General features: G+C 40.6%; 1 protein-coding gene across 1 annotated transcript; it reads right to left on the reverse strand.

Annotated features, from left to right (window-relative positions):
- Positions 1–60315: 60315 nt before the first annotated feature.
- Positions 60316–110298, reverse strand: LOC128906368 (uncharacterized). Its single transcript, XM_054193504.1, is given in 5 exon segments — positions 60316–60586; positions 60745–60876; positions 60878–60977; positions 60980–61001; positions 110218–110298. Coding segments are annotated over 5 exon segments (606 nt in total).
- Positions 110299–144179: the final 33881 nt, after the last annotated feature.

The raw sequence follows: 144179 nt of genomic DNA on the forward strand, positions 1-144179 counted from the left end.
CTGGTGCAGTCTTGTTCTGAAGCAGTTGGCCACAGCAAGAAAAAGGAGCCACAGACATCTGAGAAGAGGACACGCTGAGGGCAGACGGAGGTCAACTGTTATATTTTAGGAAGAGGTCTGAGCCACAGTGTTCAGATACTGATTCAATCTTCCCCAAATTACAGAGGTTTCCAGATCCAAAATTTGGCGTCAGGCTCAACCCTTCTGATATTGCATTTTTAAAAACACAGAGTTTGGTATTCACAGCGTGTGTTGATCTTGTGGGAATGCTCGGAGGAGAGTGTGTACAGGGTTTGCAGTGCGACTGGTTCGTTTCCTCTCCTCCCACATCCACTTAGGAAACTTCCCTTAATGTTAACAGGCTTAACATCCATTACTGAATGTGAAACTGGAGTAAGTCGAGAGGGCAAGGACAGGTAGTTATAAACATCTCTGCTTTTTCTCTCACCTTCAAGAGAAAACAACAATACTGTTTATCTGTGCTTCTTTATGAGGCTGTACTTCAGGACCTCATTGTTCTGGGAAATAATTACTTCTGCTGTATAAGCTGAGAAGGTCTAGTCACAGTCAGTAACCATTTATGATGCCAAACACTTACTTACTTCTCCAAAGCCTGTGTGTTGAAGTGTGTCATGGATGCAAATACCTTTTTCATTTAATGCACTTGGAAAACATTCACAGGCCACTTTAAGAAAGATCGTTGATGATTAGAATGCTTATGTCTTCCCCATCATTTTTTTAAACCTGAAGATTTCTAGGCTACCTAGTCAATGTTCATTAGAAACCTTAATTATCTTTGACCGCTCTTTTCACCTTTCCATTTGACTTACCTTAGTCTGCTCTTTGATGAGTTTACTGAAATAAACTATGTCTTGACTAACCCTGATGCAAACCACGTGGATTTGAAAAGAGGCAACTCAGACTAAAACAGGGCTTTAAAAAGGACCATTCAGTGGTCTGACAGTGATGCTTGTTGATCTGATGTTCTCAGATCTGACTGCTGCTCTGGAAATCTAGAGTGCATTGCTAGCATTATTGCTTGGGCAGAGCCTTAACCACAAAGGGCTGTCTGGAGATGAACGACAGTTAATGAGCTGTTCTCTGACTTCATTTTCACCCTCTTTTAACAGCATTTCCATTGTTTGACACTAATACTCTGCCTGGAGGCTTACCCGATGCTCATGACTAGGTGCACTTCTGTTTCACCACCACTTGCCAATGTTTGAGGAGTGCAAGTTTCTCATGCTCCCTTGCTCTAAGCCTCTCACAAGCCACCAGCATGTCTGCATCTGCTGTAAGGAGCAGAAGAAATATTTATCCTATCATCTGCTTCACCACAGCACAACTTCTTCTCCACTCAGACCCCATCTAGTCCATTTCAGCCGGAGGGACTCCAATGTATTTTTTTCTGTTTATGCCAAACCTCTGCTGCCTGTAGTTTAGAACGGGGCATACCGCAGTGTAGTTAGAGCACACTCTTCATTGCTAAGATCCCACTGTATGAAAACAGGAGAAAAGGCAAAGGTCAGGATTGTTGTCGTATGTCAGAATAATGTCACCACCAGCGACTGATGTCAAAGAGGCAACATATAAATTCAAATAAATTTCTTTCACTGCTTTTAAATCTTATGGCCTGCAGGTGCTGCAAGATGAAGCTGTGTCAGACAAGCCATGGTGGTTTGCCTCCACAATTGCCCAATGAAACAAGATGAGTATTGTCCTCTAGAAACTGGGCTGAAACTCAGCACCAAACAGAAACCACCAAATGTATTCTGGTCTGGGAAAAAATAACAGAATGACCGTTTGCTGTTTTGGTTCCCTAGAAACTATTTGTTACTTAGGGGATTTAATAATAATTTGATATTTTTGTTGTACTGCTGCTAATAAGCTTTTTTTTTTTTTTTATTGGGTGGTGGTGGTGAAATCAGGGGAAGAGACAAGGGTAGGTTAACAGAGAGCAGGCCCACTCTATGGAACTGCTGAAAAAAGACTTTCTCTGCTAACCAGAGTCTCAGGGGTCCAACCCTTGTCCAGGGCGTGTGCAGAAGGAGCCCATGTTCTCTTTTCTCCTTCAGCTAGGGGAAGTAAACCTGGACACAGTCACCAGCCCTGTATTAAGTGCTGTTTGCAGTATTTCCTCTTGACACTGGCCTGATCCGTAAGAATATTTACAACTCACTACACTGGCTTGAACTCAACATGCTACCTTAGGTGAGGAATCACCTCTGTCCCACTAACTGTCTTAGCGTTTTGAACTAGTTGAACACCTCTCCAACAGGAGAGGAATTTCTCATAAAAGATGAGAAAGCAAGGTTGGCTTCTCATGAGAGAGAAACCATTTTTAGAGTAACTGTCTTTTTGATCCAGGGCAGGGATTTGAACTACAGGTTATGATTACTCGCAATCTCATTAGCGTGTTTTAACAAGGTTCAGCCTCTCTTCTGAGATGTTGCAATTTATACAAATCCCTGGAGTTTCCATTCCAAAGTAAAATCTATTTTAATCTTTCCTGCACCACAAAAACAGCAAAACACACAAGTAGTTACTGAGGCTGTGGCTTTCAGCAGAAACAAACAGATGAGAAGTAGTAACTTTTAAAAAAATTGTAACATGACCTCACTTTTTTCAGTTTCCCAGGTGAATTTTCTTCCCCACTGGCTGTCACATACTATAAAACAAAGTAACTGTTTCCTTTTTTTTTTTAGGAGTTATGTCGTTACAGCCCTGAGACATTAAGACAAAAATGAAGAAAAAAACCCACAACCCTTCTCATCAGATAATTAGGATATATATGAGAAGTGCAATCCTTAAATTTAAGATTTTTGCCCAGTGAATAATTAATAATACAAAGTATCTACAAAGGGAAGTGGGCCAGTTTGCCTGTAAAATTTCATAGTCTTGAATTTCCAATGCAATACATGACCGATACTTTTTTCCTTTCCCAAAAAGGGCATTTTTTTAATTTTTTTTTTTAATGGGAGGATTCCTGTTTTTTTGGCCAGTACTAATGCATGCATTGCTCTACCGGAATCCTCATTCTGCCTCTTCACATCATTTCCAGAGGATGCAAACTGAGCTGAATAAACTCTGTTAGATATTATTGCTGAAACACAGTTTGAAACACTAGAAGCTAGAGATATTGGCAGGAAAATGTCAAGCATTACATTGTGGAGTTGTTAGGCACTTACTTGTAAACCAGGATAGCCAATAAAATATTAAAAAATATCTCTAAATATTTTAAAGAGCAGTCATACTCTGAAAAGTGACTGTAAAACAGCTTTATAAGCACTGTATTTATATTCTCTCATAATTTTTTTTATTCTGTCTCAAAGTGCAGCATATTATGTAGACCCACTTTAGAAGCTGCAAACTTCTCCAACTTCTACAGAGCCCACTTACACATCTAAAAAGAGAGCTGTGAGACAAGATCTTTCTCCTTGGCTGAGAGCTTGTCAGGAGAAAGGAGAGGGGTGATACAACCTCCTGGGTCTCGGCTCTAGCACCTGAGGGTGTGAGGACAGCACATGCCTGAGTGCAGAAAGTAGACACTCAAGGGAATCAATATAACTGTCAGGGCATGGTGCCCAAGCTAATCAGCCTGAAGGCTGTCCTGCTTTCTGGGCTTGAAATCATGTCCCAGAAGAGCACTGGACCATGCCCTGTGGAGGTACTAACCTGTGAGGAGCTTGGGTGGAGATTGCACCTCACACCTAGTGCATATTGACCCACTGCTACATTATCAAGGTACATTAGTGGAGATAAGCAGTGCTGCTCTGATGCAGTCACGGTCACTGTGCACATATGTGGATTGTACGTGCACAAAGAAATGGTCATACATCGTAGAATCATAGAATCATATAATTGCCTAGGTTGGAAGGGACCTTTCAGAACATCGAGTCCAACCATCAACCTAACACCAAGAAAAACCATCACTAATCTAAATTATATCTCTAAGCACTGTGTCTACCCATCTTTTAAACACCTCCAGGGATGGTGACTCAACCACTTCCCTGGGCAGCCTGCTCCAACGCATAATAACCCTTTCAGTGTAAAAATTTTTCTTAATATCCAGTCTAAACCTCTCCTGGTGCAACTTGAGGCCATTTCCTCTTGTCCTATCGCCTGTTACCAGGGAAAAGAGACTGATAGCCATCTCACTACAACGTCCTTTCAGGTAGTTGTAGAGAGCGATAAGGTCTCCCCTCAGCCTCCTTTTCTCTAGGCTGAGCAACCCCAGTTATTTTCCCCAAGTATGACCCATTCATTGTCATTTTAACTTCTAGCAGCTCTTGGACAAGAATGTTCCTAAATTAAGCATGTGGGCTCCAGGATTGCACTGCAGCTAAAAGGGTTTGCAATTTAACTTTTGCATAATTAAGGGTCCAGTTTTTAAATGCATTTGTAGTTGTACCTGCATATGTAGCAATACGTGTGCTGTTGCATATGTATTTCTTCCTTTAATTAATCTTTCTCTTGCCCATTTACTTGCTAGTACTTTCCAGCTGGGGCAATTATTTTTAACCTCCTGTATAAAAACAAAGCACTAGGTGGAAGGACAATGAGCTGAAGATCCCTCGGTCTTCCACAACATGAGAACACATCTATTTCTAAGTGAAAGGTCTGATCCTGCTTGAGCTTAGAACGTGCAGAAGCTGAGTGTAAGGCATGAGTCTCCGCAAAGCTATGTATCCATTTATTCTTTGTAGGACCAAACCCAAAATAGATTTGAAATCCTATTTCTACATACCCATATTTGAAAGCTTTGTTCGTACTTCCTTCCATTTTTAAACATAATTAAAAAAAAAAACCACTCTTCAGAGAAATGCATACCAGTCTGCAAAATTCCCCCTTTCCCAGGGCAGTAGCCCAGAAAGAGACAATGTTTCTTCTCCCTAAAATAGGTTCTTGTTGCACTAAACAGAATACAGCAAGAGAATTAATTGTCTGTGGTCACAGATGAATCAGGGCCCTCTTTTGGTAATTTGGCTCAAGATATAGGAAGACGAATTTACTAAATGGAATTTTACTGTGCACATTTCAAAAATAAAGGCTCTGAAAAATGCATAGCTGTAGGTGACATTAATTGCACAGGATGACAGAACCAAATAGCACACACATATGAAAAATGTATGTGCAATCTGTTTTGTGGGAGGTTGCAACTTTGCACTCACACACAGATATTTCAAGTGATAAATTAACAACTACATGTCTAAGAGAAAACAAAGATGGTTTAAAGTTGGGGTATAAAGTGATCAACAAATGAAGATGAAAACAACAAGCTGAGATGTGGGATATAGCTCATTTTTGGAAATGTTACACAAACAGGATTCAGAATTGGGAGTTAGCTTGCTGAAAGTAGAGGGAGAGTGTGAAAGTAACATTTTTGTGGGAGTTTATGTTTAGCATAAAGACAAATATGGCTGTGGGCTTAACTTCATGGCTTGACAACCAAAGCAAAGCTGTAATGTTGAACAAAGGGGTCCCTCTTCTATGTGGGAGAAGAAAACCTGTTGACCAGCTGATAGCTGGAGTCATGCATTACGAGGAACTAAATGCTCATAGTTTGCAGATTCCTTCCCACAGGGAGCTAGGATGTCCAGCTCTCTCTCCATCTGTGCACCATGGCAAGCATGAAAATAGTTCCCTGAAGCTCCTGCCACTATGCTGAGCCTTCTCAGGCTCCTTCCGTCACCACTTGAAATAAGAGTATTCTTTTCCCTTGTTAAAGAAGATTAATCTGCCATGATGTCAATGACTGAGTGGACTTCATGTATTTGGTCTCAGTCATGGTATTTTTAGTCTAATTGGAGACAACGTTGCTGATTTAGACCATCTGCTGAAAGATGACATCCTTTTGAGGCACTCACAGACCATAAACAATAACTGCTCAACACGCATAGCGATGTTTTACACTTCTGCCCACCATTTCCATTAGAGGACCTCAAAGCTCTGTACGTACCATGGAGTCTGGCTTCCCAGAGACTTCGATGAGAGGGCAATACTCCTGCTTTACAGGTGGCAACATGAAAGCCCAAAGAAGCCAAGGACCTGAATTCAAGATCACTCAGCAAATCTTTGGCGGGATGGGGAATAAAACCCAGGTCACCTTACATGTGGTTCTGCACTTTATTCACTCCCCTGGTGCTCTGACCTCACTGTACTTCATGAACCTCATCATAACTATATGGGATATGCAGCTGTTAGTAATAATACACTACCTGTTTGAACTAAAAACGCAACGGCAGATGGAAATACAGTAGGTTAATAGCTATTCCAAGAAGCAATCATTTAAGGTACCAAGAAATCACTTCTGTTAACCTTTTCCCGTTGTGACATTTGACCAGTTTATATGCAGGTTACAAAGGTCACCCGTTATCACCATTTTATGAGACTTGGGTTGCCTCTGATCTTTGTCCACATTCTGCATTCAATAGCCTTTACCTGATCTGAAGAACGGTAATATTAACCAGCTACAATACATTTTTTCCTTCATGACCCGGGGTCCATAGCCATAGAGAAAGTCTAATGTAGCTTTCTCTTCACTTAGACTTTTGCTCTCCTAAGAGTCTTATACCATTTTTATGGCAAAATCTTATTCCCCCTGCATCTTTGACCCAGCCTCAATTCCATGTGTATTTCAGAGTCAGATATTAGAGTTAGTATACTCTGGATGTTCTGTGTTTTTCAATTATGTCTTTTTTGTTGATATATGCCTCCACTGTCAATCTAACCTGCCTGTTGTAGTCCTTGTGTCAGCGTCTAGATATTTACAGCTTCTACTTTACAACAAGCTTGGCCTAGATCTGTGTGCTATCTAACACAGTTGTGAAATATTAGGGTGTGTCTGGCTTATCAAGTCCTTTTGAGGTTCAGGCAATCAGCACGACCAACTTCCTTGCCTGATTTGTATGCCTTTAAGGACAAAAGTCATTCATGAAATCGTTTTCCGAAGCGATATAAGAAAGAACCCTTAGGGGCAAAAGGGTATGTTTTGATCTAAATTCATATCATACAGGAAGTTATACAGAGAAAAAGGAATGTGGTGATGATTTAATTATTCTCTTCAAAGCAAAAAGCATGTTATTAGCAAGAGCCTGTGACTCAGAGGTTTATACATAGTTTAAGTTCTTATTAGCGGTTTTGAAACAAGGGAAACTGATTGATTCTTGTTCACTCATTAAACTCATTAATTTACAAAGATTCATTGCACTGGTGTTAATTCGAGAGTTGCAGGAAGTTGCAGAAAGAAATTGAATACGGTGCAGATAAAGTTATTTCTTAAAGGCTGATCATTGATTCACTGTAAGGCTTCTTTGAACTGCATTTTTGAGGCTTGTTTTCTGTACTTTTAACATGTCTAACTAATGAAGGGGGACAGACGTGGGCACTCACCTCCTGACCCAAAGCATTTTGTAAAATTGTCTCCAGAAGCAGTTATGTTAAGAAATAACATTCTGACATCTAGTAGTGTTATTGCTGTTATTTCTACCTTCTTGAGCTTTTCTGCCATGAGAAAACAAACATGAGAGTTTGAATCATCAACTGTTCCAGTATTAACAGTGCAACCTAAGGACACTGTGGGATTACCTTTCTTTGAGTCAGGCCATACCCAACACAATTTCTTCCTTAGATATCATATCAGCAATAAAAAATGTGAATACAGGGTCTGTCATGCAGGAAGATACTGAGCGCCTTCACAAGGCTGAAGCAAACTAAGGTGTGGACTACAGGAGATGAAAATAAAAACATTATTTCAGCTTCTGCCCTAAATCAAAACCAAACAGAATCAGCACGTGTGTATGACAAAAAGCGTCAGGTTAAACTACATTCCCTACCAACAGCTGCCTGTAATTTCTTACAGCCTTGCTTTACATTGTTTAGTACAAACTATCAGGATTTAAGGAACAGTCAGTGATTTTGAATATCCCAGTTGGGATCTGTTTGCCAGAAAGCAAGTGCTCAGTACTTTTTCTAAAAATGAAGCACCTTTTAAATATCTCAGTTTGGTTACAAAACAGCAAATATCGTCGTTCCTTACTAAGCTCTGTTTCAGAAAATATTGGCTGTGGTGTGACAGTTAAACTGCCCATGATGAAAAGAATCTGTTCTCTGTTACACTCCTAATGGATTAGCATCTTGTTGGTTGAGGCAACACTTCTCCTCTCCAGTCCTTGATGCTGAAAGGTTAGGTAGGAGCGCAGGAGGTCAACTCTGTTACTTTTTATGGAGGCAGAAAATGGCATAAAATGAAAATAATTTCCTGTGAAAGCTGAGGACATTCCTTCATTAGATTTGCTTCCTGTGCTTGGTCATATGGCTATATGGCTTTTTCCTTTCTTTCTTTCTTTTTTTTTTTTTTTCTTAAAACATGCACTTGCTGGTTTCCTGTGCCCCAAGGGCCTTAGTGATCTGCTTTTATGAGACCAGGCCCACCAATGCTGTTTTGTGTGGTAAGAATGAATGAACTAAGTGAATCAAAAACATCAGAGGCGTGCTTGATAAGGGACAAGAGGTGATATGCGTTTGATAGAGGCTAAACTACTCAAGTTATAAAAACTAACTTATTACGAAGCCACCTTCTAAACTGCGACTTCACCTCGGTACTTCACAATTATAGGCGTCCCATCCTCTTCCAAGCAGCACCAGCTGGACTTCAAACACCTGCCTCTTTTTTCACTGTTGAACATAAAATGTTGAGCAATAATAAGAGTCGGAGATTTTTTTTATACTTTTTTTTTCAGCCTTATAAAAGCTGTTGTTGCCTGGCAGGAGGAAACAGCTGGTCACCTCTTTCCCTGGCTTTGGTGGAATGCAGAGCGAAATAGTGTCCTTCGTTCCCACCACCAACAGACCTGAATCCCAGGCAAATTGTCAAGAGAGTCCCAAAGATACGCTCTGGACATGGCACAAGCTAGACCAGTGCAAAGGAAGGATATGACGCAACATGTTGGATCGTGCTGACTGGCTGATTTCTCTGCAATATCACAGCTGAAGATTACTTTTTCATATTTTTTTTGTGACTTTAAGAAAAGCAGCAAGAGTGAGCAATAAAAAAACATCTGTAAACAGGGCGATGGGGTTTGAACTGACTGCTACCACTGAGAGGCAAAATCTTGTAGTTATAATAAATAGCCCAGTGAAATTGTCAGTTCCTCACTCATCAGCCCTCAGAAAGGCAAAGTGAGTATCAGGATGTATTAGGAAAGGAACAGGGAACAAACCAGGAAGCATCATACTACTGTAACATCCATGTACACCTGCATTTCGGTTATGGTGCTCAACTTAGGATGCTTTCCTTCCCTCCCTCCCTCCACACCTTCCATAAGGAAAGTTTTCAAGAAGGGCGACAAGGGCAATCAGAGGCATGAAGTACCTTCCATATGAGGAACAAATAAATAGACTGGGACTTTTCAGCATGGAAAAAGAAGATGAGTGGAAGGGGATCTATGAAAGCATGAAAGACATGGGGAAGGTGAATAGGAAATTATTGTTCACTGTCTCTTCCAGTACAAGAACTAATACATCAGCCTAGGTTCATAGACCAAAAGCAGATTTTTCTTCACCCACACATGAAGAACTCCTTGCCCCCTGGACATTCTGAATACTGGAAGCTTTCATGGTTTCCAAAAAGTGATTGGAAAAAATCATGAGAGGAAAAAGAAATAGAGTAATTTTTATTAAACACAAAGACACCACTATCCATCTCAGCCACTGAGTTGGTCTAACCTGATTCAGCTGAGGGATTATGAGATTTCTTGTAGCTCACCTCTAGGTATGGACTATTTTGATTCTGACTGGTTTCTAAGCTCAAAAACCTTTGCTCAGTTCAAGTAGGAATTTTGTCTGAATATGGGTTTATTAAAGACTGGGAAAGAAAAGACATCCCCAGAACTTTATATGGAATGAAATACCCTATCAATGGAAAGGGCTGTGGGTAATCTCAAAACCCTGAGTAATTACACCAAGAAGATGTGCATAAGACTTCACTGATTTTAGTGCATGAATATATACGTGACTGTTTCCTAAGAATTTTCAATTGATTGTGTCAGGCAGATCATACAAAACCTAAGGACTTCAGGAAATATTTGCCTTATTCATTTCTTCTTGCTCAGTAAGCTGAAAATACACTGTCTGAAGTAGTGCCTCTGAGGCATTTCATTCCTTTTAACTTCAGACACCTTAACCACCACCTGAACCCTTGGAAAAAAAGCTGCTGTAGAACTCACATTCTTTTGTGTCCTACTGTATATTAAGGAACACGAGGCCTGCAATCTTGTCACTATTTTTGTTTAGTAGCTCTTTTTCTTTCCTCTGACTGCCTCAGTAGTATAAAGAAAATATTTTACAGCAGCGCCTAATGAACAATTTTTCTTCAATAATTCTGGTGGACAGGCCATAAGAACACAGGGTCATCAGAAACAGAAGAGTCTCTATGTTGTCTGTTGCTGGCAAATACTAAATGCCCCCACAAGAAATTTTAATATGACAGATTAGTTTATTATCCAAGGAAGAGGTCAGAAAAGACAGTGCACTTTGTTGTTAATGGATGACCTGTTATCCCTACCAGTCCAATTCACAACATTTCTTTTCAGTGGTCAGCTGTTTATGTCATTTTTAGCAGCAATTTGTAATACCTTAATTTTCTAGAATTGTTGTCCTAAAGGGAGGTGATGCTGAAATACAAATTACATCACAAGCTGAGCAGGGGACCACAAAAACAATAAGAGTTAAACTAAAGTGAAGATATATTAAAATACAACTAAGATACTGCTATAATTCTACAGACCGGTTAGTTTCACCTCTGTCCCTGGGAAGGTAATGGAGCGACTCGTTCTGGATGTCATATCCAAGCACGTTCAGGAGCAGGAAGTTATTGGAAGTGGTCAACGTGGATTTACCAAGGGTAAATCATGCTTGACCAATCTCATAGCCTTCTATGATGTTATAACTGGTTGGCTGGATGGGGACAGAGCAGCACAACATATACGTTGACTTCAGCAAGGCTTTTGACACTGTCTCTCATAACATCCTCCTTAGGAAACTGAGGAAGTGTGGACTAGACGAGGGGACAGGGAGGTGGATTCAGAGCTGGCTGTGTTGTGATTAATGGAGCAGGGTCGAGTTGGAGGCCTGTAACCAGTGGTGTCACCCAGGGGTCAATACTTGGACCAGTATTGTTTAATGTATTCATCAATGACCTGGACGAGGGGACAGAGTGAATACTCAGCAAGTTCGCTGATGATACCAAACTGGGTGGGGTGGCTGACACCCCAGAGGGTGGTGATGCCATCCAGCGTGACTTAGACAGGCTGGAGAGCTGGGCAGAGAAGAACCTAATGAGGTTCAACAAGGACAAGTGTAGGGTCCTCCACCTGGGGAGGAAGAATGTCAGGCACCAATATAGGCTAGGGGCAGACCTGCTGGAAAGCAGCTCTGAAGAAAAGGATCTGGGGGTCTTGGTAGACAGGAAGCTACCCATGAGCAAGCAATGTGCCCTTGTCGCCAAGACGGCCAACAGAATTCTGGGCTGCATAGGGAAGAGTGTGGCCAGCAGGTCAAGGGAGGTCATTCTCCCCCTCTGCTCTGCACTGGTGAGGCCACAACTGGAATACTGCGTCCAGTTCTGGGCTCCCCAGTTCAAAAGAGACAGGGAACTACTGGAGAGAGTGTAGGGCAACAAAAATGATTGAGGGACTGGAGCATCTCCCTTATGAGGAGAGGCTGAGAGAGCTGGGACTCTTTAGCCTGGAGAAGAGAAGGCTGAGGGGAGACCTTATTAATGTTCGCAAGTATCTAAAGGGTGGGTTTAAGGAGGATGGAGCCAGACTCTTTTCAGTGGTTCCCAATAACAGGACGAGGGGTAATGGGCACAAGATGGAACATAGGAAGTTCCTGTCAAATATGAGAAAAAACTTCTTTACGGTGAGGGTGACAGAGCACTGGAACAGGCTGCCCAGGGAGGTTGTGGAGTCCCCTTCTCTGGAGACTTTCAAGACTCTCCTGGATGCAGTCCTGAGTAATGTGCTCTAGGCAATCCTGCTTTAGCAGGGGAGTTGGACTAGATGATCTCTAGAGGTCCCCTCCAACTCTGAAAATTCCGTGATTGCGTGATTCCATGATAATGCTCTTAACTGCAACCTTCCAGAAAGTCTTAAGAGAGGGGCAAAAGAACTGAGTAAACAAACTCATGGCTAAACTGCATGTGATTGAAATTATGTGATATTATCATACATTCAAGAAAAGAGTCACTTTGATGTGAAGCTGACGTGGGCTATAATCCAGGAGCTCAATTATTTGAAAGACTCTATTTATGTCTAAAAAGAACGGAATACCAGTGGAAAGAGTAGCCAGGGAGATGATGGAACTGGGCTGGGATCTGAAACAGAGTACCTCATGGCACATTTCTTTCAGGTCATGAAAGAAAGCATATAAAAGGTACAGACACAGACCTCCATTTAGATATTTAATCCTAGGTAGGGAAGAGTTTTCACGATATAATGAAAAGGAGAAATATGGTGGATTAGTTACTGTCCTTCCCAGTTCTAGCAGTGGACCTTCATGCAGTTTCTTATTTCCATCTTAACCATAAAAAACTGCAAGGTGACTCATTACCCAGGGTTTTACTAGAGAAAAAAAATCGGTTTTTGGCTTCCAAAAAGTGTTGAATTAAATTTGTAGCTATATTACATACTATTGACACAAATAATCTTAAGCAATCTGCACTTCTCTAAAGACAGAATTTCTTGTATGTAACCACTCATACACATCTGTGGGTAATTTACATCCTCAGGTAGTTCACCACAAAATTTTCTTAAAGAACTAACAGTAGTATGAGACAGTATTAGCAGATTTAAAATAATTCTTTGAGGAATAAATAGTGCTATAATTTCATATAATTTTTGAAAATAACAGAGCAACCCAGAATTTCAACCATACTTATCAAAATGGAGTCAATTCTCTTGCTTCAAAGCATATGCTGGATTTTGTCATTGAGAAGAGCATTGCCTTTGGCAGCTGTTTCATTTTCACAGTTGGCATTTGGAGATAGAGCAAAGTTTCATGAGTTTAATTTTTTTAAATGTTGGCATGATCTTCCCTTTTGAATTCAGCCGGCCTGTGTTTGGGGAACTTCCTTTTTTCTTTTTCTTTTCTTTTTTTTTAACAGACAGGTTTTCAATCACTGACAACCTAAGTTTTCTGCAAATTCTCCTAATTCTTTTTGCTGCAAACTTTTTTTACTGATTCCTCCATTTTTTTTTGTCAAAAATGATTAAAAGCTATAATTACTGGTTGTCACATGGCTGTAGTAATTTTATCTGGCCTCTAGAAATGGCCAGCCTAATTCCAACTCAGAGAGATTTTCTGTCGTCTTTTCCACTAGCCAAGGTGAGGCAATTTTGTGAATAAAAGCCCCCCACTATCAGTTTTCAATACAGTTTGTCACCATGTCATAACTCACCCCTTTTTTTTTTTTGTTTAACTGTCACAAAATCCTTTTGGCAAAGTTTCAAGAGGCATCACTTCATGTTTTTAAAGTGCTTATTTTTTTACGAGAACAACAACTTCAAACAAGCATAAACTTAGTTTTCTGATGTATTGTGCTAGAAATAATCATGCCTCTTGCATTTGCTTCATCAGCTGGTTTTCTTATAGGGTTGTGAAACTCATGGGAATTCATCAATGAGGTACAAACTGCTTTCTGCAAGATTTGAGTATTGTTAGGTCAGTGATATATGAAGAAAAGCTCATCACTTTTTCTAAGGAGATATCCGGCATCTCTTTGCCTGAGGTTTTATGAGTATTCTTGGGTGACTTCAGTTTCATCAGCATATGCACTAATTTGGGCAATCTTTAAAGCTGCTGATTTGTATTTGTTAGGCCTTCATCTGAACAGTTGCTGTTACAATTCAACTGTTGCTCAACTGAATGGTAGCAACACACCTTTTCAGGTGTGTCTCAATAGTACTTTTCTGGAAAAAACATTTCCCCAGAATGATGTATGCAAGGGAGCTTTTTCTCTCTGCTCTCTGCAGTGAGCACGCAGAATCACAGAATGGTAGGGGTTGGAAGGGACCTCTGGAGATCATCTAGTCCAACCCCCCTGCCACAGCAGGGTCACCCAGAGCAGGTTGCACAGGAACACGTCCAGGTGGGTTTTGAATGTCTCCAGAGATGGAGACTCCACCACCTCTCTGGGCAGCCTGTTCCAGTGCTCTGCCACCCTCAAAGGAAAGAAGTTCCTCCTCATGTTTAGGTGGAACTTCCTAGGCTCAAGTTTGTGCCCATTACCTCTTGTCCTGTTGCCGGGCACCACTGAAAGATCCTGGCCCCATCCTCCTGACACCCACCCTTTAAGTATTTATAAGCGTTGATAAGATCCTCCCTCAGTTGTCTTTTTTCCAGACTGAAGAGACCCAAATCCTTCAGTCTTTCTTCATAAGAGAGGTGTTTCAGTCCCCTAATCATCTTTGTAAAGCACAATTTACTTGTGCTAAATTCATGTTTCCCCACTGAAAGGTGTAGGCTGCAACTTCCAGCTGGGATTCAGCTGTAAAAATTTAGTATGTTGTTTCTGATGTCATTGAAATCACTGCATCCTGCTGTCAAGTAGTTGTATGCTATTCATGAACAATTGGTGTGTCTCTCCACAGTTGCCACCTTCCCTGGCTAAGGTAATGTGTAGCTAGTAGGAGGGGAACAAAGAACTATTTTTCAGAAATAAGAGGTAGGAATACAGTGCGAGGAAGGGCTCAGGACAGAGAGAGGTGATCCAGCCCTTGTGTAAATCCCTCCTTCCCAGGGCAGCTGCCGAGTCAGAGAGTCCTTCATTTCATCTTGGAGGCTCTCTGCTACAGAGAAGAAGAACAAATCTAATGGGGATGATGGACATCAGGGATGGAGAAGAAAGCTACATGGAGTAAGAACTTAGAGACAGCTAATTCCTTTTGTGCTATCCTCCTGTTCCAAGGAAACACGATTGGCTTTTATTTTTATACAGTTACACATGTAGTAATCTTGAAAGTACTGCATGTGTGAAAAAGGTTGTCCCTTTGTTTATTTTAGCAGCAGTGTTGCCATCTGTGCATTGCACTGTGAACCCTCGGTTCCTGTACTACTAGAGACACTAATTGCTCTGTATTCACCTGCTCCACCAGTCAATTCATTGTAGATCGTCTTGCAGAGGGTTTCTGTGCTGTTATCATGCCCAGACAAGGTTTTTCCCTCTGGACTTACAGTAGATGAACTTTTCTCAATCAATGGGTTGATGTTGGGAAACTGCAACACGCTCACACGTATCCATGCACAAGGAGCAGATTAAGCATGTCAAATCAATTATTCCTCACCTATGGGTAGGATCCTGGTAGCCATGGTGGGATTTAGATTTCTGCTCTTAAGCAATTTTCCCACTTCTCATGTGAGGCCCAGAAGGAGGAAACATTTCGTTGGAGGGTAAACAATAATACCACTGTCTACAATAAATGACTCTAGTCAGCAGTGCCAAGGTTCATTCCTGATCCTGTAATGAGAAGTGCTCAAAACTCTGGCAGTGGAAATTCCAAAATGTTATTTTTACCTCCGGCTTGTAAGGAAATGAGGCTTGTTTGATCATACTCTGTGTGTGTGTGTGTGTCTATCTATCCGCCTGACCTTTCTTAATAACGTTTGAGGTCTTTGCCTAATTTCAAGAAAATCTGATGAAGAAGTAGAAATTCCAAACAATGTCAAGGACTAAACAGCTTCAGAAAAGTAAGCAGTTGCATAAAAAAGTGATGTCCTTTTGGTGTCTCCACTGAGGGAAAGGCAAACATATTTTACTAGCTATCAGAAAGGGATGTTGAAAGCCAAGCTATATTAGCTCTTTTCCACCTTGAAGGACTGCTTTTAATTCAGTTTTCTTTTACTACTCGACTATTGCCCATGGGCGTTTTTGCAGCCATTACATGTAAGAGTAGTGGTAAAGCACTACAGACACTCAGACAGGGCGCCCCATGGGAAAAGAGCTCAGACTGAGTAGCTCAGTACTACAGATCTCCTGTTTGTGGCAAATGGGAACTTACACCTTCTGGTCTATGTTGCTTACAACGTTGACAACTCTCTTCTGATTCAGCAGCCTAATACCTTGTCCAAGAATATAAAACTGGGAAATGCCAGTAGAAAGCCATGGCAGGGCTATCAAACTCAAATATTCAAACACCAGAAGTCAGGCCACAGGAAGATATGAAATTCGTTTAAAAATCTTGAGGCTTTGTTGTATTTTGCTTTCTTCCACCTTTGACTTGGCATAACACACTGAAAATGAAATATACACTACACACAAATGTGATAATCAGATGATGCACATATACAGGAACACCAGTTGAACGATTAGGCAGGAGGGATTTACTCATTATCATTTTTTTCAAAATTTCTGAATTTTCATCCAAAAACGCTGGAGGTTCCCATTGTAGCAGTTTTACTTCAGCAGGTCTGGAAAGCAATTCGTTGCTGCTGTCAGAAGTATGCCATCTCACTGAGTAGTATTCTCCATAAAACCTCCGTTTATCTTACTTCTGATAACTTGAATCAGTGCTACATGGACATCGATTTCAAGGCCAAATAAACCACATTAACGTACTTGGATCCACTTATAACTCTTACTGTTAAACAGCAAGTAAATTAGTAAAAAATCCTGAAACACAAATATAAACAAAAGTATCTTATTAACTAGAAGTAAGTAAATCATTACGATCCATTGATAAGAAAAGGTTAAGGTACTTATTGTAAAAATACGGAAGAGATAGAAACAATAATATAGGGACTGTTGTAAAAGGGCAGATCTGACGTATTTAGAAGGGTGAGAAGCACATACTATAGAGTAAACATGTACATTTATGATTGTAGGTTTTCCTTCTACCTAAATTAATTGTCTTATGCTTTTTGAAACAGAAAGAGTAGAAAAAGTCTCATCACTGGACATTTTAGTTAGCTTTTCTTCCACTACTATAATGTTTTGCAGGATTTTCAGAAATATTAGAAAAGCCATATTTAAGTAAAATTCTCAAGAGAGCTTTGAAGCAGCCTAGCTATTCTCACTGCAGACCTAAAGTGCTGTAAATATGCTTTGTTTCTGCCCAGGACTCTGAGAACTGCTGGGCCGGGATGTGTGTCTGAGCTTGTTATTTCAGATGCACTAAACTTCTCAAGGAATGAGTTTCTTGGGTCTTCTGCTGCACATGAAGTCTCTTGGGAAAGGAAGTGGATGGACAACACTTCACGGCAAGCTTCTGCATGGTGCCACACCGAGTCTAGTGCTCAGTGAACTGAATATGAGCACAAGCTAGAACATAGGAAGTTCCGTTCAAATACACGGAAAAACTTCTTTACAGTGAGGGTGACAAAGCACTGGAACAGGCTGCCCAGGGAGGTTGTGGAGTCCCCTTCTCTGGAGATTTTCAAGACCCGCCTGGATGCAGCCCTGAGGGATGTGCTTTAGGCAATCCTGCTCTAGCAGGGGAGTTGGACTAGGTGATCTCTAGAGGTCCCTTCCAACTCTGAAGATTCCGTGATTCCGTGAAGGGGCTGCCTTCATACTTACCTGTAAGATAGTTGATCTGCACGTTGGAGAAGTAGATATTTACAGTTACAGAGCAGCTCAGTCAGATGAGACACAGTCTTTTAAATAGGTTGTTGTTTGTCCAGGAATCTCTGATAAATTTTATAAACTATCAGGTTATACTGGGACAAAATTTCCTGGTGGAAATGAACATCATGCTTGAGAAAACACGGTCATTTGACAGCTTTTAGCCCTTGACTTCTGTGGGAAAAGTAGAGCTGAGTGCAAGCACTTCAGACATCCTCCCCATGAACTGCATTTCTCTCACACACTTTTTTTAGTTTTGTTTTGAACTTGTTTCCTCTCCCTGTCCTCAAGCGTAAGGACAAAGGGCAAATCCTCCCAATCAACAACATGCTTGCAGAATTGTGTGGCGGCCTCATTCGCAAGTGCCCCAAATGGCAGAAACACATGATATGTTTATTTCATCTCCTTGGTGGTCAGCAAGAACCATCTCAAATGGGAAGAGTGGAGAAGAAAAGAGTTGGGCAACTCACTTTTGGACAATTTTTTGTCTATAATGAAAGAATAATTAATCTGAAAATTTTACTGATTTTAATTATATTTCTTTTAAAATCAGTAGAAAAGCATACTGAAAAAGTAGATTTTCTTATTTTAAAAGGACCTATTAAACATCTGCCTATGAGATAATATTTTCAGTTTATCATAATAAAAGGTTTCCATTGACCTGAAATAAATATTTTTTGCATAGTGTTCTGTAAAAGAGTTCTGTATGATTCTGTTTTGTTTATTTTTTCCTCTTGGTTGGAAAATCCATTTGCTGACCAGCTATACAAAATAGCACAAAACAGCATTTCCTATTTCCTCTTTTCTGTCAAGTAAATTCTTACTTGTATTTTGAGCAATGATATAGTAATCTTTGGTGTCTTGTGGAGACAATGCATAAAATATTTACCATATACTCAGTGTACATCACTTCTTCCAACTCAGTACCTGTAGGCTCCTCAAAGTTTAATTAATTTAGTTCAGAACCCACTGGGAATAAGAAAGCAATTTGCAAAGTGGGGGTTAGCAGGTATAGGAGTAACCTGAGATGTAGAAGAAGGGTGTCCTGTTCACACTCGATCTGCTGGGAAGGCTGGAGAAGTCCTTTTGCTTCTATCTTCACAGCCCCTGCCCCAAATCTGGAAAATGAAAAATAATGCTGCTTCAATAGTAACGTAGTTTGAGATTGATGGACAAAAATGTTACCTAGGAGCTAGATAATAATAACAACTGTTTATTACTGAATCTCTTTAGGAAATGAGGGAGGTACATGAGAGTGCCTGCGGTCACAAAGCAGTGTTGTGACTAATCCCAAGAGGTTGGGATTAGAGTGTGAGACTTGTACTTCCTAAACCCCTGTTTTTAATTTTCTGACATTTTTAAAGAATACTTTATCTCATTTTTAAATATTCTAGCATATGTAAGTACTTTCTCAGATCATAAAAATAATTGCTTCTTTTTTCTTATCAGATCTCACAACCTTCCTGTATGATCTTCAAATTCTAAGATTGGGATTTCTTTGTATCTTGATCTATGCCATGAGATTTAATAATCATACCTCCATCAAGAAATAAAATAATGAAATCTAGAGCATTCATATTCTGCAATGGTCTGGAGGGTAGATCTGGCAAGTGAATCCAAGTGCTCCAGCACAGACAACATCAAGGACCTCATGGTCCAGCTGTAAGTGGAATCTGCGTGCACCGATGAGTGAAGCACAGGAGGTACATGGAAGAACAGAAGGAGATGTGAGTGATCTTATCCTCTAGCCTTTTCATGGGACTTTGCCTCAGGTGACACTGGTAGTCAGGAGGTACTGACATCACCAGACAGAGCTGGCTTTTTTTCCTGTATAGTCAGTGGACAAAAGCAGAGATTCTTCTATAAGGTGATTCTGAGCAGATATGTGATTTAGGTGCCCAGGGATGCTTGTTGACCAGAGAGACAGTTGGGAAAGATTAGCTGGAGGAACTAGCAGTCTCCGGTGCCAAAATTCAACAAGCTTCCTTTCTTTCCCCACTTTTCTTGCCTCTGTAACTCACAGTTAATTCACAGGGCTGACACTATCCTTCCTGTTCAAGCCCATCCTAAGAGTAGACTAAGGAGCTCCTTTGGAGAGTAACATAGCAAAAATTGTAGTTTTAGCATTCCCTGCATGGGCACTCATTGGGGATGGCTATGCCAATGAATACCCAAAGCAGCGTGACATCTTTGCAAGAAAGCAATGGGTATCTTCATTCATACTGCAACCAGAATCTTTAAAAGCCTTTATAACTTTTTCCCATCATTATAAGCTGAACTAATTGGTTCAGCTAGTTGGTTTCCCATCTAGAGGACACATTATTTTGTCAAAGTGAGTTTGAAAGAACTTGCATTTGATTTCAGTTCAGATTCAGTCTCCTGGGAAGGGTCCAAGACAACCACATGATATAGCTGGCAGTCATCTTCACGCAGCACTCTTCAAGTGTCATCCTTCAAAGGCATGATCAAATCAGCCAGTAAAGGGAAACAGAAGAGAGAAAAGTTTTCTTTCCATTAAAACCAGGGACAATTTGAAATGCTGGGAACATCTCATCAATGATCCTTGCTTTGACCCTAGCCTGTGGCGTTGATATGAATATCTCAGTTATTCCTTCCTGCAGAGTGGGAATAAGAGAGAAAAATTGCAAGCTGGGAAGAAGGTGGTGTGTGTGGTCTGCCTTTGAAAAAATAACTGAAAACAACTTTTCCTTTTTTTACAACGGAGATACACTAAAAGACAGAATGTGGCTATACGCCTTATGGGCATACCTTAAATTGTTCCTCCCTCCTTTAGTTTTCCCAAATTGAGCCTTGGCTTCATGACTTATCTTCTCAGCTATCCAGAATTTGTGGTGTGTTTCATTTTGTTTAGAAAACTGGGGCAAACCCAGGGAAATGACTTCAGTTGTGTGGTGAGAATTGCTAGCTGCTAACTCTGAACCACAGAGTACTGCTGGGAAACTGCATACTTGCATCTGATAACCATTTTATGGGAATGTGTGCTGACCCACAGCTGTGGTTCTCCGCAAAATGCTGGGAGCATGAGTCCTCTTTTACCAAACATACTTTATGGTCTATTCTTAGCCTCTTTTTTGTAGCAGGCTTGTTCTTTCCTCAACCTTGAGATTAAGAGGGGAAAAAAAAAAACAGTGACAATGTTTCTTGTGCTTGATTGGGTCTGTAAATGGTTTGTAAATGGAGATAACTCTATTAACTGCGGGTCTGATATATATTGGTGTGAACCAGATAAGGACTGAACTAATTGTATTTATTGTTTTTTTCTGCCACATCTGTAACTTCTGAAGAATTGCTATTAATTTAAGTTACGGCATTTATCAACTCAGACTGTAGAAAGATTCAAGGAAAGAAAAAGCTAACCTGTCCATACTAGAAATATCCCAGCAATGTTAGGACAGATGTTCCTCAGCCTTCCTTCTCCCAAGATGCACCTTTGTGGATTAAAAAAAATAAATAAAAAAAGAATATTCATAGGTACCTAATGAGACAGTAGACAACTAAGCTGTGGTGAAAGTAAGATCTTATGTTTGACCTCTACGGGGCAAAAATTAAAAGTTGAGTTTTCCTATTGCCTTCTCCTTCCGTGTGACTGTTGGAAAGATTTCAGTGTTCACAACTGAAAATGATCCAATACTTCAGTACTTTGAAATAGATTGAGTCACAAGTTCACTAAATCATGCTTAAATGCATTGATGTGTCAGATATGGCCCCATAAAATGCCATCAAGGTCATATTCAGTTCCTGGGAGAAATCTTCAGCATGAAGAGACCTTCCTATCACTTAGCAGGCCTGAAAGACCAAAGCAAAGTGTCACAATTTGAACTTTTCTGCCACCTGTTTCAAAGAATGATGAAGGTCCCAACAGTCCACTGAACATGGATAATCTACCTGAGGACAGAAGCTTCTTGTTTCACAGCTGTGGGAACAGTCGTATCTCTTGTCTTCAGATTAGTTTAGATGAGATTAGTTGATTTAATTATGGCATGTTCCTCTGAGCAGAGATAATCAGTGTTAGAGAAGAGAGCAAACTGGGTATGCAAATACAATCTCACCACACACGCAGAGGCACACATGTGCACAAGCACACACGCACACTTGCATTTATACAAGTGACTACATATTAATCTGGCAAAGTAAAACAATGTGCAGGAGAAGGTCATTAAATTCTACTTAAAGGATCTTTTCTTTCTTTCCCTTTTTTATTGCCTCTAGCAGTTACTTGGCTGCCTTTAGAAGCAATTAATCTCTGGTCTGATAACATTTCGCACAGAAAACTGGAGAGCTCTATTCAAACAGAGTGAAGACAGCTATAAAGTTTCCCTCCTGAGCCCCCCATCTGACCTGGGAAAGCTCCATCCTGTTCTCTGCTTGAGAATACACTGGGGTCTCATCAGACATTTTCACAGTCCCCATATCTCATGGGATTGGAAACTGGCCTGCAATGTCTCTCCTTTTCTCTGTCGCCCTATTTGTCATCTTTTAAATACCTGCAGGCTATTCTCATATATTCACCCCTTAAACAAAGTTAGTCTCGCGGAAACACTGTGGTGATGAGTACTGGCAATACATGCTGAGTGCACATGCTGCTTCTCAGGAATGTTGGTTTGGAAAGAAAATGAAAGCCTGCAATGTATGTCATAAGGCAGCCTCCTGAGATATGGACTTTTCTTCCTTGCTTTGCTCTTCTAGAACCCTAAATCCCACCAAACACCTCACTTAGGAAACTGAGGCACGGTGACTTTATCAGAAATCAGCACTACCATTCCTTCAGGAAACCGTTTTATACTGGAAAAATAATAGCAGTGAAGACTAAAGGTGTGCATGTACCATGGTGATGGGAAGACTCAAGTGAGAGGAAACCAACAGGCAATCAGTGCAGCTTTCTTACAAACATTTCATAATTCTACGCACTCCAATTGGGAGAATGCATCTGCTCTTCCCTCCATGTGCGGTGCTAACGTCCAAGTTACTTGCATGCAAGCTGGAAAGCTGAGGAGCTGTGTCTGTCTGCACCATTTACTGCCTGCTCACAGAATCACTGGAGAGAACTTGGGCTGCTTTTCTCCAATGGACGGTACGGATACCGCAGGGCTGAGCCTGTCTGAAACCTGCCTGCACATCAGCAGTGGCAAAGGAAGCCGCTTCCCGTGGTTTCTTCCCCCAAGTCCATCTCTCAGGGCACTTAAGGCAAGAAAAGTTTGCCAATTTGAAATCATTCATGTAAACATTTCAAATCGCTTGTTTGCTTCGGAGTCAGCAATTTCACTTGCATGACAGTCTAGTTCAGTGAACAAATGAAATGGTTTATTTATAAGCTTGCTTCTCACCAGGGAACCAATTTATGTTTAAAATTAGCTAATTGTCCCTTTGATGGATTTCTACTTGAAGTAAATAGAGGTCATTAAGTTTCTCTGTTAGGCTGCATTCAGAAAATAGCTATCTGACAAGAGGTTGACCTTACTGAGAAATCCCAGGTAAAGTCAAGTATTTGGAACAGCTATTTAGCTTTATATGTCAGTGAAGCGCCTAGGGAGGAAAGCGATGTCATTATCCTGAAAGTCTCCTCATACCTCATGCCTTTTATAACTGGAGCTACGAGTTAGAATAACTTGAGATATAAACAAACCACTTTTTGGGGTACAGAATGATTTTTATGTTTCTTGCTCGGAAACACCAGTACTCTGTGGATGAAACATTTCTCATCAGACCTCCCAAATGACCACTGACTTCTCTTGAAAATAAGCAGCAGTGCTAATAAAACATTAGGCTTTCTCCCAAAGTCAAACAGTTGGCTCAATCTGTACTTTCCAAGCTCTTCCAAACCCGTTAATATGACTCCCCTGTCTACTAAGATATTGTACACTTGCATTTCAAGCTTCAAAAGTACAAGAAAACTTCTTAAAAACAACTTAACCAAGCCCAAGATATCAGAATATTGTAGTCTGCTCTTATCTATGATTTTACACTACGGCACATCCTCAGCACCGGGATGTATAATGCAAGGGAGCGCTCACTGCGGTACAATTTAAACAGCAATGTTTAAACATGCTGTAGGGAAGTACTATAGGTAGGGATGGGAATTTGGCCCAGCATTGTTCAGCATTTTTATTAATGATCTTGAAGAAGCAGCACACACCACATTTGTTAAATCTGAAGATACTACTAAATTAGGAGGTGCTGCGAGCACCAGGGAGGATGGGGAAGTAACAGAGAAGGACCTAGAGTTGTCAGATGTATGGGCTGGAAATACGTGGCTGAAATCTATCCTGGACATGAGGCAAGTCCAAAAGGAAAAACCCCTCCAGCCTCTGTACTTAGCAGAAGGGAAATACTGGAAAGCTAGAGAATGAGCAGAGATGACAGTTGGTTAGATAAAAATGTGCAAAATAATATAGATTAGTGAAATACAGAATCCTAGCTCTGACGGTGACTTTCTGTGACCATAGCTGCATTGCGTTTGTGTCAGGGACTAAGAAATGCTTCCTGCATCTCATACATGACACTGAGAATGAACTTATGGGTCCAAACTACTGGTCCGTGTAGTCTAATATTCCCTTTTCAGAAGGTACTACTCCTAGATAAATCAGGGTAAGGTGTAAAAAATTTTGGAGTGAACAGTCCTTGAAGGGATGATGACATGGCATGCCTAAAAATGTCAGAATCAGCCTTGCACAAGTTCTCTCGGGGACTAGGAAGGCATGAATTAGTCCCGGTGAGACATCTAGTTGTAAGATGCTGTGCTCCTGCTAGGACCGGAGTTGGCATGGCTCCACACTGCGGCATGGAGCCTGGAGCTCTACCTTACCCTAAATGGCTTGCCAACGGGGAAGATTCTCTTCCCAACTCTCCTAGTTAGAGGTTCCTCAGTGTCCTGAAGAGTGATGGCTTACATCCATTCCAAAATTCCTTGGGTAAAAAGTTAGCCCTCTGGAAATTATTGGTAAACTGCCACTGAGTTCAGTGGGAGCAGGATTTCTTCCAATGGATATATATCATATGTCAAAGGCTGTGGAGGAACTGAAAAGCCTGTGTAGGCAGACTACTTTTATTCTTCTTATTATAAATCTGCTATCTCCCTTTCGCTGCTCTCCCCAAAGGTAATCTCTGGAAGATATCAGCTATCCATGAAGAATTATACACTATTTAATCAGGAAACTAGCCATGGGAATCTTTCATAGAACTCCCTGAATATTTTGAAGGCTCAGTGCAAAAGCAGCTTTGTGGAGAATAAAATGAAGGCATAGGAAATTAAAGTTTATTATTTGATCGCCTTTGTTTTAAAATACGCAAACAGAATTGGCAAAGTCACCTCCTTCATTAAACAGAATAAAAATGCTGAGTAGACATTTGTGGTTCTTTTCTCTCGTTCTTTGATTTGACTACTTCTGGGAAATACAATACCTAAATATACTTTCTCCTACACTGAAGAGAGAGGCAGAGTGAGATGCATTAGATAAGCAATTTCTTCTGAACTCTTAATTTTAATATGCTGTGTTCTGCCCCAAAGCATCATTTTCTACTACAGACCCTGCAGTAGCTGAAGGAGACTATGAAGCTGCAAACTAGGTTCTGTTCCCTTGCTAAGCTTCATTGCTGCAGATGGTTGTCTCACTAGAAGAAGGACTGCAATCCTGGGACAGTCTCCTGACACAGGCACTGACTGTAAAATTAACTTCCTATGCATTTTACGGCCAAACTGAGCTAACATATCCAGAAGCCCTCCTCTCCTCTTTTTTTTTTCTTCCTTTTTTTTTTTTTTTTTTTAAACATGGCTACGCTAGGAATTTGCCAGAGTAGTAAGGCTGTAAAACTGACCAGAGCCTTAAGTGATAATAATCTACAGCTACATAGTTTTCTTCACTTGTTATTTCTCCTTTTCTGGTGCTCATGCATCATATGTGTTGAGACTGTATGAAAACAATGCTGCTTGTGAAGTGCATCCTCTATACAGATTCTATGCAGCACATTTAAGCAATAACTATTATTTGATTTGTATCAGGCAATGATTACTTGCAGCAACATTCTGGCTCTTAAATCGGTCAACTGTGACTTCTTCCCTTACAGGAGGAAGAACTGACTTCAAATCTAATTGTCTGGAGCTGAGAGTGAACTGTTCCAATCAGGTACTAGAACCAAAGCAAAGTGAAAGGCATCAACTTAGTCTTGTCTCATTTTAGTTTCATACTGAATATTGTAATTGATTTTTTAAATAAGAAACCTTTTATTTTTTAATTTTTTTTAATTGCAGACAACTTCTCTTTAGTACTGTTATGTTGAAAATCAGTAAGTGCACAGAAAATTTTTCTTCAAACAAAATTAATAAAAAATTATTTATATAGACCATTATTATGAAGCATCAGAGTTGAGATTTTTGAACTATTTCTAGGATTTAGTGCTACTTATGACATTTAAAATTTTTTCTAAGCGAGGCATATAAACTGAAATATGTGTTGGTTTCCTCAACCATAAAACTCAGAAAATTATAGTTCCTTTCCTCATAGATGTGGTAGAACTTTACTTTTCTGAATATTTTTATGTGCTGCAAGTTATTAATTAATTCTGCATACAGATCGAAATCAAGGACTCCTATTTTCTGTCTGATTTTTGTAATGTAGACCTTTGTATTTTTCTTTAACAATAGTAGGACTCCGCAGAGAATGAGACTGCACTCAAGTGTATTCTGGTAAAGAAATAGACCTTGATTAAACTCACTCTTCTGAATGAGGGAAGGTGATCTTACAGTTTGGAAGTTGTGATGCTCTTTGGAGGGAGTCCAAATTGATGGACTAGAGAGCCCTGTGGAAAAGGACGCTGTTACTTTCGCTTGTTGAAATTGCTGCATCTTTCCACTTCCTTTTTATTCAAAAACTCATGGGGATATTTAAAAAAAACCCAACCAAATATTCATTTGGGTGTCTCTCCTCTTGGCATCCTAGATTTTCTGAATCTTTTTTCTTGTCACCAGCTTTCCTGGGTGTTGAATAGGTGAGCACAGGCACCTGCTGCAATTCTCTGGCCTCCACCTCATGGTAGAACTCCAAAATTTAGTCCTTAATGGGTCTAGCCGTTTCGATACATCTCTTCTACAACAGGTAGATCAAATGCCTACGTTTAACTGTTATTATGGTATATAACATGACACATTGTATTTGTAGAAACTGTTCTTACTACAAGGGGTCAGATTATGAAGTTTTTGCTTCAAGCATTTTTTCTGGTGAAAATAATGTTGTTCCATTGACTTTTATCGCAGTATATTAATTTTAAGCTGCTCAGGTTGATTAGCAGATCGAGCAGTTTGTGAGTGTTGACATCAACCACAGTGAACTGAAGAAGAATTAAGAAAGGATTTATTGTGAGAAACATGCAGAATCTGGCTTTGTGGAAACAGTGAGAGATGAAACTTGCAGCAAAAGAGAAGCAGCAGACTAACGGCATCAGAGTGCTGGCAGGTATCAGACAGAATAAATGTCTATGAAGTGTGGGTCTGCTTAGTAGCTAAGAATAGTTTATTTTTGTAAATATTTTATTATTATTATGTCTTTAATTCTATAAACAAAGCAAACAAACAAAAAATAGCCAGCTGTTTTATTGAAGCAGCAGCGACAACAAAACATCAAGAAGGAATTAGGTATTTCTAATTTTCTCCTTATGGGAGTATAAGGGTCCAGCAGCTGCTGCAACTGGCAGTAAAGTCACCATTTCAAAGAACTTATTGAGCAGTAACTGTTAAAAAATCCAGGTTGCCACTAAATCACAGTTCTTCACTTGGTTCCCACACTATTGCAATGCCTTAAGCTATTCACAGCTGCCATGCATCTCCCCAGAGGTGGCTGCATTTCAGTGGTACGCAAAAGAACACCAAAATTACATCAACAGGCAGATTAATACACTCTCTAATTCTACATGACAAGCAATAAACAAATGCAAACCATCATTTTATTCAATAGGTGACACAATTCCTTCTTAAACAATAGAAGCTAGTGTCCCAGCATATTACTAGGAAATAGCGAATGGCTACAAATATTTGGCTACCTCTCCTGCTTCACTGCAATGTGTGTGGTCACTTAGAACTATTTTGATGCAGTCTTGTAATGCTGCAGAATCAGCGTGGTAACATTTTATACTGACTTTATTTTGATTTCCACAGAGGCAAATAGCTATGCGACATGCAATGCAGTGTTGAATGTGGTTCAGTCTCATTGAAATATCAAACATGAACGCAGGGCAGAATTCTAAGAGGTTTATTTTTACTGGGAAGGAGTATTATATACGGTAGAAATATGATAGGTTCAAAGGTACATAAGCAATAAGGTGAGAAGTGACTTCTATGAACATAGGTCAGTGAAGGATGCTTCTGATGTATACATATATTCTCAAAGCACAAAAAAAATCAATATGTAGAAATATATACTAACAAATATGCAAAAAACCCAATAGCACGTTACTATAATAAAATCATTTTGTCCTAATTATTTATAAAATTTCTTTTCTGTGCCTGAAAGAGAAAACAGTAACCAGCACTTGACTTTCCAGCAGACATGATAGAGTTCTTTTCCCGCAAAGTAATGTTACGACAGTGTTTGTGATAAATCAGACACTCAGTGACACAAAGGGAAGAGTTCCTAAAGACACAGGTAAGACATTAAATGCAGCTGAAAAGAAAATGCAAACCAAGTTTTCATACATCTCACCAGAATTAAAAAAAGTTCTCTTCAATACCGCTATAATTACAAAATGTCAATGTACTTAACACATCCCATAACTGCTCCAAAAATGAGTATGAACTTATTTATGCAAGGTATTTCACAGACCCTCACACAGCCTTTAAAAATAATATCACAGCAACCCAGTATCATCCCTCCTGTCTTTCTGTAGAGGTTTTATTAACTCATGTTAGATTATTAGAGCTCCAGTCTGCTGGGCAATTTTCCACAAAGAGATAATGCTCATCCTCACAATTTAATTCTTTCAGAAACTAAAAAAAAAACCCCTACATTAGCAAGAATTCCACAATTATTTGTAAAAAACATGCTCAGCCTAGCTTCTCTTATATCGGAGAAGAGATTCAGTCTCTAAACTACTACTACAACCTCAGAAGGAGTGATTTATTTGAGCTGATGCCATCGAGAACATATTCTTTTAACTGTGTATATGAGCTGGGTGTTGAAATTGTTTATATAATCTCCGTTTGTTATTTTTAGAGTCTATTTTTTGTGTCTGTATGTTTGAAGTGAATATCTGGAAGGACCTGCCTCCCCTTGAACTGCGCTTAGTAACTTGAGCTGTAACGAAGTGACTTTTCTTGCTCTATTTCATCATTTTTGGTAGCCAACGAACAACAGTAGTTTAATGTTGATCACACACAGCCAAGGCCATGTATTTACAGAAATGCTCTTTTTTCCAGACTCTTTTCCTTCCTTTGCAAAGTGGGATGAAGAAGAGGTGTCTGCAAAGTTAATCTGAGTTGACAAGTTTCCTTCATATTTTATACGCACCTTAAACTCATACTGGCATAAAGTATCCGCTTTCTGCTTACAGTGCTAATGCAAGAATGTCTTCCCTTTGGTCACTTCACAAGTGTAACGTGACTGTGCCTGGCAAACAGTGGAACAGCAGCAAAAAAACACAATTTGGACATAAGCTCTCTCAGAGGCCAGACGTGTAAAATTAAGGTGCAGAAGGTTTTGAAGAGCTGGTCATAGAAGGCTTTGTGCAACCAAAATCCACTCTGTCTAGTCACACATTTAGCAATCATATTTATACAGTGGTCATTCCAGACAAGGCTTCCAGCTGTGAAAAAGAAGTATTCATTTTTTCTTAGAAGATTGGGTTAGGTTCTGAATGTGCCTTTAGAGGCTGTAACCAGGACCAGCTACTCTCCTGGATATAGTAAAACCGCTGATAATATTGGAAGAATAATGATGGGGAGATGTGAATCATAGGGACGGTAATCGGTGAATTTGAAATGGCAGAAATACTATTAGCAAAAATTATTCAGTCCTTTAAAACCAATGATCAGTCATTTGCAAGGTCCTGGTTAACCATGGCTTTTAAGTAGAATTTTATACTGCCTGTGTCATCAGTAATTCAATATGCTCACACAGCGATGATGCTTTCATGTTTTTTCTGTATTCAACTGTCCCAGTCTATTTTAACCACATACTGGAAAATGTACAAGGAAACACGGCATTGCACCATGATTTCTTATTCATATCGCCAGACCACACTAAGACAGCTCAAATCAATTCACAATTCCAGATACTGCAGTTAGAAGTAATTTGAAGGGAGAGCAGGTGGAAGGAATAAAAGCATATGCAAGATAAATATGTGAGAATTCTATTTGGAAAGTCTTAAATAACAATTTCCTAAGCAAAAAAGTGTTCCAAATTGGAAGGTTTCACAAGGTGTAGTTGTGAGCGATTTCATTTCTTGTTATTAATTTTCCATAATCCCTCATTTGTCCAGGCACGTGGCTCATGTACATACTCTTACCGTATGTGCACACTTCCACAAACACACATGCAAATTTAAATCTTTGAGGGAAGAAAAGATTACGAGTTTTTTTAATATAACAGTCTTTGGGTCTTGAACATACATCCTTTCATGATGGCACTTTGTGATCTGACACTATTCAGCCCAGCACCCTTAATATTTTTCACTGCCCTTTTGACAGCTCCAGCTTGCTGCTTACAATAAATTTGCTTATTTAAGTCACCTGAATCAGAATGAACCAGGCCAGCAAAATCTGTTTTGAACAGCTTCAGCTGGCTGAACTCATTTGCAGCTGAGTTAGGTTAGGGCGCATACAGAGGAGCAAATTGTCTGGCAGATCTGCAAGGGCTGTAATCTCTTGCAGACGTGTGACCGAGCAGCAGGGAGCAGACAGCAAGGTCTTCTGCTGGCCTGGAGGCTGGAGGGTGCACGGCTGTCCTCAGCCTAAGCTAAAACTTGCATGTACTTACTCCATCTTCACTACCACCTTATCAGTAGGTGGAGACCCTGAAGCTGAACCAAACAAAGGTTGGGTTAAAAAAAATCTTTTCCTGTATCTAAACCCCCTACAGTTCTCTGCACAGTCTAATCTGTGCTTTCTGTCTTCAAATACTGCCAAACGCATGTTTTGTGTTGTTCTTAGCTTGCAGATTTCTCAGCACACTGTCTTCCCCAGAACCCTTCTGAGACATACAAATATTGAGCCCTTCAGGCAGCTCTTCGAAGATGACAGCCATTGCCCTTGCAGTGGAGTGGCCTCCAGCCAGGCAGGAGGCTGGAGGTTTCCCTGTCTCTCCCTTCTCCCTATGTCTCAAAGGAGGTGGTGTTCATGTCTTGCTGTTACCTGCTGCACTGGGGAGTGATTGATGTAAAACCAAGCCCATGGTCTGTCAAAAGCTGAGCACAGGGGCTGGAACAACCTTCCCAGTGGTGGCAGAAGGAAATTATTCATCTTGGCTTGAGGGTAGAAATTGAGGAACACCATAAGCTGAAGCTTTTGGGTAATGCTGACTTTCCAAAGATGATGCTACACCATTTAGCACGATAGTTTCCAGGATCCGTATATATGTTCCGATTCAGAGTGTCCGCCTGCTGCTAAGGTGATAGTGAAAATGGCTTAAGTACTGGCAAGTTTTGGCTTAGGCTGAGGAGATCTTCATGCTCATCAGACTCCAGAGCAGAAGCACTGCTCTAGACCACTGCAGGAAGGCTTTAGCCTGCAGGAAGTTTCATGGTATGGTCAGAGCAAAGCACAGTGACTCTCTGATAATCTCACTGGAGGGAGGGAAGTAACTTCGTCAGCTTCAAAAGCATGTGCTTGTAGTTGATCTAAGAAGGTTGTTGGTTCTCAGCTTCTAGGAAGATCTGGTTTTGTGCGGCAGAGGGCAGTAGCTGCCACACATACCCGTGCACCCGCAACCAACACACTCCTCTCACACACCCTTTTGCAATATTTCAAGAATGCCTCCCTTCTCTCCATCAAACATGGACTATCAAGTTTTGGATTTCTGCAGATAAGTTAATCACTTTCAATCTGAACGAGTGAGCTTATAAAAATAAATTTCTCATACTGGACAGAGGAACAGGGCCATTTACTGTGTTTTGCTTCTGCCAACTAACCTGCATCCACATTTAGAAACCGTGGATGGGCTCTGTAATTTATTGCTGGGTTTATGGCAACAAGGACACACCTTTACAAAAGAAGCAGGGATATTTATTCTGAGTGCTCTCCATGCATGCCTTGATGGGCTTTTAAACAACCAGCTCTAACGAGACCAGGAGGTCAGAAAGAGTTTTGTAGACCAGAAAACTGACCATGATGTTGGATTCACTAGTCAGTTCATTTGTCTTCATCTTTGGTGGCCTTTTCTCAGTATGCCTTTCTGAGGCTAACACTAACCACAACAACACACTACATTGAGGAGGGAGCCATTACTTTAGATATGAGTCATGTTATCTTTGTACTCTGTATCTATAAATACAGTTTCTTTCTATGAAATGTATTTTACAATAGAGACAGAGGTGTAGGAAAAAAAAACCAAACAAAACAACCTGCATGAAGTGTGGGCTATTTCACCATTCTGGGGTTTTGGAAATGTTTGTGGGAGCTTGCCTCTCTAGAGTGTTCTTGAAGAATGTTCTCTTGTAAGTCAAAGAAGGGTGCTTGTGTCTTTGATGAGAATGATTCAGTTGTTTGAAATATGTCTAAGCAAAATGGTCCTGAGCCTTAGAGTGAAAGTCAGGCTCAGATATTGAGTTTCTTCAGGTTTGATGCTGGTTGCATTTCGTCTCTGTTCTGCTTGATAACAGAGGTTTCAACCAGCTGTAAATAAGCAAATGTGTCTAACTTTTTCTTTAATCTGCAAATGATTTGGATCCAGTGTTTCAGTCTGTAGCTGCCTGGCATTAAACATTTTATTCAGTGCATTTAGAATTGCTATGGTGGGTTCTGGCACCATTACAAGAATAGTTCTCTATCTTGCCCAAACTGATGAAAGAAATCTCTAAAAGGTTAAAGGAAAACTGTGCTCATAGAGAAATGATTTCTAAACCTCCAGTGGTTAGTAACTGGCTTATATATTTCCTTCAGATTGTTTCAGCAGCAACAGTATTATCCAGCTCACTGTCTTATCCCATCTCCATGTTATTCCTTACAAGTAAGATTTTTCAGGATACTTGCATTTAACAAAATAAACTAATTTTTAAATCACATAATTTTAAGAAATGTTTCCAAAATAATGCCTTACCAAAGACAGAGGAGATGAAAAAAAAAACCAAAAACCCCCTTTAATTTCTATGGTACAAGGAACCTTCATGAAAAGTTCATTTTTTAAAATTTCCTCTTTAAATCCCAAATCCTGGAATTTAAATATATGAGAGACTCAATATTCTAGTCTGTGTGGTTGCAGGGAAAAGCTTTACAATGTCAATCAAGTGTATTATTCAGTCTTACAAAACAGAAGACAAAATAGATAATTATTTAGTATTATAAGCCATCATTTAGTAATATAGTCTCTGGATTTTAAGCCTGTCTCACGACTTCCTCGCTCAAACTTCTGAGTACTTAAAGTTAACAATATTATTTCTGCAATGGAGCCCTTAAGCGTTTAAGACTCTGGCAAGAAAAAGCTACAAGGGAAAGAAGAAGCAGGTTACTGCTGGCCCTGACTCAAATAATTTTCATGGACACCCAGGCAGGATAACAATAAATGGTGCTTTCAATGCAACCAGGAATTGACAAGCAGCAAAAAAAACTGAATCCAACTTTTCTGTGGGAATTTCTCACTGCCTTCTCATACACAATTCCCTCAACTTTGCACTGAAACTAATAAATAGCTAAACTGTCTTCTCATACACAATTCCCTCAGCTTTGCACTGAAACTGATAAATAACTAAAAGTTTGTGTTAGTCATCAGGAGCATGGACCAAACCGTGCCTACCTGGAACTAAGGGCGGGGGTCTCCTGACTGAATCCATGACCTCCCCTTGCCATGCCTGTGGCACGTTCGTTTCTCTTTGCCTTCATGCCCTGACACTAACAAAGGAGGAGAGCTCATGCCATATTAATTGCTATTGCAATGGGAAGAAAAGACCTGAAAGCTGGATTTAGCACACAAAACCCTATGACCTGCATGTTTCCATCCACGTTCCTGGCTGTAATTCAGGGTCAGAGCATCTCTGTGGTGTTTGGGAAGAGCTCTGCTCAGTATACCTGTTCACCAGAGCAAACCATAGCACGTTTAGCCTGACTCTAAGAGTCATTTCAAGCCTGACTCTACCAGACTGCACGAGCCAGAGCCTGACTTTGTGCAACAGCACTGAGCAAGCCTGGACCCCCTCTCCAACCACCAAGACAAACCAAGAGCTTTTGCCAAGGAAGCGCTGAAGCAGATGGTCAGTTTTCCACTATGAATGGTGGGGGATGTGAGACTAAGGGGCAAGTCTGGTGGTCTTGCACTGCATTCTTAGTGTGTTGAGACTCATTGCAGATAGCTCGTCTCCTTCACCTCATTCCTTTATGTTAGGTGACTTTGTAGAGTTCTAAAGCTTTTGAAGGCTGCCAGATGTGTGCAAACCTGGCAGAGTGAGCGGTCCAAAAAAGGACAAAGGATTTATCCACAACCTTCTGCTCTTTCTGGCTGTATCATTGTAAGTCGTTATCAATGAAACCTTTTCCTACTGAAAATTCAAAACAACATTTTGAAAAAATTATCCAGCCATTTATATATCAATACTTTCTGGGTTTTAACTATACATCAATACTTTCTGTTTTCTAACTATCACATATTCCAAGAATTCATTCTGATTCCATTTGCACTTTTTTTAACATGCTGATAATGCATCGACTGAATAAGGTACACTGTGTTTACAGAACTTGGAGGGATCTCAGTTGAAGCTGGTATAACAGGGATCAGAGTTTAGTTTGATACATAAGAGCAGTAAGTCAAGGCCATAAAGATTTCTTCATTAAGAATATAATTGTATCCTTTAGCATGACTCTGTACAATGAGTAAAATGTCCTTTATTTCTTGAGTTCTCTTGTATGTGCTGTCCACAATTTGTAAGACAAAACAGGGTCATTGGTCAGGAAGACCATAGGAAGACATTGGTCAGACTAGTTTGTTCTGTTTTGTATCAGCAGATTGTATATGATTTTAAATCCAAATGACTAACAATCTGGACAGTTCAACCTTAGACTCCTTAGAAGTGTGTGATTTGTATATTGAGCATCCGCCTTGTGAAAAGCAATGCTGTTTGTGCCCCAAAGTGAATGATCAGTAACGGAGACAGGCAAAATGCTTAATCACTTTCTAGTCAGATTCTTCGACTTGATATTTAACATTCATGCTTGTCACATGATCAGCTGAATCCTTGGATTCCCTCTTACAGAAATCAAAGTCCTAACTATTCTTTGAAAGGAATTATTTATTTGACAAACCCGGTTGCCACTCATGCTGGTGTTCCCTGATTGTGAATAAATCATCTGTTCCTTATAGCTCAAACATCAATTCTGATCTTGATTGGAGCGGGTTCATGATTGTTGAACTCACTGCAGGAAAAACTTCAGAATTTATACTGGTTTTATGGTTTTATGCCCATTGCAGGGGACAGATGATGCCTCTTCCAGCAAAACATTAAATTGGGTGCAGAGAGAACATTTTGAATAGATCTGAACCAGGAGAAAGGGTTTATAGCACCTTTTAGCTTTCTTATGTATCTACAGCAGTTTTGACTTGCAGTAGTGGAACATGGTTATACCACAGAAGGCCAAGAAAGCAAATCTTCAAGCAGTAACATGCCTTCTTACTTTTTTGATCATGGTTTTGTCTCACGCTCACCCTCTGAGATGCTTAGCACTTCAGAATTATTTTCAATAACAGGAATCTTTTTAAATCATTATTTCATTAAATCATACATCATAACTGGTATTGCAATAGCTCAGAGCAGTCGCTGCTATGAAGTCCCTGCCAGCAAACTGTGTCTATACTTCAAAAAGAGAATCTATGTGGAAGACAAAAGACAAAAAAATAGAATAGGAGAAAATGCTCTCACTATATTACTGACAAGAGAAAGAAGTTGCCAGGGTCTTATTTTGGACTGGTAGCAGAGTAAGGAACATAAATAAGATCTCCTGGCAGCTCTTTCTAAGCCCTAAGCATCCTTTCTAGACCCTGACAACTTCAAGTACCTTTAAGGACAAAAGGTAATTCACTTAGATTTTCTGCCACCAAAGTTCATAAAAGTATGTTAGGAATTATTTCCTAAAGTGAATTTCATCTCTCTATCTTACACCTAGTCCTCCTGTTTCCCTTCTTTACTCTTAAAGGTTACTTTAAATACTAATTAAAAAAGAAAATGTCTTGCACCTCTTCTCTGTCCTGTGTGGCAGACGGAGAAACTTTGAGTCATATGGCTCACCACTCTTCCCCTTCAGAGAAGTTGAACAGTATGGTGTGGTCCATCATGCCACCAGCCTCTGCCCTGTCCCATCCTGCCCAGTCCTGTCTTGTCCTGTCCCACACAGTGGGCCCAGGCACTGTCTGGCAGATCTTTGGCTGGCCCGGGTCAAAACTGACAGGAAAAGTGATCAGCTTTGATGGTTTTTTAGGCCGCTAGTCAATGGGCATACTGGGGCCCTGAGCCTGTTTAGTGCAGAGACAGAAGATTGCCAGCTCTCAGGCTTTCCCAGAAATTTACGTTTTCTGTTTACTCAGGTCTGATTCTTGTGCAAGGGGAACCACAGCTAAACATATCAGAAATGTTTATAGCTCTCATAAAGACAATTAATAGCACACATCTGAGTAAGAACAGAAAGAGCATGGGTTATAATACAAACGAATAAAAAATACCCCATATATTACATGAAAACAAAGAGCAAAAAGGCCCCAAATCATGCCCTGTGAAACACATCACATCAAGAGTAGAACAAAAGTATTGATGACAACAAAATGAGAAAAATAAGTAGTAAGTTAAGTCATAGCCCAAAGGTTTTAATTTCATGCTTTGAAAGTCTCTTGTCTCTCCCCTCTCACTTGTTATTTTGAGTTCTAATATCCAAGCATAAATTAGCACTACCCTCCTCACTCAATAGCTACATGGGATGAATTAAAAGTAGGAAGGAATACCCATCCTCTGCAAAAGCTGAGGTACCAACTTAGAGTTCACTAACAAAAAAGTTGTAAATTAGCCTAATAAAGCAAATTCCACTGATTATGTCTTTGGATAGTCACATAAAAACTTCAGAAAAAAATCCAGGAGACCATTCATAGGATGTGAGGAATTTTACTCACTGTAAAAACACCACATGAACTGTCATTACAAAATCAGAGCTGTGACCTGCTTTATACACTCTCCTGCCCATGAGGGTAGCCATCAACCGTCACTTCCAAATGACATAATATACCATTGCTGTGAGCAAGCAGCGACTGGCGACGTTGCCTGAGTGGCAAGGAACAAAATGGAGCTAGCTAATGGGTTGTGTTTACCTCCACCTTCTTCCATCACTGTGTCTGGCACCTGGTATTCTCCGAACATCATCCAGGGTGTCATCACTGGAACGTGATCTGAGTGAATGTTCCTTCTTTGCTTCTATAAATTATTTGAAAGTTGTGTGTTCATCTCACTTCCAAACCTGTCATGAAAGCAGTGAATGAATAGGGAAGAACACGAATCTACGTGTTGGTTGGTTTATACAGTGCACAGTGTGTGACACTCTGTACTCTTTGGGTCATCTAACCTGAAGAAACTTGTCTGTAGAAATGCAATTTTTTTCTTACCTCCAGGATGCCGTGGCAATCAGAATATTAGTAATGCAGGAGACTTTTAGACGAGCTCCTCTCACCAGTGTGAACTAACTACACTCTCACACACTGCAAGATTCAGAAACCAGTCAGAAGTGTGCTTTATTCAAGAAAATCATAAAATGTTATGCTGAGAATCCGAACAAGTCAGCCTTCAAGCACTTTCTTCATAACCTAGGAACATTCACTTTTTGACAAAGGAAAGAATCTAAATGAAACAAAAATGATGTTATGTTTTTTTGGTAAAACCCAATGCCAGTAACGACAGGATCCTCTTCCTTACATTTGCTGACTGAACTCTCCAGTAACTAGCAGTGGAAAAAAGGTATTGAAATATTATGAAATGACCTATTAATATTATACTGCTATCATTAGAGACAGAGAAAGACAGATGAAAACATGAATCATTTGAAGGTCCTGGGTTCAATGAGCCTCAGCGGCTTGATAAATGCAAAGCCTCATCTGAAATAGAGAATATGCCCAAGACTCTAATTTTGACCAAAATGATCATGAAAGACTGAAAAAAAACATAGGTAAAGATTGGATCAAGAAAAATAGTTTTTCAGTTGTTTTGTTTTGTTTTGTTTTGTTTTTTTCATCAGCTAATGACAAATCACATGTGTCTTTACACGTGACCTAAAATAACAGCTAGAGTGACAGTCATCCATCTCTAAATCAAGATGCTATTGGGAGAGTGGATCACTCCTTGTCTGTATTGCTTTGTTTCAGTATAGTAGGAATACTTTATCTGCTCTCTGAATTATTTCAGGCAGGGAACTATGATTACCCAAAAAAACCTTTGACATGAAAGTAGAACACAAAGCATTTAATGAAGACTTCCTGTTTTATCTGATAAATAATCACGAAGCCTATTAAACTCTATGCATTTAACAGAGTGCTGGAGATTCTTCAGTCTATGATACAGAGTTAAAAATACACAGATAATTTCCCTAAAATATGTTATTTCCACCTAATGTTTTTCTTCCACAAAAGTTTCACAGACCTTCAACAAGTTAATTTTACATCAAGCCTGTGAACAGCTAATTATAATATCAGTTTTACAGATGGGAAATAGATATCCACAGTCTAAGGGATCTGCCAAAAGTCACAGAATGCTTGACCCACATCCTCATAAAGTTGGTAGTAGTCTTTGCATTCATTTTATAGTACTTAAACCCAGGGGGAGCCGAGACTAGAGCTCAGTTAATTGCAGGGTCCTAATACAAGCGTGTAACTGTTGCCATTACAGGAAACCCAGGTCATTTGTTATGCCACTGGAGCATCCAACTGATCCTGTCATTAATCACTATGACATCACAGGACAGCTACCATATGGTGTAAAATAATCTCTTCCCTTGCTACAGAAATTAGATATCTTTAAAGACAAAATCATCTCTACACCACTTGGAAAGTACATTAGACTTTTGCTTACCCTTAGAACTTTGTCCTAAAAATGCTGGTTAAGATGATTTGTGAAGGAAAGGTGAGACCTTCAAATACCCTCTGCAAGACAAAAGGGGACCATCCAATGCACCTATTGCTATCTGCATGTGTCCATCCTAACCATCTCAACCTGATCATTCAAAATCCTTCCCTTCCAATGCACTTGGCAGACAGTGCCTCAGACAATTGTTATTACTCCCCCTCACACACACTTAGCCTCCTTTTAGCTCGTTAAAAGTCGTCTCCAGTGGTGGTTCCAATGGTTCCTCAAGGATGAAGCTTTCACAATGAACAGGATTGTATCCCACCGTACATTACTCAACTAGAGTTTTACTCCCAATGCAAGCATAGTAGTTACATAGTTTTAGTTTTGATGTTATATTTCAGTCATCTCCAGCATGAATCAGTGGCCTGGATGATGACACACTTTGATTTCATTGCTCTTCAAGTCATTGGCAGCTTTCAGGATTTGACCAGTCCACCATCACTGAGAAAAAGCTTTTTCCTTTGCATAGGAAAGTTGTGAGAAGTCTACATACTGCACTACCCAACTTCGGTGCTAAGTTTTTGCAGCAAAATCTGGGACAGCAAATACATTTGTATAATATATTCAAAATACCCAACGTATTCAAGGAGGAGGTGCAGATGTCAGCCAGAGTAAAACATTAAGTATGGCTTGGTACTTTATAGACTTATATTTACTAGAGAGGAGATTAAATACCAGAGGCTTTTTTCCATCTCTCATTAGTTCCTTCAGTAGGCTTTTTCTTCAGTAGGCTGCTAATAACTCACCTTGCAGGCTTTAGGTATCCCTTCAAGCAGCCCCTGGAGAACATTGTATTGTGTTGCGGTTTGGGATTTTGGCACCCATATTTTTCTGAATTTAGCCTTTAGTCTCCATGTAAAAGCTTTTGAATGTGGGATTTGGGAGAAGGACCCCTGTTGTCAGCAGTCTTCATGCTCCTACAGGAATATAATCACTTTTCAGAAACCATGTAAGTGTCATGAGATTCCTTTGTGTGCACACATTCTGGATGTGGGATTAAATTCAACTAAACCATAAGATCATTCAAACAAGGAAGAAATTGAGCCAAGACCTAAAAAGAAGGCAATAGACCGGCATGACTGAGTTGAGACCTGCTGGTCAAACTAAAGGGCAAGAAGGAAATGCACAGGCAGTGGAAGCAGGGACAGGTATCCTGGGAAGAGTATAGGGACACTGCCCCATTGTGTAGGAATGGGGTCAGGAAGGCCAAGGCGCAGCTGGAGCTGAACTTGGCACAGGACACAAAGAATAGTAAGAAGAGCTACTACAGGTATGTCAGTTAGAAAAGGAAGGCCAAAGAAAGTGTACCCCCTGTGATGAGCAAGACTGGCAAACTGGTAACAACGGACAAAGAGAAGGCTGAGGTACTCAACAACTTAATTGCCTCAGTCTTCACTGGCAAACTCTCTTCCCACACCTCTCAAGTGGGCGGACCATAAGATGGTGACTGGAGGAACAAGGTCCCTCCCATTGTAAGAGAAGATCTGTTCGTGACCCCTTGAGGAATCTGAACATATGTAAGTCTACGGGACCTGACGAGATGCATCCCAGAGCCCTGAGGGAACTGTAGTTGCCAAGCCACTCTCCATATATTTGAAAAGTCATGTTAGTCAGGTGAAGTCCCTGGTGACTGTAAAGATGTGCACACATTTTGAAAAAGCATAGAAAGGGCAGAAAGGAGGATGCTGGGAACTACCAATGTGTATCATCAGTTTGCTGATGACACAAAAAACAGGGAGGAGTGCCTGACACACCAGAAGGCTGTGCCCCCATACAGCGAGATCTGGACAAGCTAGAGAGTTGGGCGGAGAGGAGCCTAATGAAGCTCAACAAGGGCAAGTGTAGGGTCCTACACCTAGGGAGAAATAAACCCACACGCCTGTATAGGTTAGGGGATGACCTGCCGGCAAGTAACTCTGTGCAGAGGGACCTGGGAGTCCTAGTGGACAACAAGTTGATCATGAGACAGCAATGTGTCCTTGTGGCCAAGAAGGGCAGTGGTCTCCTGGGGTGCATTAAAAAGAGCGTGGCCACCAGGTCAAGGGAGTTTACCCATCAGTGGATAAGGGAAGAGCTACAGATGTTGTCTAGCTGGACTTCTCTAAGGCCTTTGGCATGGTCGCCCACAACATCCTTCTCTAAATTGGAAAGATATGGATTTGATGGGTGGACTGTTCAGTGGATGAAGAATTTGTTGAATGGTCACATCCAGAGGGTAGTGGTCAACATATCGATATCCAGATGGAGGTCGGTGACAAGTGATGTCCCTCAGGGGTCTGTACTGGGACCAGTACTGTTTAATATCTTCACCAATGACATTGACAGTGGGATCGAGTGCACCCTCAACAAGTTTTCAGATGTCATCAATCAGAGGGACCTGGACAAGCTCAAGAAGTGAGCCCATCTGAACCTCATGAGGTTCAACAAGGCCAAGTGCAGGGTCCTGCACCTGGGTTGAGGCAACCCCTGGTGTCAATACAGGCTGGGGGATGAAGGGACTGAGAGCAGCCCTGACGAGAAGGACTTGGGCATACTGGTGGATGAAAAGCTGGACACGAGCCGGCAGTGTGCTTGTAACCCAGAAAGCCAACTGCATCCTGGGCTGCATCAAAAGAAGCGTGGCCAGAAGGTCGAGGGAGGTGATTCTACCCTCCACTCTGGTGAGACCCCACCTGGAGTATTGTGTCCAGCTCTGGAGTCCTCATCACAGGAAAGACATGGACCTGTTAGAGCGGGTCCAGAGGAGGTCCACAAAAATAGTCAGAGGGCTGGACTACCTCTCCTATGAGGACAGGCTGAGAGAGTTGGGGTTGTTCAGCCTGGAGAAGTCTCTGGGGAGACCTTATTGCAGACTTTCAGTACTTAAAGGGGGTCTACAGGAAAGATGGAGACAAACTTTTTAGCACAAACTTTTTAGCAGGGCCTGTTGCAATATGACAAACTGTAATGGTTTTAAACTAAAAGAGGGGAGATTTAGACCAGATAGAAGGACAATTTTTTTAACAATGAGGGTGATGAAACAATGGAACAGGTTCCCCAGAGAGGTGGTAGATGCCCCATCCCTGGAAACATTCAAGGTCATGTTGGGCGGGGTTCTGAGCAACCTGATCTAGTTGAAGATGTCCCTGTTTATTGTAGGGGGGGGGTTGGACTAGATGACCTTTAAGGGTCCCTTCCAACTCAAACTATTCTATGATTCTAAATCAACTGTCTTAACCACAGGATCGTTATTCTTTTTTCCTCAATCTTTTTTGAAGTTCTTGATGACTTCTGTGGGTTCATTTTTTTGCCTTTCATTTTCCATGGGAAGTTTGAAACATAGCTGGAATTCCTAAAGCTCTGTTCAATCAGACTCAATTTGGCCTAATAATGAGTGCAAAGGTTTCAATATTTTATTCTTACTTCTCCACCACATTAAGTCAAACACATAAAATCCTAATGTGAACACTTAATTTTGAAAGGGAAAGCTGGAAGGAGAAATTATAATGCGAACCATGTGATGTTCCTTCTCTGTTTACAAGGTTGCTGAAAACTCTATTTCCCAAGAAAAAGAGGGTTCCTCATGGATAACCAAGTCCAGACTCTTATTCCATTTCATTTGGTTCAAATGTATTGTTAATATTTCATATACATTTTGCATGCATACATATGGCTCCAAGTAAAAAAGTAATTCCCCATATCTGTGGCTGTAATTGCATTTGACTTAAGGCGAACTCTCATTAAGTGATAGCTCTTCTAAATCTCTATCAGCAGGAAAGAAAAGCAGCTGAATAATGGTAACCTGTTAAGATGTTTAGATATTATTTACTGATGGGCGTTAAATCAGTATTTTAAGGGGACAGAAATGCAACCAACTGTAAGTCAGACTAATAACCTTCCATCAAAATATCAGAACAGGCATGCTAAAGGACTGCCTGTTAAAGAAGGTAAATTAAAATATCCTGGGATTTTTGTGCTTTTGTAGTTAGTTTAAGAAACAGACAGGGGCTTCTGTTGCAGGGATGCATTACTCTCTGTTCTTTTAGTTGGGAATATCCAAGACCAGTTCACTTCAGTTCTCTTTCCTCTGATCTGCAAAATAGACTTTAAAGTGACAGCTTACAGGAATGATTATGGTTTTGATTTAACGTCTACAAAAATATGCAATACAGAGGTGAACCTATTGATTGGAGCAATGGGACACATTCATGACTATTTACCTCCCCAGCAGCTCTTCAGTGTGTCCAAGGGCTAACAGAGGGTATGGTCAAAGTAAACAAGAGAGGTGTTATGACAGGGATCAGATGTGTCCCTACAGAGCAGAGTTGTGACCTGAAAAATGTTCTGACATGCAGTAAGTTCAGGAAGCTGAGAGCTGTCAGGACATTTGTCAAAAGCAAGTTTTGTCTGAGCATATTGAGAAAATTCATTTTGATTGGTTGTGTTCAGTGAATTTTCATCTTAACCTGGTAAGATAAAGATCTCCCAGCTCTCAGGAACTTTGCTTCAGGGACAAGTGACTAAAATGCTATGGGTGAAGGATAATCTTTTGCCATGTATTTATAATAAACTTAAATGGTTTCTATTCCCAACATCAAAAGCACACACAGTAAGATGGTTTCTCAAATGTAAAAACACTTCCTTCCACTTGCATAGATAACTACCTATAGTATTCACAGCTATATAAGTATGCAGTAGACATATAAAGGTATATAAATATAATATCCCTTAGATAGCTAAATCAAATATTATTTTTGGATCAAAAAATTGGTGTGATTCATTCTGTAATTTTCATGCCTGTATGTTTTTTTAAAACGACATGTTTGCATCAGTCACTTAGGCTTACCTAAAATATTAATTTTCTCATGTTAATCAACTGCTGGTTTTTTTCCTTGTTGAAAAGTGTGTAACCCAGGTAACTAATTGCTTTTCTTATTTTGTAAGCAGGCTACAATACTCATAAGCTTAAGTTATTTCAGTAAGTAAAATCCTGTATTACTCCAGCTGAGATAACATTCTTTGCGTTCAGTGCTCATGTAACATCTGGAAAATTAATTCACTCTGCATTAATAGTAACTTGTAGTCTGACTCTTCATGTCCTAAGCATGTTGCTTATGGAGAAGAAATTCTCACTACTTATGCTTTTTTCAGATGTTTCCATCTTAAAATAATCAATGACATCATCTTCCTCTTTTTAGTGTAATTAAATCTCCATATCCTCTGTAACTGATTAATTGCATAATCCAGAGACAGCGTTAGTATATAGTGCTGAGAACAGGAATGTACATATGGCCAGACTGGGTCAGGCCAGAAGTCTTCCTATCCTGCCACTAATAGCAATCACTAGCAGATTGGTAGAAACAGTATGAAAATAAAGTTTTAGTGGAAAAGAAAGCAAGTCTACAGAGATTCATCAGCAGTCATTCTCTAGACTGTTTGAACTTGCAGTTGCTTCCAGAAAGCGTATCATCAGATCCGAAACACACTCGCTATATGGAAGTTTAGGGGTTAATGATTAATATATGTATCTGTGTAGGAAGGCGAATAAGGGGAATTTTAGAAGTACTAATGGCAGTTAATTGCCTTGGAGTAAATTATCTTTAACCACTGAAAATCCTCCCCCAGCCCATATGCCACAATGTCAGTTAAAAAGTCCTGATTTTCAGCAGTGGTGAACTCTCATGTGATAACCAGCACCTTTGGAAACCAGGACAGCTTTTCTGTCAAAGACAGTTGACATTTACGTCATGTAAAAATGTAATATATATTAAAGAATGCTTACCAGTATGTCTAAGGGTGCAAACTAAAAGGAAGATGTGCATGCTGTGTGTGGGACATTAATGCAAGCTAAGTAAATCTAGGTCAAAAACAGAGCCTGAAAAGCCCTGCTTAGCTGATGGGCCTAATCATAGAGTTGCCTAAGTTGGAAGGAACCTTTCAGATCATCGAGTGCAACCACCAACCTAACACTGACAAAAACCATCACTAAACCATATCTCTAAGCATCTACATCTATCCATCTTTTAAATACCTCCAGGGATGGCGACTCAACCACTTCCCTGGGCAGCCTGTTCCAATGCTTGACAACACTTTCAGTGTAAAAAGTTTTCCTGATATTCAATCTAAACCTCCCCTGGCACAACTTGAGGCCATTACCTCTTGTCCTATTGCCCGTTACTTGGAGGAAGAGACCGACCCGCACCTTGCTACCCCCTCCTTTCAGGGAGCTGTAGAGAGTGATAAGGTTTCCCTTCAGCCTCCTTTTCTCCAGGCTGAACAACCCCAGCTCCCCCAGCTGCTCCTTGTAAGACTTGTTCTCCAGACCCCTCACCAGCTTTATTGCCCTTCTCTGGACCCGCTCCAGCACCTCAATGTCTCAGAGGATGCCTCCTATTGTAGCTGTACTTTTCTGCAGATGGCTGAAGTCCTGCGTCTGCATATACCCAGCAGGATGTTGCTGTAGACAAAGACGGGTTCAAGCCAACTACATCATGGCCAGTCAAATGCCTTGGTGGTATGCCACTTCCTATTTGGATTTCAGCTATGCTTAAGTAGTATTTAGGTACCTGGGCTGCTTCTGTACATATGCTGAGGCCTAAATTAATGCAGCTAAGGAAGCACTGAGTTAGAGATGAAAGTGCCAAATTTCCTAAGTTACTAGTCACTGAAATTACATATAAAGCACAAGGGAGTCTGGATGTCAACACAGGATAAGGATACTATAAAGATTCCTTCCTGAGAACTCTTATTACGTTTAATTTCTTAAAGGAAAAATAGAAATAGTGAGTCACTTGCAGTATTTTTTCCAGATAAGCATGAAATGCATCCAACAAATAGTAGCATAGCCAGGTGTGACATCCTATGTTATGTCAGTCAAGTCTGCAGCCAGCTACTTGTGGGTGGGGGAAGCGCGTCTAAAAACTCCATTTGAGAGGCTGGAGGGATATATAAAATCTTGAGATACACTACTTCTCCATATTAAAAATAAGTCTGTGATGCAGCGTGATTCACCTCTTAGGTGTATGGCCAGACCATTTCCCCTAGTTCAGCACCATCGTCACAGCCAGCATCTGCCAAGCTCATTTCCGAGTGATCTGAACTCCAACCGTATAACTCACTGTAAATTCAGTTAAAAGAAAACTTCATTTTTCCTATTGTTCTGCAAGACTCCAAGGTATAAATTTGCATTTGGCACCCAGAAATATTCTGCTTCCAAGAAAACTGGATAAGAATGCTTAATCTGCAAGGTCTCCCTCCACAGTATTCCCTGGTTTTCTCTAATAACTGTTAGGAACAGACAGAAGGATTCCTTACAAAGGATTTCAGATATGTCAGCAAAAAGTAAGAGTCAGCTCTGATGGAAAAAACCTTTCCTGGGCTTGCAGCTTTCCTACTTGGACCTCATGATCCCTAGATAGCCCAGCTGATTCCTCCAAATGCCAAGTATAGTTGTCATTGTTCGAGTCTATTTCCAGAGGACACCACGCCAGGCATTAAAGCACAGAATGCATATTTATCATGTTACACACTGTTGGAAGAAAGCCCACATCTGTTCCTCAAGCTGACTAGACAAAAATGGGGCGGAATGAAGGAAATAAAAATCACCAATACAGATCTCCCTCATGTAAAACAAAAACCCAGAAAACTTCTGACCTTTAACGAGAACATTTCTGGTTCCTCCTGCTTATGCCTCCATAAGAGCACAAGTTCATAAGCAGCCCCACAGAGCGCAGCCGTTTCTAAGAACTGAGAAACAACTTCTCAGAAGGGAAGAAGGTTGATGCAATTTGGAGGTCACAGATCAAAAGACATTTTCAAGGAAAGCGTTTTGTAATCACCATAGCTCCCATTGCTTAGCTCCAATTCTACTGCACACAGAGAAAACTGAGAGGGTAAACCCTTCTCAACCAGGTCGTTTGCCTAGGAGGACATCTTTCTCTTCTGATGACCACAGAAGGGAGCTCTGGCAGGGTTCCTCACCTCTTGTTCCTGACAATAGGAGACTCTTAGGGCCTATTCTACATCCACCTCAAAATGCTGCATCAAGGGAAAGATAATGTATCGTTTCCCACCTGCAGTGGGGGAAACTGAAGGTTTCTGAAGGAAGTTATGAGCTTTTTCATCATTACATAAAAGGCCAGCCTTAGGTTTGCTATTGTAACCCTGTTTAGTTGTTCTAAGGCGATACAGCTGCTTTCAGCCTGAACAGAGCCTTGTAGCCCCTTTTTCTCATAACACTTGGGAGAGGTTCTCCGTACAGACTTCACTTTATGTTTGATTTGTGATCCTTTTCAAATATCTCCAACTCTGCTTTGTTTTGCATTTTAAGATCACCAGATGTTTGGGAAGTCGATCACCATTTCCCCAGTACTGGCTACTATACAGGTCATCATTTGAAATGTCATATTTGGATACCTGGGTAGACCAGAGCTTGGGCTGCCGATAAGCTCACTTGTATGTGTACACAAAACAGTTCAGGATTTCATTTTATGAATAATATTGAAGGTAATAGCATAAAAAAACCCTAGCTCAAGTAAATGTTTTAACAATTTTTGTACCAAAACCACTGTTGTTTTCCTGAAAGCAAAATTTTTAATCCACCAAAGTCCCTCACTGAGAACTTGATTGAAAAGATATTTTTAAAACCAACAAAGGTCACTGTGAGCTTAAATTGTAGTCTTATAAATTGAAAACAAACAAAAACAAAAACAAAAAAACAACAAAAAATGTTGTAAAAAAAAGATACCTCAATATATATTTTTTTGTTTATCAAAAACCGGTAAGATTCATTAAAAAGAAAATAACTCCTTCTTACTGTAATATTTTCTTTTATGGTGAAAATACAAATGTATAGAGGAAAGAACAAAAAAATATACCATCTCTCTTGGCCCTTCAGAAGACTACAAGATAATCTTGCAATCAAAATGTATCTAAGAAACAACTCAATGGAAAATGTCTTCATGGTACTGTTGCTTCATCCCGTAAGTTTTCACTGCCTCAGTTTCCCCATGCAACATTCACATTTTCCTCTGCTCTGCCAGAGCCATCATTCACCCACCTTCACCCGACACCGGAAAACTCCTTTTTGTAAGTGAAGGTCATAGGTCTGGTCGTTGGTCTGGTCATCCCGGGCATATGCAGTGAAAACAGGCAGTACTTTTGCTGATAGCCAATCACATAATAATAGATTTTTTCTGACAGTGTGAAAAGCTGATCATTAATATTTACATTTTTCTAAGTAGTGGTGAAAAATTATACCTGTTTTCTAAGCAGGAAAACCAAGGCAAAGATGTTTAGTGCTCAGTTCATGCTTCTTTCAGCAGGAGATAGATAGAAAATTAAATACCGCAGAGGACTGGGCCTAAGCATCTTGTACAAAGTCTCACAGGAAACCTGTGCTGAAACCACCCCCGAGCTCAGGTCTTGCAAGGCCCTACCTAGAAACCATCCTGAAAAACTGAATAGAAAGCATATCCAGTCTTGAGATAGGCAGCCAAGACATGAAAAACTAAATTAAAAGCTTGCAAAACACTTCAGGCACAGAGAATTACTGCTTTTTTGGTTACATTTCTGAGCATTTCTTTCCTCAGCCAATGACAAAACTGAATCACAACCAAAGCACCTCTCTCTTCCCCACCTTACACAGTCACACAGAAGAAAAAAGTTCAACGCAGGAAATTCAAAACTTCTGACCTTGACTGTAGCTTTGTTTTGTTACTGCAAGACTGTTCAGACCCAGCATTGACAAGGCTCTCTGGAGGCAGATGACAAGATGGTGACCTCTCATTATGGGTTCCAGACCAGCTATAGTTTCCAGGTTTCTTTGGTTTAGATCCACGATAAGCATCATACACAGTCCATCTGCCCTTCACAGATAAATGACAGAAAAGTGAGAATAATGCCATGATTAAGAATAATAATTATACATGTGAAATATTAAGACTTTTTAAAAACACAGCGCTAACTGAAGGAATGATGTTGAAGTGAAAAGCATGGAGGAATCTGTGTGAAGCATGTTATTGAAAAGCTTTCAATATTCAGTAATTAAAAAAAAAAAAAAGATGAAACATGGTGGATGGTGAATTAATGATGTTTGGTTTTCCAAAGGTAACTCTGAGATCAGTGCATATTTGCATATATGTTTTTATGCAAGGGACCACCCTTGTGTTAGGACTGAGGATAGCCCTTGTTTGGAGCCAGAGCTGTCAAAGCAGAATGCCAGAAAACAACAAAGTTTCTGGGTGAGGAGAGGGAGTGGGTACAGGCAGAGATAGCAAGTTATGAGTTGCGTGCATTTACATATTGATGTAACAAAAGGGGAATTCTCAACGTAGTGTAGAAGTTGCTGATTTACTAGAACGAGGAGACACTTTTGCTCATGACTTATTCTGCTCATTATAAAGACTAGCTTTATGAAGGCGGCCCCCAAAAGTGTACTGAGTCCAACAGAGAGGATCCAATTAATTTCATTGATCATGGATAAGCAACAAAACTGAATTTTTATAGAACTCACATCTTCCAGTGATACATGTAAGGGACCCTCAGGAGAAAGCAAAAGGGAAAATACCTGTCACAGCCACAACTCTGCTGACTAGAGATGGTAAGAAAATGAATCATCAGTGTTGTCTTCGTGCTATCACTCTCTGGAAATTTTCAGTTAAAATGAAAAAAAGAAAACAATGACAGCATGCCAAAATCCAGAGAGCAATCAGTCTCTCACCTGCGGAAAGGGGAGAGGTAGTAGAAGGAGTATGCAAGGCAGTTTCGAAGAAAATAAAACATACTGGTGTTTTCTCAGGAGAGATCACATTTTCAACAAAGAAGTTAAAACTGAAATATTCTGACTGAGAGTGTTATTGTTTCTTGTAGAACCTGGAATGCTTCCCCTAGTAACTTAACCCTCCTGGCCAATGGCCTGCACTCTAACGAACCATGATCTTCTTGTTAAAGAGTGGAAAGAATGCAATGGAGACAGTCTTTGTGACTAAGTAGGCAAGAACGTTCATCACGGGACACATAATATGCCTAAGGACCACATATAAAAGAACAAGGAGGTGAAGAAACATGAAGAACATCATCCAACTAACCCTAAAGAATTGTTTCGGTCTTTTATCTGACTTAAATATTTTGGTGTCAGTGGCCTGATTGTTTTTATAGTTAAGGAAGTAGAGCATTTCCAACAAAAATATACCATAGGAGGAAAAAACACTTTTTGCCAAAAAAGAAATTTCTTCATTTAAAAATTGCTTCAGCATTTTTTCTAGCATGAGAATGTCAAGATAGTCTACTGCTGATATACTTTTCATTTTAATTTGGCAGGATAAGATCAGAATCCTTCCTTCTTCCCCAGCTAGGCGTTCCAATTTTAACTTCTGTATTTTAACATAGTGTAAGCTGACAGCTGGATTTTGGGGCCCTGAAATTGTGTCTCCAGGTATAAACATGCTGCAGCAAGTCAGCTTAAGGAACATGAAATGTTCCTTGTCCCAGCTGAATACATGGCAGTGGTGTTCCCACTCCATTGTTCAGAAGGGTTATAGCAGGGGTAGAGAGGAAGGGATGACTTCAGGGGCTTGTATCTAGTTATACATGAGTATTTGTGAAGGGAGATTAAAATCAGTGGACGGATGATATCTCTGTGTTTGCATCTTGCTGAAAAAGCAGCCTTTTCCTCTGACTTTACGTCATTTGCAGTGTCACAAATGTGAATGTAACCACATGAAGACACTGAAAACTTCAGGCTTTGATGGTCTACACTCCGCTTTCCCCAGCATCACATAGGAAAGTATGTGGGTCGTTCGGCCGAACGAAGCAGTCACACGAGCAACGTTCTACCCTGACATGTCACCTGCTGGAGAGGATAGTGGTACTGTGCTGCTTGTACGTCATGGCAGAATCAGATTCACTGCCCTGCTGGAAGGACTGCATGGTCCCTCCTTTCCCTCTGCACGACACTGTCTCTCAGGTGCACGCATGACCTAAACTGTCAAAGTAAGAGTGTCGGTGTTATCAACCCACCATCTCTACTGGTCAATAGCCAGCAAAAATACAGTCTGGTTGTTTCCTTTAAGGTATGCAAGCTGGTCTTGAAGATCATTTTATGTAAGCATTCAAAGGCTTTGTGTAGTCCTGCTTGGAAGGATATAGTTACACAATTTCAATTAGCTCTCAGAATGGGTAACCTAAAGGAAGAGTCACGTGAACAGCCGCTATTGGGAATGGCTCCTCCAGAATTCGTAGCAGTGCAGATGCTGAAGCATCGACACACCAGTCACTCATTAAGCACAGCAACGTACAGCATCAAATTTCATGTCAGACACGGGCACTGAGAAAAGAGAGACCCAGCAGTTCATGCAGAGTATGAGCTCCAGTGGAAGCTGAATGACTTCTCGATTCAAAAAAGATTAGTAGCCTAGGTCCCTTTAACTAAATGTTTCGTTGCTCAGGAAAAAAAAAAAAGTCTCTGTGTGTATCTAGTCCCAAATTACCAAAACTTCCTGTTAATCTTCTCACTGTCTTTTGCTAGTTTCTTATCACCCTCTTAGATCTCAGAATGAGCCAGACTGTGAAGTTTGTAGGAGAGTGATTGCTTTGTATGTGGTAATACACCGGTAAGCATCATGGGACCATTATTCTTAACATAAGTCTAGGTGTAATATCTTTCTCAGGTTAGGATGAATGTACCCCTTGCAGTTTATTTCTCTGGGCTTAATAATGGTCAAATCTTAAGCAGCTTTTCCCTTCAGAGCAGACTTGTTCCTCAAAATATCACACTGAAGGTTTTATTTTCCTTTTCTAGTCATCCTTTTAATTTTCACTTTCAGTCAACAAAAAGTCATGGAAATATCATGAGGAAATTCAGATACTCCAAGCATTGTCTCCAGCCAGCTAAAGATGTGTAGTAGCCCTGCACTGTTCAATTCTATTGGATTTTTACCAATGATTTCTATGAATCTTAAATTCAAGTGAAGTTTCAAGACACATCTATATAGCTAGATGCTTATCTGACCTGTATCTAACCTCCCAACCTTTTGTGGCTGACACCATCACTTAATATCCTATGTACATGTGTACGCACGCTATAGATAGATCCATACAAACTGCTAGAATATCATTCGTTTTTCCTTCTTTCCCCTTGAGCTCCTTTTACTCTTCATGAAGAAGTTTATTCCTCTGCATCATCAATTTCTGGGTCTGCCTGCCCTCCATGGATGACAGGTTGAGGAGTATAATCTGTCTGGTTATATGCCAGGAAGAAAAAAAAATCTAATTTTAGTAAACAAGTGTTGATGCAAAAGGTCACCAAAGTCTGTCAGCCCTTACGTGGGAATTGGGAATGAAGCATTGAAAAGTGGGGATGTTGCCAAGAACATGACTCTAACGGCTTAACATACTGTCAGTGACATGTGGGAGGGACGAAGGCAAGAGGACAGGATCCTTGAAGGACAGGATAGATCCTGTCCTTGCTGATCCGGAGGAAAAGATAATACATATATGCAATATACAGGGGTGTTTTGCAGGAGAGGCAGTAAAAACCAAAAGCAAAAGATCAGTTTCAGTGATCTCAATAAATAAATACTGCTGACCAGATTGCAAGTAAAAAGCAAGTGTTCTCTTTCCAAAATGTCTTTTTTTTTTTCCTTTCAAAAGTGAAATTTCTTATAGAGACTTAGTCTTCTGAAAAAAGTTCTTTTTATCCTAAAAAAAATCTGCAATTTTTGTTTGTTCTGCCCCCACATGCCTGAGTCAGGAAGGCAGGCAGTTGGAGAACTCTTTCAATGTCCACTCTCCAAGTGAGAACCGCTTTGTTTGTTTAAGAGGTTGGCTAAGGGAATGAAAAATGGAACCATTTCAAATCCTGCAGCATGGAAACAACTCCAAACTTATTATTTTTTTTTAAATGCTCCTAAAGAAAAAAACCCCAAACATTGGTTTTTATAACATTTTCCCTCTCAAAGACATACTTTAATGAATTTGACCTCACCCACTCCCAGTGGGAGGCAAGAAAGACCAATGTCGGTTACGTATGATCTTTTCTTAAATGAGAGATCAACCTGCTCCTTAAGATCATACGTACAGAGCTCAGCTATTCTGGCTAAGTCTATACTAATAAATTAATGTGCCCAGCACTGGTCTAACAATGTAAGTGTATAGACAGTCACGTTCCTGTGCCTGGGAAAATTTTCTGGCACTGGTTCATTTAGAAAGACTCTGGGTCCCTCCTTGAATGAAAGCACTAGCCACTGCCCAGCCCACAGCCCCCCCACCCTCCAGGTGAGGTGGAGACCTCAGTATTTCAGATATACAGCTGCTTGCAAAGCACCCTGTAACCCTTCCCAGCCTGGAGCCCGGCACTCAGTGTGCTCAGATTATTTCTCTCCCAAATTCCTGCAGAGATCCAGTCAATGTCATCCTCTGAGCTGCTGTGAGGGGTGAGATACAGTTTATACGTAGTCTACCCTGAGACTTAGACCACGGGGGATTTTATACAGCTAAGCAAAATGGCTTAAATTTGTCCAAAATAGAGGGTGAGGAAACTCAAAGGGAGTGAGGGTGAGGGAACAAGCAGGAAGAGGTGACAATCCTAAACATGTTTCTGATAAGAAATATCAGGTGAAATTTATTTTAAATTATAAACCTGACAGCAACCAGAATCTATTGCCCTATGGCCACTGGAGTCAGAGACACCACCTGAGACTTTAATGTTTGGCATAATTTGTTCCCTGATTTCTTCCCTTATCGCAGCCATTAAATTGCTTACCATACTCTAGGAGGGGCCAGAACAGCACATTTTTAATAGAAAGCTATTTGATGGCTTCCCCCCTTTTCTCCTTTTTTTTGCACACGCACACGTTTGCTATATATAAAACCAGCTTGGTTAAACTGATAGAGCCAAGGTCATAATTTCTCAGGGAAATGGCAGACTAATGGAAAAAAGGTTATAAATATAATAAAACATGAGTCCTGTGACATTTACCAAGGACAATGGTTTCATAATAAACTATCAGGCACTTTGAAGCCTTCAATTAGGCCCCCAGAAGACATCCTGCATCATCAGCGAGGAGGGGGCGGGAACGGGAGGTGGAGGGGAAACCATGCAAACTTTGAAACAGCCAGGGAAAAATATGCCTGTGGTTTCCAAAGTAGCCTGAGCTATTAATGCTTTCTGATGAGTTGAAGGATTAAAAGTTCAAAAGGGCAGGTCACATGAGGGCACGGAGGTCTTGCAGTGCTGTGACCTAGGAAATACTGACTGGTCAGAGAGTGAACCCATCCACAGCGTGTTACCAATTAGTGTTTAATGACCAAATGTGGAATGCATTAGCGCTTCTGAGAACTGAATATGTTTTCAAAGGGTCCAAGATGTTCTTTACAAACATTCCTGTGTGGTTTGATTCACACTGTGTTTGGGGAAATCTTCGGGCTTTGTCCAGACTACAAAGCAGATATGTTGCAAATTCCAGTGGATGTGAGAATGGAACAAACATGGTTTAGATTTCTAAAGAGACAAAAAGTTTGAGCTCAAGGACCCAGGTAGGGCCTCCAGGAGTTAAAAAGGAGATTCTCCTGCCTTTATTCAGTCACTAACATGCTTGGTACTTAATTCAAGACTAAAGAGTATGGGGATTCAATGAAGCTCTCTCAGTTTATACCAGCTGAGAAGCTAGTCCAGGCTCTGAAGGCCTTGCTATTATAGAGGCCTAACCTTGCAAATACTTCCTGCCATACACATTGCTTTTACATCACATCACAGTTGCAAATTGCACACATCAATAGATTTTAAGGAGTGCACAGGGGAAGAAAGGAAAGCAAATTCACTAGACCCCAAAGCCCTGGTTGTGCCTTCCCAAAGGCCAAACAAAAGGACAAAGAAATTGGGCCAGAGTCAGTGTGCTTCACTTACCCTTCATCTTCCACTTCTTCCCGGTCTCTGACCTGACCCTCAGTTGCTTTTCCCCCTTCCTTTGGTCCTTTTCAACTCCGTACCACTTTCTTCTCACAACATTTTTTCCAGGCCTTTCTTTTTCAGTCTTCTGCCTCATTTCCAAAATTTCATCTTGCTTCCCTCTTCATCTCCTTCTATCTTCTGAGAAACCTATGTTCCTACTTACTTCCCAGATTACCAAGAATAAGACTGACTCATCTCTAGATCATGCATCAGGCTAAATTTTGTACCCACTGCATTTTAAACTATTCTTTCAACTGGCACACAGCCTGGATGCATATTTCTGGTGAGTTATATCACAGAGATAGATCAGAAAGTCCAGTCTTAACTAATGAAGGGCAAAAGACAAAGGATAAAGCCTCTTGCTTCTTGGTCCATCCTGTTTCATCTTATTTGTGTTACCTGAAAGTGGTATAAGGCATTTCCTGACATCTCTGTCTGCTAGAGGGAAGATTATCTTAGTGTATATGCCACAGAAAATAAATATGAGACTGCCTTCATTAGGATGTCTTCGAAAACTCAGTAAAGGGTAGGATGGGGGAGTGATGGCCCCATTTTGGTACAATACTGCAATGATGTTTGGCTAGACTGTTCTTAGAAAGGACAGTTAATTTGTAACTGCCCCCAAGAGGTCCCAGGAAGGAGGAGCACAACAACGGCTTAAAGTCATGATGGCTTCTCTCTGTCTTCCTGATGGGTTCAGAATAAACACAATGAAATGTCTCACATTTGTGGAAACAGACAAACAGTGATGGTGTGCTCCTTCCTTCTCCATTTAAACACAAGGTACAACAGGTTAGCTTAAACCACACATGCAAAACTTCCAGTTGTCAAAAGAAGCAGAGGGAAAGCAATGGAAGATGAAAACTTGTGTGGGAAGATGATGATATTCATAGACTCATAGAATTTGATGATGACATTACAGTAGAAGATGTGGGGAGGTACAGCTCTGTGTTTATATAGGAGAGCACAAGCCATCCACACAGTAGGCTTGGCATCCCTAATCTAAGCTTTCTGTCACAGGACTGTCACAGAATCCGTACACTTGATGTTTAAATAGTCCTTGTGTCTTGTTGCATAAAACCCATCCCTGCAGGGACTATGCGATTTTGTACATCTCTTTTGTACATAATTTTAAAAATAAAAATATCTCTTCATGTTTTGTTATTTAAGGAGCTTGAGGAATGGTAAAACCCATCCTTTAAATTTATTGGAGGTCTTAGTTGATAGAACATAGTCAGACATGCAGATTGGGATTTTTCTGGCTGTAGAGAACAAGAACAATGAATTTTTAAGAGACTTGTTTTTCTAACTATATGTAATAGGTGCTAGCAGTTGAACAGGCACTAGAAAAATTTCAAACTTAACCAGTCTGAACAAAAATTGCTTTTCTTATGAATTTATCACTCTCTTGGTAGCTGCAACATAAATCATCCATAGGTTCTCCACTCATCCATAGATTCCTCCAACCACCATCCCTTTCCAACTAGGTCATTCACAACTACATGGATACTTCTCAGAAACACCTCTGAGGCACAGTGATGGAGTGCTACCATGATGGATGTGCAGTTTAAAAACATGCCTTTAAATGTCTACCTTTACTCAGTTTTTCAAGGTTGTGTTCTGTTAAGACAACAGCTGTTGGTAAAGGAACAGAAAGTGGCGGACAGATCAAAAACCTGGCTTGTATGAAAATTCCCTATTAATAGGTCCAGCATATTTCCTTTGCTGGAAAAAAGTATCCTGCTAGAAGTGGTATGAATTGTGTGTTCTATTATGCTTTCATTTAAGAGGCATAGCTAGCTGTGTGTATCTCATAATACATACAGTACCTCTTGACACAGAAGGTACGCCCAGCTCACTTTCAGAGATGCACATTACACAGACTCTTGAGGGTATAAAGTAGACATTGGAGTGAAAGGCTGCCTATCGGTGAGAGCATTGTTAGCACACTGTTCCTCCATTGCAATCTTCAGCTTTTAGTTCCTGTTGCAGGAAAGGATGAAATGCCAAGACTGCCTGTTGTAGGACGGACCAGAACTCAGCCTCACAGGACATATTTTGAAAAGTTACTTTTCCATATTTCTTTCTAATTGCATTGGACTGTTTCTAGTCTATAAAGGATTGATATATGTTGCATACACACGCACACCCCCAGTCCTGTGGAAACGTGTATTTATTCTGACACGTTCCAAGTATCTGGATTCACAGGCACATCTCTATGCTCATTCCAAGAGGAGTTTATCTGGCTGAGTCACCAGACACCTGTTCAGGGTGGGCTCTGTGCTCAGTCGGAGGATGTGCATCAGAGTTACATTTCAATGGGAAGGTAGATGAAGGATCACTGACTCAGCTGACTTGATCATGTGCAGCTGACCCTTTCATTCAGGGGCTGTTCAAAGTAGCAGCTGGTGAGTGCCAGAGTGATGTTAATGACTGTGCACTCAGGCAGCAGCTCGTTAGGAAATGCACAAAATGTCTGCTCAGACTTCTTTACTGCACAGTTCCCTGAGCTGCTGGTGACCAGAGCTTGTGACACTGCGGTCGATTTCCACTGCCTGTGGGCACCTATAAATAGAGCATCAGGCATTTCAAGTAGCATGAAATAAATAGAACATCAGGCATTTCATAGCATGGCACTCGAGAATCAAGCAAAGTTAGGCTAGTGATTGCTGTAACTCCAGAGACAGGTTAATGGCACATTGAGACAGGATGGGCCAAACGCTTAAGAATTACTGTGGAATTTAGGAAGCAGAGATCTGATTCTTTGTTATACTGTATTTTCTGTGAGACCTTGAGCAAACCTCATAAAGTTGATTTAAGCTGATGGTCAGGGCAGATCTCAAGAGACATCCTTACTCAGCTTAGCTCTGCCTGCCTCTGCAATGACTGCTGTGAACTGCGAGTTACCTTGGTGCTGGTCTTCTTGTTTATTAACAGGAATAAAAATTTTAGGAATCCATCAGATCTTCCCCAAGATTATCTGCATTTAGGGATAACGTGATAAGAAGCAAGGGACCGAAAAGGGAGACCGTTCTTCATACCAACCAGTATGTTGGTTTTGACTTGCGCATGTATCATGAAAGCAAAGTCTTCACAATTGCAAAAAGAGTAGCACAAGCAGTCTTGACCATGGACTCCTGTTTTCATCAGTTTCTGGTCACAGGACAGGTCTTCTCCAGTTCCCCAGGGAATGCTGGGAAGTTTTGTGGTGGTACCATGGCACTGGTACACTATTGTAGTACCTGACAGTTTCAAGATAGTAAGTGGCAGTGGCTGCAGAGTGTTCCCCGTTACCTGTATGAGACTGTACTTGGTAGATTACCACTTAGTAAGAGAAGGCTGCAGTCTCCTTCAATTTGCTCCTCTCCAGCATGCGGTAAATGTGCTCCTTTCACAGGAATAAAATGCCGGTTATAAAGGATTCTTGGATCTACCAGAAAAAGATGTAACTGGAGTTCATAGCTGAAAATCAAAGACAGGTTACTTTAGAAAGAAAACAAAATTACAGGACAAATAGCCACTGGGTAAGGATCCCAAGGGAAAAACTCCTCATATCTCCAAATTAGGACAAAGGTCCAAACTGATTTTGTCTTTCTGTAGTAATTTGTGTGAGATGGCCAAATTTGGAGCCGGTCATGCTAGGCCTCTCCTGAAAGCAATTCAGATTTTCCCTTTGGAGGATCGCCCTTTGGATGAAGTTCAGTCTTTTCCATCGACTGCAGAGAAAACTCACAGGGACTGTGCTCCTAACTTAGACACCAGTTGGAATGGGGTTTGTCTGCTTTTCTTGGTAAAATTTGCGACTTAGGAATAGATGGGATAATTACAAGAATAAATGGATGAAAGGTAACATCCTATGACAGAAAGGAAGGGAGTCTGGGTGATCCAGTAATCTTTTCCAACTTTAAATTACATAAATTAAGAATCTTTTAAAGTATTCATGCAGCACTTTGTAGTTCAGGTTTCTCTGTACAGGAGGAGGACTGCAGACAGCTCCCTCATCACCCTTCCTCTCCATTTTACTGGTGGGACAGACACACTCCTTTATCACTATCTGGTGTAACGGACACATGGCTGCGGTTGATTCTTCTTCATCTTCCTCCATTAAGACTATTGCTGCAGTTGCCTCTTCTTCATCCTCCTCCATTCAGACTATGACTGCCTCCAACCCTGACACTGCAAGTAGAAGTCCTGATGTGGCGATTGCAGGGCAAAGTTCACGTCAGCCCGGGCAGGCAGCCAAAGACTGAGCTCATGTTAACACTCCTACAGCACACTACACACACACAGATTGATATCAGCATTTGGTGGGAACAGATCCAAGAGCTGGATGTCAGTGGGTTTTGTGAAGCAAAATAAAAAAAGAGATTAGGAAATAAATAAAAAAATATATATATAAAAAAGGAAGATCATACAATCATACATAGTGTTCTGGCTCCAGGTTGCTAAATTGGAGAGGGTTCAGAGAAGAGCCACCAAAGCGATTAAAGGATTAAAAACATACTTTACAGAAAGACTCAGGAACTCAATTTGTTTAGTTTAATCAAAGAAAATGTTAAGGGATGACTTGATTACAGGCCGTTAGTACCTACTTGTGGAATGATACTTCAATAATTGCCTCTTTTGTCCAGCACAAAAAGATTTAATGAGATCTAATGGCTGAAAGCAAGGCCAAAAAACCTCACACCATTTAAAAGTGCAAAGTACTGTAAACAGTTCCCTGAACAGGTAAATTGTCAAACAAGGTTAGATTACTTTTTTTCTCCATAAAATGTTTTACTACCTGTGATGATATGGCCAGTCTGTTTCTTCACTCCTCCCAAAGTGTCTTAATTTGACTAAAGATATTAATTTTACCCAATATGGATATCTACATTGTAGACATCTAATCTCATTGGTTTGCTTCTTATATGGTCAGAAAAGAGAAGCAGGCACTTTAAAGTGTATAGTTCACCTTACATTCAAGCTAATTTTCAACTTTGTGGATGTGTGTCCTCAACAGTAAGCCACATGGGATGAAGGCAAATTTAGAGGGTTTAGGTATCACGGAATCACGGAATTTTCAGAGTTGGAAGGGACCTCTAGAAATCATCTAGTCCAACTCCCCTGCTAAAGCAGGATTGCCTAGAGCACATTACTCAGGACTGCATCCAGGTGGGTCTTGAAAGTCTCCAGAGAAGGGGACTCCACAACCTCCCTGGGCAGCCCGTTCCAGTGGTCTGTCACCCTCACTGTAAAGTTTTTTCTCATATTTGATTGGAACTTCCTATGTTCCAGCTTGTGCCTGTTACCCCTTGTCCTGTTACTGGGAACCACTGAAAAGAGTCATAGAATCACAGAATCATAGAATCTTCATGGTTGGAAAGGACATTTGAGATCATTGAGTCCAACCATACACACACAAAAAAAACAAAACAAAACAAAAAAACCCAAACAAACACAAACAAACAACGTACAATCTCTGCCACTAGAGCATGCCCTGAAGTGCCACATCTAGACGCTTCTTAAACACCTCTAGGGATGGTGACTCAACCACCTCCCTGGGCAGGCTGTTCCAGTGCCTGACCACTCTTTCAGTAAAGTAATCCTTCCTAATATCTAATCTAAACCTCCCCTGCCGCAACTTCAGACCATTTCCTCTGGTCCTGTCATTGTTCACTTGGGAGAAGAGGCCAACACCCACCTCTCTACAGCCTCCTTTCAGGGAGTTGTAGAGGGCAATGAGGTCTCCCCTCAGCCTCCTCTTCTCCAAGCTAAACATGCCCAGCTCCCTCAGCCTGTCCTCATATGACCTGGTCTCCAGACCCCTCACCAGCTTGGTAGCTCTCTATGAGCTCTATCTTCCTTAAACCCACCCTTTAGATACTTGTGAACATTAATAAGGTCCCCCCTCAGCCTTCTCTTCTCCAGGCTAAAGAGTCCCAGCTCTCTTAGCCTTTCCTCATAAGGGAGGTGCTCCATTCCCTCAATCATCTTTGTTACCCTACGCTGGACTCTCTCCAGTAGTTCCCTGTCTCTCTTGAACTGAGGAGCCCAGAACTGGACACAGTATTCCAGTTGTGGCCTCACCAGTGCAGAGCAGAGGGGGAGAATGACCTCCCTTGACCTGCTGGCCACACTCTTCCCTATGCAGCCCAGAATTCCATTGGCCGTCTTGGCGACAAGGGCACATTGCTTGCTCATGGGTAGTTTCCTGCCTGCCAAGACCCTCAGATCCTTTTCTTCAGAGCTCCTTTCCAGCAGGTCTGCCCCTAACCTATATTGGTGCCTGACATTCTTCCTCCCCAGGTGGAGGACCCTACACTTGTCCTTGTTGAAACTCATTAGGTTCTTCTCTGCCCAGCTCTCCAGCCTGTCTAGGTCACGCTGGATGGCATCACCACCCTCTGGGGCGTCAGCCACCCCTTCCAGTTTGGTATCATCAGCGAACTTGCTGAGCATACACTCTGTCCCCTTGTCCAGGTCATTGATGAATACATTAAACAATACTGGTCCAAGTAGTGACCCCTGGGTGACACCACTGGTTACAGGCCTCCAACTTTACCCTGCTCCATTAATCACAACCCTCTGAGTCCTGTCACACAGCCAGCTCTGAATCCACCTCCCTGTCCCCTCGTCTAGTCCACACTTCCTCAGTTTCATAAGGAGGATGTTATGAGAGACAGTGTCAAAAGCCTTGCTGAAGTCAAGGTAGATGACATCTGCTGCTCTGCCCCCATCCAGCCAACCAGTTATAACATCATAGAAGGCTATGAGATTAGTCAAGCATGATTTACCCTTGGTAAATCCACGTTGACCACTTCCAATAACTTCCTGCCCTTGAAAGTGCTTGGATATGACATCCAGAATGAGTCGCTCCATTACCTTCCGAGGGATGGAGGTGAGACTAACTGATCTGTAGTTCCCTGGGTCCTCCTTCTTGCCCTTTTTGAAGACTGGAGTGATATTGGCCTTCCTGCAGTCCTCAGGCACTTCTCCTGTTCTCCATGACCTTTCAAAGATGATGGAGAGTGGCCAAGCAATAACATCTGCCAGCTCTCTCAGCACTCGCGGGTGCATCTCATCAGGGCCCATGGACTTATGGATGTCCAGTTTGGCCAAGTGGTCTCTAACCTGATCTTCCTCTACTGGGGAAAACTCTTCCTCCCTCCAGACCTTCCCCCTTGCCTCCAGGGCCTGGGATTCATGAGGGACAGCTTTAGCAGTGAAGACTGAAGCAAAGAAGGCATTCAGTAGCTCTGCCTTCTCTGTGTCTTCCACCACTAGGGCGCCCATCTCATTTGTTAGTGGGCCTACGTTTTCCCTAATCTTCCTTTTTTCTACTGATATACTGAAAGAACCGCTTCTTGTTATCTTCAACCATGGTGGCCAGGATGAGTTCTGCTTAAGCTTTGGCCCTTCTAATTTTCACCCTGCATAGCTTCACTACATCTTGGTATTTTTCATAAGTAGCCAAACCCCTTTTCCAAAGATCATAAACTTTCCTTTTTTTCCTGAGGTCCAGCCACAGCTCTCTATTTAGCCAGGCTGGTCTTCTTCCCTGTCTGCTTGTTTTTTGGGATTTGGGGATGGCCTTCTCCTGTGCTTTTAAGAGTTCCTCCTTGAAGTAAGACCAGCCTTCCTGGGCACCTTTGCCTTTCAGGACTGTCCCCCAAGGGACACTCTCGACCATGCTCCTAAGTAGGCCAAAGTTCACCCTTCGTAAATCTAAGGTGTCAGTTCTGCTGGCTCCCCACCTTGCTTCACCAAGAATCGAAAATTCTATCATTTCATGATCACTCTGCCCAAGATGACCTCCAATCTTTACATCCTCTACAAGACCTTCTCTGTTAACAAATAGCAGGTCCAGTAGGGCACTTTCCCTAGTTGGCTCCCTCACCAGCTGTGTTAGGAAGTTGTCTTCCACACACTCCAGGAACCTCCGGGGCTGTTCCCTCTCTGCTGTGTTATATTTCCAGCAGGTACCTGGGAAGCTGAAGTCCCCCACAAGACAAGGGTGAGTGATCGCGAGACCTCTGCCAGCTGCTTATAGAATATTTCATGGGCCTCTACATCCTGGTTGGGGGGGTCTATAACAAACTCCCACCATGATGTCCGGCTTATTGGCCTTCCCCTTGATTCTTATCCATAAACACTCAACAATGTCGTCATGCACATTGTTAAGTTCTTGGCATTCAAAACTGCCCCTGACATAGAGGGCCACCCCACCACCCTTCCTTCCTTGCCTGTCCCTTCTGAAGAGTTGGTAGCCATCAATCACCGCACTCCAGTTGTGCATGTCTTCCCACTGCGTTTCTGTGATGGCACCTATATCATAGTTTCCCTGATGTACAGTGGCCTCCAACTCTTCTTGTTTGTTGCCCATGCTGCATGCATTCGTGTAGATGCACTTCACCTGGGCTAATTGCCTTGCCAGTTTACTGGGGGACAAACCCGACAGAAAGAGAAAGTGTTTGAAACTTGCATGTAGACTTACAGAGACAGATGCTTTAACCCAGACAAGCATTAGTTTAGAGGAGCTTGTAGTATGTATTAGAGATGATTAACCAGCTAGAGTATTGTAAGGTTTTCTTCATCTGTTATAGGCCAGAACACCGAAACCCTACAGATTTGTTCCACAATTCTCTAAGGCAAGCTGAAGTATAGGCAAAAGTTAGAGACAGCATTTCTTAACCTTTCTCATGGTGGCCAATTTCACCTCATGCTACTTCTTCTGTTTAGCAGTGTGATACTGACGGTATAGTCTCATGATTCAAGAAATCAACTGCAGAAAATTATTTCTTTGGGGCCCCAACTGAAAAGTGGACCCTGCTTTACCACAGATAGTGCAAACAAACATTGAGAAGCACATTCTTCTCTGTTTTATGCATAGTGTTACGAATTTATTTATATGTTGTTATGTATTGTCAAAACAAGACACATAAGGGGAGAGGAAATACACATTTATAGGCTCATAGGATACATCCATTTGTACGAGGTCTCTAGCCCAATCTCCTACTCAAAATCAGTGTTAGATATGATGTCAGATCAGGTTGCTCAGGGTCCTCAGAGTTTTATTCAGTCTGGTATGGAGAATCTTTGAGGATGTAAAGCATACGTTTTCCTGGGCAACCTACTCAGTGACTTGACTGTTGCAATGTAAATGTTTCTCCTTATTTCCAGCCTGGATCTCTGTTGTTTCAACTTATGCCTGTTGTCTCTTATCTTCCCATTTTGCAGTGCTAGAAGAAGCCTGACCCCATCATATTGATATCCTCCTTGCATGTACTGACCTGCTATCAGGTTCTCGCAAAAATGTCTCCTCCCTAGGCTGAACAAGCCTAGGTCCATCAGCCTCTCCTTACCAGGCAAGTCCTCCAGGACACAGTCTTTAATGTTGGGGGTCTTTGCTGAACTTACTCCAATTTGCCCATGTCCTTCTTATTTTGGTGGACTCAAAACAAGACACAGTATCTAAATGTGGTCTAATGAATGCTGAGTAGAGGGAGGTAATCACTTCCCTTTGCCTATTAGCTGTTCTCGTGTTCCAGCAGCGTAGGATGCTGTTGGCCACCTTTGCTGCCAGGACACACTGCAAGCTCATGTCTGGCTTACTATCTGCCTTTTCTACAGTGCCACTCCACAGTCAATCAGTCTTAGCCTGTGTTGTCCCTGTTGAGGTCCTTGTGGCTGGCAGCCAAGCCCATGAGTGCGTCTACTGTTTCCCTCAGTTTGGTGTCTGTAAACTTGACAGGTATGCACTTTTCACCTCGTCCAGGTCATTGATAAAGATATTAAACAGGACAGGTCTTGTGGCAGTCAACTTGTTACTGACTTTCAGGTAGGGCAGGACCCATCAAACACTACCCTTTGAGCCTGATCATGCAACCACTTCTGATTGTCTACCCAAGCAGACTGTAACATCCTATCTTGGATAGAAAAATATTGTGGAAGACAGTGTCTAAAGCCTTGCTAGAAGGTAACTGACATTCACTGGTCTTCCCTTATCTGCAAATCCAGTCCTGTTATCATGGAAAGCAATGGGTTTGGTCAACCATGATTTATTCTTGAAAAATCCATCTTCTCTGTTCCCAGTCACCAGAAGGTGATTCATGTGGCCACTTTTCCAGAGGACTACTTCTACTATTTTTCCAGGGACCAAAGTGAGGCTGATTGGCCTATTGCTCCCCAGGTTTACCTTTTGGCCTCATTTTGAAATGGATGCAGCATTTGCCTATCTCCAGTTATTGGGGTTCTCCTCAAGTTCCACGATCTTTCAAAGATGGTAGGGAATGGCTGTGCAAAGACACCAGCCATTTATCTCAGCACCATGGATGCAGCTGATCTGATCCTGTGGACTGGGATGGGTAAAGTTCTCGGAAGTAATGCCTGATTTAACCCTCCTCCAATCCTGGTAGAGCTTTTTCTCCTTGAACCACCTCACTAAGCAAAGGCCTGGGAAATCTTGTTTGTGAAGACTGAGACAAATAAGACACCAAAAAACTCAGCCTTACCTGTGTCATGCATTCCACCCATGTCTTAAATTATCCATCTCATTCAGGAAAAGCTGCACATTGCCCTTGTTCAGTCTCATTCACCTATATTCAGTCAGTCATTGCCTATCACAGTGACGAATATTGCTTCATTTTGTTTTCTTGTACTCTCTCATCTCTCAGTATTTGCTCTTCATGAATTGTACTTAAATTCTGTGAGGTAGAAACGGTATTTTTAGCAAACTCTGTTGGTACAATGCCTGGTCACAGCAGTATCCTGCAATGCAATGCAAAAACTAGGGCTGGAAGTTTAGCTCATATGGAGTCTCGCACAGTATCTTCTCTGTTCATAACTTTCTCTAGCACTGTTTGTGATGGAGGAAACACCTTAGGGGAAGCGCACAAGTCTGAAAAGTTTAATCCAGAAAGTTGGATCATTCAGGTCCTAAAGACACCAATGCTGAAAGAAATCTTTCCAAGACAGCAGGACCCATAATTTCCTTCTTAGGCAGGCATTGGAGGAGGTATTCAAACAGACGTTTACACTTCATTACACTCCTCATTCCATATGGTCAGGCAAAGTCCAGAGAAATTCAAATAAATTAGTTGAGTGGCTGTCTCCAGTCAACTTTTTTATGTTGCCCACCCAACACTAGGTCTCCTGGAAGAGAGGCTGGGTTAACAACATATCAGACCCTCTCTCATGCAACCTCATCAGGGACACTAGCACAATTTTGCTAGATAAAGGCTCATTGTGGAGGCCTTCAGTTATGGGTTGAAAACCTCCCTGGTGCTGAACTGAGAAAATAAATTCAGTGATTGCCTCACTGGGCACATTCAGGATATGTCTGTGGGGTATGCTACGGCCTGACGTCTGCTTAGTCTCTGAAGAAAATAGAAGTTGCATACCCTTGTTGGCACACTAATGATTCCAAGCTAATAAGCCATGCTGAATGGCAAGCTAAGTTTGCTCTGACATAGCATTCAGATAGCAGGATCACACAGCTTTTGGACTACAGCTGATGGATCCCCTGCCATTTTGGAAAGATCTCATACCTGTGCAGATGCACCTGGCTCTCCCATCACCCAGAGTTATGTGCCATGGCTGCAAATTACAAACATGATTTTTCCTGACTAAGGTTGTTCTATTTATTGATGGGTTAGAAATTGGAAAGAAAAAAACATCAAAAAAATACCAGTCTTCCCATACTCTCCTACCACAGTCTCTATGTCAAGCAATATTCAAGACACTGCATGTATAGGAGACACCGGACCACATGGATAAGGAAAAAGAGAGATTTGCAGATTCAGAATGCCTGATTCAATATCCTGTCTCGATTCCTCTACAGGAGCAAGGAAATACCATGCATTCCAGTTCAGAATTGTTATCGTATACAGAGATATGATAGTGTGCTTCTGAAATGTCAAAGAAAAACCCCACGGGGCGGGATTTTTTTTAAGACAGGATTCCTATTGTGAGAAAAAAGGAATAGGGAAAGGGGAATTAACATATTCTACCTACTGTCTGTAGTGAACTGTCTGTAGTGAACAAAGGAGAGACAAGTACCTTTGACTTCATTTATTTCTGCTTAAGAAACTCAGAACCTTTCAAGATTGGACAGAAAGCCTCCTAGCTTTTCAAAGTACTCAACAGATTTTAGTTGGTTGATCTGTGTTGTTTTAAACACACTATTCAATACTTGAAGGAAGAGTTTCTCTTTGGCTAACACTCCAAATGCAAAAGGAAATGTACATTATTTTATGTAAGTAAAGGAGAGAAGGTATTCTAGAAGCCATCTTTGCTTTCTTCCACTCTCCTTCCTCCACTGACTTGAAAGAATAAGAAAACTACGAATGAATTACCCATTCATTTCTTGACCCCTAAGACGATTTAGCCAAGACTCTAAATGGACTGCTTTCTTCAGACATGAAACAGCATTAATAATGTGATGTGACATCATTAAATCACTTCCAAAAGGTCCAACACTGGCTCAAAATTGATCTTGGAATCACTTAATAGCTTTGGCAATTCTAATTTTTTCCCCATTCAGGAGAAGGTGCTAGTCCTCAAGGACGGTTACCTCTAGACCAAGCAACAAATCTCAGCCATTTTGGCTGTTTGCCTAGTCAAAAGTGTGGTATGAGTTTGTTCCAAATACACACATCACCTCCAGGCAGAAACCAAACATGGAGAATTGCCAAAAAAACTAATGCATGAGGAAGTTATTAACATGTGAGAACAGGAAGTTATAAATGAAGACTATATTGCAACCTTTATTTTGGAGGGTGTTACCAGTCTCCTCCCAGCCTGGTAAATATTTATGTAGCTATCTAGGAACCTGATCCCTCTTCCATAGGAATCAAGGCAGTGCTAACTATTGCCTTCACTGGTACAAGAGTCAGGCCACCAAGTATTTTAAGTAAGCATTGCAGTTTTTCCTTTCTCAAGGAAATGAATTTTGAAAAGCAAGTACAGTTGAGTTTACAGAGATTGTCTTTCTGAAGTCCTTATGGAAAGACACTCTGTGGTTTTCTAAGGAAACAGAACTTGTTGTCATTTGGAAACAGGTTTTGAAAAGTACATATTAGAACCTGAAATGAACTGATGCTGAAATTTTCATTTTTCTGCTTTATGTCCTTTCAGTTCTGTCCCCACCACAAGGCATAATGTGGGAGCACATGTTCAAGTCCTACCTATTAATAGACACACAAACCCTCAAGAAGACATGTCACATAGTTTGAAATGCAATTCTCCAGCCAATGTATTTTAAAATTAGAGGGGAAAAAAAAAGAAGGATAAATGGAGATAAAGATCATTTCCCACTTATGAAGACCTCATGTGGATCTGGCCAAGGGCATCCAGCCCAGACATTCCAAGAGACTGCTGCTGTAAAAGAAAATTACTCTTTTTAAAGCATTTACTTGAAATACCAAATCTAAATGTTCTTGAGATGAAAGAGCTTCTTTAGTTAATTTTAGACAAGGCTCTCCTATTTTGGTTGTGGACTGGAAGCAGAGAAAAGTAAAATGTTTACTCTGAGAACAACAGTGCTGGGCACTGAGCCCAAATACAGCTATCTCCCATAACTCTGTTACCATATAAGATATGGTTCCTTCTAGAAGTATTTACATCAGTTTGAACTACTGCAAAATGACCATGCAGCTCATTTTCAAATAACCGAGCAGTACAATCTGCTGCACTTCTGTACGCTGTGGTCTTGCCACTTTATTCAGCCACTATTCAGAAGAGCCAGTGGCAAGTTATGGGAGCGTATAATGAAGAAAGCAAAAGGAGACTGGATCTGAGAACGTGGGTGAGGCCTTCAGCTTTCAAGATTGTGAAAGCAAGGGCAAAGGCACTAAAACTGATAAACTAAGCTTGTGTCTCAGAGGATGTGTGAAATGAATAGGAGAGGGCGAAAAAATGTGAAAGAGGCCTGCCTCCAGCAATTGCCCACAGATGATGATTGAGAAAGATCACTTTTGGAATGAATGAAAAAGGCACAGGGTCATATTGCAGTCCAGGTACAAGGGTCTCAGGCTGTCAGAATAGAAGGTGAATAAGAAATACTAAGAAGGAAATAATTCATCCTACAGATAACCAAATTCTACCAAGAACAGGTCTTGTTTTTGTCCTTTGGCCTGTTTTCTTTCTGTGAAACATGTAAAATAACACATTGTCTACTTGTTCTAATGAGTCACTAGATGCTGCTTGTAAAAATCATTGATCATGAACACCACTGTAAAAATGTAAGTCGTATTGGAACAATAAGCTACAGATCTTCTATGATGGAATGACTGGACAAGGGAAGAGCTACTGACATAATTTATTTGGACTTCTTTTAGGCCTTTGATATTGTCTCCCCACAACAATCTTGCTTCTAAATTGGAGAGATAAGTATTTGATTGAGGGACTATTAGAAGGATAAGGAATTGGTTGGATGGCATGTCCAAAGAGTTCCAGTCAATGGTTCCATGTCCAAGTGGAAGCCAGTAACAAGAGGTGTCCCGCAAGGGTCTGTACTGGGACAAATACTGTTTAATATCTGCATTAATGACATAGATAGTGGGATCAAGTGCACCCTCAGCAAGTTTATGGATAACATCAAGCTGCATGGTGCAGTTGATTCGCTTAAGGGAAGGATGCCATCCAGGGGCACCTTGATGGGCTTGAGGAATGGCCTGTGTGAACCTCATGAAGTTAAACAAGGCCAAGTGCAAGTCGTGCACCTGGGTCAGGGCAATCTCCAATATCAGTAAAAACTGGGGGATGAATGGATTGAGAGCAGCCCTGCAGAGAAGGACTTGTGGATACTGGTGGATGAAAAATTGGGTATAAGCCAGCAATGTACACTTGCAGCCCAGAAAGCCAATTGTATCCTGGGCTGCATAAAAAGAAGTGTTGCAAAGAGGTCAAGGGAGGTGGTTCTTCCCTGCTACTCTGTTTTCGTGAGACACCATATGGAGTACTGTATCCAGCTCTGGGGTCCCCAGTATGAGAAAGACAAGGACCTGTTGGAGCAGGTCCAAAAGAAAGCCATGAAAATGGTCAGAAGGCTGGAGCACCTCTCCTATGAAGAAAGGCTGAGAGACTTGAAGTTGTTCAGCCTGGAGAAGAGAAGGCTTCAGGGAGATCTTAGTGCAGTCTTTCATCACTTGAAGGGGGTTTATAAGAAAGATGGAGACTTTTTACCAGGGCAATGGAGAAGGGGCAATGGTTCTAAACCAAAAGAGTAGATTTAGATTGGATATAATGAAGACATTTTCTTCTGATTAGGGTGGTGAGACACTGGACTAGGTTGCCCAGAAAAGTTGTGGATGCATCGTCATTGGCAGTGTTCAAGGTCAGGTTGGACAGGACTTTGAGTAACGTGTTCTAGTGAAAGATTCCCTGACGATGGCAGGGGGTATTGGACTAGATGATCTTTAAAGCTCCCTTCCAACCCAAACCATTCTATGATTCTATGATTCTATGAGATATGTATGTTGGCTCTCTCACAATAAAAATAAAACAATAATCAAAAATTCCAATGAAGGGAAGCAAATTCAAAATGCTGGTCATTGTATGGCAGTAGCCAAACAATTCTGTCAAATAACATGTTAATTTTAAATAGCATCACAGCTGGGAGGGGGAGAATGTTAGTTTCTCTTTTTACTGTTTCTTTGTTTTTATTTCACCCAAGTATTTTTTTTTTATTTTCATAACTTTTTCCTTATTTGAACCATTACAAGAGCAAAAAACATAAGTCAAAGGGCAATAGAAAAACATTTAACAAAGCAAACTAAAAATGTAAGGGAGAAATAAAAGTCTCGATTCACATGAAAAATTGTCATTTTGTTTCCAAATTCCTTGCAAAAAACGTCAACCATAGAGAAGAATACAAATTTTTCACATAAACATCTCTGCTATTTTTATTGCCATTTTGGCTTGAAGGGGCACTTGAATATTAGGATAGACCTGGGACTTCATAATTTTAAATATACCAAATATGTCCACTGAAAATGAAGTAAAAGTATTGAATTAAGAAAACAGCACCCAAGTCCAAAAGACATCAGTGTACTTTCATTGCCGATGCACTTTGTTGTTATTTTAAACTACATCTCCATGAAGCCCACCAGAAAAACCTATGATCAATTATCAAAGCATACTAAACCACTTGCAGAGCTTTCTACAATCTTTCCCCTATCACTGTCCTCACTGAACGATCTCAGAAGTAAATGAGTTAAGTACGAAAAAATATTAGTAGCTCTACTGATCCTTTACATTAATTTTTATTTATAACTCATTAGATTTCCCAACATTTGAGAAAGAAGTAAAATGTCCTTATCTTGGTCTATAGGTGAGGCACAAGAAGGTGGAGTAGCTTGCTAACATTACAGTGTACGTACGCTACTGCTTGTGCTTAGTGACATGCTGACATAGGCACCACACTCCATGCTAAGCACAAAAATTAGTAGGTATTTCGTCAATGGCAAGCCCTGTCACGTAAGTGGCAGGCCTACACTCCATTCACTAAGCTATTATTTCCTTTTTGCAAACTATTCCTGATTCAACATGTAGTCGTTTTTTTAGATGAAGGTCTTGACTACTTATTTGTGAAGCACTGAAGTATATAAGGAGGTTTTGTACAAGAAAGAATTCCTGAGTATTAAAACCCAGTCTTTTTTCCTACTTGGTTAGCTGTCATGAGTTCATGATCCCTCTAGGCCCTTCCTTTCACACAGCTGGAGCCCTCCATTGCGGCAGTCCTTTTTTTATGGCCAGGTGTGATAAACCGCACTTCCTCGCATATGCAACATGTTAATAAACTCTGTCCATGGAGGAAAAACAGGAAAACGGTGAGTGAATGGGTGGATGACCCTGTGGAGTCTAGAGACAGAAACTGAAAACAGTTAAGAGAAAGGAGAATTTCTTATACTTTCATTAAGTTCTCAACACTTTTAGCTTATTTAATCCCTTAAACTGTCATGTCTCACATAGCATGCAGTTGCCTGTTTTCATGGCTCTAGAAAACCTGTTTGCTGTTTGAGACATGTTTGAGACATTTTGGTATAGCCTAAAACAGAAGATCAGTTTGCAACTTCCTCCAGGATTACTGCTTCTTTAGAAATTGTTTCTGGTTTAAGACTAATGGCAGGGTATTCAAGATAAAGTTTCACAAAAGTTGTAAAACTAAGACACTCTCCTATCATCTCAACTCTCCCCTCTACCTTCATTTCCCCAAATGAAATCATGTATGAGATAATCTGAAAGATTTTGTTTCTCAGCACGAAACTGGCTGTTCTCACCTCCAGCTGATCAGATTGTGGCTGAGAATATGTGGGCCCTCATCGCTGTTTGAAATTTCTGCTTCTTCCCGGAGCAGGCTTTCTGCACTGTGAGGCGAATCAGAATGAGTAACACCAGGCGCTTGCATGAAACACACTATTTCCTGCCACTGTGCTGGAACATAGGTGTACATATATCTAGCAAGGGCAAGAAAGTGTGGTAGAATTGCAGAAAGGAGCTTGAAATTTGGTTCACTCCCTCTTGAATCTTATTTACTAGGAATACCTAACCAATGAAGTATTGTAAATAAAAATAGTGACAGAAGATAATCTGTTTAAAATAACAGCAATAGGGAAGCTAGACTCTTCATCTGCTTGAACGTTTTTCTGAAAGTCAAATATAAAGTTCACCCAGCTGACGTGATAATGAAGAAAAAATACTTCTGAGAGCTTTTAAAAAGATGAACATCAAAGCCCCACTTTTAGTGTTTGAGAATACGCGAGCTGTGTTGCAATTTGAAATTTCTGCTTGTTCTTAGGGGAGATTTTCTGCACTGGGGATGAAGACCAGTAACCTTAAGACCAAATTCTGTGAAGTTAGCCCAGGGATTTTTTGATGCAAGGACATGAAGCAAGCCTTCAGTGAAGAAGACACACGCAAGAGCTCCACTGCAACCAGTGTGACTAAATGCAAGCAGCATCTTCCCCACTGGTATACTCCATTGGGAGAGGTATTTAATAATTGATGATATTACATAGCTCATTCATCTAGTAACAATTACCAACAGGTTGACATATCCCATGTAAGGGATGGGATTTTAGTATTCACTTTCCTGTCGGATAAGGTAACAATGTATGTACAATAACAGTAGGCATTTCTGTTATCTTAAACAAAATACATTTAACTCATCTCAGTTTAAAAACAAAAGAGGACAGAAGACTCAATACAACCCTGCTGGGGCCTAGCTTAATGCTTGTTTTTACCAAAAAAAACCCACCCCAGAATATACTTTTGTAAGACATGCCTTGTTTCACAAGTGGCTTTTCACATCTCACACTGGGTTACTTTGTGAAGAATATTTGATTCCGCTCTCATGCCTCTGGGAAATTCCAGGAGTCCATGTAGAATTGTACATAGATTTAGTCTGGAGAAAAGGAGGCTGAGGGCAGACCTTATCATTCTCTACAACTACCTGAAAGGAGGGTGTAGCGAGGTGGGAGTCAGTCTCTTCTAGCAAGTAACGAACAATCAGACAAGAGGAAATAGCCCCAGGTTGCCCCAGGGGAGGTTTAGATTGGGTATTAGAAAAAATTTCTGCACTGAGAGGGTTGTCAAGCATTGGAACACGCTGCCCAGGGAAGTGGTTGGGTCGCCACCCCTGGAGGTATTTAAAAGAGGTATAGACGTGGCACTTAGGAACAAGGTTTAGTGGTGGACTTGGCAGTGTTAGGTTAACGGTTGGTGTTGATGATCAAAATGGTCCTTTCCAACCTAAATGATTCTATGATTTTATGATTCTATGCAGCACCAAATTGAATATCGCATATCGCAGCCTTGTTCCTTTCTTATGTGGAGTCTGACTGTGCCTGGGGCTTCTGCAATACACAAGAAACAGTGCTTTTTCTTCCACTCCAAAAGAACTAATGAAGGAAGGCAAGATGTGAAAAGAGGGTAAAGAGAAAGGTAGTGGAAAAATGATCATTTGTCCTGGAAGAACAGGCTTCGATAGGGGAAGGCTTAAGAAAATGAATGCAAAAGATTCAAAATCCAGAGAGTAAATAAAAGAGTTTTCCAGTTAAAGCTCTCACAAGACAGAGTACATTCAAGGCTGTGGGGGCTTGTCCTATGACTTTGAATTGCTTAGAGGTGGCTATACGAAAAACTCTGATTGCATAAATTGTTGTGGGGAGAGGTAAAGATGCCTGTTTGTTCTGTACAAAGTCCTAATGGTAGAGCTTTAATTTCAGGATAAGGACAGAGGCATATTAAAAAAAAACAAAAACAAAACAAAACAAACAAACAAACAAACAAAAAAACCCCAAAAAAACCCCAAACCACAACATGTATTTTATGAAATGGATTGTTCAAAAAAGCTGTTTCATGAAATGAGATTATGTAGGTCAGTAAATAAACAGTAGCCAGTGCTTGTTTCTGATGCATTTTTTATACAAACACTGCCAAAACATGAGAGAAAACCAAACTACTCCTGTATAACTTCCACATAGATCCTGCAAAGAAGAGGGAAAATGCGTCATTTATGGAGTCTCCCACCCATCACCTAACTTTTTTAAAAAAGCGTGGTTCTCCCTGTGAAGGAGGAGAAAGGATTTTTCCCATCACATATTCATCATCCTGTTGGTGGTTCTGTCAATGGTGGTAGCCAAAGGGCTCAGGCAGAGGCAGCACTTCTGACATTTCATCCCTCTGTCCTCCCTCCACTGTCCTCCTTCCCACTGCCTGTTTAGACCTCCATAATAGCTTGACTACAGAAATTTCTGCCCCAGGCTTCCCTGCTTACTGCTTTTTTCTACGCTGCCTTGAGTTGGCTGACATTGCAGAGGAAACAGCATGACTTTCATGCTGATTTACAAAAAAATGTGGCAGCAGAAAACAGCCATCCTTTCAGACCTTTCTCATCACCAGGGCTCTGGCATAAAGACAAGAGATAATGCCACAAATGGGTGTTTTCTCCCTTTCCTATCTTTAGGCTAGCATTCAGGTGTGCAGGATTTTCAGAAGAAAGACAGACTAAGTGGCCAAATCCAATGCCATTATATTCTGATTTTATCGCATTTTAACTACACTTGTTGGAAGTTGTGGACTTCATGTGCACAGTATTGACTTCAAGTGTATCATTGTGGCAAGCACAGAAGAATAAGTAGTTATTTTGCCTACATATAAACTATATGTAGAATATATATACACATATAGCAGTTCCACAAATATATATACACACATATATATGTGCATACATATATAAATACTCATAGACATATATTTATGGAGCCACCAAGACAAAACTCAAAGGACCTATGAGGAAAATACTCTGTATTCTCATTCAACACAGTTCCTAACCTCTTGTCTCAAGAATGGCTATAGTTGTCTCCTTGGTAAGAATCAAAGTTATTTTAAGAGAGAGTAAATTTCCTATCAGCATCAGGCACTGAGGGATCATATCCACTTAAGTTCTATTAGGCTTCAAACAGAAGAAATTTGATAAAGCACTTCTAGTGCACTTGAACTGGAACACTTGAACAATGGCCAAAGCAATGAAATAAGCACACTTCAAATTACATTGCCCACATGTAAGCCGTATTCCACAGAAGTGTGCAAAAGAATTCCTGAGTTTCGAAGATGCCAGCTGAAGATCTGCAAGAAGCCATTGGTGTAAGGGGTGTCAGGAAACAGCAAAGCTGGCACCAAATTGAGTTTCCAACAAAGAAAAGGACTCCTAGAGTGTTTCTTTTAAGATACTTGCATTTCTTAGAAAATTAATTTGCTGATATCACAAGAGAGTAGAAAACTCCTGCTTCGCTTTATCTAAGAAATTAATTATGGCAGACAAAACATTTCTTTATCATGGAACTAATGTCGTAACAACAAATGCATGTATGCATGGAGGTGTATCCTCAGGTCAGCATTCCATCCAGCATTTCCCAGTTCTTGTCCCTTGGGAGTAAGGGAAACTGAAGAAGCTTTTAAAAAAAAGATTGGAGGGGAGAGAAAATGGAAGAAGCAGCTTCCTGAAATTCACCTTTACAATGAAGACACCAAGGAGTCCTACAGAAACCAAGTTATCAGTTTTCTGGTGAAAAAAGGGGAAAAAACAGTAATAGAAATTAAGGTAAGAGGTGAGGCAAACAGAGTAGAATGAAACTGAAGCATGATTTAAAATCTAGCACTGAACAAATTAGTTGTTATAGCAGTGTCATACCTTGACTTGACTGTGTTATGTACCAGTTCTGAATATCCTGTAATCAAAAATAGAGGGGCATATTTCTGAAGGAAAGAGTAGGTGTTAAACCCCAGATGGTTTTCTTTTTCCCTGGGAACTAGGCTTTTCAAATTTTTTCCTACTGACTGATAAAAAAATCAACTCAGAGGAGGTCAGTGTTGCAGAGCTTGAAAATGATAACAACAACAAAAAAGCACCAGTTTTAAACAGTCATCACTGCTTGATGAATAAGAAGGGAAATATTCAAGGGATTAAAAAAAGGCAGGAAGAGAAAAATACAGTCATACCTTAACCTGTGAGGAGAATCGAATCATTGGAATGAAATGTAAAAAAGGAACAAAGATCCAATATTGAGATAAATTAATTATTTCATTAATAAAACCACAACTCTCCCTACTCCCACTTAGTACTCAAAGGACGTAAGGAGAATACAAATCCTACTTAGGAAGCCCTGTTAAGAAAGCTCAGCATGTTGCAAGGCTGAATGCTGGGTATCTTACTGCATAGGAAGAACTTTCTTATTGCACTTAGGGACTCAAATGAAGGTGAATTCTTACACTATCCTGTATCTCAGATGATGCAGTTGATCCTAATTTAGATGCAATAAAACAGATTAATACCTTCTGCCTAATTTTAGTATCATCATTCTTTAAAAGATCTTGAATTAACTTATATTCTGTTTTCCAAACATGTAGTAAGTTAATTTACATTTGAACCAACTTTTGTATATTACTAAGGGTCAAATCAAAACCACCATATTTTGTCTTCTGGAATTAGCAATTGCTTGAGGTGTGAAGAGAATGTTTCTGTAAACCTTATTTTGATAGAATATTTTAATAGTCTACTGCACAAGTCACCACAAGGGCTATTTGATTAGATATAATTATTTCTGTGACATCCTTCAACCTCAAACACCTAATAACTTTGCTGTGGAATGTGATAGCAAGCCATTTACTGTTTCACTATGACTTGGGATTCATATCCAGATTTATTCCATTCTATGGTCCTTCTTTCTGTAAGAAAATGTATTCTATCACTATTCGTAATCCAAATTTTGTAACAATTGTGAGTCCCAATTTACCCTACCTATATACTGCATACCCAGTACAGGAGTTATCATTCAACTGTATTTCAGTACCACTAATTGTCAGTCAATGTCTCTGTCACACAAGTCCTATTTGAGAGGGTATTCTTAAATAAATTTGCCGGTTTTGTATATGAAGTTTTATAGAGGAAAAATCTGTATTCCATCAAAATGAACTTCAAGTATTTTACTGACTAATATTCTTTAGTTTTAAAAGTGTTTTATTTAATGCGCTTCAGGATATTTGCTCTAATTTATCATTTTCCTCCATCTTTTATTTTCTTTCCACCCTACCATTCCTCACAGCAAGTAAACTGGAAGTTTTTAAGCAACAAATATAAGATTTGGTCCCATGCTCTGGTAAATGAAGAAAAACATCTTTATTTTTAGATCATAGAGCTCCTTTAGGAAGGTAAATAATGAATGCTAATTGGTCTGAAGAAACTGAACAATCCATCTCTTAACATCTGTCATTAAGGAAGAGAGAAAAAAAACTTCTACTATATGCACTGATACCTTAGAAAAATTAAGTAGAAATATTAAAATAATGAATACGGATATTAAAATAGATATATATTAAAGAAACAGAAAATCGTAGAAATTAGCTATTTTTAAGAGGAGACAAATGCCTTGCTGAAATGAGTTGGTAGGCTTCTTTAGGACAAGATAAAAGTTAAAGGATTCATTTCACTAGAAACTGAAAATGGTTTTTGGGTCATCTGTTACATCAATTTATAGAAAATAGCAATAAAAATTTTCAAAACCTATGAAATCCATTATCTGTTTTTTAGATACTAGTATCTCTACAGCCCATTGAGAGTCAAGATGCGCAAGATAATAATCAGTTAAAAGCTTTACTGATTTTACACACTGAGAAAGGAATATTTTGTATGTTCTGAAGACAAATATCTGAAGCCCCGTTCAAACGAAAGAACAAGAATCATTGTCATGCAAAAGCTTGAGGCTAAGAATTTATTGCACCACTTGCCTGCCATAACCTGTGGTCCTCCACCTGACTTGTGTGAAGTGGTGGAATGAGATCTCACACTCAGTGCTCTCTACAATGTAGCTCTACAGTTATCCCGTATCTCCAGCCACATGTCCCTGGAGAAAGTGCCTTGGATCACACTTCCTACATTCCCTTGTTGACTATGCTGGCACACACAAGTGACAGAACACATTCCCAGGCCCAATCATATATCACCAATTCATTCTTTCTCCTTCCAGTTCCACTTATACATAAATCCTTTTGGTGTGCTTCCGGTATGGTCCCTGTTTTGTGAGACATTTTGTATGATTCGGGGGGAAGATTATATTTGTAATAGTTCATAGTACGTGTTCAGACTAATCACACCTGTCTCTATCCCTTATACCTAGCTCATGGCTGTTCTGATTGTCTACCTCATGGATTATCCAGTATTTGCTCTAGGCATTTAGGAAGATAATCGACATGAAAGGTCCTTCAGAGACCTAGGGTAGAAAAACAACTTTTTTTCCCCATTTCCACTGACAAGTTTCTTAAGACAGACAAAAATACTGCACAGAACTTCTTAATCATCCTGCTCTATGCAAGCAGATGCCCCAACTATTTTCCAGGCATTGCACACTGTATTTTTAAAATCCCTGCCTGATTGCACCTCTTGTACACAATGTGTTACAGTTTACCCACCAGTGAAAATGGTTGCAAGTTTCTCGCTGTGATTTTTGTTGGCTATACATACTAGTAATCAAATAGTGCGTAGAAAAGCAGACTGGCGCTATGTTGGAGGGCTAGAGTTGTCAGTGCTGCACCGTTTTTAAGACAAGCTGCTCCTCAGAAGACCTGCCATTTGATGCTTAGATGAGGCTGAAGCCCGATCTGAAAGGCTGTTTTGTCAGAAGGAATCACTTGTGTTGGTATTTTGTTGTTTTTGACATGCAGCTTAATTAGGTCTTTAATTCCTAAACCACAAACTCTTCTTAAATTAGAGAGGAGAAAAAAAAAAGAAGAAGAACAACAAAAAAACCCCAAACAACCAAAAAACAAGGCTTTATGCCACCTGGAAGAAATTAAACCTAATGTCCTGCTCCACTAATCTTATTTCAAGTCGCAATAATAAATATGCTCTGTATTCAACAGCTTTGTTAGCCTGCAGCTAAGTGGAGTCTTCAGTGAAAATGAGTTTATTCCAGCACTGATACTTGACAGTAACAAATTAGCAAGTAGCAGTAAAATCACCAGTGCCTGTGGTGTCTCCCAACTGGTACTGTCAAAAGGTAGGCATTTCTGCATCTGCTTAGTGGGAGATTATACACAGCCTGGGGATTTTGCTGCTGGTTTTCAAAGTATCAAGGAAGTTTAAAAATCATTGTAGTCAGGCCCTGAGTTTGGAGATCAGATTTTAAATGGTGGCCAGGGAAAAGAAAGGAAATACTGAGTTCTGCTAGTACCTGCTCAGTACCCGAGAGGCGTCACTCCAGTGCTTTCCCTGAAAGTGAGGAGAACAAACAGCCCTACCAGTTCAGAATTCCCCCTGCTGCCTCCCCCAAATAACCCATCCAGGACAGGGTCCAGTCTCCTACACTGAGCAGTACTTGCCCTTCAAAATAACATGTTTCAGAAGCTTTTGCCGGTTTTGAATTTTATCTTCACAGCAAGGAGTTGTGGCAGGACAGGGGTTCCCCACAGCTGTGGAGCAAGCTTGTTCCCTCTATCTTCAGGTTTCTGAGAAGATAAACTACAAGTTTCTTGGATGACTTAAGGTTAGGTGGGTGTTATTGATACACATTATTCTCCAGTGTTGCATTTTAAGTCGATAGTATCACCCTTATTTACTTGTGCTCCCTCTCTTCCCTCAGTAGCTGTCCCACCAGACTCGCTGAAGCTTTTGCTTTGTACCCCTAATCCCAATACAAGGGCCTTTCTGGCTCATGGTGCTCCTGTGACCTTTCTTTCCTGAGGAAATCAATAGGGACAGACTTTACAGACAAATACATGAACACTGTATAGTGTGATTACATTGGTTTACATTTACACAGGCTTACCAGGTAGGAACAATTACCATTGTATGGTTGGTTAAAACTGATATGAAATACTTGAAAACACTGAAATGCAACTGTCTGATCATCAAAATATAAATCTGCTATGAAAATGCAGACACTCTTTGCCAATCCAGGGTCTTGACTGCTTTATAACTTAGGTGTCAGCAACCCATTAATACTTTTACCTCCCACCTCATGCTCATTAATTCCTTTTATGTAACAATTCATGACTCTCACCATTTCCTCACAGTTTAATGACTTCAGAGAAAACCTTTCATCCCATTGTTAACCCCCTTCTTTAGCTATTGCCTTTTGCAGAGAAAACAGGGTCTGCTAGAGCAGCAGTGCTCATGTCCCCAGCGTGCTCTGAGGGGGGATTCCCTCAGACACAATTGTAGCTGTCTACTTTCCTCCTGTGGACAAATCAGTCCCAAACCAGCCAAAGTACAAAGATGCACAGTTGGGCATCCAATTGTGCTCTGAGGTCATTAGCAAGACAAAACACTCTGTGGAATTTAGGCTTTCAGAACCTCCTCTGCAAGGAGGATTTCTAAGAAAAACCTGGCAGTTCCAACTGGGAGAGGAATTCCTTCTGTTAAATAGAAGATAAGGAAAGATTAGTTTAGTGACAACAAACTTAGAGTTAATGCTCTTCAAGTGGGAATGTGCTCCTTCAGAGGACTGAATCAAATTATATGAAAAGCAAATTCCATTTTCAAATATTGACAGTTCACATTAAAGTCCTCTTTAACTGGGAACATCTTTTTAACAGGAGGTACCTGTTGCCCACAATATTTTGAATTAGCAGTACTATTACCAGCACTATTATTTTTTTATGCCAGTGCTGCAAACCCAGGGCAGAGTAATTAAGTCCTTTCACTTGGTATATCATAGAGGAAACTGAATTTTCTGTGTGGCTTGGCAAAAATTTGGTCTTTTCCCTTGGTTTGAAATTTACAGGGAACCTAGACTTTTAAACTAGAAAGTCAAATTTCTTGTCACATGACTGGAAGCAACATCCACTGACCAAACAAATCCTCCTGAGGAAAAGAAAACAATCCTATTTGTACACCAAACAACTAGGCGGCTAAAGGAAGAAATTGTCACCTGGTTTGATAATTAAGTCAACTTACTCAAAACTGAAATTTGCCCCTGGATTTCATTTGCCTTCCCTGAATAATTCCATCACTAAATGACTGTTATTAACGGGAAGCAATATCTATACATATGAATCTGGTTAGTTATCAGTGCTCATGAATCATTTCATCACACAGCTATACTGATGGAAACAACTCCAAAAAGAGCCTATGTTTTCAAAGTTGTTAAAGGAAAATGTTGACATAAATATAAAGAAGAGGAAAAACATATGCAAAGTTGCTTTTCCCTTGGGTTGGGGAGGAGGAGGGAGGGGGTTAAACCACAAAAAATCCATGTCTAGCACTTGAAACAGTAAAAAAGAAACACCCAAATGCTTAATGAAATCATCTTGTGGAAAGGATGAAAGTATATATATACTCTAAGGTTATATTTGCAACACAAATTGCACTACGGTTGACAGGGAAGTCATTATTTTGCCCACTTTGAGTGAAATTTTTTCTTAGTAGGAGTCACAGTGGGAGTGTTGAGCATGTTTAAAGATGTGAGCTTCATATTAGATCTTAATTGAGAGGCACACATTTTGTAGGGGCAACAAACAAACAAACAAACACACAAACAAAAACCTCCACCACCGTCTTACTCCAGGTTACAAGAACCTGAATAAAGAAGAAATGGAAGCTGAGGTAATTTGAAGTTCGGCTCATCGTGACTTGTCAGAGGTCTCTAACAAAGGCAATCTCCATTTTCTGGGGACAGCGTTGCCCTCACAACTACATTCTTTTTTTTTTTTTCCAAGATGAAATCCTGAAATCTTCCTAGATTTGTGGAATACTTGATACAATGTTTTTAGCATTGGTTTAAATTAGGAGTTCCTGTTCTGTAGATTAGACTTTTAAAGAATTTATTCTGGGTTTATTGGAATGAACGTGTCATAGCTTTACCTAGATCGGCTGCATTACGTCGACTTACATTTAAAAATCGGAAGCATGCTGCTGTTACTTCATTCAATGGCAAAAATTCTGGTAAAGATTATTAATATTATTATTACTATAATTATTAATAATAATATCTTAAGATATCTTAATGAAGAAAAGACAAAACAAAACCCAGGTCCTTTTGGAAGTTAAAAATGTGCATTTGTTTGCCCAGACTCTAAATTAGTTTCATCCTCTCAGTTCATTTGGGACAGTTGATTTTAACTACTGTGTGAAAACAAAATTGCTTCTGTTTCCTATAAAGATGGTGTTTATTTTGGCATGTCTCACTCACAGAGATGCACAATGGGGGTCCCACCCCAGGTAGGAGAGACACTCCTATGGGGCTCCACCCTCATTGAAGCATGTTTTAGTTTTTCTTGAAGCAAATGAACCATCACAGTTTTTATTCCAATATTTTTTTGTAGCTTAAATTATTACCAGTTTAGTTTTATTTTTTCTGGCCACTTTCCAACATCAGACTGTTAGCCGCTGTGGATCTGCACCATAAGCAACAAAAAACATCCTTGCAATAGGATGCAAGGCTCCAGAAGTTCCTTGCAGACAACCACAGGTCCTTGGTCCGTGTAAGACAGTGCTGCTTACAATTCAGAGCTCTTAGAGCTCTTAGGTTCTTGCACTGCAAATACATTCATACAATTTTAGGTGAGTGTGAATAAGATAGACTTAAAATAATTTAGATTCTGCCCACCAGCGTAGGTTCCCCTGCTTTCTGATTGGGAAGTTAAACTGATTTTGGTTATGCATTGGTGTGTGTTTCTTAATGTGGAGAAGGTCTGGTGTGCTGTTAAATTCCTGAGGTGGAACCTTTGCCTGATTTACTTAATGTTGATCCTTCATTAGGTTAATACCAATGTGTGTAACAACAACAACAAAAAAAAAACAACCCCCAAAAAACGCAAAAAGAAAAAAGAAAACTCCAGCAAAAAGAAAAAAGAAAGCACAAAAGGACAATTAGGAAACTGAGCAGAGGGATGCATATGAACTCTTTTCAGTGCAAGGCTGATATCTGTAGATAGTTATGTCACATGGCAGCCCTGTGTTTTAAGAAGAAGAGAAGTTTTCAGTTTGTGATTACATACATATGGTGGCAGAAGAGGCCCTTGGGGTTGTTGCAGAGACCTCACAGGAAGCTCAGAGTTTCAATCCAGGGCATGGGGGAGGAGGAGGGATGCATGGAACTCAAGGCTCAGAGAGATAGGAAAAAATTATCATTCAGCTGACAAAAGGCTAAAGATGTCCCGCAGCAACATTCCCGGGATACTCTGGAGCAAGACTTACCAGCGAAAAGAGGACAAGGAAAAAGGAAATACATTGTTTCACCCAGGCTGAATTTCACATCCTATTACATTAGAGTAACAGTCTACACAGTGCATTTTTTTCAATGAATAATCTAGTTGTTGAAAAACAGGGTTTGAAAGCAACCAAAACTAAAAGCAAATTCAGCTCAAATTTGGTGTTTAATTTTGGGTGACATGACATGCTCGTTGTGTGGTTAACTTGTATATTCTGGGCAAAGAGATAAGCAGCATATAGGCAAAAGATGTGATTTATAGCCTTTCATTTCTAAACAGGTTTTGGAGCTGACGTGCTGCTTTGCAAGAAAATGAAGAGTTAATAATTAGCCTAAATTACACCAAAATATAGAAAATACCAAAACATTATTTGAACATTGAACTAAATTTCCTGAAATCAATATTTTCACACCAAATGACCAAAAGTTGGTACGAAAACAAACAAACAAAGTTTTGAGAAATTTTTATTTTTATTTTTTACAAAGAAAAATGTTTGGTAGGATCTAAAGTACTTGTTAGTGCACCTGGAGAGTTCGAGAATCTATTATTCTCATAGTTCATTTGTATATATATTAGCCTGTAAACAGAAAAAAGAAATGGATTGATAATTTCAATAAGATATCATCCTAAATAATGCACAAGTGAAGACAAGCCTAGCGATGGTGCACATGTCTTGTGGTAGAGACTGAAATGTCTTAGATGTATATGCTTCATGTGGAATATGAAGAGAGCCAAACCATCATTTAGATTTCCTGGGACAGCCAGCATTTTTTTTTTTTCAACAGTCTACATTTTTTTAAGTGTCATTCCTTTTTTTATACAGATATTTGTGTCTCTCGGTGTTCCTAGAGTCTGTTTAAACAAAGATTTGCATGTAACATTGTTATCCGTTCTTCAATTACAACAATCTTGAGGCTTGAAGGGTAAAAAAATTCATCTCCATCTGCGGAAATTTAATCACAGGATCTCTGCAACAGTAACTGTTAGAATAAGATTACTGCCCACTTAAAGATCTTTTCTTTTTTTCTGCCTCAACTGGTGCAAAGATGAGGACTTCTAGTATTCTTCATTTAATTGTCAGTGGCAGATACTGTAGCCAGGAGAAGACCATTCCGGCAATTTGAATTGACCAATAATCTGCTAGGATCATTGTTTCATTTCTGACAAAAATTTGTACCGGGTACTGCAGCAACATAAGAAATTACTTATTGCTTCCCTGAGGGTTTAAGTGTTTATATCCAAGCACTGTTATGATGCAACAGGGAAAAAGTTTTTTATGAATCACAGAAGTTTGTGATTTTTTTAAAAGGGATTTTACTTCTCTGGAAAATGAAATTCTACTGAAGAACAACAGTGACTATTTAAACTTAAAACTCCCAGCATTCCCCATTACCCAAGCTCAAGGGTCATGCTCTCTGAAGTTTGTCAGTTCTCCCAGAAATTCCCACTGTTCGTTGAAATGTATTCAGAGTGCCTGTTAATGTGGTAAATATCTCAGAAAGTACAAGCACAGTCTTTCCACCTACCTCATCTTTCACTTAAAGAACAGAAATTTGTTAATGATTAACTGAATCACAAGCTTGCCATCCAGGGCACCTATCCCAGATCCATATGTGCATTATGGCAGGCTTCACTAAGTAGCATTGTTCTTTCAAGTCCCAGTGTGTGAACAAATGTTCAGCTTTGGGGAGATATACCCTAAATTGTTAAGTGTCATTAAACGTGCCTCAGAACAAAACCTCAGATCCTTAGAAAGGAAACTGTGTGATTAGTGGAAAAGCATGTTTTCTGCCTTGAGTTCCAATTTGAATCATCTCTATAAGTATGGTTAATTCCCCCGAACTGTCAGAAATACCAATCCAAGATACCATAGTTCTTTACCAGCCACATTTGATGACCTCTATCTTGGAGCATCTATACACCAGTTGAGTGAGTTACGTTTACAACTTGTGCAGACCCTAGGCTGCTTTTCCCTTTTAACTCTTGAGTTGACATAAAAGGTATCAGATATCTCTTAGGGCTTGGCAGGAGGCAACAGCAGTGAGAGAAGAAAGACAAAGTGGTGTTCTCTTACAAGGATTCACTCACTTATCAATATTCTGTTATGTTGGGATGTATTCTCCATGCCGAGTGCCTTATAGCTGGCAGTGCAATGCCTTTTTGTGTCAGAACATTTCATGAACTGTACACAGGAAATGGTAATAACAAATAGCAGGGAATACAAATTTAGTATATTTTCCTGTAAATTTCATTTACATAAGAAAGGGCTGAGGGATACTCACAGTAACTTGACTTGTTCTTATGAGTACTGCAAGCATACAACTGCTCTTTGTGCATTTCCTTCCTAAGCAAGTTAAGACCTTTATGCTAGGAAACATCATGCCATTTAAAATCTTGGAGTTGGGTTCTCTTAGGGTTTGGGTTTTTTGTTTGTTTGTATTAGAAAACAGCATAAAATGACTGAGAGGAAGCATTTTATTTGTCAGCAAGAGCTGCTGAGCACAAAAAGCTCAAAATGAATTTTGAAGTACAACCAGTAGAAAGTGAAATTAAGACTTTTCATCTCCAACCTCGGTAACAACTGCAGAAAAAGCTAATTCTAGAAGACAAAATGTAGGCATAGCATGAAGGAGATCTGCTTTTGTCCAAGCTTTTGCATGTGATGTTAAGAAAGGCACAAATGGGCTGACTTTCAGAGATACTCATCTAAACTTTTACTTCTTTTAAAATTCTGGGTACTCACAATACCTGGAAAGTTAGCTTTGTGCATGCTTTTTCTCTGTGTTTTTCCACTGGTTGACAACAATCATTTCCTACTGTTTAAGGACTTGGCATGATTTGATAGAACCCATCTTACTTTGCCACTAAGGCAGCTAGAAGCTGGCATGTAACAAACTTCCATTTCTCCCTTTATATCCCACTTAATTAAATTTAAAAAATCCATGCTGTACAGAGGATGGAAAGTAACTTTCAAATGCGTAGTTTAGGCATTCAGCTAGACACTGTTTTTTTTTAAAGTGGGGGTTGTGAAGGAAAGAGATCAACAACAGGCAAGAGAACAGCCTCAGAAAAGATCACCTCTGTACCAAGAATTTTTGTTCTGCTAGTGGCATTCAGAAAAACACAGATATGGAAGCGAGGGAAAGATTTCCAGAAGAACAACAGACAATACTCCCCTTTAACGTTTTAGAAATACATCGGCATTTCTATGTGCATTATGCAGCTACATTGGATTGCTGAGTTACTTCACCACTCCAATATAAATGACAGCAAGATGTCTGCTTTTTACATGAACAGACCTGTTTCCAAACTAGTCTATACTGAGGTAGAATATAAAACAATATACAAGTTAATTATTTTCACAAAGTTCTAGCTATTTTACAGTGTATAAAGACAGTTTGATCTAAAGTTAATTACTCTTGAATTTAACTTCCTAGCTCTGATTTGTGTATTGATTTATAAATAAATCTATAGAAGATGGACAGATTTAAGGCTTTGCTATGTCTGGCCTTCAAAGTCGGTCATTTTTGCCATGGATTTATGTGACATCTTACTTATCAGTCATGTCCTTCCAACTATTCAGCTAATAAAATTGCAGTTATTTATCATGGACTATCTTATATACATTAAGTGTTGCAAGCTTGTAGTAAAGGAAAGTTAAACCCATTGGTTAATCAAAATTCCAACATGCTGAAAACAAGAACTTGAAAACTGGGCTCTGGAATGCACAATGAAGTCTTAAACCTGATTTTAAAACCATAAATCTTTGCAGGATTATTGTTTCAGGTACCTGAATAAATCACCTGTTCATTCTACATTCTAAGCACCTATCAGCTCCCAATGGCACAAAGGAAATTTGTTGGAGGCTAAACATTATTTTTAAATCAAGAATCTTATTCATGTGCCTAAAATAAACGTTAGGGAATTAGCTGGAAAGATCCATTATTTCTTTCAGTAGTAACATGTGCTATAAAAATAGTTATTAACTTCAAGCTTTGTATATTTTATTCAACAACAGAATAATTTAGGCTTGGTCAATCTATTAGCTTCCACCTAGTTCAAATTAAGCAAGAATAAAAGTTTTTATAAAAAAAAATGTATTAAAAATCTCAGTTAAAAAGTATCCTGTCTCTCACCACCCACACTTCACAGCTTTTCACACAAACACAGGCTAAGCACATCACATGAAGGAATAGCATGGTGACTGTGAGACCATGTTATCTTCTGAGAAAAATATTAAAAATATAAGCAAACAAAACAATATTCACCTTTGTGCAGAAAAAGTTGGAAAGAAGCCACAGACTAACCAGCACAGCTGTAGCAATCTGTCTTTCCTAAACTTAAAAGAGCAACTATCTTAAAAGCATCCTAGAAAGGAATTTCAGCCTTTTGGTGGAAGGCTGAAGTAGGGAGTTAAGCAGTGAGGGAGTATCTGTAGTAACTTTAGTCCAAAAGCTTACCTGCCTCTTAGTTTTATTAAAAAATAGGAGCGAAATGTGTACTCAGACTTCTCATTTTCTGTTTCCTCTCCTTTCCTTTCCTTTCCTCTCCTCTTTCTCCTTCCCCGCTCTGCCATCAGATTTCGTCTCCTTGACCACAAACGGCATGGGACACAGCACACAGTTTCTAAGAACTTGATCTTGCTAATGTCTGATTGTGTGTTTAGTGATACTAGATTTAGTCAAAGGACACTAGTACTAACTTGGTTATCAAACAGAAAATGGAAGTAAACTTGAGCTGACCCTGCTTGAGCCAGGGAATTAGAATCATAGAATCACAGCATGGTAGGGGTTGGAAGGGACCTCTGGAGATCATCTAGTCCAACCCCCCTGCCACAGCAGGGTCACCCAGAGCAGGTTGCACAGGAACGTGTCCAGGCGGGTTTTGAATGTCTCCAGAGTTGGAGACTCCACCACCTCTCTGGGCAGCCTGTTCCAGTGCTCTGCCACCCTCAAAGGAAAGAAGTTCCTCCTCATGTTTAGGTGGAGCTTCCTATGCTCAAGTTTGTGCCCATTACCTCTTGTCCTGTCCCCGGGCACCACTGAAAAGAGCCTGGCCCCATCCTCCTGACACCCACCCTTTAAGTATTTATAAGTGTTGATAAGATCCCACCTCAGCTGTCTTTTTTCCAGACTGAAGAGACCCAAATCCCTCAGCCTTTCTTCATAAGAGAGGTGTTCCAGTCCCCTAATCATCTTGGTAGCTCTCTGCTGCACCTTCTCCAGCAGTTCCCTGTCCCTCTTGAACCGGGGAGCCCAGAACTGGACACAGCACTCCAGGTGCGGCCTCAGCAGGGCAGAGTAGAGGTGGAGGATGACCTCCCTCCACCTGCTGGCCACACTCTTCTTGATGCATGCCAGGATGCCATTGGCCTTCTTGGTGATAAGGGCACATTGCTGGCTCATGGTCATCCTGTTGTCCTCCAGGACTCCCAGGTCTCTTTCCACAGAGCTGCTCTCCAGCAGGTCAGCCCCCAACCTCTACTGGTGCATGGGGTTATTCCTCCCCAGGTGCAGCACCCTACACTTGCCCTTATTGAATTTCATAAGGTTCCTCTTTGCCCAGCTCTCCAGCCTGTCCAGGTCTCTCTGGATGGCGGCACAGCCTTCTGGTGTGTCAGCCACCCCCCCAGCTTTGTGTCATCAGCGAACTTGCTGAGGGTGCACTCTATCCCCTCGTCCAGGTCATTGATGAATATATTGAAGAGGACTGGACCAAGTACTGACCCATGGGGAACACCACTTGTCACTGACCTCCAACTAGACTCTGTGCCCCTAATCACTACCCTCTGAGCTCTGTCTTTCAACCAGTTATCTATCCACCTTACTGTCCATTCATCAAGCCCACTCTTCCTAAGCTTCCCTATGATGATGCTGTGGGAGACCGTGTCGAATGCCTTGCTTAAGTCAAGGTAGACCACATCTACCGCCCTCCCCTCATCTATCCATCCAGTCATGCCATCATAGAAGGCTATCAGATTAGTCAGACATGATTTCCCCTTGGTGAATCCATGTTGAGTACTTCTGATAGCTTTCTTTTCCCCCACATGGCTTGAGATGACGCCCAGAACAAGCTGTTCCATCATCTTTCCAGGGATGGAGGTGAGGCTGACCAGCCTGTAGTTACCCGGCTCCTCCTTCTTGCCCTTTTTGAAGACTGGAGTGACATTGGCTTTCCTCCAGTCCTCAGGCACCTCGCCTGTTCTCCAGGACCTTTCAAAGATGATGGAGAGCGGCCCAGCAATGACTTCTGCCAGCTCCCTCAGCACTCTCGGGTGCATCCCATTGGGTCCCATGGACTTGTGAATACCTAATTGATCCCTCACTCGATCCTCCTCAACCCAAGGAAAGTCGTCTTCTTTCCCCATTACTTCCCCCAGTGCCTGGGACTCCTGAGGGCTGGGCCGAGCAGTAAAGACCAAAGCAAAGAAGGCATTCAGTAACTCCGCATCCTCCATCACCATGGCTCCTGTTTCATTCAACAGTGGGCCCACAACTTCTCTGGTCTTCCTTTGGCTTCCAATATACTTATAGAAGCTCTTCCTGTCAAACTTGACATCCCTGGCCAGGTTTAATTCCAAGGCGGCCTTGGATTTCCTCGTTTCATCCCTGCACGCTCTGGCAGCATTCTTGTAATACTCCCAAGGGGTCAGTCCCTTCTTCCACTTATTGTAGACTTCCTTCTTCCACTTGAGCTTTTCCAGAAGCTCCTTGCTCAACCATGCAGGTCTCCTGCGTCCCTTGGCCGATTTCTTTCTCTTAGGGATGCACCGATCCTGAGCTTGGAGGAAGTGGTCTTTAAATATCAACCAGCTTTCTTGAGCCCCTTTGCCTTCCAGAGCCCTAGCCCACGGGATCGCTCCAAGCAGTTTCTTGAAGAGGTCGAAGTTAGCCCTCCTGAAATCCAAGGTTGTAATTTTACTTCTTGATGTTTTGTACATGGTACCCATGATCCTGAACTCTGTCATTTCATGATCACTACAACCTAGGGTGCCCCCAACCTTAATGTCCTCCACCAGTCCTTCTGTGTTTGTCAGTACCAGGTCCAGAAGTGCTCCTCTCCTTGTTGGCTCCTGCACCACCTGTGTCAAGAAGTTATCATCAGTGCACTGGAGGAGCCTCCTGGACTGTGCGTGCCTGGCTGTGTGGTCTTCCCAGCAGATATCGGGGTGATTGAAGTCCCCCATGAGAACCAAGACCTGCGATTGCGAGGCTACCTTCAGCTGTCTGTAGAAAGCCTCATCAGCTTCCCCATCCTGGTCAGGGGGCGTGTAATAAACAACCACAACAGTGTTGCTCATATTTGCCTGCCCCTTAATCCTTACCCATAAGCTCTTGACCCTCTCTTCATCGGCCCCTAGTGAGAGCTCGATGCATTCCAAATGCTCTCTCACACAGAGTGCAATTCCACCACCACGCCTTGCTGGTCTGTCTTTCCTATAAAGGACGTAGCCATCCATGACAGCATTCCAGTCATGCGAGCTGTCCTACCATGTCTCAGTAATTGCAATGAGATTGTGGCCCTGCAACCGCACACAGATCTCCAGCTCTTCCTGCTTATTCCCCATGCTGCGTGCATTGGTGTATAAGCATTTCAGAGAGGGAGTCGCGTGTGTAGTTTTGACCCTTGAGATGTGGTGTGCCTTCTGGCTTTCAGAAATACTGGCACACTGGCCCAAGAGCACTGAACAACTACGCCCTGGCACCTCACCAGCAAGCCCAGTACCATCCCCACTCCCCTTCAAATCTAGTTTAAAGCCCTCTCAATGAGCCCTGATAACTCTTGTCCTAGAACTATTTTCCCCTGGAAGTCAAGGTATTCCTGCCTGTTACCAGCAGGCCAGGCATTTTGTAGATCAGGCCATGATCAAAGTACCCAAAGTCCTGCCGGTAGCACCAGGCTCGAAGCCAGGCATTGATCTGCTGGCTCCTCCTATTTACCCCCTCGTCATTCCCCGCAACTGGGGGGATAGACGAGAACACAACTTGTGCTCCCAATCCCTTGACCAGGTGTCCAAGGGTCTTGAAATCTTTCTTCATTGCCCTTGGACTTCTTCTTGTTACCTCGTCACTGCCTACCTGAAAGAGCAAAAGTGGGTAGTAGTCTGAGGGCCATACCAGGGAAGGAAGCATCCTCTTCACGTCCTTGACCCGGGCCCCAGGGAGGCAGCAGACCTCCCTATATACCGGGTCTGGCCTGCATATTGGGCCTTCTGCTCCCTTCAGTAGGGAGTCACCTATGACAAGGACCCGTCTTTTCTTCTTCACCGCAGAGGTTTCAATGTGGGGGGAGGTCTGACTAGACCTTGCTGATGCCTCCAAGGTAGAACTATCGTGCTTGTCATCATCCAGGTTCCTCTGCAGAGCACTGTGTCTGTTAAATAATAGCACCTGGGAAGATGGGGTAGTCGCCGGGCAGTCTCGAATGCGGCGCCTGTTGCACTGTGCAGGAACTTCCTGCCATTGCCCCCTGCCCTCCAGGTCACCACCTTCAGTTGAGGTGCCAGCAGATAGGGAGTTCTCTGTTGCAGGGTTTCTGTCTGCCTGCTGTGTTTCTGTCGTGGGATGCAGGATTTTACTCCAAGAATCTATCTCCCTCTTGCATTCCCTGATGCTTCTCAACCTACTTACCTCCTCCCTGAGCTCCATGACTAATCGGAGGAGATCCTCTACCTGGGCACTTCTCCCACAGGCATGCCCATCACTGCCATCCAACACCGGCGTTAGAGCAGGGCACGCCCTACAGCCTGATGTCTATGTGGTAGCATGTTCCCACAAGAGTTCTGTCTGAGAGGCTGCATCAGACCTGATGGTTGTGGATCTCATGGATGCCACAGTCTTCTTGCAAGTAGTTACCATGGCTACCTGGCTGGGTTGGCAGTCTTTCAACTCTACCCTGCGCGAACTGCTGTGCAGGCTGCTGCGATTGGACTGGTGTGTCACTCCCTGTTTGGCCACCTTTTCTCCAGCCCAGGAAGTACACCCTTGATGTGGTGCTCCTGGGTGGTTCCGCGGGTGACACCTAGGGAACGCCCACTGGCCACTTGTTTGCCCAGTGCGCAGTGACCAGGTCGTGTGCTCCCCAGGGGCCTCTTTTATGAGGGCGGAGAGTGGTCCCACCCTCTGCTCGTTCACACCTCCCGGGGGTGGTGGCTCTGCGCTCGGCTCCTCAGCTGCCTCCGCCCCCCAGAAGCACTGGGTACCGGCCCGGCCTGGCTGCTTTTCCTGGCTTTAAAAAGCCTCAAAAACGAGCCCTTAGCCGACCCTTTTTTGCCGCGATTCCCTTCCCCACTACAGACTTACCCGCACTGGAGCTGGTCTCCTCGGCAAGTGCAAGACTTGCAGTAGATGATCTCAAGAGATCCCTTCCCACCTCAGCAACTTTGTGATTCTCTAGTTACAGTAATCCTCATGCCCTCTGGTAATGGGAATGACTTACGTTCCATGGACACCACATGGAGCAGGACGCTGTGAGAAGCTTCGGTAGACGAGTATGGTCTTATCAGATGGCGGAGCTTCTTCCTGTCCATCTTTGGCAGGATCTACAGATTCTTTCACAAAACTTTGTAAAACTCTGTATGGCAGGAGGGAAAAAGGTTCACTCTGCTCAGCTATAGGTAACCAAAGCAAGTGCTTCGAATTGCCCTCTGGAAGCATCTCCTTCTTTCCATTTGGTTATATAAGGAAAAAGGCTTTGACTTTAGGTACTCTGAGACACGATCAAGTTAATGGCCTGATTCAAGGCCTGAAATAGCCTGGTAAATATGCCCCAAATGAGCAATGGGCAGCCTTTCCTCACCCAGCTGCACAGACAATTTTGTTTGTACAAGTTCATTAGCTCCTAGCAAAAAACCTCACCTAGCACTGTAAAGCACCTCTGCTTGCACAGCCCAGCCTATCTAAAAAAAACTTGTGACTCTCTAATGAGAGATAAACTTTCCCCCAGAGCACCCTGCAGACCAAGAGCTCTGAAAGAGCAGAGTCAATATGACAAAATTACAGATCAGATAATTAATTTAGGAGGATCCTGGTAATTGTCCTGGCTTGGAAACAATTATCCCCCACATCTGTTTAGAAATTCAGTCCTGCAATCTTGTGTCTTAAAGCAGGTGCTGTGACAGCAATAGTACAGCTAAAAGGCAGCAAGGATTGTCTAGTTACCAGTAGACTGGGATGAGCATCAGAAGATAGTACTGTCTCAGGAATATGTCTGGGTAAATGACGTCTGTTGCTCTCCCTTTATCTACTGATGCTGTAATCCCATTGTAGAAGGCCACCAGATTTGTCAGGCATGACTTGCCTTTGGTGAAGCCATGTTGGCTGTCACCAATCACCTCCTTATTTTCCGTCTGTCTTAGCAGAGATTCCAGGAGGATCTGTTGCATGATCTTGCAGGGCACAGAGGTGAGGCTGACCAGCCTGTAGTTCCCTGGGTCATCCTTTTTTCCCTTTTTGAAAATGGGGGTTATGTTTCCCCTTTTCCAGTCAATGGGAACTTCACCACTCTGACATGACTTTTCAGATATAATGGAAAGCAGCTTAGCAACTTCATCCCCCAGTTCCTTCAGGACCCATAGAAGGATTTCACCAGTTTGATGGTCTCAAAGCTGATCTTCTCCGACAGTGGGCAGTTCTTCATTCTCACAGCCCCTGTTTTTGCCCTCTGTGACTTGGGCAGTGTAGTTAGAGCCCTTACCGGTGAAGTCTGAGGCGAAAAAGTCATTCAGTATGTCAGCCCTTTCCATATCCTGAGCGACCAAGTCTCCTGTTTCCTTCCAGAGAGGGCCCACATCTTCCCTAGTCTTCCTATTGGACCAGTTATTCCTTCCCTAGGTATTTATCCTCCTACTTAGATGGACCTGCTTAAGCATTACATGGATTGTTCTGATTTCATACTGTCTTTTCAACAAAGTAGATTCCTAAGCATTGGTTTCTCGGTAGGCATCATAATTAGCCACGTTTTTTTCAGAGGCATCAGTTACATATGTGGATCTGGACTTGTTGGGCATGTAAACAGTTTTGAATAAAATATATAATTTACTGAGTGCTAATACAAATTTAGGAATCTGGCCTGTGTTAATTTTAGCCTTTTTGCACTAGACTTGATAAAGGCAGTACTAGTACTGGGATAGCACTGGTCTGTTGGCTTTAGCAGAGACAAGATCTCAGGCCTGGAGCAGAAATGCTTTGGTGATTCAAGAATAGTTGGAAATGAAATTCTTGAGCAGCATCTGAAGAACAGAGAAGAAAAAGCAGGTTGGATAGCAAAGATTAGATAAATTTAGAAAAAAGATGTGTGCATACAATGCATCTCTGAAGGCAAGGCATGAATTTTGCGTAAGTATGCCAGTTACAGCTGGGAAAAATGTGTTGGTTTCAGACCATGGGATGTTCAGCGAGCTTTCCTGTTGGTTCCAGTTGTGATCTTTAGTGTCAGCAGCAATGATGTGATACAATGAAGCTTCAGCCACTACTAGAAGCTGTGTGATGTCAAACAATGATTTGTAAAAGTGCTTGTATTTAATTATGTGAAGACACTGGGGCCATGCACATTTTCATGCCAGTGAAGACAGAGAACAGCAAAAGAGGAACAAAGTCTGAGAGACACAGAAGATGTACATGTAGAAGGCTCCGTTCTGAGGAAGATTTCCAAACCTCCCTCACATTATAGATAAACAAATACCCATCTCCTTTTAATTCGAAATTAGCTGCTAAGTTGTCTACTGAAGAACAGAAAGAGAAGGCTTATTAGGGGCAGTGTCAGTAGGATGTCTGAAGTGAAAAGGAGAGGTAATAAAGGAAGGAGGGTTTAGGGTAGAGTGCGAAGGGGAAGAGTGGAAGGAGTGAAAGATCTTCTCTAGGTCTAGTTGATAAGATAGAAAGAACGTATGAAGAAAGGAAGGGTGAGGAAAATGCCAGAAGTGTGTTTCCAGAGGCTGTCTGGAAGGTGAAGGGATGTCCCAGTTAGAAAGGTTAGAGGTTTGGGAAATTTTGCCGGGTGTCAAAAGACCAAAAAAAGAGGTCGGTAACTGTTGTGATAAGGCTTTTCCCGCTTCTGAGTCATGTCACAAGTGAGTATGAAGTTTGGGAGAAGGCATAAGAGAAAACACATACAGGAAAATAGCTTACACTTTGAAACCCAAAATACCATATCAGCTCATTGCAGTAACACCCTGATTTCCAGTGATGAGAATCACTTTGAGAACTCCTCTCTGAGTCCTCAGAACCATTAAGAATTAGCAGATTACTTCCTTCTGTAATTACTTTTAATCATATTTTCTCTGTGGTTATCTGTTGTTAATAGAGCTCTTTGATCTGCTTAACTGCCTCCCATGCAATTAAACTGTGGTGGAAAACACATGGATAATACTTTGCTAACGATGCACTATTTGCATAGAGGAAGATGTAGGAGCAAATGGTAACTCTCTATGAGGTTTTGACTCAAAATGTTGTGGTCATATTTTATCATGTTTATTTTGTTGTTAACTGAACATCAGGCATAATTGCTTGTTACGTTGTTAATTGCTTTGCTTTCAGCCAAAATGTTACATTATACCCTACTGAGTATTATAGAGTGTTTCTTTGTTCTGATGTGTGCCAGCTCATAGGGGATTTTTGGGTTGACCCTTGCTGCTGGAAAGTTGGGGTTTTGCAGAAATGAGATCTCCAAGAATTGCACTCCTTGCCACAAAAAATAGTCCCCAGGAATCTCTATCCTATTGGTCTTTAATGTCTTCTTGTGGGTTTTCTTGTATACTCCAGTACTATCCTTTATGCCTGGCAGTGTTGGGTGGTCATATTTCCAGGATTTTTTGGAGGTAGCAAGTGACTAATTCCTTACTTCTTTTTCAGAAGTTGTCATTTTGACCTTCTGACCTGGAATTAAGCTACCCAAGTACTGTACAATTTCATGTCCAAACCACCTTGCCAGGACATATTCATTCTCTAACTGAAATCTACAAATGAACTTCAGACAAGTTGCAGGTGGATGAAAGAAGCCGAACGTCACAAGAACTTAAAAATGTGCTCATGGCTTAGACCACGTGCTAGGGATCAGTGATCCATCCAGACCAGTATTCTGCTTCCAAGTTCTGCACAAGTGGAGATGGCTGTGCATATTTGCAAGAAAGCCATGAAAAAGCTGGTTACTGGTCATGAGTGAGAAGAAGCTAAAGGAGAATAGGAAGGAGTCTTACGCTATTCATGTATACGTGGCTTATGTAGGTTCACCTGAGTATAAGAATTTCTTCCAAGGCTCTGAGAATTATGAAGTGATTCATGAGTGACACTGGAAGATCTTGGCAATGAGGTGCTGCACCAGACCACTGTTCACCTGCTGTTATCTGGACAACCAACAAAGCACATGAGGGCCCAAAGATGGTTACTAAATACATCACCTCTAAGTGAAGCTTCCTATAAAGCTGTATGTGATAAATTAGTAATGGCAGTGTAAAGGTTATTTAGAGTGAGTACATGGGCCCAGCCACTACCTGCTACCCCAACCTCAGCATCCACAGTCAATGGATTAAGGATTAAAGAGTATATCCTTGTTGATTGCTTTTAGTACCTGTTTTAGATGTTGTTCATTAATTTGTTAACTCTCTTTTAGAATGTGCTTCCTCCAAAACTTCACATAGCCACCAATTCCAGAAGACTGCTGCCCACTCTTTAAATATATTATAGGAAGCATTCCTTTACCAAGAGGATAGTCAAACACTGGTATAGGCTTCTGAGAGATGTGGTCGATGCCCCAAGCCTGTTAGTGTTTAAGAGGCATTTGGACAATGCCCTTAATAACATACTTCAACTTTTGGTCAGCCCTGAATTAGTCAGGCAGTTGGACTAGGTGATCATTGTAGGTCCCTTCCAACTGAAATATTCCATTCCATTCCATTCCATTCCATTCCATTCCATTCTATTCTATTCTATTCTATTCTATTCTATTCTATCCTATATAGTTAATTTTCAAGCAATTTACAACTAGCATCAATGAATTCCCTTGAGTTTTAATACTTTAGGATTTAGCACACAACAGCTTTTATTCATCCTATCCCAAGAGGAAATGGCCTCACATTGCACCAGGGGAGGTTTAGACTGGATATTAGGAAAAAGTTTTATGCTGAAAGGGTTATTAAGCACTGGAACAGGCTGCGCAGGGAAGTGGTTGAGTCAGAATCCCTGGAGGTATTTAAAAGATGGGTAGATGTAGTGCTTAGAGGTATGGTTTAGTGATGGTTTTTGTCAGTGTTAGGTTAGTCGCTGGGCTAGATGATCTGGAAGGTCCCCTCCAACCAGGGTGATTCTATGATTCTATGATTCTATTCATCACCTTCAGGATTTCATAAGCATCAATTAAATCCTCCATCAGGCTGCTTCTCTCCAAACTGAGTAGTACCACCATTTTCAGTCTCTCTTTGTCACTACTGTTAGAAAGATTTAACTCAAAAGCAGACACACCAGCCCCTTCTGGTGACCTTATAGCTTTATTCAAGACTATGGGGTTCTAAGAATTAAAGTCCAGTGTGCTACATGATATTCATATGTGATAACTGAAAGAAATGGTCAATTAATAATGGGGAACACTAGGGAACAATGGGGAAATGCTTTGAACTATGCACATGCTATAGAAGAGGCTGAAAATATTGGGTTTATTTCTGTTGTAGAAGATACAGAACACTTTAGTATTTCAGGAGGACATCAGGAGTGTTGTGTGCGAGGGAGTTCCTGTCTTAGGATACTAAGGATGCCATGCTGAAGAATCTTGTATAGATCTGAGTCTGGTATGGATGAGAAGATCCCAGTTCTTATTTTTCAAAAGGGCCTTTTTCTGGACTAAATTACAGACATTCTGATGAAGATCTAGGAGGAGTCAATATCTAACAGTCCAAACAAGAGCAAGTCATAGAGAGTGTTGCAGTTTCCTTGTGATCCACTTTCCCACATTTCCTTTGCATCACAGCTGGGATGCATAGGGAAGGGACAAGAGGTTATGGTTGGCAGTTGAATCTCATCCTGAAATACAATTCTTATTTAGTAGGTTGTTTCTCCAGATCTGAGAGTTGTATTTTGCAATACAAACGCTCCTAAGAGAATCTCTTAAACATGTTGGTTTTCAGAAAAAAAAAAAAAAAAAAAAAAGAAGAAAAAGAATAGGAATAAAAGTGTGAAAGCAAGAAATTAAACCAATATTTTACCATCAGGCTCCAAAAGAAGCAGAAAGGTGTTACAGATCAGGTACAATACCAGTAGGGCTAAATCAAGACAAATCAATAAACTCCATTGACATGGAGCTACCAGATGATGACCAGCGTAGTCCCAAAGGATGAACTAGAGGAAGGCAAAATGTCAAACTCAGGTGTTTTCAGCTAAGCTGGAGAAAAAAGAACATGGCAGAGCCACATCAGGCAGTAGTCAATCCAAAATACAGGAGATAGACAGATGGGCTATTTTGGATATAAGACCATGCACTGGATGAGAGACTGCATTCTGTTTGCACTTCCTGGCTTGGTTTCCATCTTGTTGAACTTTAACATCCTAATCCAGGTACCATAAACTAAGAATTTAGTCCGTCCTACATTCCCTGTATAGATTCAAATCATAATTGGACTGAATGACTCTGAAGGTATGTATAACTCTTAAATACAGAGGGAAACAATGGTTCATCCAGTTCTGACTTTAATGTTTCTGGTACGTGTTTCAACTATGTTTCCTGAATCTGATTTCTCAGACTTTTGCTCAACTAGCATGTTTTGTCTCTTAGTAAAACACATAATTACTGGAAAGAAATTAAAAAAAACCAAAACCTAGCTTTGATTTTATGGGTAATTTAAAAGCTACCTTTATAACAAAAAACAAAAACAAAACCAAAAAAAACCCCAAAAAACAAATAAGCAATTAATTAATTCATCAGCCAAGGCATGCTCTGTAGCAACTTTCTGAGCAATGCACAACTATAGGCAAAGCAGTATAATTTAATTTTCAAGTGGGGAATAAGTCTAATTGTCTACAGATCACCATGTCTTCCTGCAGGAGTGAGGCAAGAAAGATTTTTCTCTGCAAGCTAAAGGCAAGAAGACATCAGCAAGAAAAAACACAAGAATTGTTTGTAACTTGAACAGGAATGAAAAGAGAAACCTTTTATCTGAAATGAATGAAATGAGATAGCACAGAAATGCAAACTACTGGATTTTACAGTGGAGTCTTAGGAGTTGATTTTTTATTATTGTATGCACTATAGATGAGCCTTTGGAAAGGATAAAGTAATCAGGCCCTTCCCCGAAGTAGTCAAAATAAATAATTTCCTTGTCTGGATTAGTCTGAGGAGAGGCAGGGAAGAGTGACGTTCCGTTCATTTTTAAGTAATGTTTCTAAAAACTGGCTTTTGTTCTACTTTTATTCCTCTCTTTCCTCCACCTTTTAAATGGAAGTTCTTCCCTTCAATTTTAAGCATTCTGATCGAGAAAATTTGTTTGCTTATATGTTGTAGATGGACCTCACACCCTATCGGAATATAGAAGAGGGCACAAAAGGAAGGAGTCAAGTCATTTACTGGGACATTGTGACTCTCATGGCTTTATTATCATTTCATCAGGGTTAACCGTGCAGCCTGTTGTCTAGCCTAGACCAGATTCTGCCAGTGTTACTCACATTGATGCATAATTTCGAAATGGAGCTCTAATCCAATAGTGTTGTTCTTAAGTGCAAGGTGTGACATTGTATGGACCTAGCAGAATTTAACTCAGGTTATTCATCATCTCTGTGCCACCATGGTGGGTTCTACTACATCTGCTATCTGACAATCTGCTTCTTTGATAGTAGAGAGTTTCAGGGCTTCCCTATAGCATTACATTGTTTTTCAGCAGCTGTTCTTCAACATAAGGCTGAACTGAATTATTACAATCAATAGGTTAGTTGAACAGGACCCTTTTGGTTTGCAAAGCTGTCAAGTCACTGAATTTTCTATTAACACATTCTTCCAAATGCCATGCCATGAAATACAATACGTGGGATTCCAACTTGCTACAAATATGAGGATTCTCCTACTCTCCAAGCTGCTTTGCAGATCGCCATACAGGTGCTGTTCTGATTGACCTGAATCACTGGAGCCGGCGTGCAGGACAAGGTCTCTGAGACCAAAATCTAAAGACAGCTGAAAGCAAGCAGTGCAAAGAGCTTGCATTTATGCTTGTGAGTCTAGTAAGCATGATGAGTTCTGTGTTCTACAGATGCCACTGTTTGTTTCAGCTCCAGACTGCAGTAAACGTTAAAGTGGGTATTTTCCTCACCTTGGCCCGTTCTTCAGTGGCTAACATGGCATAATTAATTTTAGTATAATTAATTTTGGCAGTAAGAGGGTTCAAAATGAATTTAAGCCTTCAGTTAATCCTAATAGGTGCTGCTGAATCCGTTTATCACCATCCTTTGTGACTGGCAGCCAGCACAAAACCCAGTAGTAAATGCAAAACTGGCTGCACGCCCACAGAGTTGGCAGGCTCTGAGACACTGAATGAATGAATGAGAACATGAAGTAAGCAAGAGAACTTTGATTTTATATGCAAGACCCTACTGGAGCTCCAACAAAACTCTGTTCTGTTCAAATGTCCCTGCTAACACAACACAATAAGCTGACAAGAGACAGCAAATCCACTTGACTAAAAATAAAACTGAAATCCAACACGATATGCTTGCAACTGCAAGACGAGCATTTTTCCAGCCTAAGCAAAACTCCACAATTATCCCTGGGACTGGACGGAGGCAGAGGGCAGGAAACCTGGGATGACTGGATTATTCATTGCAGTCTGTTCTCATGTTTGCATTGTATTTGATTTATGTTGGCCCCCATAACACTTCTCTACTTGATAACTGCAATTCATTTGAATAGAGGTTGCTATTTTTACATGGAAAAAAATCAGCAATGACTGTGCCTTGCCTGGATTCACTGGTAGCATGCTGAGAAACAAGCAAGGAGTCCTATTTTTTTTTCCTTTTCAGAAAATAAGTATTTTGACTTTTTATAATTGCACTGAAGAGTGTCAAACAGGAATAAAATTCTATAGCCAAACGCTGTGCATAAAAACATTGAGAGAGAGGTATAAGGTATTGCTTTTCTTATGCTACACATGCTAGATGATAGAAAATGCAGACGATTTGCTCAAGATCACATGGAAGAAATATGTATGAGAGCCTAGAACACATACATTAGATAGAAATGAACCATAATTAGTAGTTGCAGTTGATAACGAGTAAATCTAGTTCTATAGCTTCAGACTTTCAGACTTCTACATTTTGTTGTATTAAATATCTCAGCATCAACCACAAAAGTAATTGCTGCCTAATCTCAGCCTCTAGATGATCCTGTTTAGACCTTATAATACACAAGAAAACTCTGAGGTAGGGGTTGAGGGAGCTGATGCTCATTTAAATCATTTTACTTCTTACCAGGAATGAGCAATTGCCATGGAAAATTCAAGTTGCTCTACTCATACAAGCTCAGTCACAAAGAAAACATTCCTGAGAACTTCCTGAAGGTCAAAATAATCAGTATTTTCATTGTCCGACTAATGGGAGGAAGGAGGATGTAGAACCAATATTGCTAAAAGACTGACTGAAAACTTCTCTTACTTGACAATGATGTTGGGATTCAGGAAATATGACGTAAGTAAACAAGAAGTGCTGGTTTCTGAGGTAGAGTCTCTGTGTTGACACTCAGCTTTTAAACCTAGAACTGATATTATTTGGCTTTCATTAGTAGTGTTAATGATGCATAACCCATCCCCCTATCTCAAGAAGAGTGGAGCATCTCACTCGGATTTTACTTTCTGCTCCACTTCACTTCCTGGCACTATAACATACGGCACCTTCTAAAAATAGCCTGATAATTAAAACACATTAATGTTTACTGACGCACCATCTGGATTTGACCTACTTCTGGATTAAAACTTTGACGGCAGTGGGGACGGTGTCCAGGACATGCTCTTGGCAGCAAACTATAACCTCCGTTAGAGAGCAGGATTGCTAATCTGATATTCTAACATGAGACAACTCATTGGGTTGCTGAGTTAGTTCTCAGCATTTGGAAATGACAGGATATTCAAAATTGCTTCAAACTGAGTACCACATAAGAGACGGTATTATCATTTGAAGTAAAATAGTGTTCTCAGGCTGTGTAAAAGATTCAATCCCGTATACGAAAATACTCCCCGTACTAGTGGATAATTTCCCTTGTGATTTCCTACTGACTCCAATGTGGTGACTCTCCAACCCTGTAAATAATGAAACAATTTCTGCATCCTGATAAAGTCTTTTTTATAAAGCATAACGCAGGCAAGCATCTAACAAAAATGTTTCAGCGGTAATGAATACTTGGTTTCAGCTTCTTAGACTTCCTGACACCCTGAAAGCCATTTAGCATGCTGCTTTTGCCCATGTCTCCGTGCCCTGGAGAGCTTAGCAATTAAGCCAGAAGGATTTATTAGGATTTCCTAGGATGGCCCAGCAGTATATTTGAGGTGACAGAGTTTCAGATCAATTCCACTCCTCTGAAGCACATACGCAACACACACACTTCTGATCACAGAGGTGACTAAACCAGAAGTCTGTGTACTTGCTTCTCTCATTTTGTCACAAAATTGCTATGGGTACAAGTACGTCACCGAAAGAGGCAAACAAAATATAGTGATGCAGATTCTAGTTGCTATTTCTTTTACTCCACCATGGTAGAGACGTCACTTTAGGACTAAATCGAGCAGGTTTCCAGAAAAATATCACACTTCCCTGGAAGATACAAAGTTATCTGCTATTTTTTACATCCTGACATTGAACTGAGAGTTCAAATGATAGCCGACTGTTTAGTATTTTACAGAATTCATGTGTAAGAGATGGAGCTTGACTATCGGGACACAAGCCAAGGGCTACAGGAATCAATAGAACTTTCTTATTGTGCACAACAGGTTTTGGACAAGATACTGAAGCTGAGTGATCCGGAAAGAACCCAGTTCTGCTTTAGGCATTAACTCTAACGTCTTCCTTCCTAAATAAGGATCAGTGCATTGTGTTCGGGTGTTGGCAAGTCCCACCTTGCTTCTCAGGCATCACACCCTGCACGGGGCACCCACAGGTCTTGCGACCAATGTCTCTGAGCAAAGGTTGGAGAACTCAGTGGAACTGCTCTGGTACCCTCAAAGTGTTTTGGTAACTTTCCAACCACCGTTTTGTAACTCATTAGCTAAAAGACAAGGGGGAAACTATTGCAGTTTTTTTTTTAACTTCAATGAATTTCTTTTTTGACCACTACTGAAAACAGGGGAAAAAAAAACCAGATATGCTCAGCCAGCCTCAGATGCCTTTCGCATACAGAAATTCTGACATCATAAAAGTCTGAGATCTGGAAACGAATCATGAACATACCAGAGGCTGGAGTCAGGAGGTTTTTCATCAGTGTGGCTGATCCCTGACTTTTGACCACAAATGATGTAAAATGACAGGAGTCTTTCTCTGGAAAGACTCTGTTCTTTTTTCATCCTGGCAGGGCAAGGAAATCTCAAGACGTCTGGTCAAGGGAGACGTCTGTGTGGTGAATGCTACAGCAGATGTAGGATGAAACCTCTGTCAGACTCATCACTTCGAGGAGCAGCTAGTCATATACAAGCCACAGTCAATTTACTTCTCATTGGGAGCAGCTGATCAAACTGAAGAGGAGAAATGTGCAGGACTGAGGCTCAGTCACAGAGCCAGATACACGCTCACCATGCCGGGTGCTCGGCTGGCTGTGCTGTGGGTTCCTTGGGGAGTTGGGGTCCTAGAGGAGGCCACATCCCACAGCAGCTCCTCAGGGTGTGCAGTGGGACAGACCTTGCAGCAGCCCCAGATCTCCACCCCAGGGTCTGGGCCACCTGACCAGTTCCTTCTGGAAGCTTCCAGGCATCAGGCTTGGTTCCTCTGGAAGCTTCCGAGCTGCCAGGCCAAGCTCTCTTTGGGGTGACGATGTTTTCCTAACCCTGCCAGGCACAGCCTATCCCTCGAGGTCTACGGCAGCTGATCCTTCACAGGAATGTTCTACCCCCTCTTCTCTTTGCTGCTTCTCTCCGACCTCAGCCAGGTCTCTCACATCTGCCTCAGCCTTTATCTCATCCAGTGCGGCAGCAAGTCAACATGGAGTCACTCCCTCTGTCGGCTACAGACAGGCTGCAGGATTTGGCCTTCAGGTCTCTGATCTCTGTAGCAATAGTACATGTGTATTATGAGCAGAAGAGACAGAAAGGATGAATGAAGGTACAATTAACAGTTAGGATACTTCGCTGAAAGAGGACACGGCCCAGTATTCACTCTGGTGAAACTTCTGTGAAGATGGGGAGGTCACTCGGTTCTCTGTGCCTTTATCATCCTGTGAAGAAGGATGACGCCCTTTCATGGTGGTGTTGCCCATCAGCTTCAGGCAAAGACACCAAATGGTGTGAGGTGATATTCAGTAATGACTGTAAGAGTGCTGGAGATGGATGCAGTGCACCAAACTACAACACTGACCTACGTGGGCATGAAAGAATTGTGTAACAAAGTGATGTGGTGAAGCGATGTATGTCCCTCATGCACTGGCCTTCTACATACTGAGTTTGGAAAGGCTTAAGGACCAAAGATTTCTTTTTGTGTGTTCACTTTTTTCTGTGTTTTTTTTTTTTGTTACAATCATTGTTGATGTAGATGCAAGAGGTGAACTCTCAAGTTATTTATATTCTGATCTGTGAGGCTATCTTTCTGCCAAGAGTCTTTCAAGTATGTGCTAGCTACCCAATTTATTTTGTCCAGATTTAGCTATTGATTTTGCTCTCTCAGCACAGCATAGTTCTGCATGACACTGAGAGACATATGCATGCACACTCTTCCAAATTTTTCCCTTAGAAGCTTAAACCTAAGGGAAAAGAAGCATCTAGACCATTGACTACCTAAAGAATTTTATGGCACTTCTTACTGAGTGTGTAAAGCTTTGGTGACCAACCTTGCTTTCCAGCCTGAAAGAAACTTTCCCACTGCTGCAGCAACTTCAGTCTCTGCTTGCTTCATCTGTCTGTAGCTACCACTACCCATTGTACTACCTCCTTCAGTGTGTAAAGGCCACGGAGACAGAAACTGGGATAGGGATATCCTGGTGTAAGAAATTAAAGTTTGTGAGAAGCTTCTTAAGTTTGTAAGAAGAGCTGAAATGAGATGATCATTATTTTCCTTGATCACATTTGTTTCTCCAGAAAAATGCCATGTTTCAGGGGTGTACTAACCACCCAAGAGGGACTGGAAAGGAACCTTGTTCTTTCACTCCTTGCTGCATAGTGGTATCCATGTTGTATTTGCATTCGAATACTTCTTGAGAGTCTGATTAGCGTGTCACAGCAACTCAGTGTTGAGACTGAGTTAGAGCCAGAAAGGAATTGTCTCCCAAAACAGAGGAATCACTGGGTGTTGACCAATGGTTTTATGTCTTTCCTCTGCAACATGGCTTGCTTTCAAGGGTCATTTGGTAGAGATGGAGGCAGTCCTGCACTGCTTACAATCTATTTCTCTTCCCTCTATGAATCCAGGAGCTTCAGTCTCTACCGTGAACAGACAGTCCACTGGAAAATCTCACACTACTTATGAATCTGCTACTGCCTGTCCTTTAGTTTTATAGGCCATTGGAACTAGATGTGATGCTGACATTCAGATCTGATTTTCCCTGCAGCTTATGAGCAGTTGGATCCATAGTTTTTGGATCACACATATCTCTAGTGTCAACACAACAAAATGGATGTGATAAAATGAAATGAAAAACCAGCAGTGCTCTGTCAAGACCAGCCTGGTTACTGCATAATAGAAATTAGTTCTCAACAAAGACTTTCGCTTCTGTAATGCCCAGAGGATCTTGTGGCTAAGATAAAGCCTGATTTGTTTAATGGCTTTCATGCCCAGAAAGAATAAAGACATGCTCCATCCACACATCAGCAGCTGGACCTCTGGAAACCTTTGCTTAGAAAGAAAAATTAAAATGGATAACCATCTTTTTGTCACAAGGTTTCCCCCCTTCCTCTCTTTTCTTGGGGCAGTCGGCAGCACTTTGCAGCTAGTAAATCTGTTTGGCAGGTAATCTGCCACCCATAGACCAGATGCTGCTTTGGCAAGGTTGGCTTTCCGGTTGCCATGGCAAAGCTCAGGCAGGCAAATGACACGGATGCCGTGGCACGTTGCCAAGGTAATCTGATGGCACAGGCCTTTGTTAATTGAAAGAAGGAAAAGGGCTGGTGCAGCCTGCTTTTCCCTGCCAATAAAGGCTGAACTTTGAGCAGGGTGCAGGACTAATTAACTGCCTCCACCAGCTGTTGGCTGTAGCATGCCAAATCTGACAAGTGGCCAGGGCCATGCATCCTTAACCCTTGCTGTCTTCTGGAGGAGGGGCAGAAGGTAGTTAAGCCTTTGGAACACTTGTAAAATTTTCTTTTATTTGAAATATATCTAGTGGGGAAAAAACGAACCCAAACCCAAACATGTGGAGGAAAGTGGTTATGTTCCTCCTGAAGACTTGTGAACTTTTTTTTGGTTGGCTCACTCTTCCTGTGAGTTGGTGAAGCTGTCAGGACACAGAAGCAGTCAAGTCATGTATATACCATCCAGGTGCATTGCAGAATAAAAAGGTGATGTGCGCTAAAAATTTCAAGAGTGACTAGTGATATGTTAAAGAAATCTGATTTGTTGGGGGGGGACCATCTCCAGTTCTGGCCATGTTTACTTACAGACATCTCTAGCTCCCACTGTGCTAGGAAAAACAGAGCGGTTTGGGTTGGACGAGCTATGAAAGGAAGCTTTCCTGAAAGGGGCTGGGAATAACTCATAGGTCCTGGGGTTTCATCAGAGGTTGCATTTCATGTCTTCATCTCCTGCTCCATGGCATGACCAGGACTTTGGATAGGCAAAGACATATAGTGTGGGTATGATCAATAAAACTCGGGGACCCCACAGACCATCTGCATCTTTCTCAACCAATTTTGAGTTTACATATCCCACTTACAGTGCTCTGCCCAATCACCTGGAAACAAAAGAGAGCAAGTGAGCAAGGAAAAGGGAATTTGCAGCAGCTTTTCTCTTCTGCAAATTAACTCATTCTGCACCACAGTCTACAGAGTCACTGGCATTAGCGACAAGTCAATACTGCAGCAATGCCTTCACTAGGTCTGCCATGGCCAAGAGTAGAGACAGATATACAACAGTGGCAGCAAAGAAAATCTTTTTTGCTCCCAGGAACTATTCTTACACTCCTTGTCAGTCCTACCAAGAGTTCTTCCTGTATAAGTATCATCTTTTGTTTTAAACTCTTAATTGCACACTTACACAATAAGTTGTTTACCTGGTTTTAAGTGATTTGGAGGCAAAGCGGAGAAGTGTTCATGTAGTCACTGTCTATTTCTTAGGACACTTAAAACATAGCTGGTTCAGAGCCCAAATACAAACCCAGAGACTCAAAAACACTCTCAGGGCACTCGTACGTGAACATTTGCAAACCGAGCTCAAAGGGCTTAAGTCAAACTCTTTGTATTGCAGGTGAAACTCACAACTCTGGCCTATGTAATAAAGATAAGACCAAAACTCCTTTCTATGATGCTGACCATAAAACTAGTTTCTATGACGGCTCTCTGGTACCTGCTGTTTATGGTTGCTATGTTGTCATTTCACTGGCTACTGTCAGACATCACTACTGTTGCTTGCCACCCTGTTTCATCTTGCCGTCTCTCATCCCAACAGGTCCTGCAACATTCCAGTCCTTTTACAAACAGTTAGTGGCATACAGGATCCTACACCCTCCCCACAGAAGGGCTTTCCTCCTGGGCAGACCCTTCCAGTACCCTTTGTCTTTTGCTGTCTGTAGTCTCTATCCAATGCAGGTTGGAATAACTGTCCATTTTCAGAATCCTGTATGTAATTCTTTTCCCTATTCGTTTTCAGGTGAATTAATTTTATTTATTTCACTAATGGAAGAAAAGTCACCCAAACTGTTCCTTAAGTGACAAGCGATTGATGCCTGGCCCATCCAGTTCATTCCTTTTGCTGAGTGAAGGGAAGGGGCATTTGTCTCTGGACATCTGACTTGCCTGTCTTACTACTCAGCAGCAACTATTAACACGTTCCCCTCTCATTAAAGGTTTCAGCCATGGGTCTTACAGCTGTAATGGATAAAATCTCTGAACTAACAGCATCTTTAGTCAGGGGTTAGTTTTGCCAATGTGTGTCTACATGGAGAGAGGGAGAGAGAGAGAAAGAAAAAGAGTAACAGCCATACTATTCTGTTGTTTGAAATAAGTCTGTTGCTTAAAAGGCTCTGGGCAGTGTAATTTTTACTTTTATAGGCATGGCCTGGATGTGTTTGACTTTTCAAATCCTCTCTTTGGAGATCCAAAGGGGTCTGTTTATAAAATCTGCATCTCAGACTCCTTCCTATATGAAGTTCAGAGAGCAGTTTCTACTGCTATGTATAAATTTGTCCCTGATGCTTTATCCTTGGAAGAATCTCCTTCTAATTCAAACACTTCCTTTCACAGACAAAAAGGGTGTCTTAGGCAGACTGTTTCCTATACACACACCCCCACACACATACTTACAGATATATATATATATATGTATATACAGAGAGAGAGAGAGATATGTTCTGGCTGCTGTGGGAGCCTTTGTACAAAGTCTGAAACATTAACTGTATGAGCAGCAGAGGAAAATCAGTGCTTCTTTTGATCAGTTCATTTCTCCTGCCAAGTAACTGCCTCTGTCCTTTCATACCTCATGCTGCCTGCAACAGTTGTCAAGTCTCACAGAGGGAGACTGAGATGACTCCTACTTCCTGTTCCCACCAGAAGCAGGCCCGTAATTCATGCATTTGCACTGCAGCACCACAACCTCTCTTACGCTTGTTAGCTGGTTAGACAGTTGGAGGTATAACAGGCAAAGAAGTAGGTCAAAGACTGAACTGAGGTTGGGAAGTATGTCATACAACGGTACCCTATTTTCAAAAGCCTCCTAGTCAGGAGTCTTGTGTATAGCATCTCCTCCAACTGACCTGAAATGTGCCAAACATGCGCCTTGGTGTGTGTTTTTCCCGTACCCATTCTGTACTTGTACTTACTGGTTTTGGGCAATTCAAAGAGTCCACTGACAAAAACTACCTGCAAAGAAAGTACTGGAGTTTATTGTGCCTATTTAAGCTTTTGACATGTTATAATAAGATTCAAAAACATGAATTTTTTACCAGCTTTGTGTGTGAGCAAAGATGTGGGGTTTTTTTTCACAGTCTTATGACATAGCAATAGAAATATGAGAGCTTGGAGAGTTTCTACTAGCTTTGTGGTATTGGAATAACCACCTTCCCCTAGTGCAGAGATTAAGTCCCCATTCCCCGTCTCTTCTCTTTGCTAAAATAGGTTGAGGCCCTTAAACCTTTGGCTACCTAGGGATCAATCACTGGAAGAAAAAAGTGAAAAAAATCTCAGTCCTCCAAAACTCGTAAGTACTTGAGAGCGTACAAAGCACACATGAAAAATCACAGCATGGGGAACAATCATGATATATTTTGACTACAAACCTCAGGGTAGATGAGGCTGCCCTATCAAGCGCAGTTACTTTATAACAGGAGTAAATGTAAGAGCCAGGGTTCTAGTACTAGAGAAAGTTTAATTTACCAGAGAGCTACGGGATACACAGAAGTCAATGTGCGACATCATGTTGAGGTAACTCATGGCCTGTGATGTCATTGCCCCCATGGGCGATGAAGAAATGATTAGGTCATTTCCAGCTTCTTTGGAACTGTGGTAGCACAGGAACAATTCGTACACTAGATATGGCACTTACGATCTCATATGCAGCAAAAATCAAGGAGTAAATAGGAATGTCACTGTTTCTGTCTGCTGTATGCATGCCGTAAGACAAAATAATTTCTTTAACTTGCTCAGTTCTTGGATCAGTGCTCCTGGTCACGTAATGATTAGAATCCGAATTCAAGGCTTCATCAAAGTCTCACACATTCCTGCTTGTAGCGTACACAAGGGCTTTCTTTCCCACCAGCATATTTACATGTGGAAAGCATCCTGTGCTTGCAAGGGTTATAAGGCACTTAAAACCTATGCTCACCAGAATTTGGCCCCCAGATGCAATCACTGTTGCTAAGAAGGTCATGTATGTGCTGTAGATATAAGGAGCCTGTCAGAGGTCTGCGCAGTGTTTGTGAGCAGTTAATTAAAATCATGTATTTAGACACATTAGCACTTCCCTCTGTATGTGAGTGTGAGCGTGATATCTGCAGGAAAGGAAGCATTAATCTGTTAGCAGCAATTGCATCACGTATATAGATCTTATCACAGTGTCTTAACTTTTCCTTTCAGTTTTTTACTAAAAGCTTTCAAACCTTTTATCCATCCAAGCCTGAATCACAGCATATATTTTATTCACACAAAACAAGGTCTTGTTAAGTGAGTCTGCCATCTCTGGTCCATATAACACCTTGTGTGTGAGCAAAATTAAAAGCAGATGATAAACCCCATTACGAGAAATGCAAAAAACTTGTAATAGTAATTTTCTTCATTTTCATGGAAATTAATATTAATTCCAATTGTGTTTGTTTTTTTTTTTTAAAACCCTTTTACTTTCAGTGGTGTCTATCACTGATGAGATCACTCAGTGTCTCGATAGCTCTGTTCTGTATGTGGCTCTCGATGCGTATCAGTAGAACTGCAGTCAGTAAAAAACTGTTGCTGATGACACATAAGAATCAGAAGTTAATGACAGAGAAATGTGACAAAGAACAGCTGCCTGTGATAACATTTTCTTGGATTTCAGATCTGAACATGAGCCCTTTGAAATGTAATTGAACACAGGAGATTCCATTGAAAGTTGTTGCGATGACAAATCATTAATCAATTTTGCTCTGAATCAGATATGTTGGTCATAACTCTGAAATCAGAGGAGCATTTCCTGTTTTCGACCTTCAGTATTAACATTTTGCATGGCTCTGGGCTTCAGAGTTGTGTTAAAAATCATTACTACAAAAAAAGGGAACATTTATAGAAGTTCCTTTTAAATGGACATTTTTTGTAAACACAATTTTAATCAAGCAAAGTAAAATAGATAACAATGAACAAAACAGGGTTCTGATAACCACTGCATATTATCAACAAATACTTAGATAATATTTGACATCATGTGTTTAATTTTTGAGCTACTCTCTGTTTTTCTCTCTCTCTTTTTTTTTTTTTTTAAATTTAATTTTAGCTAGAGATGAAAGCAGAAAACTGTTATTCTTCGGAAACCTAAGTATAACTGACCTGATATTGTACAACAGTCAGGTAACACAAAGTGAAAACATTCTTGGAACTGATCCGTAAGAAGTAGTTCTTGTTCTCCAATTGAACATGTTTTCAGCTTTTACTATTGTGGCTTTAAAAGCTAATTGGTTTCAAACCTGCTTAGAACAGGAAAACCTAACATACTCAGGGGTTAGCTGTTTCCTCCACTCAATATGGTTAGAACACAAATTTACAGAAGCTGCAGGGCTGAAGAAAAGCTAGGTGATTAACATAAAAAGCCATTTAACATTCATCAATGCTTAAGATTTTTCGCTAGCTGCAACACAGGGCATGAGAAAACAAATAATGTCATAGAACAATGTAAATAAAAACTCAATAGACCGGAATACGTGTTCAGGATTATTCAATTAATCTATGTTTTTAGACTCTGTGACATAGTTCAGTGAAAATCAAAACAGAATACATTTGCTAAATGTTGCTATAGGTGGCTGGAAAGTTAGGGGAAAGAATTGGCTGAAATTTTGTAGGCTGAAAATATGTCAGAAATTCCATCCCCTTCTATAATCAGCTTCAGTGCTGGGTGATGCTGACAATGGAGCTGGTGCTGGGAAAAAATGTTTCCTTAATTCCTACCCTGAATCTCAACACTTCACTGTCATTCATAAAAGGAAACTCAAATTATTTCTTACAAATAAAATTTCCCTTCATGCCCTTCACAAGCCTCTCTAATTTTGGAATGAAGAAAACGTCTTTTGTGAGAAACAGTTGTTTGGATGATGAAAGGAGAAGCTTCTAGGACTCACTGTGGGGAAAAAAAAATCTTTTAAGGAAAAATATTGCACTTGAAAAAGGGTGAGAGGATGGAAATGGATGCTCCAATGTTTCTGATAATTTCCTATAAATCTTCAACAGAAAACTACACATGAAATTTTACCATCATCAAATGGCATAATATTGATCTACTTCAGTATGTAACTCACCAATGCATAACCAAATATTCTACTGCATGGCATGTCGTGAGGAAAAGCTGGTTTTGTGAGGTTATAAATAAGTCTAGGCTGAGAGGAACTTACAAGAATCTGGGTTTATTTACAATAACAATCTACATGATCTGGAAGAGCACTTTTTACCACAGTCACTCACATCCATCTGTTGGGGGACTAGGAGCACCCAGCGAGGACAAAAGTCTATTTTTGTGAGGCATTAAATTAGTGATAAAAGGACTGTATAACATTTTTACAATGGAGTCCTTATTTGGACTTTAGGGTGGAGGAGAAGTACAGGTTTGGTTGGCTGAGTGAGTAATTCTAATACTTCATCAGCTCAGGTCATTTATAGTGCTTATATTTCACTTTCGTTCTCCACTCAATCGCAAAGAACATATCCACTGCTTAACGCACGATGGTCTTCTGGGGACACACAGCCTTAGCACAGACCCGCCATTCTACCAGGGTGTGATCTTTGCTTATTTTAACTCTGGGAGATGAAAAATCAACTTTCTGCGAGACTGTGTTACTCAGTAATCCCTGTCCGTGGAAACGAAAAATAGCTGGAGTCAAGGAAAATTTAAAAAAGCATTGGCGTTGAAATAGGTAATGGTTTACCTTCTCCTCAGATTAGGGCTTCAGTTTCCCTCTCTGACCATCAGCACTTAGATAAACAAAACATCATGCTGCCTCTGAAAGCAACAGAGAATGGAATACAAATCCCTCTCAATTTCCTCCCTGCTCCCTCCTGCAAAAATAATTAACAAAAATCCCTGCCTCACAGGTCTCTCACAGAGACACTGAGCAGACAAAAAAAAAGAAGAGTTTCTACTCTTTGGTTACCAAGCTTTCCAGGCTTGATTTCAGAGAGGATGGTCATTTCGAACGTGACCTCTTTCATTACCTCCTCTTCCTCCTCTTTTCACTCCCAGCACTCCTACCACAGTTGTAAGACAATTACAGTGTAACCTGGATTTCACTTTCTTTGCTGGCGATCATAGTATTCCCCACTCCTTTTATGCCTCCTTCCACACAAGAACGACCTATCACCAAATACCTTTTCTGTTCAACATTCCTTAACATATTGGAAGCAATTCCAGAAGGTTTTGATTGCTGCTTAGGCAGCATTCAACTAGATAAATATGGGTGCGCAGCATAAAGATGTCCCAACATAATCTAATTCTGCTCTCAGCTCCCAGCAATTAAGCAAGATTTGGTTGATTCCTACAACTTTGTTTTCGCACCATAACATTCCGTGGATTTTTGCTATGGTACATATGCACAACTGAGGATCGTGTCAGCACTGTATATGGCAATAATTTCACTCTTTGGTCAGTCAAATTGATTAGATGAATGGCACTAAAGCTGTGTAAAAGCATAAATGTGCATAAGACTAGAAGGACATCTCCACTTGATGCATATGCAACCTGCACCTGTGTGGATCTTTCTTTCTCATTCTTTTATATCATACCCACTATACTGGTGAGCCTTCTCTAGATCATCGTAAGTGATGTAGGATGCTTTTGGTGTTTTTTTTCAAGAAATAGATATATTCTTCAGGAGGCGGATCCCTGGGCATTTTTATCCCCATTGTTCTAAAGGGTGGTGGCTGTCTATGTTAGGGTCTGTAAGGGTGCACTCTGGAGATTCGCATTGCAAATGTGGCATCGTAGGAACTGTGTATGCTGATCCTGGTGTGGGCAAGTTGTGTGCAATGAATGAGGGAGGCAGGGGGAGGCTGTTGAAAGAGAAATGATTTCAGGGTCCCTGAAATCAATTTATGTCTTTTGAGGTTTGGATGACCATGTGGATGAAAGCTGACTGGAAGCCAGTAGAGGATTGTGAATGTATCAGAGACAAAGCAGATTCTTGCTCTAGCAGGTCCAGAACCACATAAATCTCACCCTGATGCACTCAGGAACCTCCACCACTCATGTAATAGACAGATATCTCAAAAACTCATTAGATTGCAAACCTTGTAGAAATGGAAAAAGTTAAACGATGTCCCTGACAGGCTTTTGGTGACTGTATGAGAGTTTTGGTATATGTCTTTCTTGGAAGTATTGGTCATTTTGATATTTTTCATTACATAATGAGTGATTTCAGAGCAACACATCCCCTACCTCTCAGAATAACTCTGTCTATAATGTGTATATTCAATGCAGTGTAGATGGATTCCCTTGCTTGTGAAGTCAAATGTCTAAAGCAGAAAACAAGTTTCCACTTCTTTTGAGGTCACTTTCTACAGAAAGAAAACTAAACCTCTGACTTCGTGGGAAAAGAAAGGAAAAACAGTATCTATTGAGACAAATTTGACTTTCTCAGCTCCTGAAAACATAATTAACCTTGTACCAGTATTCTTACACGGCAGTGAGACTAACAGTTACTTTCCAAAAGGACAATTATTAATCTTCCAGGTTACCATAATCAAAAACCAGTGATTTAAATTAGGTTTCTAGATCTGTATGTATAGAAATGGAAATAATTGGTGAGCTTTTGAAAATAACTCAGCCTATACAAGAAGCCACCCTCAGAGCCCTCTTTTTAGGACTTTTCTCTAGTCTTTAGGAATACCTGAAACTTTTCTGAATTATCACCTTCTAACATGTGTGTTTGATCCCAGGAAAACTTCAGCCTGAAAAGGAAACAACTGTTCCCCCCTCACCCCTGGCTAGAAAGTCCTCTTCTTTCTTTCCCAGCCTGTGACTTGTCTGAGACAGAGATGTCCTCACCGCCCTATTTCCCCATGACAGAACAGAGAAGTTACTCATCTGCTCTTCGGGTGGGAGAAAAGGTTAAAAAAACACACAGGGCTATTGACTCACCCACAAAAAGCTGTGTGTGTAGGTACAGTGGAATACCATTGCACACTTCTACCTGGCTGTGGAAACAAAAGATTTACTTGCGGTGAGTAATTGGTGCTGCAGGCTGCCTCATTTGTGTGACAGCTGTTCATACCCAGAAAACAGGAAAATTCCCTTAATTTTTCTCATGTAGGTACATTATCTAAGAAAGGAAAGTTTCTTACACTTCACCATAATTTAGACTGTACCTTGGTCTTTCTGCTCTTCTTCCCACAAATTCAAAAGCTCAGAAGGTGACAAGTGTATTTAGAAATGAAAGGCTTGATATCATTGGAAATTTCTGATCTCACCACTGCGGTAGTAAATAATTTGACAAAGCAAAAGTTTTAGTGTATCAGAAACAACATTAAGAGAGGACAGGCTTTTAACAAAAACACAAAGTTATCACTGGAAATACTACGCTCATCTCAAACCTTGTACTGAAAATGCTCTAGATCGATGTAAGTTCACATATAAGACTTACGGTCTGGACAGCTATTCTCAACTTGCAACCCCAGAGGTCTGCTGAAGAGTTTCTTAACTAGTCTGGGGTGGGCACCTTCTCAGGAGGCTTAAATTTATTACACAGAGACTCGCACCTCCCCTTGAAGATATTCAGGGAGTTACAAAATGAAAACAGTTTGAAAAACACTGATTTAGACTGTTATGAAAAAGCCCAACAGAGGCTTAGACACCCTGGCTATGTTCTATTATCCTCTAGAAAACCATTCCTGTCAGGAGGACTGAACTGGAGCCAATAAATGACTGTTCACAGCCAATGAAAAAAAAAAAAAAAGAAAAAGCAGAAGAAAAGTACTGTTGGTTAGTTGGCAGACTTAAAGCAGCTTTACTGGGGCTGAGTATCTTTGCGTGAGCATTGCATTAGCCAAGGGGCAGCTCCCAATCCTTGTTACACAACTCAGTGAGGCATAATTCTCTTAATACAAAGCCAGGAAAAGCAAAACACATCAATGAATCAGAAAAGTATCTGACTGAGAGCAGTGATCTCTGCAATCTGGAGTTTATACTAAAAGTCCAATTGCAACTAATGTTTACAAGATGCAGGTTAGTAAAACAGCACACACAAACCTTGTGCTTTCGTTTTGTCTGAAATGCACTCCTAACTTCCTGGATGAGAGAGGAAATGTTTGCGTTAATTAGCATGTAGACTTGAGGGCCAGTAGTCTTGGGTTATTTTTCAAGCTCTGGCACTGATTTGCTGTTGTCCAATCCTTGCTTATATTAAAACCATGGTTATCAAACTAGTTCAAGAGTGCTTAAGGCTACAGTGATTTAAGCAGAGTTTAGCCGGATGGAGTGAGACATTACTAAAGTAGTGCTCTCTGCTTACCACTAATAATGTTCTTTTGTCGTAAATCATAGTAGCAGTAACCTTTAAAACCAAAAATTTTGTAATTGACTCACCAAAAGGTACGCACATTTGAACAAGAGCTTCTGGGTGTGAGTCTTATCCTGTGTGAGCCACCTCTCTACCCTGTTTTCTCATGTATCGAGTCTCAAATTCAACACTTCAAAAGTGTTTTTTCTCACTTTAATTTGTTTGTAATGTTTCCAGAGGAAGATGAGCTGATCGATGCAGAGTGCTTTTAAAAGTCAAAGCAGTCACTGTGTCTGTAAGGAAAAAAAGTCTCTTTCAATTTGATCTGAAAATGTTTACTTCCATAAAAACATCCAGACAACAAATAGAGGGATGTTACGAACAAGATTTTTGAAAAACTATTTTTGAAGACACTTACTTCATCTTCATCCATACCATGAAAAATACAGACCATGTTTTTTTATTCAAGTACCATAGTATTAGTTTGAATTTTCACTTTCTGAGAATTTTGTCCCATCGGAACAAAGTGGCAATTTAAGAAATAAATTTGAAAGTAGTTCAGATAGCATACTTTTCTGTATTGACAAGGTAAAATGATACCAGACACTCAGAAGCAGCAGACTGGGTTGTTTTTTTCTAGAAATTACTTTGCAATTAAAATGAATTAGAAGTCTGTAACTGGAGTCATCGGTTAGGTTGGAGAGCTAATCCAAAACTATAAGGGACTAGATAAGAAGAAAGAAATAATAGTTTATTTAATATATTCAATTAGTGACATTGTTGAAAAAATTTGCTGTGTTAATGAAATTTGCTAGTGGCACAAATCTGGAATGGCATCAAGCATGTAGTGAAAGATGAGAATGTCAGAAGTTCATTTGGACACCAAATATTATTAATAATATTTTTTAAAGAACTGCGTGCCCTTCAGTTGAATACAGAAAGAGACATCTGAATGCATCTCAGTTTTGGAAGACTCTGAGACAACACTGGGATTTGGCCAAGTTAAAGGTAACCAAAAATTGTATTAGGTGAGTTACTGCAAGTATGGTGCATATAGTTAATGTGTTCAGTCACCATCACCTCTGCTCATTCAAGTTAGAAACAGGTAAAGGATGCTACTGAGATGGAGAACTGCCCTATTCCTCCCCAAATTTCCCAAGTAGACCTACATGCAGTGAAAAGATATGTATGCACTGAATTTAATGTTTTGCAGCTCTTCAGACTTGCTGCACATATGCATAGCACATGTTTAATACCTAAGCAGTAAGTCTGACACCTCCAGGGACTCAGTGTCCAGGGGTAACACTTCTGGGAAGTGTTGGACCATGTACATATACTATTGAGCTCAGCGTGTCCTGCAGAAAGACTTAAGATTTTTGGATCCAGCCTGACTAGAGTTAATACACAGTGGGTTTAAGTGAGACAGAAACCCTGGACGCATGTAGAAATCCACAGATTTCTTATAGAATTATAGGACGTGCTCATGGAAACCAATAATGAGGGGAAGGGAGAGTTTCACTTGTAAGTGGAGCCTGAAAGCGTTGGCTTGCTTAGTATGTCAAATTTAATGCTGAGAAGGGATGCCATTGCTGCCTCTTAATGCATCAGGGTATATTTCATGGAAAGAATCAATTATTAAAGCTATAGAAACATTGTCAGCACAATGCTGAATGAGTGAAAACTGACCATGCATGACTCAAGGCTGAAAACTAGTCGCAAGTTTCTAATTGCCAGAGGAGGGATTTTTCTGAAGCAATGGGAATAGAAGGACTGAAAAAAAGACTCATTGTTTTCACAGTGGCGCTTGATCTATTTGGGAGCAACACTGCATGCCAAAGGATGTCTGTGACAGCCAGATCAATGCAATCAAGATCCTGAAGTCACAGACATTGAAAGGTAAAGTGGGGATTTGGGTGTGGTGGGGCTCATATCCCCCCATGAAGAAGCACTATCACACACATCAGTTTAGACACAGCTTCAATGGTTTCAAACACTTCCAGAGTGGAATTCTTTTCTACTTTCACTCAGAACTACAACATCTTCTCAATACAGCTTTTCGAGCTTGTGAAGTCAATCAGTGGAAGAGGTATGTCAACTCAAACCAGCAACAGTTTCTTAAACTTTCTTAAAGTTTCTTAAAGCTGAGCTCAAGTGGTTAGTCTGTGGAGGTTTGACTGATTTGCATTAAAAATCTGACTGTGCAATACCAGGTCACTTTCTTTGTTTTTTAAAAACAAAGGCAAATAAACTTAAAAACAGGATTGTGTGATTCCCACCTTTTCATTTCACAGTCTGGCAGATACGCTAATTTAGTAAAAAGCTGAAGGCAGAACTAACCAGAGATCAAACAGGAAAAAAACAAACATTCATAGCCTGCTGTAAAGAAATGTAACATGTGATTTCAGACATGTGATGTATCCATTAAACTTCTCCTAAAATTCTTCCTATATACAATCTTTCTTTTTATTTCACTGAGAGCTGTATTTCTGTAACCAAGGTCAGTAGCTGTGCAGTTTAGAAATACTTCATCTCAAAGTACAAAGGCAAAAACTCTTCTCTATAACTCCTCTGCTGATTTTTTCCTTATTTTAGAAAAAATGACCTGGTGATGTATACATCAGTATTGGAGCATGCAGTTATGCAGAAAATGGATTTTAGATGGTGTTGACAATCCAACAGAAGAATGTATTTTTTATTGAATGATGTTCAGTCCAAACCAGAATACTTTCTCTGGCTTGATTGTGACAACACTGTCTCCTGTTACTTTGGATTTACTCCTGTCCCTAGTTTTACAGGATACAGACTGCAAATCCCTTTTGATAAGTAATTAATGAAATGACTATCATTAATACTAGAAACAATGATTATATCATCCTTTGATGGAGGACTCTGCTCTTTAGCCCTTCTTTTGACCCTTTCCCCGCATGCTAAAAGTAAAAAAAATGGGGTCAGTAGGTCAGCGTCACGAAAAGTGACAAGGTAGCTCTGCAACTCTTGCTTCATAGACAGATCTGAGAATAGGTGGAAACATCTAGGACTTCAGAACTACTATCTGCATTTCATTTGCCACTTCGTTCCACAAAAATCCTCCTTGTTCTCTTCATCATTTCTTAAAAACGGTCACTGAAATAATACTTAAACCTCTAAAAAGAAATCGATTGTGTATAGCCTGAAGGTAAAATTTATCCCAGGTAAACTTACAAACTGAGGTCTTGGAAGGATGTGGAAGAGGACTATCTAAATGACCTCCTCATTGAAGTCTGGGAGCTAGCAGATGGATCAGCAGCAAGCCTGCTTGAAGTCATGCCAAGGTATTAAAAAAAGAGAGGCCCAAGCGTTAAAACAAGTGGCATCCCCCACTTGCCAGTGTATAATGCAGAGGGATTGCACCATCTTCCCCGAAGCTCAGATGTGTCTCACCTGTTTTGCTAGTGTCAGGCTACACCTCCAAGCATTCGGGCTTTCTGGTAGGTGGGAAAGAGGCTCCAGATTGCTTTTTTAAGAATCTGAGGAGTTTGAATAGCAAAAGATTTATCCCTAATGAAATGAACATGGAGGTGACAAACACATCATGAAGCAGGATCTTGTGTTTTCTCTAAAGAACCGGCTCCTGATTTCTATTCACCTCCTCTCATCATGGAAGACTAAGATTTATATTAGAGTTTGGCTCTGTAACTACGGTGATGTGTTGAACTAGATATGATTTCAAATGCACACTCATTCACTAGTGTTGAGGATTCAAGGCATTTACTGTTTTAATGCCAGGGGTTAACTACTTAATAGTGCAGTACAAAATTCCTAACTTCAGCCTTGAAGGAAACATGCCTGTTCTAAACACTACGTATGCACATGCTTAAACACCCTAAATAGGAGCACATGACAGTGTTTTTATGAATCAAAGCCATAACCCACTTCATTTCTAAGCCCAGAAATTTTGTGCATTTGCTTTAGCAATGTGTTTTAGAGTGTTTCTATCATAAGATATAACTATCTTTTTTAAAAAAAAATGTTGATATTACTATGACTGCTCCATAATGACTGGATCATATTTCAAGAATACCTATTTTTTTTCTTGATTTATGCATGAGGTCCAGAAGAAATATTTTCTAATCTTACACTGTCTGAAAGTTAGAGGAAAGTTTTTCAGACTAGATAGTTCATCAACATACAACTGTAATGTAATCGTTATCAATACTGAAAATTTTAGCTACAACTACTGATGGGCAAATTAGTTACTAAACAGCTAGTGAAACAAAATCTGTCCTGTCTTATAATGCCATATGTACTCCTTGTCTCACTCTGTAGCTGGGCCACAAAAGTTTTTGTTGATAATAAAATTTAAAAAGAAGCAGTGATTTTCTAGACTGCTATAAGATTGATCTGTGGGTCACTAAGTCAGCGGAGAGATTCCAGCTGACTTATACATACTGTGGATGAGACCTTTTATCCTTTCTATTACCAGCTGTAGACATCACTGACAAACACCACTTTTCTCCTTTAAAGCTCTCCTCCTGAGAGTAATTTTGTGAGAAAACATCAAATGTGTATGAGAATAATTTTAAAGTTAGTTTGATTTTAACTATGTGCAATGCTGTAGAATAAATATTTAAAGCCATGCAAGAGCTGTCACATGAACTTACCAAAGAAAGATTGAGCCAGAATAGCTCCATATCTTTTAATCAGAAATTAATTTTAGACAGAGAAACTTTGGTAGATTAAATCTATTCGGCTTTCAACATTATATGTTGTCACACGGGAATCCATAGATTAAACTGAGAGAAGTAAATTAATAAATGAATGAATCATAAACCCAGTAAGGAGCTGGTTAAAGAGGATAAACCCATGGATTGTGCTAAATGGGAAGGGAGTTTCTCTAGAAATAGTTTTAAAATGCATCTTACCTAATATTTTTATTAGAAACTATGGCCAAAATGTAATAATAAGAGACTAACAAAATTTGCGGATGACACAAAGTCAGGAAACATCATCAACACAGACGAGAATGGGAACATTTCAGAAGTGGAAGAAAAAACCCAGGGAGACTATAAGAAACACAAAGGACTGTTTGAGTACAACGTGGAAAATCAGTTGGAAATGACAGAGACTAAACTAATCTGGCCTTGAACAGTTGCAGGTTAATAACAATAAGGTTTCCACTATTCACAGTAGTGAAGTTCATGAACAGCTTTCCAAAATAAGTACAAAGTAATCGAAGAAGATTGAGGATGGAGTTTGTTCAATTTATGAAGGGGATTGTATGAGTTCTTATTGCCTACGGTAACAGGAAACTGGAACAGTGTTGTAGAACCTCATAAAGTTTGTTATTTCTAGCTTTTTTCTCCTTTTTTTTTTTTCTCAAAATGTTATGTGTATTTTTTCCTTGTCCTCTCCAACAACTCAGTACTGTCTTAAAAACATGAAGAACTCTTGCAAGACAGTGAAAGGTATAGAAAAAGACTGCAGGAAATCACTATTAAAACACACAGAATAATTTTCCTCATTTTCTAGGCTCGCCTGATTTAAAGCACTGGGGTGGTACTCTGGGGCTGTTTCCATTACAACACATGAAGTGATTACATTTGAATTTGTTTCTTGGAGAAGACCCAGCAAAGGCACTCCAATGGAAAGTCCTGCAATCATGATACCACTGAGAATTTATTAACAACCACCATTACATCAGGCTCGCTTAAAAAAGGACGGTTCATCCTTTATTTTGTAGATAGCTGTGGGGTTGAGGGGACTGAAGACACACAAACAAACCTGTCTCGTTGACTGACTGGTTTTCAGAACGCATAGACCTGTGGGTGGACAGAGTGGGCAATCTCGCTCTATCTTAAAGCACCAGATATTTTAACACCTATAGATAAGTAGTTCAAACTGTGGGAGCTGCTCAGTGGAAGGGTTGGCATTGAAAAAATAAGAAACAAGAAGAAAACAAGTAAAGTGAGTGTGTAAGTGGTTCTGTTTGTTATCTTCTAGCGGAAAAGTAGCTCAAACCACATATTTTGGATCTATAATTAGAAAAAAAGAGCAAAACTAACCTCAGAACTTCCTGCTCTAATTTTAGGATTCATAGATTTCCTTTCTTTCCCTCAATCCTGTTTTAATATATTAGTGTGTTTAAAAGGTTTGGCTTTCTTTAAAAAAAAACAAAACAAAACAAAAAATCATAACTTTCTTCCCTGTGCCAGTTCAAGTTATCTAGGTTTGCTAGGACAGCAGTACTGTGCTCTCACGGGGTCTTTGAGGGTAAACCTGTATCTGAAGTGAGTGTTTATAATCAGCACATGAATGTCTGCCTGAATATTCAGAGAATGATATAACATAAATGGGAACCATCTCCCTGTTTTTCAGTGAGTGTTAACAGTGAAGTCTGAGTATCTCAGTGCAAATAACAACATGGTTAACTATTTCACTCATGACCAGAGTGTGTAAAGAAAAAGTACATACAGCTATAATGATTAGCAGTATTTGTTGTGACTGGTAACTGTGCTCTACCAAGCAAGAAGCAAACCTAGTTGGGCATCTGAGGTCATCCAGTGAAACGATGGGGCTTTCCTGAGCTGACACATGAGGATCACCAGAAGGATCAATTTCATTATACATCAAGCATCTGCCCAAATTGTGGTGTATGACACCTTGTTTCACTTGCTCAGGGTGAGGTAGGCTGGTTTGCTGGAGGATTGCCTACAAACCACAGGTTTGCTGGAGGATTGCCTACAAACCACAGGTTTTATGCCTGAAAAAATACCATGCCAGTTTGAACTCTCCAAGCATTATACAATCATAGAATCATAGAATAATTTGGGTTGGGAGGGAGCTTTAAAGGTTATTGAGTCCAAAACACCTGCAGTGGGAAGGGGCAAGAGAAATAAACCGCACACAATTTAAACTCAGCTGAAGAAAACAAGTATAATGTCATGTTTGGATTGACTGATTTCTTGCAGACATTTTGTTAGATCCAGATTTTCAAGAGCAGATGTATAAAGGTCTGACATTTAAGTGTTATTATGAGCAGAACCAACCGTCTCTGACTGCACAGGAGATTGTATGACAATCACAAGGATAAGTAGGGTATGAAGATGCGGGACTCCAAATCTGCTGAAAGAAGAAGAGAAAAGATTCAAGTAGGCCATAAACAGGACCTAAGAGGTTGGAAGATGTTAAAAATATATACCATAAAAAGGAAAATCCTCCCTTCTGTATGTTTACATTCAGCCTCCTGCAGCTGACATGAGGACTTTCAACATTAAATAATACAAAATTTCATCAACAATAAATGCTTTGAAAAGCAGAAAAGATTCCAAGAAACATGATAAAGTGTTAGGACTTCTGGAAAAGGAGAATAATTTTATCAGCCATATTTTAAGCCTGGACAGAGACTTTTAAACATTGAGATGTGGTGGTGTATTTAAATATTCTCTGGACATCTTTCAGTCTTCATGTCTGAATTAGGTTATTTTTTTGGCCATATTTCTAAATGCAATATGAGGACAATATTTCTAAGCATGATTATTTACTTCATAATAAGAATAAAACTGGGTTCAAAGTGTTTTCTCGGGTTTTTTTCTAATTGTTTTCTAGGGTTGTCATGGTTTTGGCTGGGATGGAGTTGACTTTCTTGCTGGCAACTGGTATGGTGCTATGTTTTGGATTTGGGATGAGAAATAGTGTTGATAGCTCACTGGTGGTTTTGATTGTTGCTGAGCAGTCAAGGCTTTTTCTGCTCCTCATACCACCCCACCAGCGAGCAGGCTGGGGGTGCAGAAAAAGTTGGTAGGTGACCAGCCAGGACAGCTGACCCCAACTGACCAAAGGGTCATCCCTTACCATATGATGTTATGCTCAATATATAAAACCGGGTGAAGAAGAAGGAAGGAGGGGACATTTGAAGTTATGGTGTTTGTCCTCCCAAGTAGCTGTTGTGTGTGATGGAGCCCTGCTTTCCTGGAGGTGGTTGAACACCTGCCTGACAATGGGAGGTGGTGGATTAATTCCTTGTTTTCTTTGCTTGTGTGCATGGCTTTTGATTTATTTATTAAACTGTCTTTATCTCAACCCACAAGTTTTCCTTATTTTCTTTATTTCCTTATTTTTTTGATTCTTCTCCCCATGTCCAGTGAGAGAGAGGTTGCATGGTCCCAGTTGCTGCCTGACGTTAAACCACGACAAAGGTGCAGACTGGGCTGACGGCTGACTTTTGCTTTGTCTGGACTTTTACCCAAAACTGGACAACAAATTGGATTATTCTTGTAAGCCCAGTATTTCCAGGTGTTTTATGTCTGTAAACGCTACAGGAAAAACATATGGAATTTCATCTTCAAGGGAAACATAGCACTGGAAGCTGCCCTGAGTTGTCCATCACATAGCCTCTCAGAGTAAAACCAGGAGGAGAACCCAGCCCTCCCAAGTATATCGGGGTTACTGAAATTTGCCTGTCATTACACACATTTTGCATTCATTCTTACCAACCAGTCAGTCACTCAGTCAGTCAAATGTCTTCCTGGAAAAATCAATGACTGAACCCAGAAGAAATTCAGATTGGCTGAAAACCATTTCAGCCAATAAACAGACATAAGTAACTTTTGGTTTAAAATGTATCAGTAGCTAAAGATCTGATTTATTGCTTAAAGATCAAGATATTGCTGTCTTTCTAAGCATAAACACTAGTCATTTTCCCCTGGTTACTTTTATTTGGCTTCTTATTTAGATGGCTACATCTGTAAGGTATCATGCGTAGTAAATCCCTTTTGCTGTTGCCCTTCTCTGATCTCTGCGTGGCTGTTTGTGTGCTGCAAGAGAGTTCTTTGGGCAGGGACCAGTCTGACATACTGTGGATGCCTGCGCAAGAAATAAATAGACCAGGCTTGTAGAATAATCTTTAAAGAGTTTCCTGTATCTGTAGAAGCTGTATTTTTTAAAGCTGTCTAAAAAGACAGTATACCCAACTCAGATTGCAATTACTGGAATTTCTGCCTTTAAGATTTGATGCTTTTGAACATTTTAGATGGACTATTTAATCCTCCAATATAAACTATCTCTCAGTGTGACAATGTTTGTCTTATCTCATCCTGTTGTGTTATGAGCAGGTTTTCTAGTTCTCATAACGTTGTTTAAACCGCTTTGTGAGCAACTTCCATGACACACCTCTGTACTGTTTTTTAATATCCTAGATTAAAAAGGTTATGGAAGATGCTGTAGGGTAGGTGAAAAAAAATGTAAGGGTTACTGTTCTGCTCATTCCTTATTTCATGGAATTTGTGTTTCAAACCTACTTGGCAGGACTAGGATGCATGTCAGATACTTGGAAACAGTTTTATCCACTTGGGCTTTTATGCCAAATCCCAAAGCTTGAGTATTTGCAGGAAACTGGCAAGAAGGTTCTTTTTTTTTTTTTAATCAATAAATATCAACTCACAAGGTATTTTATTCTATTTTCAATGAAGTAACAAGCCTCATTCCATCCTGCAGGGAGACACAGACTATCGAATTTACTACACTCATTTTTTATTTTTTTTAAAACTTTTGTCCTTGATAGCAATTGTTCCAGTTCCATTTAAGGGAATTTGACCTACAAAAGTAGTTTGATAATTTAAATATTTACTGTGGAATTTAGAGTTGCTGGAGGGGTCTGAGTACTCGATTCTCATTGACACTGAAGAGCATCTCGGAGTTAGTGAACAACAGAAATCCCTGAGCTTTTTTTTACAGAAATATGTCTATATTAAATTGCATTGGAAATTTAGAAAAATGTCACATTTTTATTAATATCTTCCAGTTTTCAAAAAGCTATAGAAGCTATATAGCCCTGAAACACAAGTGGTTTTGCTTTTCTTTTTTTGGAAATCTGTTACACAGAACAACTTACCTAAAACTATAATGTCCTTGAAAATCAAGAAATTCTCACTTCGTAAGCTTAAGTACCTTTGGAAATCCCACCTTTGGCCCTGTTTTAGCAGATGGTGAGGGAATAAAAGTCTACTATGTATATATAATTTTTTTCTAATGCTTAATAAGAAATGGACAAGTGCATTGTTGTAATGTGTTTATATTTAGTATAGATGGGACCTAAATTTTAGGTTTGCTTTAGGAACCAAATGTCATAAGTTTGGGGAAAAAAGATTTCTTTATGAAATCTGTCGTAATTTGGATTTGTAACAGCTACTCTCTGTGCCACTGTGTTTTAATGTCAGGTGCGACAGAGAGAGAAATTCTGGGTCAAAAACAGGCTTTCAAAACTAAGTAAGGCAAGATATTACCTCTGGTGAAGAACGCCACCCTGCTTAGATCCCACAGCTGAACAGGTCACATGTGCACTGCCTACTGCATTTTAGTCAAAGACCTACTTTTTAAAATGTATTAGCTGGTCTACTTCAACTGAATAACTTAGCGACTTCTCCCATTGAGCGTCTGCTCAGTAACACGCAGAGAGGATGGGACCGTCTCGCTGGAGACAAGCAGCTGAGGCAGGGAGGAGGAGAGCAACCTCTCCAGCCAGCCCTGGGCACGCACTAACAGATAAAGTTCTTAGTAAGTTACTAGCAAGTTAGCTGGGGAGAGAAAAAAAGACGTATTCTGCTTATGCTAGGAAATAGGCAATTGTCAGTGTGTTTCTTCACACAGGCATTTCTCAGGTGTGAATTCAGCTTGAAATATGGAGTTCAGTCCCAGTTCCAAAGATAACCTTTAAGAACTATTTTCTTTATTCATTTTCTTTTCTTTCCCAAATCATATAAACACTTGTGCTTGAAAATCAGAGCCCTTCTTTTCCTTGTACTCTCTCCTTCCAGCATTACATCGGTGACCTGATTTTCACAGGAACAGCTCTCAAAGTCCACAGGAGGTACTCAGCACGTCTGAAAATCAAGCCATAAATAGTTGTGAATCTCTCTTTCTTTTTTCCTCAAGGAATTGAACTGCTAAGTCTCAGCAAACAGCCAAAGAAACCCAGCTTGTTCACAAATGCTAATTTAAAGCTGCATGTGTGTTTGCATAGGCTGGATTGGACTGAATAAGTTTGAGTCACAATAAAAGGGAAATTTATTTTTCTAAAAAGAATCTTTAAATTCTTGGGGGTTTTGGAGGAAAAAAGGGCTGCCGTTTGAGAGATCTGCATCTGTGGGATCTGTGAGTAAGCCTGGAGCGGAAGTAAAGAGGAAATCCCCCACACCACTTAATGAAATTCTGTTGTGGGATAATCACTGCCAAAGAAACTCATCAGTTCAGACTTTGAGTATCTTTGTCTGTTAAGGAGTCTGAACTGAGCAAGAGAAACATGCATTTCCTGCGGTGGAAGTTTTTTTTCTCATATTAAGATCAGTGTTGTTATTCCCCTGTAAGAAATAGTATCATTTATATGGGGGACAGTAGTGGGGAGATCTGGATTTTATTGTGTCTCCTTTGTCATTTAGGAAATGGATTGACTTTCTGTTTGTTTTGAAGACCTTGAGAACAAGGAACCTTTTCTGAGCACAAAAGAAATTAATAGTCACACTGTCATGTACTTCTCATGGGTTTTCTTAAATCTTTATTTTCTCTGATCAAAACACTGTTATGTGCAAAGAAAAGGGATAAAACTCCTGTCTTAAATCCCCACCAAATGCATAGGAAGAAGAAAGTGAAGTAATTTGTATGTAGGGTAAAAAATCATTAGAATTCTTCCAAAGAGGAAGCATCGCTAAGCTAAAAGCAAGACACTGGTGTTTCTCCAAGATGTCCCAACTCCATCAAACTAGATCCCCAAACTTATTTACTTGAAATGGCAGCATTCAGATATGTTCCAGGTCAAGCTAGCTGTACTCCTGTACTCTACTTTCATTTAGTAAAGGATTCGTAAATTGTCCCAGATGTTACCTGAACCATTACATGGTTAATTTTTAACAATTCCTCTCCTGGATATAAATCAGTGACCACAACAGGCTAAGGCAAGATAAATGGATAAATTCCCCAATGCCAGAAGAAGGAGTAGAAAACCCAAGGGGTTAACAGAATCTAGACCAAGAATCCCCAAGGGAGGAAGCTTCTGGGTGGACAGTGAAAGAACAGTGAAAGCACAGTGAAAGCATGTGCAGGCATTGCAGACAGCTGGGCCGCTAATTGTTTTTGCTTGCCTCTGTGTCAGAGATGCTGACAACAAAATCTGCTTTTTTTTCCAAGGAAAGTAGGTTCAACTTTTGGTTTTGCATCCCATATTTTAGCTTATCTGTGGAGAAGATAAGGAAGGGCTAGATCAGGGATATTTCAGTTTGTTAATCAAGATGTAAGATCTGGTCAGGTAAAAGTGATTCTACATGATGACTCATCCTAGTGAACTTCTTAAAGAACGACATTTTAACCTTATTTAAAAAACAATGGGAAAATTATGGGTTCTTTCATAGAAGGGGAAATGAAGATTATGAATCCACAGACAACATGGAGATGCTACTGCTTTTACGAAGTCAAGTCAAAACAACAGATCTAATTTAATTGCCTGTTTAGGTGCTTCTTGTAGCTGCGGCCACTCTGAGTGACAATGACAAAGGAATCCTGGTTATGAGGGATGAAGATGTTACGTCTCAAGTCTGAGTCATTTCTGACTAACAGCAGGTCACGGACTTATCTGACAACGTCTGTATTTCTGTAAAGAGCAAAGAAAATACACGCTACTATTTGGATTCTTCATATGACTAAAAAAATGGGTATTATTGTTACATTTTTATTGCCATGATACTTAAGGACGCAAGCTGGGAACCAAGATCTTACTGCAGTATATACTGTGGAAAGAGAACAAAGCAGTCTCTGTCATTATTCAATTAAGATTGTCCTCGAAATTATAGTCACAGAGATGTTTCAATTGCTTTAATTACTAAAGTGAAGGGATTTTCTATTGACTCCCTTAGAAAACTTTCACGATGTAATAAAGCATGCCAGTGAGTGCGTTCTTATCCATTTTCTTTTTTAAGGGCTTTTCTAAGTATGTTAATAGCAAGAGGTGGTCCATGGAAAACATTGGACCAATATTTGTTGAAGACAGTCACCTGGCAAATAGGGATGAAGAAAAAGTGGAGGCATTCAATGCTTTTTGTGCCTCAGTCATTGGTAATGCAGACCTTAGGCTGCCCGGTCCTCTGAATTGGAGGATCACAAGTGTGGGAACAACGACTTTCCATTTGTGGACACTGAAATTGTAAGGGACAAGCTGTATCAGCTGAATGTTCACAAGTCCATGGGCCCTGAAGGGATGCATCCCAAAGTACTGAAGGAGCTAGTGGATGTTATGGCAGAACCCCTCTTAATTATCTACCAAAGGTTTTGGGAGCCCAGGGGGGTGCCCACTGACTGGAAGCTGGCCATCATTATTGCAGTTTACAAGAATGGCATGAGGGAAGACCCAGGAAACTACACATCTGTTAGTCTAACTTTAGTACCTGGAAAAATTATGGAGGAGACTATACTGGGTACTATTGAAAGATATTTAAAAAACAATGCAATCATCAGGCACAGTCAACATTGGTTCACAAAGGGAAAGTCCTGTTTAACTAATTTAATATCCTTCCATGATAAGGTTGCCCACCTAGTGGATGACGGGAAGGCAGTGGATTTAGTTTTTTCTGGATTTTATTAAGGCTTTTGATACTGTCCCTCACAGCATCCTTCTGGATAAGTTGTCCAACTGTGAGATGAGCCAGTACACAGTGCACACAGCGTGATGAACTGTCTGAAGGGCAGAGCTCAAAGGGTAGTAGTGAATGGGGCTACTTGTGGGTGGTGACCAGTCACCAGCGGTGTTCTCCAGTTCTAGGGCCAGTTCTGTTCAATATTTTTATCAGTTATCTGGGTGCAGGAGTTGAATGCACCAATAACATGTTTGATGATAATAATAAACTAGGATGTATTCCCCCTTGCAGAGGGATCTATGTAGATTGGAGCATTGGACAGTGATCAATGGGATGAAATTTAACAAGACCAAATGCCGGATTCTGCACCTGGGGCAGAGTAACATTGGGCACAAATAGAAATTGGGAGAGCAGCCATGCAGAAAGGGATCTGGGGGTGCTGGTCAACAGCAGGCTCCATGCTAGCCAGCAGTGTGCCTTAGCAGCTGAGAGGGCAAACCCCATTCTGGGGGGCATCAAACACAATGTCACCAGCTGGTCAAAAGAGGTGATTATCTTGCTGTATTCAGTGTTGATGCAGACTCACCTTGGATATCGTGTGCAATTCTGAGCCCCACGATTTAAGAAGGATGTGAAGGTCCTTGAATGCATCTAGAGGAGGGCAAAAAAGCTGGTAAAAGGCGTGTACTATGAGGAGCAGCTAAGGACTTTGGGTTTGTCTAGTTGGGAGAAAAGGAGGCTGAGGGGTGACCTCATTGCTATCTGCAGCTTCCTGAGGAGGGGAGGCGTGGAGGGAGGTGCTGAGCTCTTCTCCCTGGTATCTAGTGATAGGACACATGGGAATGGTTCAAACCTTCATCAGGGGAGGTTTGGACTTGACATTAGGAAGCATTTCTTTATCGAGAGGGTAGTTAAACACTGGAACAGGCTTCCTAGAGAGGTGCTCAGGGCCCTAGGCCTGTCAGTGTTTAAGAGGCATTGGGACAATGCCCTTAATAACATGCTTTAACTTTTGGTCAGCCATGAAATAGTCAGGCAGTTGGACTAGAATCATCTAGATCCATTGTAGGTCCATTCCAATAGAAATATTCTAGTCTAGTCTGGTCTAGTCTCTCACTTCTGTTCTTCAGCCTCATTTTGCTTTGAATTCTTCCATCCTCTAATTCTCTCTCGTCATTGCAAGGAATTAATCTTTGCTTCATAGGACCATGATTTTTAGTCAACAGTCAACAGAGGATATACAAGTATATCCTCTTCATCCCACAGTTTCCGCCAAATGGGTGTTGAAGATACAAACTTTCAGGTACCAGCATGCCATGCTTGATTAGATGAAAAATACCTCCAATGTGTTTCATATATAACCTGGACTAAAAGAAGAACAAAGGAAAAAACCAGAGGCAATAATACTGATAACAGGAAAACAATCCTGTATACAGAGGGCATGTACAATAAAAGTGCAGGCCCCTATTCACTACTAAAACACTCCATGCTAGACTGTTTCATAGATCTAATGCCCTTCTCTTGGAATGTGTAGTATGAGGAACCCTATTATTCTTCAAAATTAAAAATATACTGGTGAATAATATTTAACATACTAAAAATGATTATTAAATAATCTGTAAACAAAACCAGTTCATATGATAAATGTTATGGCAATGTGCTTTTTAAAAAAAGCTCATTAAGCAGTTATTGTACTTGATGAGTAAATTGTTATCTTGCTCACAAATACCCACAGGGTATTATGCATTGCGCATGAAATATATTTCTCTTCCAGCCACCCAACATAAACCTCTGTATCATTTGGTTGATGATAAATTTTCTCAGTGTTACAATTGAGTGACTGTTTGGTTTTCTGTTTCATTTTTGTTTTGAAAACTTCTGACTTCTATTTTGAATCACCATGAGAAAAATTTTCCTGATGAATAACTTTATAAAGCAAATTCTTTCTTTAGAATTTGCTAAATTCATTCAAAGCAGAACATCTTGTTTCACCTCAGTTTGAAACTGCTTGCTATTGCTAAATTTATTTTTATCAAACTTCGGTTTAACTCAACTAAGTAAAACACTGCAACGTGGAAAATCAAATGGTTTATTTTCAATTCACAGTTTTTATTTTGGAGGTTTGAGCCAGAGCAGTTCACTAAAAGCTATGCACATTTCTCCAGTGTTTCAACAATCCAGTCCTCCATTTTTAATGCCAAAATTCGACCCACTTTATTTTAACCAAGATTTATATAAACTGCAATGCAGTATTCCCTCACTATGGCTTGAGGCAGAATGAAGGGAAGATGATGTTAAAGAGAAAAATACAGACAGATATATTTACTTGATTGACTGTTTCAGATTGACAATTATGTTATTACTCAGCATCATTTCATTATTCCACATGATATATCAGAGATGTTAAAGATCACACTGAGTCTCTTCTGGCATTCATAAAGCTGATATGTTTTGAAGAGCCAGTATGCCATACCATTCTATGTCAATATCTTTCAAGCTCTACCTCTAGCAAAGATGTTCAATATTCATCAAAACTGTAAAATATTCACCTGAAGCTCATTGAAGTTCAAACACAAAACTCAACTTCTATTCTCTAAACAAGCATAACTATTCAAACCACACTGAAACTATAGCCAGTTTGACGTGGTACAGGCAAACTGTTTTTAAAAAAGAAATCAATCAACTTTTCCGATCAATTTGTGAACTCAAAATTGTTTCATGAGCCTTTGTTTCACCAATATGCAAAAGGAAAAAAGGGGAACATTTAAAAAGGAATGAAACTTCTGATCTATCTAGGAAACCACCATACAAAATAAATCTAAAATTAAGAGATTTTCCATAATTTTGGTTCTCAAAGAGACTATTATCCCACCGATTCAAAGATGAGTTATAAAATAAACAAATTATGTTTTTCACCTCTGGTTTAAACTTCCAAACTTCTCTTTTTCTCATTTAGGTGGAATTAATCCATTAGTGGGTCTTAGGCTATAAATCTACAATGTTGACCATTGTGGTTGACTGTGAGGACCTGTATATGCTAGAAATCTGTATCCAAGGGCTGGTGCACATCCCTTTTGGATAAGAGTAAACAATTGAAGATTGAAAAATGAGCACTGTTTCCCCCAGAACAAAGGGGAGAAAGCTGCAGTCCATACCACATAATCCAATCTTCCTGTGGATGGATGAGTGGACCTGAACACTCAAGGCACAAAGTACAATTTTTCAATTATGGATTATTTTAAATGTGGCCTACCTAGGAGTCATATGGAGTTTGAGCAACTCAGAAGATCACTTGTGTTAGTAAGTCAGGGAAGAAATAAGGAGAATGCCTTTCATTTTTAAGGGATTTTGTCAGGCCTTTGTCATTATACCCTTTCTTCTTACAGAAAGAACAGATGCAGATATGATGCTACAGAAGAAATTTGTGTTGTGATGAAAGAGAGTGATGACAGAGACTGGTTTGAGAAAGAACATAGGAAAACCATTTAGATAAAGAATGCAATTCCCACCAGGAATTTCTTGTACAGAGAAATCTTGAGTCCAAAGAAGCCTTTGTAGAGTCACCGTAAGAAAAATCGATAATAAACAAATTCGGAAGAAAAATAGTGGATACTTTTGAATAGCACAGGTGCTGAGCTAATGGGGTACCTTGAAAAGGAAGCAATGATGTCTTCTCAACTCAAAGTTTTCAAATAAAAACATGCTTCCTTTCTGTAAGACTTTGTTTTATCAATAAAGATGTAAAGGAAATGTAATACTACAAGGAAATCAGATTACTAGATCAATAGTCCCATCTCCTGCCAGTCTCATAAGAAGTCATTGGCCAGATTTTCAGTAATGTTACATGAGGAAAAATGTTACCTTGTTTGTGTTACTTGGTTTCAAACCAGATATCAGTTAAACATTCAACACAAAGAACAGACAAAAAGAGTTCCTCCAGGCATGAACCTCTTTAATACACACCTTTCATAAGCTTTATCCCCAAAGACAGAATATTCTCATTTGAGGCCCTATAGGAATCTTGTGCTGTGGACAATTTCTTTGCTAGGGTGAATGCCGGAGAGCCCCACTGTGGATCTGCTGTACTATATGGGAAGCCAAGAACACAGATAGAGCTTGAAAAATCTTAAATGACATTTTCATGGGCTTACCATTATGACACACACAAAGCAGATGTACAGTTTGCTTTGATAACTGGGTTTGAATTGCAATAGCACTATGCAAACTCCTCCTGTGTAAGTAGCACTAAATATCATAGGAAAAAAAAACCTGAGTGGGATCTCTCAGTGCTGAGGTAACATGTAGATAGTCAATAAAAATTACAAGTTTTCATTTACTCTTTCTGGGGGAGAGGATACATTAAGATTTAAGCATATATCAATACTGGGTAAAAAAGTGTAGTTCTTATTAACCTGCACAGACATTCTTAGTTCTTGCTATTCTAATCTTCCAAGTAATAATCCCCTTGTAGGCACCAAACATCCCGCAAAGGAGGGGCCCTGAACCCCTGTGAATTCCATTCTTTCCTCTAATCCAATCAATCATTTCCATGTCTAGCTTTGACACGGTACGAACTGAACATACATTGTTTATATTGCTCAAAATTACCCCCAATCCTTTCTTTATTACCTTCCTTTACCATAGCTATGGTTCGGGGTGCTGTGCAATTCACACCAAAAAGCTGCATAATTACTCCCTTGACCTAGAAGCTGGAAGGTTGCAGAGACAAACTATATTTGCCCTATACTTACTTTCTTCAATAATTATCTTTGCACAGACACTGCTAGTAGGAGGCCCCTGGGCTAGGTAGGCACTTTGTATGACCCAGAGCAGACTTTTCTATTTCTTAGTAAACTCAAGAGCTGAACTATATGCAATCCTGCAAAGAGCTGTGAACCAAATATTTTCACATTTGAGGGGAGAGCGGTGTGAGTTGCAAGATTTTGAGTATACCGGGGTCATTCTTTGCAAAGGTATGTGACCAGAATAAGTCACACAGATGGAGAGAATGCAAAACACAGTGATTTAGAAACTCTTGTGGTCATGAAAGACCACCATTGTATTTGTGCATGACCTACAAGCTCCAGAGGCCATGTGTGAAACAGAACACGCAAGATGTTACTTTAAAAAGCAGCACATACAGGTTTGACAGCGCCTGCTGAATGCTAGATTATGTGACCTCTTGTTGATAATTCGTAGTACAATTTTTCAAAGAAAGCAGGAAATGGAGGCTTACTGCAGGGGAAAAAAAAAAAAAAGAAAAAGAAAAAGGTGACTCTTACTTGAAAGCACCCTCTATATATAGCATTACAGAAAACCTTAACTGCACTGCTTACTTTAATCATATTTGTTGTTAATTTAATTATTATGCAGGGTCTCTTGAAAGAAAGCGAAGCATGGAAATAAATACAGGGCGGAAGACGAAATATTTGTGCTCTCATTGCAACTCTTAATGTAAGACTAGCTGTGCAGTGATGCTGAGAAAGTCATTTAAGAACGTCTATTTCCCTGTCTGTGAACTGGGGATAAAAATATTTTCCTCTTCTATTCACAGTGGAGCTTTGAAGCTTCAGGATATCCTTAGAAAAACTTTACTGGTACTAACAGGATTCCAAGGGAAGAAATTGCTCAAGGGTGGAGAAGAAGCATTAAGAAAATTAAATGTGTGGTTGGTCACATCTGTGATGGAAGCCAGGAACCATGGTCCTGCACTTCAGTACTAGTGAGAACAAGGACAAGCTGCTAAACAGTAACAAGCTGCTAAACAAAATAGGTGGAAACTGCAAAACACACACACCCCCTAAATGACTTGGTCTTGCACTGTCCAACCTGGGAACAGAAGGGACTAACCGTCAGTTGTGGTGTCATCACAGTCAAACTCTAGCTAACACTGGCATGACATCCCATTGCTGTTCCTTCCAAGAGACATATTACAGGCATGGAGAGAGCTACCTTACATCTATATAGATGTTTAGCTCTGAATTAAGCCAATCTCACTCTGTTGACTTGGACAGAACTGTACTTATTTATACCAGAATATGTGGCTCTCGTTATAGCCTTCTTTTCTTCTTCCACTTCAGTACTGTCAGCAAAAATCAAAACCAAACAAAACTCTGCTAAAATGGGTCACAAGTCTTTGTGCAGAGCCATGAATTTGGCCCTTGGCAGTATGTTCCCATTGTGTCCAATTCCTCCACAGCATTCTGCTCCCTGCTGCACCCAGTCTACAGCCTTCACTGACACTGGGACATCTTTCCTGCAGGACATAGCAATTATCTCTTTTAAGGAGTCCTCATCCTACCATTTACTATGTTACTGAGACACACTGATGAATATTTGAAGATGAGAGATATGTCAGAGCATACTTTGAAATTGTTAAATTCTGTTATTTTTGGCTTAGCACCTAAACCAAGGATGAACTGATCTGCAAGGATGGAGCTGGCAGGCAGCTTTCTTTCCCAGATGTTCTTGGGAGCTGTGGGAATGGAGCACACACATACAGGTTGCTGGTACAGCGGTCCTATGCCTACTTGCAGATATTTTGGAACACCTCACTGAGACTTCTGCAAATATCTTGCTCAGCCTTTACTAGCTGTACCGTTGCGGGATATTAGGAGTTGGTGCAGGTGTTAGTTTAAAGTGTTGTGCTAAGAACAGAAGTCTGTGGTATACAAGAACAGCACAAAGGGTGGAGCCCTAGTTTCACCTGTGGATGGTAATAAATCATAGCGTAGATTAGGACTGCCTTTTTCACTCCTTTCCACTGCACCATACTGACCACTAGAGTTTGCTGTATTAACGTTCGAGTGAACAAATACAAAATCTCTGAACCAGCCCTACAAAACAATTTCCAAAGAAAGTATGAATTCCCTTACCACAAACTGTAGAAACGACAATGCCCTTGTCCAGCTGTTGAGATGAACTCAACTTGAAATGTAGAAGAAGCTGCAGGAAGTGTATGATTAAGTAATTGGCACTATTTTCTCTCCCTTGGTTCATTGCCAATGTTCCAGCAATATACTAAGGGGCACTGTGCTATTTTCAAATTAAGTGAAAAATCAAGGTCCTGACTGCTGATCGTTTTAGCTAATTAAAGATCCCTTGGCATTTATTTGCAGAAGTAGGCATATTAGCTTTGATGAGCTGGGAAAACTCCAGCTAAGAGAAGCAAATGCTTCTCTTCAGGTTATCCCTGAAGTTCTGAAAGGTGAGTGTCCCTTTTCTTCTTTCACTATCAACAGAGTAACACTGAAGTGTGTTGTAAAAAGGAGTCACTTTTCACCTGGAAGGTGGTGACAAAAGCATCCACATCGCCCTCTGCGTAGTTCGTAAAGCACTATGGGATGCATTAGGATGGAAAATGAAATATGATGGCCAAAAAACTATGTAGCTTTTTGGATCCAAAGCGGACACTAATTTTGACAACTGGATTGCTTTCTGAATGAATCTCCAGTGTAGTTTCAATGTTCTCACATTTAAGACTTCCCAGTGAAGTTCATCTATTCCTTCTGACAGAGGTACCAAACAGTTTGTTCTCATCCTCACTCATACCCTTGGTTCAGCTGGACCCATTCCCAGTGATGCCATTAGCAGAGGGAACATTCATGGAAAAGACACTCTTTTCTATCTAATTTTCCATGACCACTGCCACCACAGTCCCAGGGAGTAAGAAACAAGGAAAAGCAGTTCTAAAGAAGTCTTGCTCCAGCTCTGCAGCTCTGGTAATGAGTGTCCTCATTCACTGCTGGGATGGGGCATGTTCTGTCAAGACAGGGAACTGATCCCCCTGATCTTTAACAATGTCTCAGCTTGTGGAAAGTGATTCTTTTCAGACACACATGATTTGGCCACATTTTTACAAAGACAGCAAAAGAGATTACATAGCAAGCCCATCCTTTGCCAGATTTCAATTCCCTGCTTCAGAGCTTTAAGAGCCAAGGCCTCTCATCAAAATGGCTCCCCAGCAAAACACTTCTGGGTGAAGAAAAAAGTATTACCCCCATCCTCATATCCCACAAAGCTTCTCTGTGTCAGAGTTTCAGACAGTCCAAAAGGAGAGAAAACCAATCAATCAACCGAAATAACCTACAAAGAAACTGGAACAGATTAAACAATTTCAGTCCAAGTAACTGCACTTCAGCAAAGCGATAAGCAAGTGAAAAGGGGGCCATATAAGCACATCAAGCCAACTTAGCGTCTATTAGTTACTTGAAATAGTAATAATATTTATCAGGATGGTGATACAGGAAAAAAAACAGATCCTGAGATAGCAGTCACATACGATCATATTGTTCCCTCATTTAACATTCCTTCCATCTGTTTCTATTACTCACTTCTTCTGTCCCTACTGAGGTCATAACCCAGCTCACTCATGGTGAGGTAAACACATTTTAATGGGACTATTTGCAATGAGTAGGTTACAAGATGGCATTTATTGGATAACAGTCCGGAGTAAAATTTCAAATACTCGTATGTTCAGTTTCCAAGCCTGAGATCCCAAGTCAAAGGTCTCCTGCATACTCTTGATTTTCATAGAAAATCAGCTTTGTAAGTGCCTAATTATTTTTGGAAAGGAGCCTAAGTCATCTAGCAATAGCATTTTGAAATTGTGACTTTCCGTCTAGTTATCTGTGCAGAGCCATGCGCTTAGAGCATTCATAAACAATAAAATCACAGTCATTGTTTTTCCTGAACTGAGCCCCAACCCAACAGATGCAGTTATAAAGAAATTAGCAGAACTAGAAACAAACACTTTAGGAATTGCAAAATAAGCTAAAAATAAGAGCACATGACATGCTGCAGAAATAAAATATTTTGCCTCAAAACTTGAACAATAGTGATCAGAGGCAGCCTGAGAATTTGAGAGCAAGCCAGAAAAACAACAATTTTTCAGCATTCACATTCAACATGCCCAACTGCTCTGTACTACGGTCCTTTTGAAACACCCAGGGTTGGCTGGAGAGCCACAGGGAGGATTAACTAGGTGGTATATTGGGAAAAGTGAGGAAATGAGCAGACACATTTCTCAAAGCAGTTCAGGTGACTGGGAAGAGGCAGAGAGATGCTCAGTTATTCCTCTGGATGCTCCTGAGGCAGCAGAGGAGCCCAGCTGCTCGGTTCCTTTCATCGGTTGTGGTGAGTATGCATCACTCTACGAGTTTGCTTGTGCTTTGTCCAGACATTTGGAATTGCTCTGAGTCTATAGCCCCTTGCCTTCCCCTCCCCACATGCAGATATAACACCAGATATTTTCAGTAACAAGTTTCCATAATAGGTTTTTATAACACTAGATATTCTGTCCTTTCAGAATTATAAAGGTGCAAAGTCAATTAACCTTTTAACATCAGCCTTTTCTTTGCCAAGTAAGCAAACATTAGGTGTGTCCTTTAAAATCAATCAAGCAGAAGAATTATCTTTTTCTGTCCAAATTTTTGAGAAACATTCCTGAATGCTTCCTAAGCTCTAAAGCCCTTGACATTTTATGCGCAGCTTTAAGCAGAAGACCAAATCAGACAATGCTCTGCTTTAAAGCTGAGGCCACAGCCTCCCCCAGCTGACGGCTGCTGCTGTTCCCAATAACGAAACAGTCAGAGTGTTTGCAGATGGCTTTCTTTGGTCTAACTATTCTGCAGAAGCGATAATACTCTTTTGGGGCCAGTGATCTTTCTGTTCTTCTCCAGCCCTTGACTTTCAACCCAAGAGCAGCACTTTAGTAATTTCCTCATACAAGTGCTTGGACCAATGAGCAATTTGTGTCTCTTGGTGTCTATTGGTGTTGAAGTGTAACCCTTTAAAGGAGAGTTTTGTTTCGCTTCGAGACAGCACGTAGCTCTTCTTTTTAATAAGCTTGCCTGACCAGTACTGTGGTACTTCAGAAATTGCTTCTTCTGCGCCCCTGTTAGTGTTGTTGCAAGTTTCACCTAATATGAAACCCTTCAAGAGAAGTGAGGGCTAATGACACAGTTGCCATGACATTATTGTAACAATAGGCATAAACAGGGAGGTATCTCGTAAAGGTACCTCATTGTGGTCAGAGGTATGTTCAGGTGCTGTTGATCACGGTGGCAAATTATGTAGCCAGATGGGACTGAAAGTCTTAAAGTATAAGTTTAGAGTGAAAGCCTAAATCAGAAATTCTTTTCAGCTGTTTTCATATGTTGATTTGAAATAAATGACACACAGGCCTCAACTGCAACTTCAGATAAAGAAGGTTTCCAGACGCAGCGTACAGATCTTAGATAAAAGACCACAAAGACAGTGATAAATTTCTAAGAAGATAAATAGGTTATCTGGGGACAGAATTTCTTATGTGATCCCCTGAAAGCATGGCAGCCTCTCTCCTACTCAGCACTGTAACACCATTTTCCTAGACATTGCAGTGTCTTTAATGACAAAGACAGACTGGTGCATGACTGGGTTAGACTAGAACTTTTCAGGGGTAAGGAGCAGGAATAACAGTATGAGAGTATTTCCGAATGATATCACCTAACCCCAAGCCTAGCACAGGTGGAAGCCCAGACAGGAAATTAGATGGCCAGTGATCCAGTTACACTAAAGCTGTCTTACATGGATCCAGAGAGCCGTACTATTGCATACTTTGAGCATGGGACTTGTGCAGCTGGTGTAAGCCTCACGTCACCTGGGCTTGGGCTATATTTTCTGTGTTGGCAGCATGGAGTCGCAGTCTGTCTCTTGGGACTTCCTGGGCTGGAGGAGGACCAGGGTGCTGCATTGGTGCTGTCATGGTTTCATGTTTGCCAGTAGGTAGGAGGCAGTGCCATCGCAAATAAGCTATGCAGCTCCTTCAATGAACCATGACCTAAAGAACTAGTTGTTTTCCCTGGTATGTGATGGATTATGATGCTTTATTGTGGGCAAGAGATAAAGAAAATTGAGGGGTGTGGATCTCACAGCCTTAAATGTGCCATAAATTGACCTAAGTATGGGGCAGTGGGAGGATCATACCAACCTACAAAAATGAGCAGTATCTTTTCCTGTCATCACACAGTGAATCTTCCACTGTTTTGCCTCTCACATAAGTTGTAGCCATCTGCCTACAGACTGCACAACTTATCTATGACTATATTACACTCACCTACACATTAAACACCTCCTACAGGAGAGCCAAATATTAAATTGAGAGAATGAGATAGGACAGTATTTGTGGATGTATTCATCAGTCTTTGATAGTTTTCTGGCTTTTATAAAACAAATCACTTGGGCTTTTTTCAAATATTTATTTGAGTTATGTTCAATGGCTTGATGTCCAAGTAGAGCCCAGTGACAACTGACATTCCTCAGGGGTCAGTGTTGGGACCAGTGCTGTTTAACATTGGCGACATGGACATTGGGATTCAGCACACACTCGGCAAGTTTGGAAGTTTGCTGATGACACCAAGCTGTGTGGAGTGGTCACATGTTGAAGGGAAGGGATGCCATCCAGAGGAACCTGGACAGGCTTGAGAGGTGGCCCCATGCGAACCTCATGAAGTTCAACAAGGTCAAGTGCAAGGTCCTGCACCTGGGTCACGGCAACCCCAAGCACAAATACAGGTTGGATGCAGAATGGATTGAGAGTAGCCCTCCTGAGGAGAAGGACTTGGGGCTCCTGGTGGATGAGAAGCTCAACATGAGCTGCCAATGTGCACTTGCAGCCCAGAAAGCCAACCATATGCTGGGCTGCATCAAAAGAAGCGTGGCCAGCAGGTTGAGGGAGGTGATTCTGCCCCTCTGCTCTGCTCTGGTGAGACCCCCATCTGGAGTACTGCGTCCAACTTCGGAGTCCTCAGCACAGGATGAACATGGACCTGTTGTAGCGGGTCCAGAGGAAGGCCATGAAGATGACCAGAGGGCTGGAGCACCTCTCCTATGAAGACAGGCTGAGAGAGTTGGGGTTGTTCAGTCTGGAGAAGAGAAGGTTCCAGGGAGACCTTATAATAGTCTCCCAGTACCTGAAGGGGGCCTACAGAAAAGATGGTGAGAGACTCTTTGTGAGGGAGTGTAGCAATAGAAGGAGGGTTAATGGTTTTAAAATGAAAGAGGGTAGATTTAGATTCGATATTAGAAAGAAATTCTTTACTGTGAGGGTGGTGAGACACTGGAACAGGTTGCCCAGAGAAGCTGTGGATGCCCCATCCCTGGAAGTGTTCAAGGCCAGGCTGGATGGGGCTTGGAGCAACCTGGTCTAGTGGGAGGTGTCCCCGCCCATGGCAGGGGGGTTGGAACTAGATAATATTTAAGGTCCCTTCCAACCCAAACCGTTCTATGATTCTATGATATGCTTATGAATGCTTCCGTTCTGGAAGGTTAGACAGAGATCAGAGCAAATTCAGAAACAGTATTCCTAGTTCTGCCCTGCTATGTTAAGGACATGCCTGTGTACTATCCTTTATGTAAATGTGCGTGCATACACATATACATGTGTACAAGTAAATGCTTAAAATTTCTATTCTGGCAGATGACTGAGAGACACACAGAATAATTCCACTTCTTTGTGAGAGTCTTGACAAATCACTGATTAGCCTCGAGTTTGGGGAGTTACAATTCTCAATTTGTCCTGGAAAATACAATTTTCCTTTTTACAAGCTTCTTGGTGGCTGTGGACCAGCAGATACATTGTCTAGACTGGTAAATTCCATGGTTGGGTGCAGTTGGTATAGAGCTGCTTTCATTCTTAAGGTTCCCAAGCAGATCATAAACTGTTCACAGGGCTCACACCCAGGCCATCACTGAAATATAGTCACTGCTGCAGTGGAATTCAGCAGCTGCTTAATGGTTCATAGCTTGCTCTTGTTCCCAATTAGGCCAGTACCAATCTTCTGCTGCTTTCAATGAGAAGGTTCTTGTGTGCTAAGCCAGGCATGTGCTTAAGTACCTTGTTAAATCACAGTCTAAAGGCTTGAACTTTCTCATATAACATTCATACTGACTTCGCTGGATGCAGATTTGAGCCTTCGGGGAGGAAATATGTAGGAAGATGAATTGAAAACACAGGGTGAATTTTAGGTGGTTGGAATAATAGGGTGAAAGTGGAGTACACACAGCTAGCAAAGCAGATGATCCAGATGTTCCCTGTCTGCTCTAGCTGGGCATGTCAGACACCAGAAAGGGGCCACTTTTATTCTTAGAACAGTTGCCAATCCTATAAAGGGGAATACTTAGAGTAGAAAGGTAAGTAAAGAGTAACTGTTAAACTCAAGCTAATGAGAGTACCTTAAAAACTCCCTCTAAACTAACGTGAACTGAATAGTACATATTTCAAGCTAAATGAGTTCCTTGGGGCAGGCTTGAAATTTTTTTCTCTCTTTAGTGAAACAGGCAAGAAATTGCAGAAAGTAACAGTTAATCTAGTACATGAACTTTATTCCTAATACCCATGTCCATGCCAGTAAGAAACATTTGCTAATAGCCTACTTCTGAAGGTCTAATGCAACGGTAAGTCCCAGTGGCTTCAGTACCAGACACGAGCACAAGGGAATAAGTCTCAATTACCTTTCTGATCGGGTCTTAGTTATGTTTTCACCTGTACAATCTTTCTCTGTTTTGTTTTTTTTTTCAGCTGCATGCCATACTCCTTGCT

The sequence above is a fragment of the Rissa tridactyla genome, chromosome 2 (assembly GCF_028500815.1).
Source record: "Rissa tridactyla isolate bRisTri1 chromosome 2, bRisTri1.patW.cur.20221130, whole genome shotgun sequence".
Classification (NCBI taxonomy): Eukaryota; Metazoa; Chordata; class Aves; order Charadriiformes; family Laridae; genus Rissa; species Rissa tridactyla.